The sequence below is a fragment of the Gopherus evgoodei genome, chromosome 5 (genome assembly GCF_007399415.2).
Source record: "Gopherus evgoodei ecotype Sinaloan lineage chromosome 5, rGopEvg1_v1.p, whole genome shotgun sequence".
NCBI classification, from domain to species: Eukaryota; Metazoa; Chordata; order Testudines; family Testudinidae; genus Gopherus; species Gopherus evgoodei.
Genome location: NC_044326.1, coordinates 95,743,106 through 95,887,284, shown reverse-complemented (window position 1 = coordinate 95,887,284; position 144,179 = coordinate 95,743,106).

The following is a 144,179-nucleotide window of genomic DNA, read 5'->3' as shown; positions in this document are numbered from 1 at the left end:
CCTGGTGTGAACTTGTTCAGCCTGGTGTGGAGCAGCAAATTCAAATTGTGTGTCCAGATTGCAAAAACCAAAGAGAACTAATAAAGCCAAAAGAGAGTGTGAAAGATTTACCTGAGTAAAGTTGTTAGAGGGAATTCACATTTTCAAATGCATGAAAACTACACAAAGGCTAGTGTTTCATGGAGACAGTAACTAAGATCCTTAAACGTAGTCTGGTGAAATTAAAAACTGTGCTTGATCAGAGGATCACAATGTCTCTGAAGTGAGACTTGGTTTGAAAATAATAATTCAACACTCTAAAACTTAGTGTGACTTCAAATGGACAGTTGAAAGTTAGGGCAGTCAACTGCTTATTATAACCTTTGAGCAGTTAAAAGTGACAAAGTATGATGACCTAAAATGTGTTTTTAATAAAGGTGTGCCTAGAAAGAACCTTTCAAAAACAGAAAGGAAGAACTTACAGCCAGTGGATGCTTTCTTGAAGTAAAAGGAAAAGAAAGGATGTATGAATCACAGAAATGTTATAATGACAAGAATATCACCTTGATAATAGGTAAGGTTAAGATTTTGTCATGAGTATTTTTAGTAAAAGTCATGGACAGGTTGCAGGCAATAAACAAAAAATCATGGAAGTCTGCAACCTATAATTGACTTTACTAAAAATACCCAGGGATGGGACTAAAACTTGGAACCCGGGTGGGGGCTGACTTCTGGCCGCTGCTCCAGCCTTACCACTCCTCCTGTGGCATTGACCAAGCCCCAGAGGCTGCTTCTATAGTGGTAGCTGCTGCTCCTACCCCAGGGGCTGATCCAGCCCAAGCCACTGCTGCTGTGGCAGCCCCAGATCACTGCTCCAGAGGTCCCAGGGGCTGACCCAGTGGTCCCTGCTCCAGCAGCCGCTATGCTGGCCCTGCCGCTGCTCAAGGGTGGCAGCTGACAGCTGCTCCAGCCCCATGGCTGCAGTGAGCTGAAGTCGAAGATGTCATGGAGGTCCATTGAAGTGACAGAATCCGGGATCTCCATGACAGAATCAGATCCTTAGTAACAGGTGCCTTTAGTAAGGCATTTGATACAGTTTCGCATGATATTCTTACAGATAAGCTAGGAAAGTACAATTTAGATGGGGCTACTATAAGGTGGGTGCATAACTGGCTGGATAACCGTACTCAGAGAGTAGTTGTTAATGGCTCCCAATCCTGCTGGAAAGGTATAACAAGTGGGGTTCCGCAGGGGTCTGTTTTGGGACCGGTTCTGTTCAATATCTTCATCAACGATTTAGATGTTGGCATAGAAAGTACGCTTATTAAGTTTGCGGACGATACCAAACTGGGAGGGATTGCAACTGCTCTGGAGGACAGGGTCAAAATTCAAAATGATCTGGACAAATTGGAGAAATGGTCTGAGGTAAACAGGATGAAGTTCAATAAAGATAAATGCAAAGTGCTCCACTTAGGAAGGAACAATCAGTTTCACACATACAGAATGGGAAGAGACTGTCTAGGAAGGAGTATGGCAGAAAGAGATCTAGGGGTCATAGTGGACCACAAGCTTAATATGAGTGAACAGTGTGATACTGTTGCAAAAAAAGCAAACATGATTCTGGGATGCATTAACAGGTGTGTTGTAAACAAGACACGAGAAGTCATTCTTCCGCTTTACTCTGCGCTGGTTAGGCCTCAACTGGAGTATTGTGTCCAGTTCTAGGCACCACATTTCAAGAAAGATGTGGAGAAATTGGAGATGGTATAGAGAAGAGCAACAAGAATGATTAAAGGTCTTGAGAACATGACCTATGAAGGAAGGCTGAAGGAATTGGGTTTATTTAGTTTGGAAAAGAGAAGACTGAGAGGGGACCTGATATCAGTTTTCAGGTATCTAAAAGGGTGTCATCAGGAGGAGGGAGAAAACTTGTTCACCTTAGCCTCCAATGATAGAACAAGAAGCAATGGGCTTAAACTGCAGCAAGGGAGATTTAGGTTGGACATTAGGAAAAAGTTCCTAACTGTCAGGGTAGTTAAACACTGGAATAGATTGCCTAGGGAAATTGTGGAATCTCCATCGCTGGAGATATTTAAGAGTAGGTTAGATAAATGTCTATTAGGGATGGTCTAGACAGTATTTGGTCCTGCCATGAGGGCAGGGGACTGGACTTGATGACCTCTCGAGGTCCCTTCCAGTCCTAGAGTCTATGAGTCTATGAGTCTATGAGGTGTAAGAAAGCTGAGTAAGGAACAAGGAACCCTTTAATGCAATGGTAATAAGGATGCTAGCCAGAAATCTTGATGCAGTTAAAATGTGTTCTGATAAAGTGCTTCAGAATTGACCATATTTTTCTATTTTCTTGGTGTACTTTTGTTGGTGTACTACAGCTTTTTTTTAACTGTACTATTTGTACACATAAACAACAACAACAACAGTCCTTCATATCACACAGTGCCTAATTATCCTTTTCCTGGTGTAAAGCAGGAGTAGATCCATTGAAGTCAATGGAGCTGTGAAACCAATGGAAACAGCAAGAGATTCATACCCTCAAAACAGTAGAGACATTTCAAATACAGAAAAAGAATTAAGTAAAATATGCACTACCCTTTTCTATTTGATTTCTAATTCAAACTACCTTAAGCAATTTATTTTGTTTTATATTGTCGAGTAAGAGAACCACGAAAGCTCATTTTCAACTGACTTATTTTAAACTAAAATGTGATAGGCATGGGAGAAAAAAACTTAAAATAGGTTAAATAATTTAATAAACAATGAGTTAATATTCATACAATGCTTTGAGTATTGAGAGAAAGGAAGTTCTTGTGGTTCAGGCAGGGGACTGAGATATAGATCTGCTTTCCATTCATGGCTTTACCACATGAGGCAAGTAGCGCAGGAATAAATTGTGATTTCACCTGCATGCCCATTCAAGGGAATAGGGAGAGGTAAGAACTACCCTGACATTCCTTCAAGAGCTCACCAGAATTTGGATTTGGGCATTTAGGAGTAGGCAGGTGCTGTATACCTGCTTATCCCCTCCTTTCCGTTCCCTGCTCCAGAGCAAGCGGATGAGGAGTGGGCAGAGGGGCAGGGAATGGGTAGAGCCTTAGCTCCATTCTGCTACTCCCTGGCCAGTGCAGCTATGTTGGCAATACTGGTGCCCAGAGCAAGGAGGGATCACAGAGACAATTGTAGCACAGAAGAATGCATTTGACTGACAGTACAGATTCCTGGCTATCCTTGAAATGCTGCAGTTTATACATCATCCCTTGCTCATGGGTCTCCCTAAATCATAATCAGTTCCTTAATTTCTCTGTTCCTCAGTTTTCAGTCTGTAGAATTGGGGTAATAATACTTCTTTACGGACATTATGAGGTTAACTTAATCAGTGTTTTTGAGGTGCTCACATACTGTTGTGATGAAGGCCATGAAGATAGATAGACAGATAGATAGGTAGATAGATAGATAGATAGATAGATAGATAGTACTATATGAGTGCTTAGTAGCATTGATCGCTAGATACTATAGCATAGGTGAGTTAGAAATATGTCTAATAGAAAAATGCTCTGTGAACAGGACTGATAGTGAAAGTCTTGGATTCTCTTCCAAACTCTGCCACAGACTTCCTTTGTGAAGTGGTCAAATCAGGCCAACTTTTCAAATTTCAAGTCCATATTTTGGATCCTAAATAAAAGTGACCTGACTTTTTAGGCAGTGAGAATCTAAAGCACCAACTGATGTCAGTGCAAATTGTGGATGATTGCCACCTCTCAACATCAGGCCATTTTCATAGAGATTCTGGAATATGGATTTAGATCACTAAAGAAAGGAACCCAAATTTGAAAAAGTTACTGTTAATCTTTGTGCCTCAGTTTCTCCATATGTCAAATATGGACTGTATTTATCTCACAGGAAGTTGTGGAGTTCAACACACAATGAAAATGGTTTGAGATCCTTGGATCAAATGTACCAGATAGGTACAAAATATCATTACCACATTCAGCCAGACTCAGAGTGAAAGCTCTGTAAAGATGCATAACTAGTTCTGAGGAAACCATGGATTTTTATGTAACTGCATATATAATTTTCTCTTTGCAAGTCAGTCAACTGCCAGTTATAACGTTGTGAGGCAAAAGTATTGCTAAAAATATTAAATCAATTACAGATATTAAAACAAATAGTCTTCAAACCCATTTTTGCCTTTTTTGTTCTTTTGAAGATATTTTTATTATTATTATTATGGACAACTTTAATAACTTTGAATTTGAATAATTCAGAACTATGAATTTAATTTATATTATTTGTCTTTCATGTTGTAGTGTTGTCTTTGGGTTTTTAATTGATTTTTTTTTGTTGTCAAACACTTTGAAACTTGTGAAAAGCACTGCATGAATAGAATAAATAATGACAGTCATAAGTAAAAGCAAAGAGATCTTTTATTAAAGAGAATCTTTCACAGAATTTAATTCTGTGATTTTAAAATTTTCTGAACAAGTACAATAGCATTAGTACTAGGTTCATTTGAAAGCAATGGTGTTATATTGGTAGAACAGGCATGAAAATGCTGCAAATATATGTCTTTGATTTAAATGACAGAAAAAAATTGCTAAGGACATGGTAACATTAAGCATATTTAAACTGACCCATATTACTTGAAATTCAGGTAGTGTATTTCTCATTTTGATGAGGCCATTCAATTTAAGGCAAAAATGAAATTAAGTTATGTGCATAATATGTATAATATAATTGGGCATATTAACTCTTACAGAAGTAGGTTAATATTTTATTTGCATATATCCCCTAGTTTGTCCTATTTTGCAGCTGGATTTATCACAAGTCTGCAGGCATGCCTTGCTGCTAGAAGTGGACATGAACAATTAAGTTTTCAGTCAGAACTGCAGTGAAAGATTCCACTCTAGCTGCATTTCCTAAGCTTTTGGTAGCAATATTGATAAGGCAGAAAAAAGTACGAATGTGAGAAATCTGAAGTGGAGATGCAAATCTCATGCTTGGTTTGTACTTTATCTAACAATATGTTGATCCTGAGAGGCATCAGACTAGTTTTAACCATCAGGATAAAAAAAAAGTGTTTCTGTTTCTTCTTTTTTAGAAGTAGGCTAAATATTTTGACTGTATTACTACTTTCTTATCATTAGTGAGGACTCAAACAAATGTTAATACTATGATTATAGGAACATATTTTCAGTTTTACAAGCTGTTTAAATACACAGGTTGGAAGCAGTTCATTAATATTCTAGGTTTGTCCCTCAAAATGTCATAGATTTGTGTCTAACATCTTGTCAGACTCTGTTTAATCACTTTTTATCAAATAATACAGCAGGATAAATTCTACTTTCTAATTTTAAATGAATCATATATGCCTTCAAATATTCTGGTGACATTTAAATACTCAATTTATTCTATACCCTTGCAAGCTGAAAGGCTTTAGGATGCTAAAAAGAGTATATTTACCAAAATTAGAAATATATATTCAAGTGTTTAGCTATTTCCCTGACATTGTTTAGCAGGCCAATGTGCAAACCACTGAGCATTGGCCTGTTAAATCATAATTATGCATATTCATGATTATAATAATAACAATGTTTAAATCAGTTGCACAGAAAAAGATAAACTGAGCATTTAAGCTTATGTCTGATTAACGGGTGGTGCATTACTGCTCTGCCCAAGAATTGTGATGTCTTCACTGCTTTCTCTTGCCTATGCATGTAGGGAGGAGGCAGTAAGTTATAGAAACTTTTTAAAGGATGCAATTTTCTTTCCCATTCATGCCTGTCCAGTTCTGCTGGAGTAATCCACAGCCAAGGCTCTGCCCACTCTGTTCTCACTACCTAAGCACTTGCCCTATGCAGGGAAATAGCAAGAGTACAGTAGCTGAGCTCCACATCAGACTAAATCGTGGAATAAAGTTAGGTCTTACTTGGCCATGCAAGGGAGTGAGGACTAGGCGGGAAGGAGCTGTTACATTTGTTTAGTCCCCTGCATGACTGCATAAGACAAGGCTATAATGTTAGTGCATGAGTTTTATTGAAGATATATCTTTTGCCTCTTTTGCCTCTAGAACCTGCTCAGTGGAAGAATGTAGCTAAAAATCTGTGTACAAGAATGGGTACAATGGGGTAAGAAAGCTGTTTTAATCTACTCTTCACATCTGAAATAAAGGAGAAAGATACATCAATCCTCAATCCCGCAGCATAATAACTTGATCTGCAAGTAGTCCCCTGGAAACACAACCCACTATAACAGGGCATATTGGGTGGCTCCTGAGGCTCCCCAGTTGCGTGGGGAAAATTAATCTGTGCCTTGTTTTAAGGGGTGCAGTATACTTCCAGCTAGTAGGCATATGACCAGCAGAGCCAGACTTTTGCCTCATTCTTGCTTTTGTTCCCTCCTTTTAAGCAAATTGCTCCAAAGGGAGCACCTTGGTAACAGCCCTAAGAGCTAGTATTCTTGGGCAGCCCTCTCTAACTTCAGTAGGATGAACATGGCCACCTTTATTCATGATGAGTAGTACCTAATTATACAAGTAGTCCCAGCTCTGCCACTCTCACTTTGAGTGCTACATAACTCTGTGAGTAGCCTGTTTTCTTCAGTAAATATTAGAGATGGTAGTAGCAGGTATTAAGTGAGTATTACTAGGGTTATGTTGTAGTGAGTGGCATTCTAATCAGAATTTAATAATATATAGCAATAGAGTGACAGAGGGATCTAGGGAGCTGCAATGGGATTATTTGTCTTCTAACTTGTCTGTTCGAATCCTACACAGGATACTAGGATACTGAAATTTCTCACTGTTTGGGAATTTATGGTTGTTCAGTAGTTGAGGAGAAAGTAAAGAGCATCCCCTACCTGCACAATAAGCCCAAAACTGCAGTCCTTGCATACAGCAGTGCACATGTGCCACACCATAGCCATTTTCCTGGGCATGGACAGTGCCCTAAAAAGAGTGGGGAGAGTGGAGAGTAGGAGGAGCTATGGCTCTGCCTACCTTGCACCCCAACCATTGGAGCTGTCTGGAAGCAGGAGCCCATTACACTTTTTAAAGGTTTGTATGCTCCCTCTCTGCACCTGGAAGCTGAGTCATTTTGACCCAGTACAGAATTTATAACTGAATGATCTGAAATAAATCATATGGATAATAAAACTGGCTATTTAAAAAGTGCGTCCTTCTCCTAGTCATGCTCCTTTAATTTCATGTAGACTTAAGTCTAAACCAAAACAGATACAGTCCCAATTTATGCAGAACAGAATGTTAAACATCTAGAACAAGATACGCAAAAGGTCAATTTGCTATTCTGAGAACAGGAGGAGGAAACAGGCTATTTATGAGCTAACAAAAGTTTCTCCTCTTTCATTCTATCTTTTAAAAGAGTTTAATTTTAAATGCTTTTGACATTTGGCAGGGTCCAAAAAAGGGTCCGAAAAAGCCTTATTTTATGAAAATTATGCAGCTCTACTAATCTTAGTTGAGGTGAAGCCTGCCTGTTTAAAAGACAGTGCAGCCATTCTCGGCTTTCACAGCAGGTTGATGACTGGCATGTAATTCAGGGTAATTGTAATTTCCATCAGAGGTTAAGGCTCTTTTATCTTATGCCCTGACAGAAGAATAACAAGAAGTCTGTAATAGTAATAAAGAAAACAGTAAACACTGATCAAACTTATAGCACATATTTGACAATCAGGCCTGGTCTTATAGAGACACATCTGCAGTTTTTCTATTGTTTATTTTATTTTATTTTATTTTATTGTGTAATAGAAAATTGTATCCACTTTGGTTTTGAGATGGAAAAATGCAAGGTTAAAATGGATAGATTTGTTTCAGTTTGTCTTGATACTCCCATCATTTGACAGAGACATATTAAGAAAAATCCATTCTGGCTTATTCAAATGGTTGTTTAAGCTTCTAAGGTAGGAAGAGATAAGAGGAAAAATTGAGATGCCCTGTCTAGCTGATCTGAATGTGGAATGTTATCGTAATGTTTTGGTGGCTGATAATCAACAGCCCAATCCTGCTTCTTTTGAAGTAAATGGCAGCATTCCCACTGGCTTAAACAGAAACAGGATCCAAAGCCAAGTGAATGATCTTATAGCAACCTCTTTCATCCCTGAAATTTTGTGTGTTCTAATATGAATTGTTCCCCCAGGACCAAAGAAGAATCTCCTGTTCCATTCATCTATCTATCTATCTATCTATCTATCTATCTATCTATCTATCTATCTATCTATCTATCTATCTATCTATCTATCTATCTATCGGGAGATATCCAGGGGTCTATAAAAGAGGCTGGATTGCCCCTTCTAGAGTAAAACCTTCTTTCATGAAAGTTCCATGGGACGATGTGAAGGGAAAGGAAATCTCTGGAGTTGTCTCAAATTGTTTCATTGTGAGGGTGAGGTTTGTGTGGGACAAGGTTTGTTTCCTCTTCTTGTGGAAGAAGCCATGAGACCAGAAGCCATGGGAGTAGCCTCTGGTCTCTGCATAGTCCTCAGATTTGCATGGGTCCAAAAAGATCAGTGGAAGGTCAGGGGCAAACATATGGAAGTCCCATGGCTTGACATACCTGGAAGTTCCCCCATATCCTTCTCTATTGCATCTGCATTTCTAGGGATTTTCCCAGGCCATAGCTGTCCCTGGGAACTCCTCTTAATGAGTATTTCCCAAAACAACTGGCTCTGTGGGAAGGGCAATACAGGTCTATGATGTATTACCTTTCTTGGAGAATATCATTGGGACTGGCAGAAAGAAATTTGTGCTCCCTGGCCCCCTTCTACACCTAATGAATCCTCCACGCAGATGCTAGCACCATGGAAAGTCTTCCCTGGATCCTTGGAAGAGGGGTATGAACTAAGGCTGTGGCTGAAAACTTTCCTTCCCCTTCCCTACACAGATAGGTGAGAGCCATGTGAGGACTAAGAGAAGGGTTCCAGTGTGTGACCACAGGGATTCAACTACATGTTAATGTAGTAGGAGGTTCCCTGAAATGGGGATTCCAAGAGCAACTGCAGTCATGGGAAAACATGTCAGTGTGTTTCCATAGTAACCACACACTGCTAAAAGAGTAGGAGGGGGCCCAGAACAGGTACAGAGGCACATAGGGTGTGAGCAGAATTTATAGGCTGGCCGTAGTAGTAGTGGTAGTGGGGCTAAGGTGGCCTTATGTTATCTTTGTCATCTGATACTGGGCTAGTCCAGCACCAGAGCAGACCCCAATGTAACTTAGGGCTTGTCTACATGAACATTTAGTGCACAGGAACCTGGGGTGCTTGAATGTATCCCACACTGGACCCTGCTGAGGTTACTAATAGTGTGTTATTGCTCTTCCATCTACCTTGCTGTGAAAGAAGAGTATATTAAAGTGCACTAACAGTTAGTGTGCACTAGCAGGCTCCACATGGACAGTTAGTGCATGGCAGGCTAGTGTGGGGTAGATTCACACCCTAGCTTGCTGCAATCCAAATGTTTATGTAGACAAGTCCTTAAGAGTTGTCTAAATTATGTCAGACTGTCACTGGCTGCCTATGAGCCCCCGTGCTTCCAATGTATTCTGGCCCCAACTCTGACATGTGTCTTCACCCTGCCACAACCCCAGCACACCCCTGTGCTAGCGATAGTGAGGGGTGTCCTCAGAAAACAGCCTGCATTATCTTCCTCCGTTTCTGTGCTGACAAAATTCTTCTATGACTGGACCCAGGGCTTTTAGAGTCCCTTTACCAAGTGTACAAGAGCCAGAGCAGGGACAAGAATCTTATTCATAGCTTTCACACTGATAGCACTATGTTTCCAGCAGATATCTTGAGATCTGTGAAGATTTCAGACAAGACACAGGTTCTAAGAGTGAAACACCCTGTACTTTCCACAGAGGACCAAACTCCACCACAACATAATAATTATGGGAAATGGAGGGAACCTGACCTCGTTTCCTCTGTTCCAGGCCCTCTTCTGTGGGTTTATCCTTATGAGTTAATGATCTTCTCAAATAATATCCTATAAAGGGAGAAAAACAATATGTTTTGGTGTTGCAGCAGTTAATCATAGAAAAACACCAGAGGTACCAATTATAGGGCATGCATATCAACAAGCTGTTTCTATAGTTTTTTTTTTTTTTTTTAAATCTGTCAGTATAAAAATTCAGACCTTTTGAGTATGGTGTATGGGTTTTTTTAAGCAGGAAAAAATGCTTCTAAATAACCGTTCTCTGTACCATGCATAAAATTGTTACCTTACATTTCTTTTCCTGATTCATTAACTCATATAATTACAGAAGGTAGGAATAGGAAAGACCTATTAGATCATCCAGTCTATTTGTCTGCTAATGAAAGATGGTTCACTGCATTGCATTTGGTAACCAAGCTTTGAAAGTCCCAGGCAAATGGACTTCCAATACTTAGTTGTTGCTGTTGTTTTGAATTATTCCACTAGTGAATAGACCTTGTTGGAAAGATTTTTGTGTTATATTGTACAACGTGACTGAGTGACTAAGACTTGTATCTGCCATGTTAAAGACCTGAGCTCTAGTCCTGGATCTGCTTGAAATAATTGGAATAACTTAGCAGTTAACTTGTTTATAAAATGGGGCATGTGATACTTGACTCCTTTCTAAGATGGGGTAAGAAGACTTGCCTACTAATAATGACACTGAATTGCACAGGAATATAAACAGTAGGCAGCATCAGTTAGATTGGGCCCTTTTTAAAATGTGTTTTTTAAACCTGTCTCATTGCAAACTTATGTCTAAGTTATGCTCTAGGAGAAAATATCATGACGAGATATGTCCAAATAAATGATTTTCCTCTTTACTGGAGAAATTGAAAACCGTGCAGGGGAAAGAATTATTTTAAGTTGACCCAAACCTAAAAGCTTTCAAATTTTTCAGCAAACCAAAAAGCTGAAAACATTTGAAAGAAAAAGCAGTTTCAAAATGTAAAATAGAAACATTCCATTTTTAAAATGTCAAAATATTTTGATTTCTTCAGATTTCAGAACAAATTCACTAAAATGTTTCAGTTGACTCCAATCTGCACTTTTTGATGTAAAAAGTTTAATCTGAAAATTTTTAATGTAGCTCTAATTAGGACTAAATCACAAACTGAATGGATGATTTACACTGTGATAATCTCTGGTTCACAGTATGTAATGTTAGCTAAAAGCCAGATGAGTTGACAGTGTTTGTCTCTTGCCATGCACTGCTGGCATGTGACTGTACTTGTTAATTTATCAGCAAGTAGTTTGGTGTATCTATTAAGAAATCTTTTCAGAAATATCAACATGAAGTTATGCTACAATAAAACACACTGCACATTTAATGCTTTGAGGGCATTTTGAGTGATTTTTCTGTTAACTCTATGCAGTTCTTACAGCAATTTAAAGCTAATTTTAGAGGTTTAGGACTGAGATATAAAGCTGTACTTTTACCTTACAGCTGAAACAGCGAGTAGTACATTTAGAGTACATGAAGAGGAGCCATTATCTTATTTATTAGTAATTACAGATTATAGGATAATATTTGTCCCTCTATTAATCATTGAATATACTATATATGAATAACTTTTTTGTTATTTGACCAGCTCTAACATTTACGGACATAGAAATTCACATTCCAGTTTTGTGCTTTTTGTCCAAGCTGTTTAGATTTCCCAGTAGCTTACCAATGTTCTCCTTATTAGCAACATTTGTTTTATAAATAAATCCTATTTTCAGGGGAAATCACAAGTGGCTTCCATGGGCCAGATCCTCAGCCGGTGTAAATTCGCATAGTGACTGATGGAACTATGTTGATTTATACCACCTGAGAATCTGCCCCTCAAATATACCTTTATATTGGACTCTGGCCATACCAGTGTTCTGCAGCCTCCACAGGCTGAACAGCATCATTCTTCATCTCTAGATTGGAGGATAAATGCACCCAACCTATCCACATTTAATCTGCATAGAATCTGAGTTTGTTGAGGTGAAATGGACTTCACCTTGTATGAGTAGTCTATCATATGGGGAGTTAACAGTTGAGTTTGGAAAGGGACAGTATTTCTATCTCTCCACAGAAGATTAGGTGGGTGGATGAATGAACAGGTAGATACAGACTGAAAATAAGAAAAACCTAGTTGATAATCTTACATAGGGGCAAATAGAAATTGTGAACCAGAATATCAACTGATTTAAATTGGCATAGCTCCATGGGAATCAATGAATTTATGTTGTTTTTTAATCTGTCCTAACATTTTGTTAATCTCTTATCTACTTGTATTTCCTATCATAGTAGATTCTTTTACTGGTTTATTTCTCTAAATCTGGCTCAGTTTTCCTTTTCTATTTTTGCACATTTGTATTTAACTCACTACTAGACTTAAACTCTGTAAATGAAATTTATCTTTTAATTATAGTTCCATAGCTTGTGGAAAAGGCTTTATTTAAATTCTCATTTAAAAAAAATAGTCGTTAAGCTCATGCTAAGGTTGTAAATATCTATCAGTTTCTTAAGAGATAAAACACTTAAGGGGACATTATAGCTTTTGTAAGAAACGCAAATATTATGTAGGAAATGCAAAGTCAAAATTTTCTTTAGGTTTCTACAGTGGTGTAGTTTCATATTTCATTTTTTTTTTCAAGATAATCCTTAACTTTGTATTTCAGCCTCTCTCACATATGTATATTTTGCAAAACTAGAACTTTATCCTTTAAGGTAGAATTCACTGCTTGTGTAGCACCTCTTAAGTCTTCTAAGTAGAACTTACGTGTAACATAGCCTTTGTGCTGGTCATGTGCACATGGGTGAATAAAATGGCTACTAGCTACTTACAAACTGAACCCCATCTTAAAATATTCTGCCTTGAAATTGTCTTGAGTTTTTGAAAATATTGCTTCTGGATTTCCTTCCCTGTTCAAAAGCACTCTACTCACAAATACAAAGAACAGCACTCATAAAAATAAATGTCAAGAAATTGGTAACCTAATAGTACTTGTCTTGGATTTCAGCCAATACATAGTATCCATTAAAGTCGAAGTAAAATATGGACAATTACCTTTTTAATAAACAACAAAAAAATCATGCCAAGTCTTTTGCAAATTTAAGGAACATTTTCTGAAGTCCTAAAAGAGTCTGGAATTGCTTTATTAGGACTTTCAGTATAAAGTAGAGAATTATAAGAGTATATTTCATCCTCATTTTTGACCTGTTTGACCATTGATAGAAGAGAGCTAGATACAATTGTTATAAGAGATGTTTGGCCCTCATTCTTTAGTTATAGGAAATATGATTAGAAGTGTTATCTGGATCCAGAGAAGCCAACGATAAAGAAAAGGCCAAACAGCTGTTAGCTTTCAAAGATAATGATTTCATCAATGATGGCCAAACAGTTTATATGGATGAAAATATAACAAAGTTTTTTCCCTGAAAGAATTAAAGAGAATGTTGAACCTGTTAAAAGTTTTAAACACTCTATTGTGTTTACTCTAATCCTGGTATTTTCTGGGAAGTTTCCAAACTAAAATATAATTAGTACTAGCTGCTTATACACTGTGATAAAGCCGTGGCTTTAAATTCTTTTTTGAAACAATTAGCTCATTTTAGATCATGTTTTAACTGTAGAAGACAGTTAACACAAATCCTACTCTCCCATCCTAAATTTCATAGTAAGAAAAAGTTCCTTCCCCCCCATCCCCGCCACCAAAAGACACCAAAAGTTAGATACATAAATAAGTGTCCTGGATTTCAGAAGTGCAGCTGTTCCTAGAAAAAATTGCACCCACCAAAATCAGGCCCAGATAAATCAATGTGCACTGGGAGCACTTGCACAGGCCTTCCATCTCAGGTTTGGCCCAGATGCATCTCTGTCAAGATGGAGGGACAGTCAAGCCAAATTTGAGTGAGTGGTGCTACAATATTAAGTGCCAAGTTGCAACTCTCAGAGTGGTCTAGCACCATGAGACAGGAGCTGTAGCTGTGGGATGAGTGAGAAGTGGACTCATTCCCCGGGTACCTCCCCCTCATCCAGGATTGGGAATCTTTGCACTGATCTCAGTGGACTTTGGCTTTGGTAAAAAAATGAGGTTTATATGGTGTCTGAGGAAATATTTCATTGTGGCTAATCAGTGTAGTCATTTACAAGCTAAAAACATGTTTTGGCTGTCAGAGCCTTAGTCACTCTTTGTTATTATTTATTGTATTCTTATTTTAAAACATTATTTGTATTATTCCTCTGAAATAATTACAAACATGGCAATTATTCCTAAAATAAATAGATAGGATTAAAAAAATCACATACAAAGCTATTCCTCAATTAGGTAAATCAATCCCTGATACAAAAAGTCCATGAAACTATACCTTAAAGACAGCTAGACAGAAAAGTGAATATCAAGTCACCCATTTATTGTAACTGTGCTGGTTATTTGGACAGAGTGAGGAAGAATCACATGATACTTTCTAACGCTAAAAGTGTAGCCCTGATTTGATCAGGAGTTTACAAACTAAAACACTTGGGAAATGTATGATGAGTATTGTACTTCCACAGGTTATTATAATGCCCTGATATGATTGTAAACAGTTGAGTGAGTTTCTGCTCAATAATACAGGATTAGTTCACAAACAGTACACAGAAATAAGATTAACCAGGGAAAACTTTAAGGTTAAAGTGCTACATTTTGTGGAGCTGTCAATTGCTCGCTGTTCCTTAAGTATCATCTCTCATCTTTTGAATGGAAGGAGATGTACTCTTTCTTCACTGTGACAGTACCAGAGTGCACTTATACTTAGCACTGTCCCAGCAAGACACACTTCCAGTCCCTAAGAGATCTAATTTATTAGTGATATGCCAAACTGTTGAGCATTCTCCTAGGCCAAACTTTTCACTCTGAGAAGAATATTAAAACATATACATAACATGAAAGTCTGGTTCACTTAACTGAACAAGCAAAAGATTGAGCTGGAAAGTCAGGGAGGATATTTCACCACTTAACATTATCCTCATTAATGTTGTGGATATAGTAAGTTATAAAAGATCCTTCTACTTCTTTAAAAAAAATCATCCATGATAGAAGGATGAGACCTGCTCCTTCTATTGGGTCTCCTCTTACCTTATCTCTTCCCACCCTGTGGAGCTAAAAAATTTCAGTGCTTTGGATCAATGGCTCAATGACTGCACAGCCCATATGTGGTTCATAAAGTATGCATTAGCACCAGATGCACTTTATAAAACACAACCACAATGTGCATTCTATAAAGTGCGCACTGTCCGCTGTATCTGTAAAACTACAGACATGTGTCTAAATATGGGTATAAATAAGGGACTAGATTTGACAGTCTGGCTAAACTGCAAGAGGGGGCTTTGAGACACTTTTACATTTTTCAAATTCTACGTGAAGTCTGCTCTGACTTACGTTCAGATGCTCATAGCCCCAAAGGACTCTTCTAGTAGCCACGGATCAGCCTGACATAGGGAGGCACACCTCTCCTTTGCCCTGCCTGAGCCCCTAACACTAATAGCCAAGATGGGGTGAGATGTAGGAGTCACTATCGAATCCCTCTTCCATCTGGGAGCAATTAAGTTGATGGTAGCTGCTTCATGCTGCCAGCATGGTGCAAAGTAGACTGATGAAAAATTGAGCCTGCGGTATTCATCTGATGCAGGCCTCTGTTCTTTCAGTTTAATAATATTGACTCAGCAAAGCTGCTAGGAGAAGAGAGCTCTTTTTGTTCATAAACATTAAGACTATGCACTGCCATTTTTTGAAATTACACATATCTCTAGAAAGAGATAAATACAAATATATATATTCATATTAAGATGACTCCCAGAACAAAGACTCAGGAGTTACCCTATTTGATACTTCCTTCTAAGCTCATCTACCTTCATGTAAAATGGCCCATGCTCTACCAGTACCTTTCAGTTCTCAGACAGAATCAATATAACAAGCCAGAGAATCTCCATGTGGCAAAAATAATTCTATGCCACCTAGACCTATGTTCCTAGACCCATCATCATATAGACCAGAAAGCTATGTGGCCAGAAAACCTTGTGCTCTGGTGATTCCTGAACAATGAAATGGCCTGTACGAGTGTATTGCAGCTGTTGAAGATTACAGCAGCCCTGAAACAGCTCTGATTTAGGCCAGGAGACAAATCAGCTCTCAGTTGTCCCCAGGATTGGCTTTAAGCTACGTTTGCCCACACCAATTTTGGGTTCTGCAATGAGCATAACTTGGTAACACCCAAAGAATCTCACTCAGTGTCTATATTTCCAGTTTGCTCCCCAAGCATCTTGAGTTATGCTAATTTTTTTTACTGAAATCTGAATATATACATCTGCCTACTTGTTTGTTTATTCATTTAAAAGACACTTTCAACTTATCTTTACACAAGAAAAGAAGACAAAATGAAAGATGTGTTTTAATGGCACCATAGCAACATCTTACTGCATGCTGGTTCAAATATAGTAGTTTTAGCTACACTTATTTGTTTATTTATTTAAATCTGAATGCGTGCAGTTCAAAATGCATTTTTTTTAGGCATCATCAATCCCACTTTCTGCAAAGAATAGACAGTACTTTTATGGTTGATTCTGTTTGCTAGTCTGTTGCACAGCTGGGTATAGTTGATGAACAAGTAGGAGACATATTAGCAAGTTTGATTTCTGGAAGTAACTAGAAATATGCTCCAAACAGCAGACTGTAAAGAAGAGCAAAAGAGGTACAAAGTAAATTCATCTGAGACACACAGCTCCTGAAGACAGCTCCTGTGTTTCTTGATTGAAACTTCCTAGTCTCTGAACTTCTCCAAAGATCTGTTACCCTCAGTAGTAACGTTTGTATGTGCAAACACACAAGAATCCCTTCAGCAGGGAATTTATTATATTCTCTGTGACCTGCTGCATCCCATCGTCCTAGCTGAAAAAACTCAAAAGAGCTAACTAAAAATATAACCCATATTTATCCATTAAACCATATTCACTCTAATACATTAGGCAGAAGTCTGTGCAACCCTTACTTATGTTGAAGGCCATCTATTCACACTGACTGACTTCAGTGGAACTACCTTGTAAGTAAGTGCTCATCAAAGTAAAAGGTGCTCAATCCAGACCTATGGAATTAAATAATTTTCAGGACGTCTCAGTCACTCAGGTATAAATAGATTCTAAATAAATGACACAGATGTAGTGCCTTTAATTTGGTAATGCTCTTATGACTAAACCTTGCTCCCATTGCAGTCTATGGGAACTTTGCCATTCACTTTAGTGGGATCAGTGTTTGGCTTGTATTCTTAACACCATAAGACAACACTATTTTAATAGCAGCATCGAGGTTTCAGATGATGCTTTCATTTCTGTTCAGTGGCAATTCACCTCAATGAACAGGGTTCCCCTCAAAATCACAGGTCTCACATGTCCCTTTTTAAAGATTTTCCCAAGGATATGTAGGAATCAAAACAACTCCCATCAACTTAGTCTTAAATATTAACCTTAAACATTTGGGGGAAAATGTTTTTGTATATTGACATATTAAGAACTTCCATACTGGGTCAGACCAAAGATATATCTAGCCCAATATCCTGTCTTCCAACAGTGGCCAATGCCAAGTGCTTCAGAGGGAATGAACGGAACTGGTAATCAACAAATGATCCATCACCTGTCTCCCATTTGCAGATTCTGGCAAAAAGAGGCTAGGGATACCATCCCTGCCCATCGTGGCTAATAGTCACTGATGGACCTATCCTCCATGAATATATTGAGGGTTTTTTTTAACTTTGTTATAGTCTTGGCCTTCACAAGATCCTCTGGCAAAGAGTTCCAGAAGTTGACTGTGCATTGTGTGAAGAAATACTGCCTTTGTTGGTTTTAAACCTGCTGCCTATTATTTCATTTGGTGACCTCTAGTTCTTGTGTTATAAGAAGGAGTAAATAGCACTTCCTTATTTACTTTTTCCACTACAGTCACTATTTTGTAGACCTCTATCATATCCCCCCTTAGTCATTTCTTTTTCCCAGTCTTGTTAATCTCTCCTCATATTAGGGTGACCAGACAGCAAGTGTGAAAAATCAGAACAGGGAGTCTGGGGTAATAGGATCCTATATAAGAAAAAGACCCAAACATCGGCACTGTCCCTATAAAATTGGGACATCTCGTCACCCTACCTCATATAGAAACTGTTCTATACCCCTAAACATTTTTGTTGCCCTTTTCTGTAACTTTTCCAATTTTAATATATATTTTTGAGATGGGGTGACCACATCTGCACAGTGTTCAAGGTGTGGGTGTACCATGCATTGGTATAGATTTATATATTGAATATTTTGTTTAATGTTGTCAATGGCCAGTTCAAAGAATCATGAAAGCAAAAGAGAAAATCCATGTTAGCTCATACAGTCTATCTCCCCAGTCAATATAGAATTATTGTGCACAGTACATTTTCTAGTGTATTGTTTAAGTCCCAAGAGATGTGAATTCCACCAGAGACTATTCTGAAGTCTGCATAAGTCATGGGCAGGAAAACTTCCCTAATTTTCATTTTTTCTATATTTTCCCTTTATTTTCCTACTGTTATTCCTCATTATAACTTCATGGATCATTCCCAGTAATTATTCTCTATTCTTGCAGTATTACCTTACTTCCCTTTCATTCATTTTAGCCATGCTACACATATTTAGCTCTTTTAATCTCTCCTCACCATAAATCATTCCTTCCAGCTACTGATAATTTGTGTTGCTATTTTCTGAACTCCTTTAATATCTACTTCTACATGGCCAGGACGGAAGAGACTGGACCAGATTATCAACCCCACTATGACCTCTTTATGTACTCTTTGCAACACCAGATGGCACAAAACAGATCTAACCTGCTTCATCAGGATTTCTCCAGCATAAGGGTAGTTCTTATGTGTCAGGGGGTTGCTACAACATTCTCTTGTGGCCAGCAGCAGCTGGGTAAAATTTGGATAAGCCCTGAGGCTAGTTTCAGTTATGCCTAGGACAGGCCCAATCCCTTTCCAACTCCAAGATTATTATTTTTCCAGATATATTAACCTGTGGTCTCTTTGTATAAGGTTTCTGTCCTGACTGGTGCTTGAAGTCCTCTCAGCTGAGTGTAGTCTATGCATTTCATTAATATGCCATTTATTCTCTCTCCACAAAATCCTGAAAATAATGTGGATTCTGGAACTGGCATTGGTAGAACTTGAATTATATGATGATCTCTATAATCAGTGATGAAGCTGTAATTGTCATGAGAAATGAAAGTCCATTCTTTTACAAATTCCTTTTTCTAAAGGCAAAATGCTCAGTGTATTATGGAATTATGGATGGTGAATGGAACTACTCTTGGGAAGTGATTTCCCCCCAATTTGTATACAATTATTAATATTGACAATTTGTAATCTACTTTTTTTAAAAGGCCAAATAACAAATTGACATTGATGCTAAATTATTTGTCAAACCTAACAATTATCCAGATCCCACAGGCCAGAGACAAGGTCACTAGCAGGGCAGTGTAGATGATTTTCAGTTTTTTGAGAGGTCGGGTCTCAAGTTTCACATTTTTGCCATTAAGCACACTCTTTGTTTTCATCATAACCTGTCTCCTTAAACAATTTTCTTGGTTCAATATAGTTAAAATTAACTTAAACTGAAGAAAATCAAAAGTTAGGGCTGAAACTCGGGGGTAAATTCAACAGAGGAGCTTAGATTGAGTGACACAATGCCTAACTATTAGACACCCTGCCACCTGATAGACTTAGCAACCCCAAATTAGGTGCCCAGGCTCTCTATATGATAAATTAGGCACCTAAAAAGGGGATTCACAAAAATCAGTATGCTGAGCAGGGAGTTGTCTAGACTAGCAGTAGGAAATGGTGAGGAGAGAGGTATGGGTTAGGCCCAGCATTACAAAGGGAGTTGAGTGCCTAAGCCAGGTTGACCCTTTTTCAAGGAAAACAGAGGGGATGATGACCTTATACCCAATTGCTCAGTGTTTAGTGCATTCACTTGGGATGTCAGACTTGAACTTAGATCTCCCACCTCCCAGGTGAGTACCCTAGCCACCTTATTAAGGAGGCCATTCTAATGGTGGGTCTTTCTCACTGTTTAGTGGTGTCAGAACTTAAGTGGCTGTGTGCATGCCCACCAGCAGGCACCATGGAGATGTCACCAGTGGACATTTAGGTGAGTCTACAGGGTTAGCTGGTAATTGAGCAATGGTTTTGTGAATGTCAGTGGAACCTATGTGTTAGTCTTGGGTGCCTAAAGTGGTGGTTAGGCATCAAAGTTTCCATTGTGGTCTAGCTCTCTATTCCTAACACATGATCTAATGAATACAAACTGCTAACAGAATCTTGCAATCTATGTGTTATAATCTCAAAGCACAAGTGAGTTAAAATATACATTGGCTTCTCTTAAGTTAGTTTAACTTTTTTTGTTGGATACAATATTCCATTGACATAGGATCATAGAAAAGTTAGGCTAGAAGGGAACTTGAGACATCATCTAGTCCTGCCCCCTGCACTGAAGCAGAGTCAACTATACCTAGTGTGACGTTGTACCCCATAATGCTTTATAGAAATATGCTTATTAATGTAAATATGACATAACTGGAATATGTTTTATGCTAGATGTGCCATGTAACATATCTTTACAAAGTTATGATCTACTGAGTGTGTTCATCCTATTTGTATGAATGTATCATTCTTGTATTTGAAACTAGGAATATGAAATATAACTAGAATAGGACCTCAGAGTTATATTTTATATTCCTAGTTTCCAATACAAGAATGATACAGTCATACAAATGGGATGAATACACTCAGTAGATCATAACTTTTGCAAAGATATGTTACATGGCTTGCATCCCATAATGCTTTATAGAAATATGCTTGTGAGTGTAAATATGACAGAAATGGAATATGTTTTATGCTAGCTATGCCATATTTACACTCATAAGCATATTTCTATAAAGTATTATGGAGTAAAATGTCACACCTAAATCATCCCTGACAGGTGTTTGTCTAAACTTTTCTTAAAAACCTCCAATGATGGAGATTCCATAACCTCCCTTGGAAGTCTATTCCAGCGGTTAACTCTCCTTATAGCTAGAAAATGTTTCCTAATATCTAACCTAAATCTTGCTTGTTGCAGATTAAACTGGTTACTTCTTGGCCTACCTTCACTGAACCTGGAGAAAAACTGATCTTTATAACATCTCTTAACATATTTGAAGACTTTTATCAGGTCCCTCTCTAATCTTCTTTCCTCAAGACTAAACATGAGCAGATTTTTATCCTTTCCTCATAGGTGAAGTTCCTAAATCTTTTTATAATTATTTTTGCTCTCCTCTTGTCTCTCTCCAATCTGTCTACCTATTTCCTAAAGTGTGAGACCCGGAACAGCTGAGGAATCACTAGTGCCAAGCAGATTGGGACAGTTAGCTCTTACATAGGACATTCCTGTTATTACACCCCAGACGGATGGTAACTTTTTCACAACTGCATCGTATTGTTGACTCATTCAATTTATGATCCACTATAACCCTCAGATCTTTTTTTCTACACTACTACTGCCTAACCCAGGGATTGGCAACCTTTGTCCCACAGCTTGCCAGATAAGCCCCTGCAGGCTGGGATTCAGTTTGTTTACTTCCCATGTCTGCAGGTTCAGCTGATCACTGTCCCAGGCCAATGGGGGCTACGGGAAGTGGAGCGGTCCAAGGGATGCACTGGCCGCGGCTTCTTACAGCCATTGCCCTGGAGCAGCAAACCGCAGCCAGTGGGAGCTGTAATCAGCCAAACCTATGGACGCAACAGGTAAACAAACCAGCCCAGCCCGCCAGGGGGCTTACCCTGGTGAGCCGCATGCCAAAGGTTGCCAATCCGTGGCCTAACCAGTTATTCCCAATATATATTTGTGCATTTGATTTTTTTCCTTCCTAAGTGTCGTGCTTAATACACTTGCCTTTACTGAATGTAATCTTGTTGATTTCAGACCAATTCTCCTATTTTTCAAGATTATTTTGATTTCTAATCCTGTAGTCAAAATTCTTTCAATCCTTTCCAGCTTGGTAACATCTGCAATTTTTATAACTGTGCTATCCTCTCCACTACCTAATTCATTAATGAAAATATTAAACAGCACCAGGCCCATGACAGTTCTCTTTGGGAGACCACATTAGTGAACCATTGATAATTGCTCTTTGAATATGATCTTTCAACCAGTTTTCACAATCCTTTAGTAATTTTGTCTAGACCATATTTCCTCAATTTGCTTCTGAGAATGTTACGAGGGATAAATGCCTGACTAGAATTAAGACATATTATTGTCACACTGTCAATAGACTCTTACAAAGAATATAAATAATAATAAATAAATAATAACAATAATAATAACAATAATAATAACAATAATAAACCCTGCTTCACTATTATAATCATATTTACACTTCTATTTTAATAGGTCACAGTACTAGTTTAAATTTAGGCAACACCACTGAACAATATTTTTTTCATTATCACTGTATATGACAAACAATTCTTCCAGAGCCAGTAGAGTGTCAATAAAATTGGTACAGTATGAGTGTATGAAATTAAAGAGACACTTGCATTGATATTGTGTGGTAACCTTCTGTTTTTCAGGTGCCCACTGTTCAAGGTATCATATACACATGTAATGCAATGAAACTCCATGCCCCTCAACGTTTACAATGGAAGAAAATCATTGAAATTAAATGTATATGTCTAGTTATTTCCAAATGATTTAAGAATGGTATATGATTAAGGCAGTCTGGCTGCTTCATAATAATGCAATAATAATTTACATCTTACTTTACTGTACAAACTATGCATCTATTCCTCTCTCTGCTTCCATGAGTGGAAGTGAGCCTGGTGGACTGGATGGTCACCCGATCCCTCACAAAACCTTCCAGGGGAGCTTTAAGGGAACATTAGGTATAGGCCTGAGTCCTACTGACTTCAATTTTGGATCAGGCCTTAGGTAAGGATGGGGTGGAGGCTCGGAAGGGCTGGCAAAGCCTGTCCCTGCTGTATTGCATTGTTCTGCTAAGGAAACACTTCACCTAGAGTTGTCATTCCTCAGCCATGCTGAGGAACCTTCTGAAGAACTTTTCCCTCATTCCACCAAATGCTCCTTTTTATTTACATGAAGTGTTTCTGGGTGGGACAAGCATACTACTTACCAGTCTTATTGATCTGCTTCATACACCCAGGCTTATTATTACATGGATTGTGTGTGCTTGCCATGCTCTGCCTTATGGAACAAAAGGGAGCATATTGCCCTATATTTGCATTTTTAATGCAAAACTAAAACAAAACTTCCAAACAAACAAGCAAAACTTAATATATAAATAAATGAAAAAAAAATGATGTTGTGTAATCTATTGTCTGGGACACCAATAGAAAATAGAAACTGACTTTCTGAATTAAATACCCACTGTACTTTCCTTCAACCATGCAACATTGCTCTTCAGATGGTTGATTCATATTTGTTTGCATGTGTTTCTAGCATGAACTATACTAGCCACACAAAGACTCTTAAGTCCAGAAAGCCCAGGCTCCCAGTAAACCAACTCCTGGAAATCCATGACCATACGTAAGGTGAATAGCAGTGAAGGTGTTTATAAAAGTCTCCTGTCAAAATCAGTCCAACATGCAATTATTTCATAAATTGTCATATAGCACAGAGCTTAATAGTGACTAGGGTTGTCCTAATATTAACCAAAGATTTTTATGTCCATCTAGAGCTTTTTGGAAGTTATTTTAGCACAGCGTTCCTTGACATCTCTTTTAAGAGAGAGCTACAAAACAGCTTTAAGAGTGTTGCACTTTGATTATATTACATATTATAAAATCATTTAAATTTGATTGCCAGAAGAGACAAAGGAGGAACATATAATTTTACTAATAGAATTTTCAAACTTCACAAATTGTATGGTGCTGGGAGTGGGGGAGCCATTTAAAGTATGAACATTTATACTCAGAAATGCTCAGTAAATCCTTCTCAATTCACATTGGCAATACATCTTTTGGGAAGTTTTCAGAAACTTGTTCTTCTCAATCAGTTCATCAAACAGTGAAAAGAATAAAGTTGGGAGACAGCATAGCTGCACATCAGTTGTGAGCTACACAATTTGAAGATTACTGTTCCTTTTTAATCAGCACATGCATATATTCTGTTCTCCTGGAGAGGGCAATCTGTGGTTTCATAACTAATTGAAGCTGAATGATTGCAAATGATTAGCCCTTGAAGAAGGCTGTTAATTGCTGTATAAGACCAGTTCAATATGCCTTTGCTGCACTTCATGTGACTGTAACTGAAAAGTCATAATTTAATAAAGTATGTAATATACAATAGTATTAAGTATACTTATGAATCTTTATATGTTATCTTTGCTGGCCACTAAATCTAAATACAATTATGCCAACATATGGAGAATCACTAATAGAAAAAAACAGGTAACAGAATATAAAGTTACTTGTCTGTTTTGCTGGATATTGTGTGTGTGTGTATATAGATGTACATGGAGGTACAGTGTACATGTATGTACACTGGTACAATGGCCAGTGGTATCCTCTGAAAATGCCCTCTTACCCCAAACATCAAGAGCAAAGTAAGCTGTTGGTTGCAAGCATATGGCTCTCAGTACAGTAAGAAAGTCATATTTGAAAATGAAAGGGCATAATCATACTATAAAGCATTTTCATCCCTTCTGCAAGAAATCCAAAATAAGACTTACTACAAAATAGGCCTGGCCAAAATCCAAATTACATTATATGGTGGAAAAAGAAATACTAAAAGAATTTAAAGATATTTCTCATGGAGATCGTAATTTAATATCAAAAGATTATTTATGTTTATGGTCAAGTATAGAAGAGATTTCCAGTTCAGAATTGGGCCCAAACCCTTACAAGACCTTAAGATGAGAATAGAACTGATCATATCCTATTTATGGAATACTGTACATTATTTGTTGAATAACTACATTGGTCAAGTAACATATCTATCTTTTTTTTTTTAATTTTTTTAAGTAGGTCTAGAGGAGATTGTGCTGGAGTCTGGAGCTTTTTATTCTCTGAACAATAATAAAGTATAAAGTGGTGAGAGGGAAGGAGAGAGAAAGCAAGAGTATATGCCCCTGTTGCCCATTGCCACAAAAGTGTCTTACAATGAAGAGAGGTTGTGTACCAGGGTGAAAAAATAGTACTGAACAGTCTTTGTGCTTTTTAATGCTGACTGCAGAAGTGCCTCTTTTCCTACTGACTCCTTAGAATACTTTCATTGATCCTGGAAACTATGGTTGAACTCAGTGATGCAGGAGACTGGATTAAGGGAACATTAATGGTATATGGAGCCTTACACTTGTAGCAAACCAAGTCTAAGCCATCCTGGATCAGTGGTAGTAATTGAAAGTTGTTACTGTTTTGTCCTTTTAATAAACCCACCAGACCACAATTGGCAGCCCGGTAGGCAGTCTCAGATAGATAGGAAGCTAAATGGACATGTTGCTGAACTATCCACTTCTCCTGAATGAGATCTCTCTAGGTAAAGGTGGAGTATAAATTGGGCACAGAGAAGTGTGGAGACGGCTGCACTGCTGATGTCTCTTATGATGACTTTCTGGCTAAATAGAGCACTTCAGTTTCCAAAAATAGCTGCTCCATCTATCCATGCCCGATATTTAAGAAAATTTACTTGGGTCATTTGGGACTATATTAAATAACTAGGAGCAGATCAAAGGTTAAGGCATTTTGCTTCTGAACTTGTTGGAAGACAAGAATCTTTATATACACAACAAGAAAGGAAAAGAAAAGAAAAGAACATCAAAGGACAGAAAAGAAAAGAAAGCCTTTATAAGTACTAAATTCAGGGTTTTTTTTCAACAAAGCAATGAACTGAAATGCAATTAATTCTCATTTCAGTGAACATTGTAAAAGGCCCCCAAAACAGAAACTCAAACACGTGGATGAGGAAATCACAATTTTAGTTGCTACCATAATTTCTGGTAAAATAAAAGTGAACAGTTTCTGGTTCTCCCTCTTTTCGCTTTCTCCACCTTATTTTTCCCCAAAACAACAACAAAAAGAGTTAGTGTCCTTTGGATTTAAATATAAAATCTTGTGGGGTTTCATATAATTGAAGAAAGAAAAGTCTCTGTCCCTTCTAGTCAGAGTCTTAACTCATGAGATGGAGATGCCATTAGAATCAACAGCCTAACACCATACACACCTGTATTAGTGTATACAAATGAACTCTCCTATTAATAAAAATACCGCTTCTAACACTATTAATTAGGAATCTAATTATGCTTTTGTTTTCTGCAATGACAATTTCGCCCTAGCCTTCTGTGGGTTAAGCACTTATTTGTTTTGCTTACCTTTCCCTCTATCCAGAATATTTGATTTCAGGCACTACTGCGGCTTCAGTGGGCAGATGAGATGACACCACTTATTAGCAAGGAAACTACACTTTCATTTCAACAACAACTTTGGAAAATGGGGGAGGGGACACATTTATTAAAAACAAGGGGTGGTGGTGAGCTTGTTTTAAGACATTATTATTCTGCCTACAGATTCCACCGTCAGTGAAGTGTATGACAGGGAATAATATGCATTGGCAACATCGCATGATAGACAAGTCAAGGGCAAAATTGAAAGCATGCTTCCATAGGATGCAGACATTAATCACTGAAATGATTATATTTTTGTAAACAAGGTACTACAAGCCATGTAAATAATACCATCATCCTCTTCAATCTCCTGTTGTGAATATCTTTAAGTGTATATGGAGGACATTTAAAAAAAGAGGATTTCTTGTTCAGAGTCTGTACAAATATTTTTAGAAAACCATATTAGTTACACATATTCCAGATAGCTGCAGTTCCATGTATGTGAATAACTTTCAAACAGGAGACATTTGGAAACAGACTAAAAGATTTTTTTCTTAACCGATCACACCTTCCACATGTGCATAAAGTTCAGCAATGAAGACTCCATCTTGGACTACCCATATATTACTGATAATATAATGTGAGGAGTTGAGCAGCTCTGGGCACTATATGACCTTTCTCACCCCATTCAGCACCTTTTGTTCTTCTTAGAGTAAAACAGCTGACTGGAAATAATTCCCACTTTAGTTTGGATTACATTTTAATATGTTCAACAATGTCTGCCACCTCCTAACAGCCATCACAAGGTTAAGTATACACTAGTGTTGTAGTCGTGTAGTTCCCAGGATATTAGAGAGACAAGGTCAGGGAGATAATATATTTTATTGGTTCAATTAAAAATATGACCTCACCCACCTTGTTTCACTAGTAATCTTAAGTAGTCCATCTTGGGGGAAATTCTTTCTTTGGTTAGCTCAGGTAGAATTTACCTCAAAATCATAGACATTTGAGTTGAGAACCAGTGAAGACACATTGTCTTCGATGATGGGCATTATTTGGATTTGCTTCCTTTATTAACAGAAGTGTTTGATTAGCAGAATCTCTCTAGAGTCTATGTCAGATTTTAGTTTATTAACTCCTTTGTATTCCACTGGATTTGCTGATAAGACTGGGTGAATTGTTAAAAAAAAACAACCCACAAATAGCCTAATACAGATGCTATTCAGAGTAGTTGTGTATTTTCCAATTTGGTCCAAAATAATTATCTCTTGGATATTCAGCCATCCATTCCTCTCCTCCTTATCCCTTTAAAAAAACATCCCTCTGTAAGGGTCAGATTTAAATAAAGGGTGAATTCTTCTAACTTCTACCCCCAAATAAGCTCCACTTACATGAGATGCCACTCACAATAGAAAGGGGGTAGGAGAGTGCAAGTCAGCCTCCCTCCTCACTTGCATATCAATTGCAATGCAATCCCTATAAGCACACTCAGGGAAGCTTGTTACAGCCTATGAGCCCCAAGCTCTCTCAGTGATGGTGTGGCTCTGAACAGCCTTCCATATAGCACAGGGCCTTAAAGGCACAACTTGATCCTATTGTTGCTCATTCCCCTCACTTCCCTTTTGGATGGTACATTTTTTCTTTCATCTCTGGAGTAAGCACATAAATAACTTCCGTCTCAGATAAGATACCTTCCAAATGTGCTGTAGGTCATACATAGTGCAACTGAGGAAAAGGGTGTTTCCAGTTCATCATATCATTAGCTCGAATCAGCTTCAGTCTTTTGGGCTTTTATCCCTCTCTTTCACATAATATATTCTGCATATTTGGTGCCATTGCTAACAGTGTCTAGAAATTACAAAGTTGCTAATGTTTCAGATGAACTAAGTACCATAAAAAGCTGGAAATTACATTTTTCTTGTTTATAGGAAAAGTTATTGAAGGTAGATGCAGGTATCATTATATTATATATATTGTGACACAGTCAGGCCATATGGCTATAGGAGACTGATAGAAGGCAGATATATTAGCCTCAGGTTAAGTAAGTTCCCTTTCCTTGGGTAAGGTAACAGTGAAGGTTCCAGAACAATCAGGAACTTTCTGTAAACAATTAAAGCAGACAGGCTGATTAGAACACCTGCAGGCAATCAAGAAGCTGCTAGAATTAATTAAGGCAGGCTAATTAGGGCACCTGGGTTTAAAAAGGAGCTCAGTTCAGTTTGTGATGTGTGTGTGAGGAGCTGGGAGCAAGAGGGACAGGGACAGGGACAGGGACAGGGTGAGGGTGAGGGTGTGCTGTGCTGTGCTGTGCTGCTGGAGGACTGAGGAGTACAAGCGTTATCAGACACCAGGAGGAAAGTCCTGTGATGAGGATAAAGCAAGTGTTTGGAGAAGGCTATGGGGAAGTAGCCCAGGGAGTTTTAGCTGTCACACAGCTGTTACAGGAGACACTGTAGACAGCCACAATCCACAAGGTCCTCGGCTGGAACCTGGAATAGAGGGGGGGCCCGGGTTCCCCCCAAACGTCCTAACTCCTGATCAGACACAGGAGGAGTTGACCTCAACTTTCAGTGCCACCAGAGGGGAAGATCTCTGAGGTGAGCAAATCCGCCAATAAGCGCAGGACCCACCACGGTAGAGAAGGAACTTTGTCACAATTTTCTATATGTATTATTTAGATACAGATAGTATTGTATCTTTATTTTGCACATGTACTTTTTGGGTTATAAAATTTATAGTAGGGAGAATTATAAAACTTGAACTTCAAGTATTATAACATTTTAATGAAGATTTTTAAATAATTGCATTAACTGAACTGTACTACAGAAATATATTTGTGATGCAGGAGGAAATATGGATTCTGTTGCATCTATTCCAATAAATAAATGAAAACACCAATGAGGAGAGTTATAATACAGATAGATAGCATATTGTTAAATATTTAAATAACTTTGCTAGCATGGAGACAGATAAGTAATTTGGACAATTCCATTTACTGTAGATGTTTCCCTTGTTGTATGTATTAATTTATTTTTGTAACATGGCTGCCTATGTACTAATGTCTATAGTAGAATTACTGTTTACAGAGAACATTCAAAAAATCACACAGTTCAATTTTCTGCGGATCACTATATATGTTATTCTTTGCATTTAAAATAATTTTTTCATTTGAGTATCTTTTGCATTGTGTAGCTCTGTTCTTTTTTCAAAGGATTAAAACATTTGGATTATGACGTTTGTTGTTGTTTACGTTTCCATTATCCCCAATAATTTTCTGCATGAAGGGTCCAATTCTGATCACAGATACACTTCCAGATACTAAAGATTAGAATCAATCACTCACATTTCACTTTCTCACCCTATTTTAATTTCTTTGTTCCTATTTCCCCATCTTGTAGCTGCAGCAAAATAAAATGTATTTACAGATTTGTCTTTTCACTCTCCAGCCTCTCCATTAGCAACTCTTTGATTGATTTGAAATTGTGAGGCACTTATTCTTTTGCCAGCATTCTTACAGATAGTTCCAGCTTGCCTATTCCTCTGGTACTTCAGTTTTTAGCCAATTTCCCCTCTTTTCTTGAAGTTTAGAGACCTCAGATAATTCTTCCTTCTGTTCTCTCACAAAATATATGAAATTCTAAGCAGTCATCTAACTTTCATCACATTCATGGGGCAATTCCATCATTGCCAAATTGCAAACTTGGCAAAACGTTGTCCATCTCCCTTTGCAATGATTTAAAAAAAAAAAGAAGAAATTGAATTTCAGAGATGCTGGTGCACATAATCTGATCTACTACACGGATGCTTGTACTTTTACAAAATAGTCTGTTCTTTTAGATATCCCAGAATGTAATGCTTAAATTATTATTCTGTTTTGGTAAGATTTCCATTCAATTCACCAGTGCTTTACATTTAATTTGATGATAAGACAAGGTAATTTAGATTAATAGAATCTGACCTAAATCTGCTGATTTGTAGGGAACAATGCAATTTTGAATAGATCTTTACAAAGGATGGACTTGGTGCCAGTATACACTCTATTGGTGGTGCTTGGCAGCAATTTAAAAGACCTGCTAATGTTGAAGTAGCGATGCTTTTGCTTGTATTACAGATTCCTAGTTAATGCCACCAGTGACAGGTTATATAGGGACTAATCTTCTAGTTCTAGTTAGATAACTCCTATTGAAGCTTAAAAGTGGCTGCCTCCTCAGATGATGATGTTCTGTCCTGTAATCTGAATCCACTCAGAACATATGTAGTCCACTTTTTTTTCTTTCCTCTTAATTTTAGGATTTTGAGTCTGGGCTATAAGCACAGGAAAAAGAATGGGAGCAGCTGCAGTTATATAAACACATCCAATAAGTAGCATTGTGTGATTCATAGTAGCACTGTCTGATGTGTGTAGTAGTTTTTAAAAAAATATTTACAATATCTCTTTAATGATGTATTAAAAGTGGGAAAAGCAAAAATTATGACACTCATATCTCACTGGTCATTGTCTCTGTAATGGTGCATGTGAGAATATTCTATCAGTAACTTTTCAAGAGCACTAAATATACTCCAAGCAGGAAATAAATTAAATATTCTCACTGTTGCTTGCTTTCTCAATCTGAACAGATTAAGACATTTTACGTTCTCAATGGCTTCTAGGTTCTGATTCAACAGAGAAAGAAGCCACGCACCTTGGACTAATGGCATCTTTATTTATGTCAAATGCATAAGACTGACTCACATCTCAAATGTGATTTGTGCTGAGTGTGCCTCTTTGGCAAGCGTTAATATCTTGAATAGCAAACTGTTTTGAGATGTTTCAGTTGTCCTGTATTATTTATTTTATTAACATAAAAGCTTATTTTTGGCTGTAAAAATAGATTGTGTCCCACTGAAATGTGAATTTGTTTTTTTTATCTAACTGTAATTATGTACTATGTAAACAGACAATTTTTAGTGAGATATTAAAAAGGTAGTTGTATGTTATAGGTAGTTATGTTATAAAAGAAGACAATTGTAGATGTCTATGAGTTTATTCAATTTGCTTCCATGTGTTGTGACCAATGTGCCAGTGAAATGACCCAGGAAGGATGGCATAGGTGGTAGGAATAGGTAAGACTATGTATAAGAACATAAGAATGGCCAAACTGGGTCAGATCAAAGGTCCATCTAGCCCAATATCCTGTCTTCCAAGAGTTGCCAATGCCAGGTGCTTCAGAGGGAATGAAGAGATAATCATCGAGTGATCTATTTCCTGTTGCTCATTCCCAGCTTCAGGCAAACAGAGGCTAGGGACACCATCCTTGCCTATCCTGGCTAATAGCCATTGATGGACTGATCCTCCACAAATTGATCTAGTTCTTTTTAGAATTCTGTTATAGTCTTGGCCTTCACAACATCCTCTGGCAAAGCTCCACAGGTTGACTGTGCGCTGTGTGAAGAAATACTTCCTTTTGTTTGTTTTACATCTGCTGCCTATTAATTTCATTTGGTGCCCCCTAGTTTTTGTGTTTAGAGAAAGAGTAAATAACACTTCCTTATCTACTTTTTCCACACCAGTCATGATTTCATAGAGATCTATCATATTCCCCCTTAGTCGCCTCTTTTCCAAGCTGAAAAGTCCCAGTCTTATTAATCTCTCCTCATACAGAAGCTGTTTCATACTCTTAATCATTTTTGTTGCCATTTTCTGAACCTTATCCAATTCCAATATATCTTTTTTGAGATTGAGTGACCACATCTACACACACTGTTTAAGATGTGGGCAAACCATGGATTTATATAGAGGAAATATGATATTTTCTTCTTATTATCTATCCCTTTCTTAATGGCTCCCAACATTCTGTTTACTTTTTTGACTGCCCGCTGCACATTGAGAGAATGTTTTCAGAGAACTATTCACAATGACTCCAAGATCTTTCTTGAGTGGTAACAGCTAATTTAGACCCTATCATTTTATATGTATAGTTGGGATTATGTTTTCCAATGTGCATCACTTTGCATTTATCAACATTGAATTTCATCTGCCATTTTGTTGCCCAGTCACCCAGTTTTGAGAGATCCATTTGTATCTCTTCACAATCTGCCTGGGACTTAACTATCTTAAGTAGTTTTGTATCAACTGAAAATTTTGCCACCTCACTGTTTAGCCCTTTTTCCAGATCATTTATCAATATGTTGAACAGGACTGGTCCCAGTACAGACCCCTGGGGGACACCACTATTTACCTCTCTCCATTCTGAAAACTGATCATTTTATTCCTTCCCTCTGTTTCCCATCTATTAACAAGTTACAAATCCATGAGAGGACCTTCCCTCCTATCCCATGATAGCAAAGTTGTGTATATTATGCAAATTGTTTGTAAGAACTTCTTTAGTTGGGCTTCCCCAAAGGAAGTACTTCATTGATATACAATTGACATATTCTCGGAGCCATAATCAACCCTGAAGATATTCTAAACTATACCATGGACCAGGGCCGCCTAGGACCAGTCCCAGAATCAGCAAGCAATAAACATATCTCTTCTTTCCCCTACTGAAATATTGAGGGATGTGCTTTTAAGGGCTGGGCTTCCAGATGCAGTCTGGGTAGATGCTGTGAAGCTCCTGTTCTTATGCACTGCCCCTATTAATTGAACATATAATAAAACAGAGTTCTGTTTTAACTGCTCTGTGATCATTGCGTCCATAGGTGCCTGGCATTTATTGCATTCATTTGCAAGCTGAAGTCAAACATACTGATTTGTACTTATTGTAGTAGTGGTTTTGTGATATGGATTTGGAACTGGATTTTGTTAGACTACAATAGATTATTAAAAAGCTGTCAACTAATCATGAGCGGCTCTAGGGATTTTGCTGCCCCAAGCACAGCAGGCAGCCTGCATCCGGCAGTTTGCCTGTGGACGGTCCGCTGGTCCTGCAGGTTCGGCAGACCTCCCGCAGGCATACCTGTGGGAGGTTCACCGAAGCCACAGGGCCAGCAGACCCTTTGCAGGCACGCCTGTGGGAAGTCCTCCGAAGCCGTGGGACCAGCAGACCCTCCGCAGGCAAGCTGCAGGAGGCAGCCTGCATGCCGCCCTCGTGGCGCCGGCAGAGCGCCCCCCGCGGCTTGCCGCGCAAAGCACGCGTTTGGAGTGCTGGGGTCTGGAGCTGCCCCTGAAACTAATAATGACTTCAGGTCACTACTGAGTTACAGTAGCAGGTGAAAGCACTGAAACCACTACTGGGAAAAAGAGCCATCCAGCCTTCAACTCCCAATTATTCTGAAATATAGTACGAGTCCAGAAGAATAATATTACAATGGTGTTTTCTCATATGTAGCTTAAGTGGGATTTTAAATTCTCTGATCTTTGGAAAAATATTGGCAGTTTGGATTGTGATACCATGTTATATTTGTGCTTTTTTTTCTGGTGTATAATCAAAGAATATTGTAAAATTTCCTAGTCCTTCATCAGACTAACATCTTTTTGCCTTTTTCTCCATCATCAAGGGGGAAATAGCTTACACAAAACTCAACAGTATTTCAGTAGGATTAATGAATGTACACTTAAGTGTACAGTATTCTTTTAGCATATTGCCTTGTAGGGCAAATAATGGCTTTACTCAGATACAACTGCTCATTCTGAGCTTTCATTCATGTCATTTAACATCATTAACATTTAAAAAAAAATCTCTAGCAGTCCTAGTCTTTTCTGCGAAGTAAAAAATATATCTGTATGATTAGGAGAAATGGTTTGTAGCCTTCAGGTTATTCTGTGCTATCTGTTCAAATCCATTCCTAGCAGACATAAGGGCTCAGATTCATGCCAAAATTGATGTGAAGTATATCTTCACTGTTGACTTTCTTTGCAGTGGCTCATTTCCCTTTTCTATGCTTCTTCATAATGGTCTTCTTCCAAGCTGTGAGACTGGGAAGTCAAAACAAGACCTATGCTGATTTCAGCAGGGAACTGCAGAGACATTTGCCCTTTATTGTATATGCAAAACCTAAACTAAATCCAGGGAACCACATCTTAAAATTATCTAAGCAATAATTTTTCAAGATAATTCATGTAGGTGATGAACATTGCTTCTATTCTCTAACCATTTTTTTTTAATATCAGAGAAAGGCAAGCATGTTCTTACTATAAATATCATATGTCCCTTTCCAAACCTTTGATTTTTACAAGTACACTTTTGGGTGGCAATATAAAAAATAATTCATAGCAGGATAGCACAATAAATAACTGCTGACAGTAGATTTTGATGGAACATCATTTAACTGATAAAACTAGAGGTCATGACGTATTTAAGACGGCTATTTCCAATGCTGTGGTCTGTTGCAAAATAATTTTAGTTGGGACTTTAAAAGCAATTAATTCATTAAAGGGTGCTATTTATCAGCCTAAAGCAGACATATTTCTTCCCTTCAAATGAAAAGCAGAGCATGCCCTCTATATTAGGCTTTCTTTAAAAGCCACATATTTTATGTTTTAGAAGTTTAGAATGAGAACAGTCAGCCATCTAAGCTGTGCAAGATGTATATTTAAAATAAACTATCACTTTCCTTATTCTAAAAATAAATAAGTAAATAAATGAACATACACACACACACACTCCATTACATGAACCTAAAATGGAATCTTTGATTTACCGTTCTCAGACTGAATACAGAAGTTGCATTCAGAAAAGCTTATGAGACAATTCACAACCAAAAAAAAAAAAAGCCAAATCAATATTGTGAGAACATTGTAATGACAATAAAAGGCTTGCCTTTGTTTTTGTTTGTTGACCAAGATGTTAAATACTTTAAGCTGAGTCACACTTATTAGCTTTGTGCACCGATTCCATACCTTTAACACTGGTGATTTTATTTACTTAGTTCCTGTCTCTGACTGAAATATCTATGAATAGATTTCATTTTTTGTTAATCTTTTTGCCATTCAACAATATTAATGAATGTTTTAAACAAACTTCGGCATCTTTTCTTTTAAATAAAATTGTGAAAACTTCCAAGACAAAACATTTTTCTGAAACAAATGGTCAAAATATTTCATTTAGGAAATGACAAAACCAACCACTTCAGCATTTCTATTTTTTTCGCTTTTAACTGAAACAATTCTCCAAATTGACCAAAATTCACAAATTGGTCCTATTGACCTGAATCAGCATTTTTAAAATGAAAACATGTTTTCATGAATAATTTTGCCCAGCTCTAATTTCAATGTCATTTTTGCAGTAAGCAGTCATACAAATACATGTGTATGGGAGGTTGTGCTTTGCAGTAAATGCTTCTGACATGCCTCGTGACCTGCCTCTTAAAGCTATCATGTAGGGAGCATATGCAGTGTGAAGATCCATGCCATGCAGACAATCCCTTTGTATCCATTCCCCCATTCCAACCTTCATAGCAAAATAATTCTGCTGCCAAGGAACCGTCTGAAGCCAAGGATGAGTAGCTGGATTTTTCCTCTAAGACCACTCTTTTAGTATTTATTTGGGCAATGAATGTTTTACCTGAGAATTGACTGCAGAATTTTTTTTTCTTATGGCAGGGTTTCAAAGAGTACCTGACTACATCCAGGTTTTCACAGAACTAGTTAATAACATCTGTTGAAATAAAGATTCATAGAATCAGTGGATCACTTTCGTACATTTCTCCCCTTTTACAATGGATAGTGGTATAAGATTTTTTTTTTTTTTTACAGTTGGCAGTCTATCTTGGTTTTTTTGATACTGAACTAGGTAATGTTTCAATATATAAGCATGAGATGGTTATGTTCCCACCTCCCACCCCCGTTCACTGGCCCAGTATGAGGTTGGTCAAGATAGGGTAAACCCTGCCTTGTGACTTCTTATACAACTTTGGGAAACTGGGCCTGAGGCTCTTTGCGTGCTTTGCATTGTGTGTTCACCTCAGACCAGATCCACTCAGACAAACCACCAGGAACAAGGCTTTATTCTGTAAAGAACATAGAACAGGATTACAGTCCAACAGCCTCTTCTTTGCTTGCCTGCTACATGCTCCCAGCTCAGTCAGTGCTGAGACCTCCTGCTCAGAGGGTACATCCTGGCAGGAACCAGGAAGTTCTCCCAACATGCCACAGTTTGTAGTCCATAACTTGTAGTTCCCACGGCTGCTGTTGAAGCACACCTGGACCTTGCCTACAGTTATATTGTGAACTTTACTGCAATCCTTGCCAGTAAATACAAAAATGGTGGTGTTTTGACTGTTTCTTGCTCCTTTTTAAAGAAAACAAGACTTCTGAGGCACTCAAGAAATGTTTAGTGTGGAGTTTTAATGAAGACGTGACTTCTAATATTATAAATTATATTCCATGCATCAATATACCATAAGCTATATTATTATGCTACAATAGGTTCTTATTAATAACTGTTTTCAAAAGGAGAGCTGGACATTTAATAAAAGTTTCAAGTTGCTGATGAAAAATAGAATTCACATTGAAATGTTGAATGCACACTAAATGTATACTTGAAATTTGCATATGATAGGGAGGTATGTGGATAAAGAGATTGACTATAATGAGATTTGTTACTTGAGGAAAACATTTTTTTGTGTGCTGATTCAACTAATTTTGAAAACTCTAGTAACGGTTCCAGTATTGCTTATGTGCAATTATTTGCTTTCTAGTTAGTAAATTTCCTGACTGCATTCAGTCAAAAGTCATAGTACTGGAATGAAAAGATGATGTGGGTAAATGCCTCTATAGAGACAATATCGGTGCTAGCTGGTTTTTATTACCTCTTATGGGCACTGAATCATGCCCCTACTAATTTAGGTCCAGATCCTTAATGATATTTAGGCACCTACCTCCCATTGATCAATGGAAGGTAGATGACTAAATACCTTTAAGAAACTGGGCCTTTGGGCCTGGGCTTGTTCCCACTGAAATCAATAGCATATATTCCACTGATTTCAGTGGGTGCAAGATCAGACCCACACAATAATAAATAATTCTGATTATACCAGTTTGCGAATAGTTTATGCGTATATGTTGTATGGGGATTTAAACCTCATATCAATTTCACTTTAAGCACATGAATAGTTAGACTACTCATGTCTAATCTTTAAGCATGTGCTTGGATACTTCAAATAATCAAGAACTCAACAATCATGGGCAGTTCTAACATGTACTTTAGATTCTTCTTTGGTTTGGAAAATATTTCTGACTAAAACATTTGCTTCAAATTCTGAACTAGTGAATTGCTAGGTCAGTGAAAACACACTCCTTCAGAATTTATTTTTTCAAAATAATGAGACTCTTTTCAAAAAGTGGCCTGTTATCATAGCTGGATAAGGCACAAGCTCTTTTAAGCAAGTGGGAAAAATATATGAAGCAACAGACCTTATAGTTATCTACAATATTTCCTTCAAATATGGGGAATGTTCTTCAAAATGATGGGTTTTTTTAAATTATCTTTCTTTAATTTGTTAAAATGCCTGGACTTGACTAAGTCATAAAACACTACTTCTAACTACCTACATTTATCCATTTAAAATGATAATGAACTTTATGTTTGAAACTTTTCAGGATTGCTTGGGGGTAAATCTAGAAGAATTTGAAGAGCTTGAAACTCTTCCATGAATATCACAAAACAGACTGAACTATTTAAATTAACAAGCAATCTGTTACTCAGATTAACAATTAGTGTAGTGAAAAAATACAAGTAGTTAGCCAAACTTCATTAATGAGTTGCTGTAGAAATGGCTATTTCATTTATTTCTGATTCATTAAAGCTCTTGTGAGTCCCACACAATATTTTAGCCTGCAAACAGTGCTGTCATTTTTTTAAAGAAAAGTTGTAATGCCAAATTACATTTAGCTTGAACTAGAAGAAAATACAAAAACTTAAGAATCCTTTTCTCCACGTATTTAGTAGATGTTTTCTTTTTCTCTCCACTGCTGAAATAAGACCAAGATTCTGATAATTCTATTCTTGTTTTATATTGCAAAGTAAAACTCAAGTGGGAAGACACTCTTTAAATGGCATTGTAATTGTAAATATCTTCTTTTGCAAATGTCTCCTTCCTTTGGGAAAGAGGCAAAAGTTTACAGAAAAGTATATTATTGAACCTTTTGGGATATCAACCTACTAGAATTTTGTCCTTTGACAGTACAACAGATTAGTTTACATTTGTCCAGTGCTTGACAAAACTTGTCAGTTATGGCTCATATGGTTAATCATGACATAATGCCTATTCAAAATAATGAGTCACCAGTATTAGATTTTGGAATCTGGATGGCAAGTGCAGTCATGAACATAAGAACAGCCATAATGGGTCAGACCAAAGGTCCATCTAGCCCAGTAGCTTGTCTTCTGACAGTGGCCAGTGCCAGGTGCCCCAGAGGGAATGCACAGAACAGGTAATCATCAAGTGATCCATCCCCTGTCACTCATTCCCAGCTTCTGGCAGAGGCTAGGGACAACCATTGATGGACCTATCCTCCATGAATTTACCTACTTCTTTTTTGATGGAAGTATGACATAGACAAGATGGGTGAGGTAATATCTTTCATTTGACCACATTCTGTTGGTGAGAGACAAGCTTTCAAGCTCACACAGAGCTGTATTTCATGTCAGGATATTCAAAGATTATTGGTGTGAGTTTGAAGCAAACAGATAATTTTCCTGCACTGAATTTGATAAAGATTTTATGTAGTGTTGTCATAAGGTCTTAGGAGCATAAGAAATTTTAGGAGAGAACAAGGCCATCAAGATCAGTAGGGCTAGTAATATTGGTTTATCTCAATTCCAGCTTTCTGCATTTCCATTGTTCATCCAAGATCCCTTACTCTATGGGGGGGCGGAATATTGTATGTGCTGAAGCTTTGAACTCTTATGTTTTTCCTTCAACAATCTTCTATATGCTTATTTGAAAGTTATTTATTCCAACTGCATTCTGTTTTGTTGCCAGAGTTGCCAAGTTTTGTTGCCAAGTTTTGTTGCGGGGTTGCCACCCCTTTTTCAAACACTCATCACCTGTGGTACCATTTATCTCTATCACCTATTCCTATCCATTAAATAATTTTTGGAACATCAAGAATGCTGTTTCAAACACTCCACTTTTCTAATGAAAATAAGGCCTATTTTATCATTTCATCATAAATTAGATTACTGAACCATGTATCATATTGATTGCGTATACTTCACTTCCACCAAGGCAACAACAGCCTTATTATAGAATGCTGACTAGGTGGAACTACAAATGATGTGTCATATACTACTAACCAGCCCAGTGATATGCCATAGCAGTCCACCTAGTAGGCCTACAATGACAGCGTATGCAGTACTACTAGCATTGGCCTGAATACATCAAACATTAACCCAGATTGGCCCAATGGGGGGAAATAATCTATACATAGCATATGGAATTCACTACTGAATTAATTAGCAATGATCTGTCATACTTGGTCAGACCATAGTCTGTCTATCTTGCCCAATATCCTGTCTCAAACAGTAGTCCATACCACAGCATTAAGGGAAGTGTACAGAATAGCACAATTATAGAGTGATCAATCCCTGTTTTCCACTGCCAGCTTCTGATAATTGGAGGTTTAGCGTCAACTCAAGTATGAGATTGACCCCTGACAATATTGGGCTAATAGGTCTATCAGTGGCTATCTTCCATAAATATATCCAATTATTTTTTAACCTAATTATACTTTTGGCCATCACAACATCTCATGGCAATGAGTTCCACAGGTTAGTTGCACTGTGTGTGAAAAAGTACTTCCTCTTGTTTGCATTAAACCTGTTGCCTATTAATTTATTTGGGAGACCCCTGGTTTTTGTTTTGTGTAGGGTAAATAACATGTGTTGTTTGAACTCTGTCATATCCCCTCCCCTCCTCCCCCAGTCACTGTTTTATTTTTCTAAAATGAATAGCCCTAATCTTTTAGTCTCTCCTCATATGGAAGCCATTCTATACCATTCATCATCTCTTTGTGGCCCTTCTCTGAGTCTTCTTCAGTTCCACTATATTGGAACTTTTTGAGATGGTGTGTCCAAAACTGGATACAGTATTCAATGTGTGGGATAGTGATGTTATGTTTTGTGTCTCATTTTCTACCCCTTTATTAATAGTTCCTAACATACCATTAGCCTTTTTGACTGCTGCTACACATGGAACAGAAATTTTGAGACAACTATCCACAGGGACTCTAAGATGTCTTTCTTGGGTGGTAACAGCTAATTTAGAACCCATCATTTTGTACACACACAGAGAATTATTTTTTTCCAATGTGCATTAATTTGCACTTATCAATATTGAATTTAATCTGGCATTTTGTTGCCTAGTCACAGTTCTCTGAGATCTTTCTGTAACTACTTGCAGTCTGCTTTAGACTTAACCATCTCGAATAATTTTATATCATTTGCAAACTTTGCCACTACCCTGTTCATCCCTTTTCCAGATCATTGTTGAATATGTTGCAAAAGCACGGGTCTCAGTACTGATTCCTGGAGGACCCTGCTGTTCATCTCTCTCTTGTGAAAACTGATCACTATACCACAAAGTTAAAATCTGGCTTTACAACATTATGGCTAATAAAGACTGGTAATTCAGCATTCTAAACTGGAACAGTTAATGTTTCAGGGCATATGATCATGATCATAGAGTTCAGAAAGTAGTTATTCCCCTGTGTAAAGCACTGCACAACTGTTTGGAGGCACTATGGGTTTATTTTATTTTATAAACCAATATGTATATTTATGTATTGCTTTCCTTCAAAGTAGGCCTCTCCCAGAGGAAGGATACTGGACTTGATAGATTCATTATGTAAAATCTTCTCTTTTCAAGAAGTTCAAAAAAACCCAAGAGTCATATTTGTGTATCCAAGTGCACCTGCTTAGAATGAATCTCTTATTCTTCATCAGTAGGAAATCATATTAGGCTGTTCAGTCAATGTAATCACAAGGTTCTGTTTAATCTTCTATAATTAACAGAGCCAGAACAGAACTCCAAATGACAACAGTACTGAACTTTGAAGATGTTTCAAGTTGGATCCAAACATTTTTCTGAATTTAGTCATCTGTACTTTAAAAGTAGCAGGAATCCATGTAATATGTATACAGATACTTTTGCAAACAAAACTGATCATAGAATCATAGAACTGGAATGAACCTTGAGAAGTCATCTAGTCCAGTCCCCTGCACTAAAAGCAGGTCTATATAGACCATCCCTGACAGGTGTTTGTCCAACCTGCTCTTAAAAATCCCCAGTGATGGAGATTCCACAACCTCCCTAGGCAATTTATTCCAGTGCTTAACCACTCTGATAGTTAGGAAGTTTTTCCAAATGTCCAACCTAAACTGCCCCTCCTGCAGTTTAAGCCCATTGCTTCTTGTCCTATCCTCAGAGGTTAAGATGAACATTTTTCTCCCTCCTCCTTGTAACAACCTCTTATATACTTGAAAACTGTTATCATGTCCCCTCTCAGTCTTCTCTTCTCCAGATTAAACAAACCCAATTTTTTCAATCTTCCCTCATAGGTCATGTTTTCTAGACCATTTTATCATTTTTGTTGCTCTTCTCTGGACTTTCTCTGATTTGTCCACATCTTTCCTGAACTGGACACAATACTCCAGTTGAGGCCTAATCAGCATGGAGTAGAGTGGAAGAATTGCTTCTCGTGTCTTGCTTACAATACTCCTGCTAATACATCCCAGAATGATGTTTGCTTTTTTTGCAACAGTGTTACCCTGTTGACTCATATTTAGCCTGTGATCCACTATGACCCCCAGATCCCTTTCTGCAGTACTCCTTCCTAGGCATCATTTCCCATTTTGTATGTGTGCAACTGATTGTTCCTTCCTAAGTGGAGTACTTTAAATTTGTTGAATTTCATCCTATTTACTTCAGACCATTTCTCCAGTTTATCCAGATCATTTTGAATTTTAATCCTATCCTCCAAAGCACTTGAAACCCCTCCCAGCTTGGTATTATCCACAAACTTTTTAAGTGTATTCTCTATGTCATTATCTAAATCACTGAACATATTGAACAGAACCGGACCCAGAACTGATCCCTGTGGGACCCCCCTCGTTATGCCCTTCCAGCGTGACTGGGAACCACTGATAACTGCTCTCTGGGAATAATTTTCCAACTAGTTATGCATCCACCTTATAGTAGCTCCATCCAGGTTGTATTTCCCTAGTTTGTTTATGAGAAGGTCACTTGAGACAGTATCAAAAGCTTTACTAAAGTCATGATATGATCTTCAGCTGCCCAGGTCCAATATTTGATGCATTATACGTAATGTATGATTGTTTATAATATAAATGCATAGTAGCCCCAGGTGATTACACCTAATAAATAATCCATATCATGAAAGTAGTAATAACTAATAAATAATCACACAAAAGTCTATTTATTCCAAGGTAGATTGATTTAAATTAAAATTATTTAAATTGCTAATTTTAATAATGATGCACATTTTAAAAGGGTATAATATGATTAGGCGTTAACATAAGTTGTCAGTTTCAAAATTAATTCTAAACTGTTGTATTTTTTAAATAAAAAATATTTTAAATTAAATGTTGTGAAACAAATCTGATCTAAATAAAGACTGATTTTTTAAAAAAATTATTTGTATCCACCCTGATTTATTATAATTCAGTCCATTTTATTTTCTGTTCTTTCAAGGGAACAACAGGCTATCACAGGCCTTACACTGTGCCATATGCTAGTGCAGGTTTTTTTGCACATTACTAGGATACATGCAAAGTTATAGTGCAATTCTGTTCTGAACAGTGATAATGTGTAACTGCCATCTTATTCAACAGAACTGCTCTCAATCTGTATTCAGACTCCTAGCTGTTGACCTTGTAGAGAGAAAAATTAGCTTTTAAAGCACTGTTTCTTCCTGTTGGCCCTGCAGACTCAACACAGCTAGAGTGAGTTATATTCTATTCTTGCTTGTGCAGCATCAGTAGAATTGTTTATCACATTCTATTCAATTAAACCTGTGTACACCTATTGAAGGGAATGGAACTGAACAGATGTTATTCAGGGCACATGTTTGGAAAGATTAATAAATTTTAAGCCATAAGGGGCTATTTGATCATGTAACCTGACCTCCTGCATAACATAGGAAATATAATTTCATCCAGTTATCCATGCATTGAATCCAATAACTTGAGTTTGACTAAAGCGTGTCTTTCAGTCTTTATTTGAAGGCATCAAAAGATGGAGAATCTACCACTTCCATTGGTAATTTGTTCCAGTGGATAATCAATATCTTTGAATTCCCATCTATATATTCAAAGCCAAGAGCAGCATAGAACCAACCCCCTTTAAAAGCATTTAAGTGCTATTTAGATTTGAACTCGCATCAGATTTAGAGTTGAGAGCAGTAACTGTTACACCAGGGAAACATTAAAATCAGATGTAATTGAAACCCTACCTTAGCCTAAAAAAGTCTATCATTGGTGGTGATGCAGAAGAAGAATGTTAGATCTTAGGCTGAAATAGCAGAGCTGGAAGTTAGGGGGAAAAAAAACCTTCTTTTTACTTGTAAGCCAAGCACATTGGGTATAGAAATCACTGAAAAACAATAAACTTTAAACCCACCACCATTTGTCAGAGTACAGCTACATAAATACAAGTGGTTTCAATGCTTTGCAAACTCCATTTGAACCTCCTATCATAAATGCCTATGGACAGCCTAGTATCCTGATTTCTTCCACAAATATACTGGACAAAATGAAAGAGAATCTTTTGGATCAGGAGGTTCTCTTGTTCAGAGCATTGCATCACTGCATCTTATTGCTCCTTCTGTTCAACCATTAGAACTGAAACCCAGTTTAATATCTCCATCTTGTCTGACATAAATGGTATAGGTAAATGATTTACCAGTGCCTGTATGAGATTTCATTTCAAATGCTTGGTGGCAGAGTAGCAACCCAGAGAAGAGAGTAAAGTAGCAAGTGGTGCCTCATGACCATCACTCCTGCTCTGGGACCCACATCTCTCCAAGGACTGTGGTGTCGTCTTCAGCGACACAGCCCCCTGGCCGTGCCACACCTATGCTCCCCACTTCCAGGGGACCTGGAGTCCAAATTGTCTGGCCACTTCCTAGTGGCCCCAGCATCCTCATTGGCCTTGCCTCAGGGCCTGAGCCTGCAATTCCCAGCAGCCAGCCAGGAGCTGTCTCTCACTCCGCTGGTCCCTGCTAGCAGCACTGCTCTGTCCAGGGTGCTGGCAGTTCTCTCAGCCCTCCAGAGACACAGTCCTTCCTCCCTGGGCTCCCAGCAGAGAACTGCCTCCCTCTGCCCTGCAGCTCCCTTTTTATATGGTCCTGATTGGCTGCTCCCTTCAGGCCTTCTGTTATTGGCTGCCTATTGCACAGCCTCCCTGGGGCTCTATTAACCCCTTAGAGCCCAGTGTGAGGCAAGCATCCTATCACACAGGGTAACGTGTGAAAAAATCATGTGTATCATAACCTTAATACCAGCCTATAGATATGGAGATACCATGGGCCAGATCCTGCCCTATGCTGTGATCCTTTTGCATCACTGAACAATGCAAATGGTCTGAAAAGCAATCCTATCTCTGAGCATGGGTAACTTCTCACCTAGTGTCGAACCAATATCACCCTTCCCTGACAGAGTTGGGACATGAGAACATTTGAAGATATGAGCAAGGAAACAGAACATGGCTGGTGAGCTACTGTGCTCTGGTGATCCCTGAATGATGTAATGGCCCGTTACTAGATATTACTGGACAGCATGTGTTTTGAACTCATCTGAGACAGCTCTATTTTTTCGAGGCGCAAACTGGTCCCCAGTAGTCCTCAGATTAGAGGGGCACAAAGATGTCATAGAAATGCCTTTGCTCCACTCTGCAAATACACATCTGTTCTGCTAAGTGCAGGAAGAGTGGATAGAAAACAATGAGGTCAGAAAACAATGAGGGATGAAACAAGGCAGATTGCAAATGGATTTCATTCTGCCACCACTGCTAATGGCTGCAGTAAAACAAGTTAATAAGTTCTTGTTTTCAAACACACACTAAACTGCTAGAAGTGAAAAAAAAATTTAGTTAAAGCTTTAATTACTTTAGCCTAGTTATTATGTTCAACACTTTGCTGTATGCCATATTCCAACTTCTTTTGATCCACATTTTCAGGAGAAAAGAATGATTATAAGTATTACACGTAGAGAGTTGAGCAACACTAATAGAGTTGTGATATAGGAGAAACCTGTCAAATGTATAACCTAGTTGTTTTATTAAACATGTTTTGTTATGCCATATAGAAAACACGTTTAAATAACAGATCATTCTTTTCCTCAAATAGGGCACCTTTCTGTTGCATTTAACTCTTTCTGGCATTGGTAGTTTATTTTCTTATTACTGTGTTTTTTAAGCAGGAATTCAATTAAAAAGCACTTCCTAGTATTTCTGTATGCATTAATGAGACTCATTAGAGACAAATCAAGGTGCTGGTATGCCTGTGAGGCAGAACTGGCCTGACCTGCACAGTCTGGCTGGACTTTTCACTTTTGAGAATTATGAAATCCTTTAGTGGGCAACTGTATAATGCTTCCAACACCTTAGCCCACAAACAAAGTCTGTAAGTACTGGAGGTTGGGGTAAAGTTATGCAATTAATCTATTCAGTACCTTTCCTGATATTCATGAGGTAGGCACAAGCATTCTCTGCGGCTGAATGACAGTCAATCCTAGAGAATTTTAAACAGGCCCATAGATCTCCTTAAACCCAATGCAATCAGAGTGTAGAGCAAAGACATTGTGTTGGTGCATGTTACTCCCTTTTTGGCATATCATAGTGTTTACTGTAGCCCCTATGTCTTGCCTTTTAAAGATGCTTGCATGTAATAAGCAGTTGGTCAATCTATGCAGAGAGTTGCTTATGGGCAGCATGAGTTCCCTGTCCCCAAGCCTACTTGAGGATCCTGATAATGCAATGGAGACAGAGCCGCATGACCCAACAATAAAAACTATGGAGAACCAACGTAGACAGCAGAAAGAGGTTTTCGTCCTGCTTTCTGTTCCATATATAGGACTAAGATTTGTCCTTATTTATAAGATATAATCCCTGGAGGTTGCTGCCTGACAACCTAGTGAGCAGGCTTTTAAACTAGCTTCAAAGGGAGGGCAGTTGATAAAAGCCCACATGTAAGTCTAAAAGATGGCCTTGACAAAGGTTTGGAAGTCAGAGAGGTGGAGAATGTAAAATAACAATAGCATGTCAGGAGAAATAGAGGAACACAATGGAAGATTCTGCTCAACATCTTAGATGTCTATATAAAATGAAATAAGTATGGGGAATAAACAGGAAGACCTGGAAGTCTTAATTCACAAACAAAATAAAGGTATAATAGACATCACAGCACCTGGTGGGATAAATATCATAACTGGAATACTGGTAAGGCAGGGTATAGTTTGTTCAGAAAGGACAGTCAGGGAACAAGGTGATGAAGAGTTTCATTGTAAATCAAGAATGTATACACTTATTCTGATATCCAGAAGGAGGTGAGAGGCAAACCAGTTGAACATTTTTCCTCTGCAATGTGATGTGTGTTGAGTAATATATGTTATTGCTCCTGTCACTGTCTCCTTTATAAAACTCCCCCAAAATATAATGGTGCATCATCCCTCTGGTTTTATGGTAAGAACATATATCTGGCTCACTTATTCAAAAGTTATTTTTCAGTGGTTTTATATTACTGGTACCACAGCTGTTTCTTCAATGACTGCAGCTCTTCAGTCATAGAATGCTGTAGCATTAAAATATTCGAGCAGATTTTCTTTCTTTCTTTCTTAAAAAACGGTCATTGATTCTCTTTGAGAAAAAGAGTTAAAAGTCATAGTAGCAATATTTTGAAATTTTCATCATTGGACTGAATTGGGAACAAGGTCCCAGAACTCCTTCCTAGAGATTCTATTTCAATTTGGCAGCAAAAGATCATCATTAGAGAATAACATTGGAGGTGTGACAGCACCCTAGGCAAACTACCAAGCGCATACAAAGGTCAACTAACAGATGAAAGAAGAGAGTAAGAATTAAATGAAAGGCAGAAAATGCCAAGGTTATGCTGACGTTTTCATTAAGAAAATCACTGAATACATATAACAGGGCTGACATTTACTAATATAGTGGTAGAAATCACCATTCTGTATATTTTCTTGTTCAGTCAGCATATTGTAGAATTCCATTAAAGGGGATTTAATACTTCCGCAAAACTAGGAAAACAAAAAGCAGTACAAATAGTGATTATCTATCTCTTCCATACCTATCACCATAGTACGTGTGCATATATCACTGCAAATATACTATGATATACAACAACTGAGTTAATGTTAAAATTCATATAAATATATTTATCAGTTTGAGTCAATATCTTTTATTCTGTCCCTTTTCCATTTCCCCATCCCCAGCTCCACGAGTTCTTTCAAAATTAATTCCCATATGTCATTCCTTGCTGTAAGAATGGCCCACCTGTTCTCTGTCTTACTCTTGGAAAAGTGCATACAGTAAATGACTTTGACTTATTCCTCAGACATTAAAGAGTGTTTCAGTTATACTGTCAAAAGCTTTGCTGTGATGATCCTCCAGAACCTGAGTGATACATCAGATATGAGTGACTGGTGACTCCTGCATAGATCAAAATATGTGGTACATTCATTTTAGTGTGCATAGAAAGAACACACAAAACACAAAGGTGGCTCAAAGTTTTTGGTTTGAAATTTTGGGCCAGTGGAAGTCAATATCAAAATGCCCATTGATTTCAATGGAACTCGGATTTTACTCTTGGAATTTATTCCCTTTGGAAGCCACTCATAGCTCTAGATTAGAACCTTCAGAGCATGAAATGGGGCCTATTTAATATTCAAGCTGATTTTTGGTTTTTATAATGTTGTCCTTACTACTGGTTTTAATCTCTATAAGTGAAATGCCCACCTGCCATGTCAATAAGCACTATATAAATTACTAAAATAATACACTGCATGTATCACTTGCCTTCTATCCGGAGACCTTAAAGTACATTACAACTATTAATTAATTGAACTTCACAACACTCTTGTGAGGTGAGTATTCTATCCCCATTTTATGAGGAGGAAAACAGCCACAATAATGTCCAGTAATTTGCCCAAGGTTAAAGAAGAAATATGTGTTAGAATTGATAATAGAGCTCAGATTTTCTGACTCCATGCACTGTGCTTTAGTCACAAAAGACCACTCTTTTCCTTTCTGTACTGGAACGTGGACATTTCCTTTCATAGCATCCAATTCTTCTATCATCTGTAAAATCAATAAGACATGCAGAGTTTAAGGATCTTACTGATTTACAGATGATAGAACCACTTGGGACAGTGGAAGGAATGCCTTGCATGGTGTCAAGTATCAGAGGGGTAGCTGTGTTAGTCTGGATCTGTAAAAGCAGCAAAGAATCCTGTGGCACCTTATAGACTAACAGACGTTTTGGAGCATGAGCTTTCTCGGGTGAATATCCACTTCCTCAGATGCATGTAGTGGAAATTTCCAGGGGCAGGTATATATATGCTAGCAAGCAAGCTAGAGATAACGAGGTCAGTTCAATCAGGGAGGATGAGGACCTGTTCTAGTAGTTGAGGTGTGAAAACCAAGAGAAGAGAAACTGATTCTGTAGTTGGCAAGCCATTCACAATCTTTGTTCAATCCTGAGCTGATGGTGTCAAATTTGCAGATGAACTGAAGCTCAGCAGTTTCTCTTTGAAGTCTGGTCCTGAAGCTTTTTGCTGCAGGATGGCCACCTTAAGGTCTGCTATAGTGTGGCCAGGGAGGTTGAAGTGCTCTCCTACAGGTTTTTGTATATTGCCAGTGGAGTCCTGTTGGTTTCTTTCTTGGGATTTTGTCTCCACCAAGCATTCTCAAAACTACAATACTCACACGAGAAATAAGGAAACAGATCAACAGAGCCAGACGTGACCCAGAAGCCTCCTACTGCAAGACAAACCCAAGAAAGAAACCAACAGGACTCCACTGGCCATCACATACAGTCCCCAGCTAAAACCTCTCCAACGCATCATCAAGGATCTACAACCCATCCTGGACAATGATCCCACACTTTCACAGGCCTTGGGTGGCAGGCCAGTCCTTGCCCACAGACAACCTGCCAAGCTGAAACATATTCTCACCAGTAACTGCACACCGCACCATAATAACTCTAGCTCAGGAACCAATCCATGCAACAAACCTCGATGTCAACTCTGCCCACATATCTACATCAGCGACACCATCACAGGACCTAACCAGATCAGCCACACCATCACTGGTTCATTCACCTGCACATCCACCAATGTAATATACGCCATCATATGCCAGCAATGCCCCTCTGCTATGTACATCGGCCAAACTGGACAGTCTCTACGGAAAAGGATAAATGGACACAAATCAGACATTAGGAATGGCAATATACAAAAACCTGTAGGAGAGCACTTCAACCTCCCTGGCCACACTATAGCAGACCTTAAGGTGGCCATCCTGCAGCAAAAAAACTTCAGGACCAGACTTCAAAGAGAAACTGCTGAGCTTCAGTTCATCTGCAAATTTGACACCATCAGCTCAGGATTGAACAAAGACTGTGAATGGCTTGCCAACTACAGAATCAGTTTCTCCTCTCTTGGTTTTCACACCTCAATTGCTAGAACAGGGCCTCATCCTCCCTAATTGAACTGACCTCGTTATCTCTAGCTTGCTTGCTAGCATATATATACCTGCCCCTGGAAATTTCCTCTACATGCATCTGAGGAAGTGGGTATTCACCCACGAAAGCTCATGCTCCAAAACGTCTGTTAGTCTATAAGGTGCCACAGGATTCTTTGCTGCTTTTGGAAGGAATGCTTCATATTCCAATCATTCCACAGATAATGTTCATTACAAGGCAGTTGGTTTACATCCAGTAAGCATCATCCTCCACTACATGCAGTAAGCATCATCCTCCACTGTAGCTCAATATAGATAACAATTTAATACTATATCATGCAACTGTTGCACCCCTGCATGGCCATAATGGAAAAAAAAAAGAAAAGGAAAAAAGGTCAGGCTAGATTTTCTCCTGTGTACAAGCTTTTCTCAATGCAGGATGCAGGGGCCATCAGGGATGTGTTTATGGATCCCTGATTCTGTGAGCTACTTTGCACCAGTCTGAACCCTCATGTTAGAGCAGCCTATAGGGAGTTCTAATTTGTACCACTGGCATATGGTCCATAAGGAACCACATGTCAGTCAAAGCTCAACCAAGTAGGGAGGGGCCATGTTGGATCTCTATCTCTCTCTACACTAGGAAGTGGGGTCCAAGGAACAGTTGGCACAGAAGGCAGTTTCACTGGCATTGTGACAATGGGGAGTTTCCCTCCACAACAGGAATTCTTTGCTGGCCAGATACAAATTCTGGTCCCGTTGTATCACTTGAGCAACACAAAGTAGTTGGAATAGAAACAAGAATCTGGCCTATACCTTAAGAAAATATAATTAAAACAGTACCCAATAATATCTAAAAGCATTTTCTTTTATTGCCAATGTAGCAAGCCATAACCAAACCATTTTATGCCAATTTTCTCAGGCACCTGATGTTTTCTACTATTTATTTCAATCTACTTTTCCATTTTCTTCACAGAATCTTTCTTTAGATCCTTTCTATTGCTTCTATTGTTCTGTTGTCACTATCTCTTCTGTTTCAGCTGCTTTCCTATTTTTAACAGTCTATGAAAATGTCACATAGTCACTTCAGTTAAATGATCATAATTGTTAGTTTGGGGTTTGCTAGAAGTTTAGCAAAAACCTATACATTTCTTGTATGACCTCGCAAATTAACAACAGATTGTGAAATACTGCAAAATGCAGATATTTTCATATCTCAGTGCTTTAAGAAAACATATTTCAGTTATCCACTTTTGGTTAAAACTCTAAAAGTGATAACATAACCAAGTAGAGCTGAGGAGTAAATGCATATAAATATTTATATTTTAGAAAGAAAGTATATTTTAATTTATCTGGAGTCTTACCTACATACTCTATTTGCTATAGCTAATCTCTATAATTCATAGGTTTTTATACTAAACCTATCACCATAGTATCTGAAAGCTTCAGATATTGAATCAATTCCATGAAAAGAAGGATAGTGAAAAAAAAGTACCAGGTAAGGCCATGTAAACATGCAGGATTATCACTCTGGGCATTACTCTATAGCCTAGAATGTGCGTTGAGACAATGTAAAACAATGGAAACAGCTACAAGCATGGTGACAACTTGCTTTGTTTAGAATATCACCAGGTTCAATCATCACTGAGGCTATGTCTACACCAGTAGTTTAGTCAGTAAAACTTACGTCGCTCAGGGTGTGTGTGAAAAAACATATCCCAACTGACATAGGTTACAGCAACAGAATCAGCGATGTGCACAGCACCATATCAACAGGATATATTCCCATGCCAACATAGCTACCATCACTTGTTGGGAGTGGTTTAATTATGCTGATGGCAGAGCTCTCTCCCATCAGCATAGAGCTGCTACACAGGAGACTTTATAGTGGCGCAGCTGCAGTGGTATAGCTGTGCTGTTGTAAGGTCTGTAGTGAAGACGGAGCTTGGGATTTGTGGTCTGTCTGTGCAATTTTTATGATTGGTCATTTGTGTCTGTTTTTTTACACTTTATGAATTATATCTGCATGACAGCACAGGCATTCACCTGGTAAATGAGTAAGAAAGGAGGAAACTGACCAATAGATAGGAATATCCAAAGGGCAGGTGTCATCCCAGTGCGGCTAAGCTGCCTGGGAAAGCTGGCAGGAGAGCTATGGAAGTTCCCCTTGCTGCTGTGGAGGACTGAGTAGCCTCCTCTAAGAATAATCCTAATAGCCTGAATCCCATAGTCAATTTTAGCTATGGGCACTTTAAGAGGATCAGTTTTCGACAAGGTCATCTGCAGTCTGCTTTAGCAAAAAGTTAAAGTGCAGAAGGTTTATAACAAAGATAAACTTGCTTTGTTACAGAAATGGATTTCTTTGAGGCTAGCAAGCAATAACAGCTATGTGCCGAGTACTAATTGCTGTATTAATAAAATAGCCCCAAGTATTCAGATATAGTTTTAACTTGTAGAAATATATCCCTAAATGTTTAGGCTCATGCTTGAAACCAAGTTATTGCCTACAGCACTCATTACACTGTCTCATTTCACTGAGCTTTTTAAAGAGATTTATCCCTCTGGTATAGATGTCCCTGGCCTACTTATAGAGAAATTTCATTACCATACTGTGCAGTCTTCATGGTACTGAATGTAAAATATTGGATTGACAGGCTCTTGTTGTGGAGGAGGGCTTACTGATGATGGAAAGACTGATTCAATCTCTAATCCTGAAGAATGACCTGCCACCTGGAGTGATAGTATACAGATGGGTGCAATCTAAACTCTCTTTCTGCCTCAAGTTGCATTTGGCTGCAGATTAACAAGGTGATTCCATATAATGAAGATGGTTGTTTGGTGCAGTGGCAATTTTCCATTACTGACATGCAACGTCAACAGTTGTGACATAGCTATAAGAACAACATTTAAATGTTCTACATCTGGCTGGAACTGTTGCCAGGTTATGAACAGCCCCATTAAAATTACCTGCAGTGAACTGTTTTGGAAGGAGAGCATGTAGAATATTGTTTCCCCTATGACTGTCCACTCAGCTGTAATAATAGGCCAGTGATTATTACAGTAATTGTAGCATTATTTTCTCAGTTTTTATTTTGATAAAGTAATGCTTTCTATGTATATCTTTAATTGTAGTGAGACTGCCTTTACTGCTGTCCTTGGCCAGCTGAAACTCTCATTAAAGCCAGGACAGTTTGGTCAGACAGCAAAATAGAAATATTTCAGTAATGAGCCCTAATAGCAAAGTTCTAAAAACTTCATATCCCACTCCATTGTCCTTATAAATGTGGATACTAACAATGTAATGATTTCCAGTGCAGGAGGCAAAGTATGAAAGGCTATTAAGGCACAGCCTCAGAATAAGGGAGCCACACTGCCCCAGAGAAAGCTACAAGAGGCACAGTGACTTCCAGAGCTCCTTCTGAACACAAAGTGTGCAATTGCCAGTATTGTGGGTAGGGTTGGTCAGGGCTTTGCCTCCTTCATAATCACTTTTCAATTGGCCATTGATTAAAAGGATGCTGTCTCTGAGCAGTTTCCATGTTCAGCAGGGAACAAGGGTTGACTGGGCCCATGTGCAGGGTTGGCAAGTAGGGGGAGGATCCTTGCACCTTTCGCTTGCACACACATGAAAAATCTATCCACAACCTAGCTCCAAATGTCTTGGCGTTAGCTTATCATAGATGTCTGACCAGTGGTGTCAAAGAATTTCAGTGTCTCTCATCTTAGGGTAAATCTACACTTAAAATGCTGCATCAGTGCAGCTGAACTTATTTTTACTGAAGGTGCTACTACACCAAAGGAAGAGTTAATCCACCTCCCCAAAAGACAGTAGCTGTGTCGATGGGAGTAGCTCTCCTGCCAACATAGTACTGTCTGTACCGGGGGTTAGGTCGGTATAACTACATCACTCTGGGGTGTGGATTTTTCACACCCCGAATGACATTTATACCAATATAGGTCTGTGGTGCAGAACAGACCTTACTGTATTTATATTAGTTGCCTTTCATAAATAGGTAAATACATTACTTGGCAGTTCGGAGGGTTTGGCCAGGTCTACGCTACAGACCTATCTCTGTATAAATATGTCACTCCCCCGCCTCAGCGAGATCTTTGGGTTTTCCATCTTGTATGTACCGTGTGATGTCTTCAGGAACCCCATCCAAGAACTGCTCCATTTGTATGAGGAGGTGCAGTTCTTCCAAGGTTTGCACGTTGTTTCCTGTTATGCAGGCCTCATAGTTTTTTGCAATGTAGTAGGCGTGTTTGGGAAATGACACCTCTGGTTTCCACTTTTGGGTTCTGAAGCGCCGACGGGCATGATCTGGGGTTATCCCCATTCTGTATCTGGCCTTGGTTTGAAAAAGTTTATAGTCATTCATTTGCTGCTTAGGCATTTCAGCTGCCACCTCTGCTAAAGGTCCACTGAGTTGTGGCCTTAATTCTACCATGTACTGGTCTTCGGGGATGCTGTACCCAAGACAGGCTCTTTCAAAATTTTCCAAGAAGGCCTCGGTGTCATCCCCTGCCTTGTAGGTGGGAAATTTCCTGTGCTGTGGAGCAATAATTGGCGCCGGGTTGTTAGGGTTGGCTGGCACATGCAGCCCAGCTTTTGCCAAGTCCAGTTCATGCTTTCTCTGTTTTTCCTTCTCTTCATCTTCTTTTTGTTGTTTTTCCATTTCTCGGCGGTGGGCCAACTCTTCTTCTGCTTGTTTCCTTCGGTAGGCCACCTCTTCTTCTTCTAGTTTTCTTTTGTGTGCTGCCTCTTTGGCTGCCTGTTCTCTTTGGAAGGCTGCCAGTTTGATGCTTTCTTCCTTTTCTTTCAGCTCCATCTCTTTTTGTTTTATTTCTAGTTCCTGTTTGTGTTTTTCCATCTCTCGCCTGTGTTCAGCTTCTTAGAAGTGCTCTTCAGCCTCCATTTTTGTCTTGGTAGACATGGTTCCTGTTTTCTTGTGTTGGGGTGCCCTCCGGTGTTTATCTTCTGAACTGCAGGTTCTCTGTTGCCTCCTGAAGTCTGCCTAGCAACAGTGCCTTTAGCTAATCTTCAATGTTACGTAAACCTGAAAAACCACTTTATTTGCATTTATATAGTGCTGGTAATGACTCTCAATGGGAGTGCTATTGTGTGACAAAAGACTCGTGATAGCACCTTAACGACTTCTTGCTTAACATGCAAGCCACAAACTGCCAGAGAGAGCAGAAAAAAAAAAATTCTCTCTGGTTCCCTTTTAAAATCAAACTGTTTCTCTGTGCTAAAAAGCCCTTAGCAGAGAAAAGAAAAATATAATATTCCTACTGGCTTCTGGATTCTGTCTATCTCCCAACCGCTGCTACACCATATCATAACCTTAGTCCCAGATTTGGACCTTAGCGTCCAAAATATGGGGGTTAGCATGAAAACCTCCAAGCTTAGTTACCAGCTTGGACCTGGTACTTGCTGCCACCACCCAAAAAATTAGAGTGTTTTGGGGCACTCTGGTCCCCCTGAAAAAACCTTCCCTGGGGACCCCAAGACCCAAATCCATTGAGTCTCACAACAAAGGGAAATAATCCTTTTTCCCTTCCCCCCTCCAGGTGCTCCTGGAGAGATACACAGACACAAGCTCTGTGAAACTACACAGAGTGACTCCCCCTCTCTGTTCCCAGTCCTGGAAACAAAAAGTACTTTCCTATTCACCCAGAGGGAATGCAAAATCAGGCTAGCAAATCCAATGCACACAGATTTCCCCTGATTTCTTCCTCCCACCAATTCCCTAGTGAGTACAGACTCAATTTCCCTGAAGTAAAGAAAACTCCAACAGGTCTTAAAAGAAAGCTTTATATAAAAAGAAAGAAAAAATTCATACAAATGGTCTCTCTGTATTAAGGTGACACAACACAGGGTCGATTGCTTAAAAGAATATTGAATAAACAGCCTTATTCAAAAAGAATACAAATCAAAGCACTCCAGCACTTATATTCATGCAAATACCAAAGAAAAGAAACCATATAACTTACTATCTGATCTCTTTGTCCTTACACTTAGAAACAGAAGACTAGAAAGTAGAAACTACTTCTCCAAAGCTCAGAGAAAGCAGGCAGACAGCAAACAAAGACCTCAGACACAAAATTCCCTCCACCCAAAGTTGAAAAAATCCGGTTTCCTGATTGGTCCTCTGGTCAGGTGCTTCAGGTGAAAGAGACATTAACCCTTAGCTATCTGTTTATGACACAGGTCTACGCTACAGACCTATCTCTGTATAAATATGTCACTCAGGGGTGTGAGAAATCCACTAAAGCTGTATGTAAAGGCAGGTCCTTTAAGGTCTTGTGAGATAGAGTAAACAAAGTCCCGATCCTAGATTCTCCCTGTGGGCAACACCTGAAGAAGTGAAAAAGGTTAAGGTAACATAACAGGGCTTCTAACATTTGCCACTCAAAGCCCTGCAAATGTGGCTTGCTTGGGTAAATAATAGCAGAAACTATGTTTGGGACAGAACAGTGTGACAAAGGCTATTTGACTGATTATACTGAAAGAAGAATAGGAGACATCTGACATGGGTTTAATTAGGCCACAACTTTATTATTAGATGTTTGAGACTACCCAGTAGATAAAGATGTACAGTGCAGGTAACCCCAAGTTTATTCCATAATTATCCCGGGGGCTCCCACCAGCTCCTCCTCTTTTTCCATCCAGGTCCCTCCAGCAAATTCATTGCCAGGACCTTACCATCCACCCTCCTCATAGGAGGGTTAAGGTAGGGTATAAGAATCGGGAGTTGACTCTCTACTGTACCAATCATAGGGGATTTTGTTCCTTTAATGAACAGCTTTTTTTAAGTCCTTTTCCAAGCCATTTATCTGGTCATTGTATGCCTTTCCTATAGGGTGGACATCCACCCTACGCTTAAATAATGAGTTGTGACATATGGCCTTCTGCCGTTCATGCCATACGCAAACAGAGCCCTTCCTGAACCCACTGTGGGGAAGGTGAAAAAACCCCAACTGCACCCAATCCAATATGGTGGTAAGGGAAAAATTCCTTCCCAGACTCCCTATAAAAGGGACAGGTAGTGTAATGCCCACAGCAGATCTTGACCAAACCTGGTATTTTAACATATAAATTGGAGGGAGGGTGGGTTCTGCTTCAGACTGCTCAATGTAAAAGGGAGCTTGAGGCACAGGACTGCCCCTTTAAACCCTGCATTCCTAGGGGATGAATCAGCGACCATGCTGTCCCTTTTTGCAACAGTTTTCATCCCTTCCCATAAAGCACTGTTCCCTTCATCAGGTCAGCTAGACAAATTACTTCCCCTCACCCCAAAAAAGAGTGGGGGGGGGTGCAGGGATGTCATATGCACACTTCTTCCCTGCTGCTGACATTGTAGAGAAAGGCATAGCTGGAGTAAAAAGAGTGGGAATGGGTTTTCCTTATGTCACACAGATCCACATCTGTGTATTTGTCTCCTTGTATCCGTTATAGCCTAGTGAAGAGCCCTCCGGCTGCACTGACACAGTATAGGTGGCTATAGCATAGCTGCATACAACAGGACTCAGATCAGATAGAGTGTAAATTTATAAACCATTTCCTGACATGAGTGCTGTATAGGAAGCTATACAAAAGTGTACGTCCCTCAATATTATTAATTCTACTTTTCAATACTTATATGGCCTTTATAATACTTGTGTGTCATAAGTATCCAGGAAGACATTAATAAGACTTCTATGCATAGACCCAGGGTATAATATAGGCATATATTGTTCTAAATTGCCCTGAATCATTTGTTTGCATGAAGAAATCTACATTATAGTGCAGAAACAGTAGACCACACACAAGAAATGAGAACTTTTAAGGTCTACTTAACACTGTATCTCACAGTGGAGCAGCACAAAGTTTCTTAGCACAAAAGTTTCCATTATTTTAAAACTCATAGTGTGCAGTGATCCTCAACCTCACACTTCTGTCTGTGGTGCTAGTCTGAAGGTGGCATGCAAGCTGGAGTAGGAATATTATCTGACTCATGAGCTATCAGAAGGTTTTCTTGTCTGGTTTTATCTCACTGTTTGTGTTTCCTAATGTATTGTGTACTTCTCTATGCGTATTCAATATGTTTATAAAAACACAGGAAGCTTGAAATACATGTTATTCACCCTAAACACTTTAGTTATTGAGGCAGCAAGAATTTTGTGATCAAAATGTTGAGAAAAAAGTGTCAGAAAAATCTCACATGAAAGACACAAATCTAGTTTTCTCACCTATGGTGAAAAGTTCCAATGGCAGAACATTGAGCTGCACTCTAAACCATGGACAGAATACTGATTTAAAAGGGAACTATCTGGTTAAAACTCATGGGCCTGCTGATCCTTAGCTAGTGCAAACAGGTGTAGCTCCACTGACTTCAATGGAGTTATGTCCATTTGCACCAGCTGAGGATCTAGCCCCTTATTTTTTAAATCAATGTTAGAAATAGTAGCTTAGTTTATGGAAAGTGAAAGAATTTAAAGAAAAATTCTGTATACTGCCTACTTACCTTTCACATTTTCCCCAGTCTGAATAACGAAAATAGACCAGTTAGTTTCATTTTCAGGTTATGTTAATAATGCTACAATGTTTGGGCTGGGATTTTATGATTCAATATCTCAAGCCTTTCTAGGGCTAGATTTTAGCAAGTACTACATGGCTTAGCAAGCAAGGAATCTTCTATAACTTTCATGAATACATTTCAGTTGATCACTTATTAAAATCAATGATTTTGTAAACATTGTGAATATGAAAATAAAAGTTTGAGGCACATCTGATATAATGGTGTCTCACAGGTCAGTTATGTGAAAGCTGATATGAGCACTGCAATCTCACCGTCATTTCTATGTTACTCTACAACCTTCAGACCATCAATATGAGATCTTTTCTTTGACTGTCTTCTCCTACACACACCCTTTCCACCCTATCTGCTTAATTCAGTCTCCAGCCTTGGCATGCCCATTACATATGCTACCATCCCAATAACCTCCACATCATGCAGAGCATTTGAAAAAAATATCTGGGTTCCCCCCTCTAAAAATGTGTTCTCTGTTCCTTTAATTTAGTCATTTTCCTCCCTCCTTGTGTCCTGCCTCTTATCCTCAGCAATGTATCTCTTGCCCCCCCTCCATTTCCCTTTAACCTCTTTCACCTTTCAAACCATCTGCCTTTTTCTCCTTTAACCTTCAGACATGAGGCCTGCGAGAGATCATAACATAACTGGGTTATCTTTTGAAAGAGCACATCTTGCTCCTTCCACTTGCCTCCAAACTTCCTTAGCATTTCATCAATACTATTTGGCTTCCCTAGATTCCTCCTTAGTCCCCCATAATTAGTTTATCCCCTCCATAGTTCACTGATGCTGCCCATCACTGAGGTCATCACTGATCCAGTGTAAAGGGCCTCTTTTCCATTTTCATAACCTTTGACATAATTGGTCTTCCTCTTCCTCTCTACCATTACCACTTGGACCACTACCCTTCTGTATAGACACCAGACAGTTGTGAATGGATCCAACTGCTGGATCGCAAGCCAGCTGAGCCTGGGTATATAGTCTGGAAGGCACAATCCCAGGCTCAGAGGCCTAATTGAGTCCTTTCCGTGGGACATGGGACTTCACAGTCCAGGCAACCTAGACCCTGAAATTAGTGCCTTAAGCCTTCTGAGCCCCACAGTCACTTATGCATGCTTCCCCAGAGCTCCACCTAGGCTGTCGGTACTTTAGTTTCTAGTTTAACCTCTTTGGTGATATGGTTACAGGCAAGCAAGGTATACAAGCTTAGCAAAGGAATTTCTTAGCCACAGAAACTTTATTCTTTAATGCACTTCAGGGTTACAGCTCTTTTGAAAAAAAAACAACAAAGTCTTGAGATGCATCCTCTCCGTGTCTGATCTCAACCTGTCTCAGAGTCTGAAGCATGTCAATGTTTGGACTGAACAGAGTTCCTCCTGCCAACTTTCTTTCCTGCACATCTGACTTAGATGTGGTGTTCAGTTCTTTCTGTTTCAGAGCTACATCACTTTCATAAGTGATGGTTGTTTCCTTTCGCCATGTGATTAATCTGGCATGCTTCGGTTCCCATCCTTCCTCTCCATCCAACTCACCCCCACTTTCTCCTGGCCATCTGTGTAGGAAAAAAATCAAGAAAATAAACAAATAAACCCACATTGTTCCATGTGGGTGGGCCAGCAGTTTGATTGCTCTCCTGATGGTCTGAGCCATAGTCAATGAGGTGTCAAGCACATTTCCTGGGCAGAGTAGTTGTCTGGAATTCAATATAATAGTCGATCCTTAGTCAAGCCTACACAGGTGTTCATCACATAAGGCAAAATGAGGTTCACAATCTGTTACAAATCTAGAAAATGGAGTTCACAATTTGATACAGATGTATCCCACTCTGTCACATCCCTTTACTGGACTTCTCCCTATGATTCTGTGACTGTAACTATCCTTGTCCTATCCTTACTACTTCTTTTCTTACTTATTTCTTACTTACACCAGTAGCTCCTTTTCCATCATTTTTTTTACCTACCATATACATCCTTCTGGTCTTACTTCTTGGCCCCTCCCTACTCCCACTCCTGGATCCTCTCTTATTGCTTTATCTTCCATATTTACTGTGCTGACTCACACATCTATCTCACCCCTCCCCCAACATCTCCTCCTCAGTGTTGTCAAGCCTATGTTGTTGACTTACTAGTCTTGAACATCTATCAAGATTTTCGCCATCTTCCCTGTCACTCCAGTTTACAACTTCTGTGTCATGTTTGACATTTCTCTCTACATCTATCTGCCAGCAAATCCTGCCATTTATTCCCGCAAAACAACATCATCATATTTCCTTTCTATTCTTACAAACAGAACTCTCATCCAGACTTTGGTCATTTCTATCCTCGAGCACTGCTAGCTCCACCTATGGCCTCCCTGATTCCAACCTTTTTCCCTTACAATCTGTCCAAATCAATGTGGTGAAAATCCTTCCTCTCACATATTATCTCTACACCAGCCTCTTCTTCCCTTACACAACACTTAAACTTTTCCTAAGGCTGCATAGAATTATGCTCTGGCCAATTTCCATTCTTGTCTTTTGATACTCCCCTACACCGTGGCTCCCTATTCTCCTCCATTGCTCTTTCCTGTGTCCTTCTCCCAATCTCACTGGTCACTTCTTTCATTCTGCTTTCTATGCCTTTAATTTCTATCCCATGGCAAGTTCCTCTCTTCCTTCAAAATACTTCTATTGTGAAGCTTATTGGTCTCAATCTGCCACCTTAAATATTGCTATTTTGCAATCATATTTTAAAAAGAAAATTCTATCTTTGTTGTTTTTTCTTTGTAAATTCATTGAGGGCAAGGAATTTGTGTACTCTATATTTTCTACAGGGCTGAGCATTGTCAATGCTTAGCAAATAATTAATAATAAGTAATAGAATAGTAAATTGTGATGACATTGAAGAATATGATGCCTCAAACTGGGAACCTCCAAAATAAAAACAGGATATTTCTGGGACATCAGAGGGTACACTGATGAAGGTGCTTGCACTCTGAAGTGGCTCACAGAGAATGAGCTAACACCATCCAACTCTAAGAAATATTGTGCCTCACTATTGAAACTTTTCCCCTATTCCCAGATGCCCTCTAGTTCTGCATCTTCCTCTCCAAATCTGAAAGCACAAGAAAAAGGAGATTGCCTCCCCACCTTCTACAAGGAAAATGGTGCCTAAGCCTGATGGAATGCAGCTGATGGCTGTACTACAAAATGGGTGGCCACACAGATTATGTTGTCTGTTTTCATCCTATAGACCACCAAGAGAGAGATTCAGAGTACACTACAAGCCCTGTCCAGAAGGATATGTGAAGAAGAGCACAGAATTTATTAAATGGAAGATTATTTTAAAGAGGACAAATTATGAAAAAAAAAATTAAGACCAAGTTAATTGATATAGAGAGTCACTCAAAATGATGTAACATCAGGATTGTCCATGTCCTTCAGGGAATAGAGAAAGGTAAACCTCCTGAATTTGTCCCTAAACTGCTAATTAAGTTGTTGGATCTGCCAATAGATTTCTTAGTGTCCAGCAACACTCCATATTAGGAATTGAGAGAAGATAGTATTCAGTTCCCCACAGGAGACACAAGAATACCTCAAAAGTATACAACCTCGTCCCTTGAAAGAGGAGAAATCTATGGAATGATTTGACCAGACCAAAAGAGGTGTGATCCCAATTTTTTTCATAATTTCTTTATTAATATGCCATTTATTAATGTAAATGAGTTTTACTTTGGGAAGTCTTTAAATCTTTCATCAGAGGCCATATCATCTCTTACATCACCTTTAAAAAGAAATGGAGAGAACACAAAATTGATAGGCTTGTGAAGAAAGCAAAGGCTTTGGATGTAGACTATGCTTCTGTTCCCTCCTCAGAGAAACTCAGAACCCTCATCAATCTAAAATATGAAATCAACACGTCTGTCCCTAAAGGCTGAGTTTGCTTTATTCTGTTTGAAGCAAAACTATTGGATGCTGGCGAAAGAGGGGGCAAACTGTTGGAATAGAGGTAAAATGCTAACAGAAATAAATTGCTAGTATTCACAATAGTAGCAATACATTATATACAACATCATGTTAATAAACAGTTTCTACAGTTTTAGTCAAATCTATATTTAGTTGAAGAAGGAATCAATGAAGATACCCTAGATATCTTTTTAAAATGGATTTTCTCTGGAACACATTTGTCTCTCAGAAGGTACTTTTAGAAGTCCCTCCAGAATTAGCAGAGCTGACTCAGGCTATAAAAAAAATGAAGGTTGGAAAGTCTCCTGGCACAGATCTATTTCCCACTGAATTTTACAAAAAAGTTTTCTGAAACTTTAACATCTAGATTATTGAGTAAAGTATCCTACCTACTCCAAGAGAAGCTATAACTTTTGAAGAGAACAAAAAAACTTCAAAAACAGACTTCAGAGAGAAACTGCTGAGCTACAATTCATTTGCAAACTTAACATCATCACTTTGGGCTTGAATAGGGACTGGGAGTGGTTGGCTCACAACAAAAGCAATTTCCTCTCTCTTGGTATTAACACCTCCTCATCAATTACAGGGAGTGAACCATATTCACCCTGACCTAATTGGTTCAACATTGGTTTTCCACTTGTAAGGTAACTCCCTTCTTTTCATATCCTAATAGATATTTATGCCTGTTTCTGTAATTTTCACTCCATGCATATGAAGAAGTGGGTTTTTTACCCATGAAAGCTTATGCCAAAATAAATCTGTTAGTCTTTAAGGTGCCACAGGACTCCTCGTTGTAGCACTGGGAGAATTTCTTCTCCCCTCTCCCTCAACTTGGAAAGCCGGGCATCTTTGTGGTTGTTAGATATGACCACATTGGGTTTAGATTGAACAAGAAGTGCTATGCCCTCTCCCCTTTTCAAGCACGATAGGATCAAATTATTACAGATTTGATGCTTTCAGAGCTCCCACAATAATGACTGAGATGAAAGTGTGGTCAAACTTAGCCAGAAAGTTCTGCTTCCATCCATTCTTCGATGTAGAGGAAGTCCTATAGAACAATCTTATCCTTAAAAATCAGTGGTAAAGCTAATTGACAATGATAAATTTAAAACATTTGTAGATCTTCAACAAAAATTTGGCTTGCCCTGTTCCAGAGCATGGAACTCTTTGGTTAAAGCATCTACTTACAAATATATTTCAACTGGATGCATTGAGAACTCCAGAACTTCTATTATTTTGGAGGAAACTTCCTAGATTTTCTCATCGCTATCTTCTTAAGATTTTCTGACCCATAACACTCTGCCATCGATTGATAATGTGAGAGTTGCTTCAAATAGAGATTTCGATATACAACTTTCTCCCTTTCCCAATGGAATACAATTGTGTCTAACATTAAAAACTTGACCTGAGACTACAGCTTATTTACCAAGAGACACTTTTTCAAATCTACTGGTCTTGACACAAGCTAATGACAATGGGCATCAAATGAGGATTGCTGTGGAAGTGTAACTCTCTTGGTACAATATTAGTGCATACTCCTAGGGAGTGCCCATGTATCTCAAGGATTTCTGGAAGCAGGTGGATCCAAGAACCAATTTGATATTGGATGCTAAATTGGAGTCCTCCCCCTTAAGTTTCACACTTGGATATTTCCTGGTTCTTGGAGATTACTTGGTAACAAGGCAATATGGTTCTAATGTGCAGGTTTGGTCACAGAAAAATTAATCCTACAAAAAATGGAAATGTCGATCTCCCCCAAATATTGATGTTTGTCTCAGAGATATGGCTGACCTTCCTGCTAACAAATGACTGGCATTCTGCAGAAAGGAGAATACCTGAAAAATTCCAGGCAATGTGGGCTGATTTTTAGAGGTCTATGATTAGTGTATACACTGAAGATAATGTTGCTTCACTTCCCCTCCTTTTATCCTTATAGACAAAGTAAATAAAGAGGGTTATGATGAATCTGATATATATGTTTTATTTGGAAATGTTAATAAATTAAAAAAACAGGGTTGTCCTCTAACCATGTCCAAATATCTGGCTATTTCCACACTAACCCCTTATGTCTACCCCCACTAGCAAGGGCATCATCATATCACCTCAGAAAAGGAGAACTGACATTTTTTCTAATAGTTCTAATAATTCATAATTCAAACCTCTTATAAAGTAAAATGTGTCTTGTTGATGTGTTGTCAAGAGTTCTCTGTAGTTCCCCATCTAGGCAAAGCTGAAGTTGTATATGAAACTTATTACGAACAGGAAAATACTCATTCAAAACACAATTTTCAGTCTATTTTGGGATTTTGTGCTGGCATCTATCACCACATTGTCTAAGCCCCACAGAAACCGAGGTGAAATTATGTATTATGATGCATTCCAAACTCAGTTTAAAACCATGAGACATTTTTACATTCTACAGTATATGAGTTTTTAGAGATTCCTGTGGATTATAAAACCTTTCACAAATACTGATGGCTTCAATTCTAGAAATTGTTGCTTTCTCAAATTCTCCGACCCTTGTTTTCAGAATATTTTAATTATTTGTCTTTCCTTTAACTGATATGAGCTATAAAATTAAAGTTCCATATTTTTCCAGTGTCTTCTCTTGATCACTTTTCTTCATTCTTTTTCTCTTTCTCAAGTCCCTTAATGAAATACCTACCCCCTGCCTTAAAAGAAACTAAATACAAACAGATCCCTGACAGCATCTAGCGCAGGGATACATGAAGAGGAAACAAAGATAGAGCACTTTGAAGTAAAGTAACTTAAACAATATATGTAGCTAGAGTATATATGTGACATTTATAGATCCTATTCATAACTTTAGCAAAATGACTTGAGATATTTGGTATCAGTAATTGGAAGAACCTTTTACTTAAAGACTTGTCCCTTTATACCTTCATCTTTCTTAATTTCCCTCTGCTTCCCTAACCCTGTGCTTCCCTATTATTTCTCATTCATTTTCACGAAGGGTCATCTTTGAAAGGCTAAATTAGAGATAGCCAAACACTGATAATTGCTAACAGCAGAGTTTGTCACTAGAGCCATTGCTTCTCTCCTGACTCCAGAGCATGCTCTGCTATGCCCACTCTCAATCAAAGATGTTTATTTCATAAGTGGTGAGCAGACAGACGAAACACAGTCTTAACCCAATCCTTGGCAACAGGCTTCAGGGCTAGGGCCACTCCCACACCCCAAGTGTCCAGAGTGATCAGATGTCCTAATGTTAGGGGCTTTTTCTTACATATACACACACAATTATCCCCCCGCTTCCCCCCCCTCCAATAAAAAGGGTCCTGATTTTTCACACTTGTTATCTGGTCATCCTACAGGGGTTTCTGGCACTGTAACTCCAGGCAGCTTCAGTCAGCTCCATTCCCTTCCTGGAGCAGCATCTTGCTTATGAGACACAGCAGAGGAGCTAGTTCTACTCCATTGTGGCTTTCCCTCCCCAGAGCTCAGCCTGTTTCAGTCCTTTCTCTTGCGAGCTGCCTACTACGAGCCCTATAAAAGCCCAGTTGTAGCTCAGCCCTCCTTACTTAGTTGGATTGGGCTCAGCTGCTCCAGTCCAGGGGAGCTGGGCTCAGTCGCTCCACAGAGACCAGCTACCCCATGACATGTTCCCAACAGCAAATCACTTTAAAAAAAATCAAGGGACAGTTCTTCAGATCAGCACATTCAGATATCTATATGCTATAATTAGGACAGAGGACTAATTTATAAGGGGCTTATGCGACCCAATTGCAGATATGACCCCATATGACTTAAAACAATCCACCACCTACCTACGTGTGCATCTGAAGGCAATGTTAACACTGTGTGTATATATAAAATATAATTTCACATATGTGGAGTATCCATGTGATACAGTGCAGAGCCATGTGAGAAAATACTTTTGTCTCACAGTTTAATTACCTCACCTGCTGTCTGTCTATTTATTCCTCTTTCCTAGGATTCATTTTATTGACATTCCAAATCTCTAAACAGTTTGAAACAGCCACCCAGGAATCCCATGAAATGTAAAACTCCTGTCTGTCCCCCAAGTGAAACCTTCCTGAAGCCTACAGTGGACAAGATTCGGACTCAGATCTGTGACTATATTTCCATGCATAAAAGTGTCAAGACTTAGGTTTGTTATCTCATAGTCCTTGAGGGATAGAAATTGAATTATATAGTGTGTTAGATGTTGGCTGTGTGTGTGTGTGTGTTCATTTAGTGTACTGTTTCAGCTTTGCACAGGTAGCGGTAATAGTAGACCTCAATTAAATTGCCCAATACATTCACAGATTTGGTTTTTAGCGAAGGCACCCAGCCAGATTTACTGTCAACGAAGCATGGTAATAGCACCTGGCAATCTCTTCGAGGATACTAAGACATGTATGCTCATGACAATGGACAAAGTTTAGTTAGTGGTGGGACTTTCCATTGCTTCCTAGGCTGGCCAAAGACACTCCCTGTGAGACACATCTTTATACATTAGTATAAGGAAGTTACATATTGCTCCTCTGAGTGATTAATTGACACCCTCTGATGTAATCAGCTACCACCCATCATCTTATGGATATTTCTATTTATTACACTGTCATCCCAACCTTATCATTAGTAGGGATCAGTGTGTTCCTGTTATCTTTGGGGAATATTTTTTTGCCATCCTTGATATTGGGGTGTTCTGGTACTACTGTTCTGGAATGTATTTGTATGATTACTCTGTGTCTAGGAATGTGTGTTTCTGCAATATCAACCTTGTTCTTGCCAGATTTTGTGAGCAGGACCTGCCTTTTCTTCCAAACTAACTTTGTTTCATAACAGCACATTTTTGACCACTACTTTAGTTCAGGCCTCAGGCCTTACACCAGGCCTTTCATACAAGGGCTTATGTTTCAGGATCTTTTCCTACTACATAAAATACTGAACACCTTCCTGGATTCCTAACAAGCCCCATTAGTATTAGGGTCATCATCATACATTTAAAAATCATGAGTCAGGTGTCCAAAAAATAAAAATAATAAAAAAAAACCCTTGAGATTGGTTTTAAAAATCACACAATTTCAAAAAACAGATTTAAGATTTTTTTTTCCCGTTTGCCTTCTGGATTTTTCTTTAAGGTGCATGTTTATAAGCTGTTCTCCACAACTAAGTGGACAAGATTTTTTAAGAAATCTAAAAGAAAGATTCAGTCACAATACTTTAGGGCAGTGGTTGGCAACCTCTGGCACGCAGCTCACCAGGGTAAGCACCCTGGTGGGCCAGGCTAGTTTGTTTACCTGCCGTGCCAATGGGAGTGTCGGGAAGTCACAGTCAGCATATCCCTCAGCCCACACCGCTTCCCGCAGCCCCCGTTGGCCTGGGACAGTGAACCGTGACAGGTAAACAAACTGGCCCAGCCCACCAGGGTGCTTACTCTGGGGAGCCGCGTGCCAGAGGTTGCTGACCCCTGCTCTAGGGTCTGGACCTTTAAAAGAAGTCAATTATGAGCTGACAACATATGCAGCACTCACTTATAGCTGTGGAAGGTTCTGACTTCTCAAACTTTAAATCCATGGCATTTTAGGTACAGAAAGTTATTTTAGATCATTTTATAAGTTTTTGAGGGGCACTTTTATGGGTGGACTCATGACAACTAAGGAACCTGACTTTATAGGAAGAGAAAAATGAAGGAGTACCTATAGAAGTGTTTAAGGTATTAAACTTAAAATATTAATATTATTTAACTATCTATACTATAACATGTGGCATATGCAGAATACATGATAGTGTGGTTTAGTAAAAAAGCACATTAACAGAAATCTGGAAAAAAACTCACTCCTGGCTTCATCATTCATGAACAGTGTGCCTGTTCCAAACTCATGCCAATAAATTTTTCAGCATATCATATGCAAAGGAGAGAGAAATTGTTAATGCAACATTCTATATCTGAACTGGTTGGTAAAAGCATTTTGTGAGAGAAAACATGTTGCTCTTCTGTCATCCCCAGCTACAGAGCTTTAGTTCACAGAAAGCTGCCCCTGGCTGAGCATTGTTTCTGTATGGGAATCTATAGTAAACATAACTGTCTGAAGGTGAATTCAATGGCTTAATAGTGTATTTGAGCTGGAGTCTCAGAAACATTCAACTCTGTTTTCAACATTCCATTCTGTGCTCCAATGAAGAGCAGTTCTAGTGAAGGGTGAAATACTCCTTCCCTTCGCTAAGAATGTTGTGTACATGAGCAGATGCAATGTGAATCAGTGTTTGAATCTGAGAATTGATTTATTTTGCTGGGATTTTTAACCCCTTTCTTGATCTGTCACAATAGTTTGCTACCAGAAGGAGAAAAAACAAACCAAAGGGGTACTGGCAGGAATAGACGACTCTAGTTTACTGATTTATGTTATAATTGTGTGGTCCAAGGAAATATGATGGAGTTTGTTATATCAGTCATGGATTCAAATTCTTTATTTTACTGGATCACCTGGGCTTGGAGTGGTCACTCTATATCCAGGAGATAATTTTTCCTAAGACTTTTTTTTTTGCTATAAAGGGCATCGAAAAATAGACAGTTTTGGTGCAAATTTAAAGCGGATGTACATTGGCATACTTCCACTGATTTAGAATGAAGCTAATTTACACCAGCTAAGGATCTGTCCTGCAGTGTCTTGTTTAGAAAGTCAATCAAAGTGTATTTTTCTGCCTTCCCAAAGGGAAGTTCAAATAGTCTGTGAAATCTGAAACACTTTACTAACTGAAGTGCAAATCCATAAGGCGATAACCAAGGCACTTACTTTTTAACAATTCCACTCCTCAGAAAACTTAAATTGTAGAAAATATCTTATATAGCTAAAAGTTGCTCTGTGCTGTTGATTTTGGAAATTCCAGACATTGTGAACTTAACTGTTTGTATTCAGGCTGTACAACAGACTGTAGTGGAAACAAATTTGATTCACTTTTTCTAATTGATAAAATATATATTCCTGAAGATTTTTGTTGGCAAATTCCAAGTTATTATAATAACTATTTTGTAACTCTTCCAGAATAAAGGAACTCCCTTCCCTGCCCTGCCCCAAGAGTAAAATATCCACACAGGGGAGTTAAAGCAGCATAGCTATATTGGCATAATTTTTCCTCTATAGCTATTACAGTCAGTTTCCCCATGTAGACAGACACTGAAATTCACGACCCTGTACTTTAAGCAGGGGCAAGGGATTGTCTGGCTAGCCAAGAGAAGAGGGCAATGCTTTCTGGCTTGTGGGAGGAGGAGTAAAACTGCTGGAAAAGTAGTCAGGGTAATGGATGACTCACCACCTAGGAATGAGAGGTTTAAAAAGGTCAGCCTGGGCCTAGTCCCTCCCCATATCACTCAGAATAGCCTGGGCAACAGAAGCTCCAGTGCATGGCTAGCTGCAGGACTAGGTGCAGTCAAAGAGTGAGTGGAACTAGGAGTGGGGAGAACCCCTTCCCCATTTCAGCCCATTAAAAGCAGGCAGGAATTGGACACAGTGGCGGGGGGTGGGGGGGAGTGGGCACAGGTTCCTGGCTCCATAGAACCCTGACTTGGAAGCAGGCTGGACAATCAGTGGGGGGTGGGGACAACCCTTTCCCCCTGTTGCAGGCATAAAAGCAGGCAGCAGTTGGGGACATGGTAACAGGGGGGAGAAAGCACTGGTTCCCTGCTCCATAGAATCCTCCTCCCCCCCTGTGGAATTAGTCCAGAATGAAAACAGGAACAGCAAGGGGGAGCAGCCTCTTCCACATTTCAGGCCATAGAAACAGGGTGGAGTTGGGACACGGTGGCAAGGGGGAGCAGAAACCTTATGTGGTCAGCCCGGAGACCCATTTAAAAACAAACAAACAAACAAAAAAATAGTTCTCAATCCACTTCCACATAGAGCCAAACAGTGTCAAGTAGGGGAAGGCAGGAACTCCCCCTCCCACCCTCCTCCAAATCGCTAGAGGAGGGAGAGAGAGGGTACTGGAACCAACATAATTTTGCATATAGCCCAGGACGGGAGGAAAAACCTCCCACTCTCCTCCGGCAGGTACAGGAGGGCTCTGGGCAACTCATTTCACTGGTCTACAATTTTTGAGAAGTCGTCTGCTTCAGAGATAAAATGTGATATTTATAATGTATTTTGATGTGCTGAATTCAAATATGACAATTAAAACAACTGATTGGCTACTGTTTCTAAGATATTTAAGTTTTTACATTTTATGTCTAGGTATATTGTGTAGATAGTAGAGTTTTAATCATAAATTGTAAAGCTAGGTCTTTTCATGTGTTTATGGTTGCTTCACATGATAATATTTCACCTGTCCTGTTTATGTAACACTTTAAAAATCAGCAAAAGGGTTATATCAATAAAATTTATTATGAAACAAAAGGCAAAAAACTATTATGTACATAGTTTAGTCCTATTCAGTGTCTACTCGGCTTGTCTCTTGTATTCATTAAATGGAGCATCTCTTGTCACTGTCCAGCAATAGTCTGCAAGCATGGATGGGCTCCATTTGCCCTGATAGCCTGCCAGGAGATTCCACTGCTGTAGTCTGGAGCCCAACAGCTCTGCCTTACTCTTGGGTAGTTCCAAATCCCTGACAAAGTCATTCAGTTCACTAGTGTTATAAGGTGTGGTTCTGAGGAGGAGGATGGGAGAAAATGTGGGTCCTGTGACATTGATGGTTCAGGACCAGAAGTTTCATCCTCTTCCTCTTCTGACTCAAGTGAGAATGATTTTGGTGCCTCAGGAACCAGCAGTCCTTCTCCGTGGGGTACAGGGCGTATAGCTGATGGAATGTTTGGATAATGCATAGTCCACTTTTTCTTCTTTGACACACCTTTCCCAACTGGAGGCACCATGCAGAAGTAACAATTGCTGGTATGATCTGTTGGCTCTCTCCAAATCATTGGCACTGCAAAAGGCATAGATTTCCTTTTCCTGTTCAATCACTGGAGAAGATTTGTTGCACAAGTGTTGCAGCATATGTGTGGGGCCCACCTCTTGTCCTGATCTTCAATTTTGCAGCAAAAAGAAAGATGATAGGCTTTCTTAACCATAGTGATTATACTGCGCTTTTGTGATGCAAAAATCACTTCACCACAAACATAGCAGAAGTTATCTGCACTGTTCACACAAGTACGAGGCATCTCTGCTCACTTTGGCTAAACAGAAATGTGTCCCTTTGCAAAATCAGACACTGACAAATAAGAGAGCATGACACTGTATGATTTCTAGAGCTGATATAGGGCAATTTGTTCAGCAGAGTGATGTAAGCTTCATTATGATTGCATCATCCATGACTTCTAGGAATAACATGATGCAATTCATATCATGTATGACACAATATCAGCTTCAGATTGCATCATTCATTGTTTTGCCTCAAAAGCAAGTACTGTCCAAACCCAGTCATAGATTTATTCATAGATCCAGTCAAAGATGTATTTTAGTCATTTCTGGTTTAAATTGAGATCCCTTCCCTTTATAACTCACTTATCCTCCGCCATTCCCGAGTCAAGGGTCGTATATACTGGCTCAATAGCATATCTTGAAAACTAGAGCCAATCAACAATTTTAAGCATCATTTTCGTTCTCAGTGATCCAGAATTAGTAAAGTTGTACTACATTTATTTCAGAAGCATTTTGGCTGTAGAGCAGTGTTTCAGCCCCAAAAGGAAGTCCAGACAGTTAAAGGGGGAAGGAAACCTTGCTGTGGCAGGAAATGCAAGGCCATTGGGGATTATCTCTATCATAACTTTAGTCCCAGATTTGGACCTTAGCGTCCAAAATATGGGGGTTAGCATGAAAACCTCCAAGCTTAGTTACCAGCTTGGACCTGGTACTTGCTGCCACCACCCAAAAATTTAGAGTGTTTTGGGGCACTCTGGTCCCCCGAAAAACCTTCCCTGGGGACCCCAAGACCCAAATCCCTTGAGTCTCACAACAAAGGGAAATAATCCTTTTTCCCTTCCCCCCTCCAGGTGCTCCTGGAGAGATACACAGACACAAGCTCTGTGAATCCAAACAGAGTGACTCCCCCTCTCCGTTTCCAGTCCTGGAAACAAAAGCACTTTCCTCTTCACCCAGAGGGAATGCAAAATCAGGCTAGCCAATTCAACACACACAGATCTCCCCTGATTTCTTCCTCTCACCAATTCCCTGGTGAGTACAGACTCAATTTTCCTGAAATTTCCCAGTAAGACCCAACAGGTCTTAAAAGAAAGCTTTATATAAAAAGAAAGAAAAATACATACAAATGGTCTCTCTGTATTAAGGTGACAAAATACAGGGTCAATTGCTTAAAAGAATATTGAATAAACAGCCTTATTCAAAAAGCATACAAATCAAAGCACTCCAGCACTTATATTCATGCAAATACCAAAGAAAAGAAACCATATAACTTACTATCTGATCTCTTTGTCCTTACACTTAGAAACAGAAGACTAGAAAGTAGAAACTACTTCTCCAAAGCTCAGAGAAAACAGGCAGACAGACACAAAGACTCAGACACAAACTTCCCTCCACCGAAAGTTGAAAAAATCCGGTTTCCTGATTGGTCCTCTGGTCAGGTGCTTCAGGAGAAAGAGACATTAACCCTTAGCTATCTGTTTATGACAATCTCAGACCCAGGTGGGATCCCCATAGAGGGCCAGAACAAAAAAAAGAGGAGAAAGAAAAAAAAGGCAGGCAAACAAACAAACAAAAAAACCCACCCACTCTCTCTCTCTCTCTCTCTCTATTTTCCAGTATGGGAAAGCAGTGGTAGGGCTGCACAGGGGTATAGGAAGTGTATAGGGGGCTACAAGCTATTCCCTGTTTCAGTCAATGAGGGATAATGGGCAGGAGCTGGTAAATAGCCTCAGCATGGCTCCAGGGGGACACAAAAAGAAGAAAGAAAGCGGGGCTCAAAAGGGAAGGCTTCATTCTCCTTTTCCTCTGGCACCAGTGGAACAGGGTAGCAATAGGAGAACTGATTCACAAAGAGAGGTATAGAGTTGATTAGAGGGGGTATAGGTGCAAGAAGAAAAAGGAGGAGTGGGGTAGGCCTCTCCCATAGCAGTTGCAGTGTACATGGATGCTTAGGGAATCATGGTGCAGTTTTTCCCTGCTGTAGCCAGAACACAATGGGATGGGGGGAATTTGCATCACCCCCTACTTAGTTTCATTACCACAAGAACCTAGAAAGCAATCATATTACACACATGGCAAGTGGCTGCGGGAGCCTGGTGTAGTGCACCAGAGCATCAAAGTCAGGCTATCAGACTTGGGGAAATGGGGGAACCAGGTGCAACACTTGCTCACCCGAGTGCATTAGATTGTCACAGACGGCCTATCGGGCTTGGGGAAGTAGAGACTCCAGGTGCAGCTCTCGCTCACCCAACTGAGCTGGTGGCATCTGACGGTGGGCCAGTTAGCCTGGAGCTGATACGATTAATTAAATATATTGTGTATGAGGTTATTTTGCCCGCTTTTGCATATCTCTTTGGTCTTCCTTAGTCAGACTACACAGCCCTTTTCTAGAGGGCAAACAGCCAGTTCCTGTCTATTGGGCCTTTCCTCCCCTAGCAGTGAGCTTCCTCAGGACATGGCTACACTTGCAGATGTAGAGCACTTTGAGTTAAACCAGCCTTCGTAGAGCACAATAGGGAAAACACGGTAGTCTGTCCACACTGACAGCTGCAAATGCTGGCATGGCCACATTAGCAGCTCTTGCAATGGCCACAGAGAGCAGTGCATTGTGGTAGCTATCCCAGCATGCAAGTGGCTTCAACGTGCTTTTCAAATGAGGGGAGGTGGGGTGGAGTGTGACAGGGAGTGTGTTGTGTGTATGTGGTGGGGAGAGACTGTGTTTTGGGGGGCTCAGAGCATGTCAGCATGCTGTCTTGTAAATTCAGACAGCAACAAACCCCCCGCCACACACACCTCTCTTTCTCCCTCACACAGCATTCCACAGCAATGATTGCTTTGTCTCGGAGCAGATAAGTATGCCAGTTGTCAGAAACAGAGCTTTCAAAGGGCATATCAGCATGCCTGAAGTGATTCCAAAAAAATGACAAGAGTGGCCACTTGACTGAAGGGGATTATGGGACGTTTCTGGAGGCTGGTCAGAGCGCAGTAATGCAACTCCTTATTCACACTGATGCGCCAGCATTTCAGCCAATGTGCACCAATTGTTAATCTTCTCGCCGAGGTGGAGTACCAGGAGCGCTCTAGCCCTAGAGTTAGAGCCCTGTATGTGCCTTGCTAGCGTGGATGGGTAATGAGCTAGGGTGCCCGGGGCTGCTTTAATGCACTCTAACTCGCACGTGTAGCCAAGCCCTCAGTCTACTTATAAGGCCTAATTCTACTTCTTTTGGCTAGGAGGCAATCAAATCAGCCAGCCCCCAGGTGCAGAACATGACTAACGGTGGTTTTATTGTTTACCTTGCAAGTAAAAGGGGTTAAGCCCCATCTCAGTCCTCCTTAAAATTCTGATTTGGCAAAAGAAACATGAAATATTATTCTCATCATAATTTGTTCTGAAGTTCTAATGTCACATGCAGAAATCATGAAAACCGCATACATTTTTACAAAGTTCAGTTGAACATATCTCCATAAAAGTTTAATTAGCTTGTATATTTCAGTCCAATCAGCTGGCAATTTTCAGGCTACCTTTCCCAAATGGCTTCTCTGTCAAAATGGCCTCTTTTTTTCTTTTGCCATTGGTAACCCCAAAAAGACACCAGTATGCAAATTGTATAAACTATCAGTAAATCTAACATATATTAATTATCTGATCAAGGTGTAAACAATCTGACATGGCTTTATTTGATAAATCAACATTTTGAGGACTAGTATGTACACACACACACACAAGAAAGAGATCCTGAGAATAGGTTTCAAAGAAAGAGCTGAGTTATAAAGCAACAAGTCACATGTATCTCCAATGCAAACTAAGGATTAATAAATCAACATATTTTATTAGAATGTATTGGTACGTCCTAATGTAGGATTTGTGAAATCCATTTAGGAACTGGGTGATTCCTTTGCCTTATCCAATATTTAAAATATAGATTTTTTTCAAATAAAAACATTATGTTAATATATTACTACATTTAAAATAATAATAAAAAGGTCAACATCTTGAAACCCATTGTTCAAGTTGAGACTATCATGGGTCTATCATGGTGCAGCCACAAGCTCAAATCCATTACATCCATTGCCACTGAGACCCAAAAAGTTTCCTTTCAAGGCATATGTGGGACTTCAGAAGTCAGCTGAGCCTCTAGCCACTCCCTTGAAACACTGAAACCATGTGATGCTAAGATGGTAAGCTCTTCATGTTAGGAACCTTGTTTTTATTCTTGCCTGTCAAGCATGTAAGCATGCTCTTGATGCTTTTCACGTTAAAAAAAAATCATAATGATGTGAAGTAGTGTGGCAAATATAAAAGAGTATTTTAACATGGAAACCGTGTTGACATGACTATTAGAGTTGCTAACCCTTCCAGACTGGCCAGGAGTCTCCCTGAATCCGCATCTATCTCCTGGCAGCTATTGAAAGCCATCCAGGAGATTTTAATAGGCTGCTAAAAGGCTGGGGAGTGGTGCAGCGGGGCTAAGGCAGGCTTTCTACCTGCTCTGGCCCTGTGTGGCTCCCAAAAGGGACTGACATGTCCCTCTGGCTCCTAGGTGCAGTGGCGTGCTGCCCCTGTCCCAAGCACCAACTCTGTAGTTCCCATTGGCTGGGAACCGTGGCCAGTGGGAGCTGTGGGGGTGGTGCCTTCAAGTCTACACCCCCTCCTGTTCCCCAGCCCTGAACCCCCTCCAACACTCTGCATCCCTCGGCTCCAGCCCAGAGCCCGCATCCCCTCCCACACCCTAACCTCCTGCCCCAGTCGGGTGAAAGTGAGTGAGGGTAGGGAGAGCGGGCAATGGAGGGAATCTGTGCTGCAAAGCATGGAGTATTACAGTGTCTCCAAACCAGGTCACCAGAATTTCTAACATGGACAAAACAATATATTTTTCCCTAACCTCTCAGAAATGATATATTTTTTTAAAAAATCAGCCAGAGAGAGACACCTGATATGGAAAATTTCAGCCCTAACTGGTTTGGTAAAGCTATAGGTAACTGAAAATATTGTCATGTAATGGGTTATAGCGGGGAATATCAGGAAACCTTAATAGGCAGTAATGTATGTATTATAGGAGGATCTGATAACCTCTATAGTTAGGTTGCCTAACACTTTCCATTACAGGCCTGTTTTTGACATTTTCTTTGAGAAACTTTCACCACTGTTTGCAGCACTAATTTAATTTTCAGAGGAGGAAACCTTCTCAGAATTCAGAAGTGCCTTTCCCTGTCCCATAAAATTCTAATTACCATTTCCTTTCTGTCACTTGCCTTCGACAGGAAAAATTTGGTAGCTTGCCAAATTGTTGTACATTCTGAGGCCAGGCTCATCTCTGGAACAAAGCAGCAGCACAGACTGCACCAGGAAGTTGCTGGGGCAGTTGTCTGGGTGTCTCAAGGAGGAGAGAAGGAGGAAAGCCAGGTAAGAATCTCCAAGCCTCCTATGCCACAGACAAATGTTGTGAGTCTGGTAGCACACTGTATTACAGTGCTGAAAGTTCAGCTTTCACATGTGCTAATGATCATAATGAATAAGGGAGTATTACAATTGTTCACAACAGAATTTGTTTTCACCTTTCCCTTAAGCCCCTGTCCCCCCTCCCAAAAACTAGGAATCTACACAGAAAACTATATGAAAAGAGTACTATTTAGGTTGCAAAGTATAACGTGAAAGTTAGGAATTTCCAGGTTTATTTTGCTTGTGCGACTTTAATTCTTCCCCCTTGCACATATGCATTTTGATACAATCTTTAATTACATGATCACACAGGATTTTTTACACAGAAGCCCTGCTTCATTCAGAGCACAGAATGGACACACAAGAGTGCTGCATGGGTACCTTAAATCTGCATTTCCTTAGAGTCAAGTGTTTGAGTTTGCAAGCTAAAAAACATTCTTTTGATATAGTTTGTGCAGGGGGTATACAAAATTACTTTATAAAGCTTAATTTGTGAGACTCTTTTATTTTAATTTTAAAGACTTCAGTCTCCAAGTAATTGTCAAATTTAGCAGAATTGTTCAAACTACCAGAATATGTACTTGTTCATCTAAATATAAAAAGTTTTAGTTATGTCTCATTATGAAAATATGCTTGCTTGCTTGCTTACATGGTATAAATACACCTATTTTAAAGAATTGCCAATAAATGACTCTTAAATTGTAAACTTAGGATGTTTAGTTGTTACCTTAGCTGGCAGACCTACATTTAGCCCAGTTCATTCACAATAACTGTGGAGACCCACTCAGAGCATCCATTAAATTATGTAACCTGAAGACATAACAACCACCTATGTATCTATCTGCACACCTGAAGGAGAAATTATGGCTTGCATTCAGCATTTTTAAATGGATGCACATTGTATTAACACAAACATAGATGCAATTGTGAAATCAAAATCTTTTGTAGACCCAAAAATAAAATGCAACACAAAAATATACTAGTGAGGGAAGTTTTGAAGTCAGAGAAATACTTATATAAAGAGAGAATATTAGGTAAAAAGCCTCTAATTTTATAAGTCATGGTTATGAGAAGCAATGGCATTAAATGTGTCTGTCTGGTTTCACAGACATAACAGGAACAAGGGAGATTTCTTTTTTAGCTTAACTGAAATGTTTTATTAAAACACAAAAGCTGCACATAGAAGCTGGGGTGCAAAATAACTTTATGTAAAACAAACATAATTAAATTTATCTAACCTTAAGGAGCCATTTCATCATTATGAAAATTTCATTCTAGCTTTCACTAACAATCATCTCATTTGAAGAGGCAGGATATTGGACTAGTTCTAGATAACAATGCATGCAGTTTCTCTGCTGTGGATAGGCCTGGGTAGTTCTGAAATGCAGCAACTGGCATGTGTTCACATTTTGCAACTAATCATCAGATTTGAGTGTAATTATATATTTTGTAGGTGAGGTGTTAATGCGGGTTATATGGCACATCAGCTGTGCGCTGCCACTTGAAATGGTCCACTGGAAAATCTTGAGACAAACAACATTCAGTTAGGCGCACAGCCATGAGCAGCTGTGCTAAGTACCACTGGCATCACCTCAAATGTACAGTTCTCAGTGTGAGTCTACTTCTAGCTGCTTTTAAAATGTGTTTATGTTGGTGATAAAAACTTTCCATCATCAATTCTTCTTAAACTTCTGTGCCTCTTAGCTGAAAAATTACAGCTGCCTGCAAGGGGAGTGATGCTCAGTCCTATTAATTTTCATTGAATGAAAAAGATCCTTTTTTCCTTCAGGTTAAAGGTTCAACCTCTATGAGTTCTACAAGTAACAAAGGGCAGACAGATTTTTATTACATGCAGTACATTTGTGCATGTGTTTGAAATAATCAATGTTGGACAATCTGCTATATATTGATCCAAAACAAATACGACTACTGGTGTAGGCTATTTCTTTCTCAAGTCTCCGCTTGGCATAAGGAAAGAAAACAAACTTGTTTAATCATCAATTTTCAAATGCTTACTGTACATGCTGCTACAATCTGTTGTTATTTTTAAGACTAGCTGCAGCAATTATATTTGAGGAACTGCAACAAGGGAGTCTATCGGATTTTTTTTCCCCATGAATCATATTTATATACCTATTTAATAGCGGTGTGAGTGCGCATGTGCTCATACAGCCACTCTGATCTGCTCAAGGTCCAAAAGCTTAGGGCTGGCCAGACTTTGGCATTGATACTCAACCTCCACAGGTGTTGAATCTCTACATGGAGATACCAGTTGATTTCAGGTGTTTCATTGTGGGAGGTATGGCTTGTCAATTCCACTCTGGATGTAAGGGAGGTGAGAGACCTAAGCCAGTGTAGTTTCTGGATCGAAGTCTTAAGAGTAACAGCTCCAGAGAGGGAGTTTAGACTGTGGTTTCTGTTGCCTTGTTATTTTATGAGTTATACAGTCACAATCCAGGAGAGAGGAATGAATTTGGACATTGCCTCAGGGTCTGATTTCTCAGTTGAGGGTGGATAAGGGGTCAGCATACCTACAATTAAACAGTTGCTAGGAAACCCTGAAAAGGGAGTTGTAGCTGAAAGTCAGGAAAAGGCTTTATAGAGTCTTTTGTAGTTATTATTTGGTATCATTTTGTTATCTACACCGCTAAATTGATATAGCGCCACCCGATATAACACGAATTTGGATATAATGCAGTAAAGCAATGTTCCGGGGCTGGGCGGTGGGGCGGGCTGAGCACTCCGGTGGATGAAAGCAGGTTCAATATAACACTGTTTCACCTATAATGCGGTAAGTTTTTTGGCTCCCAAGAACAGCTTTATATTGAGGTAGAGGTGTATTTGGTTAGGATAATACCCACTATATGCCAGGCATTTGCCAGAAAGACAAAAGAGGAGGAGCTGACAATCTAGAAGACAGGCAGACCGTAAACAAACAGAAGTGAGGGAGGTGCAGAAACAACACACCTCTTTCTTTCTTTCTTTTTTATTTAATAGAGGTTCCCACTTGATTTTCTGTAAGCAGCATAGTGAAAGTGAAATTTTAAGAAGGATTTAACTGGATAGGGTTGGGGCTTGGCAGCTAATTCAGGAAGATCACATCATGCTTGGGAGCAGCATGGAAGAAGGCACTGAAGTGCTCATACAGGAAGATGACAAATAAATAGTCAAGGCTGGAAGCATTGGCAAAAGGGGAGGGGCCAAGTGAGGCAAGTTGGATCACTGTTTAGAAAGGAAAAATGACATACATGAGGAGTGCGGGGTTGAAACAAAAATATGTCTTTCAGCTTTTAACCTCTGGTTGTTAGGGAAACATCTAACTACCTTTTCACAGGTGATTACACATTTCTACAGAGAATCAGTATTTTGCTAAATATCTGACACTCCCTTGGTGGAAGGGAATCTGGGTTAATTTCAGAAAACAATATGAGCCAGGCTTTAATGCCTTAACTTTAGTGAGGCAGTGGAAGTAGTAAACAACACAAAATAGTCTGATAAACTGCAACTTACATTATACTCGCTCTTACTTTCTGTTAATAGCAAACTCATATTCTCCACAAATTATCCATGAAATCCTGCTTTTTTTCCTCCCCGGTGGAACAACCTTAGTAGGTATTGGCAGCAAGTTAACATTATTGGAGTCCCAGTAAACTTAACTGGAAGTTTAGTGCTGGATGTTTGGCATCTGTGCTTGATGCAAGGACCAAAGGTGTGTGTATGTATATAGGTGGTGTAACTTGCCTGACCAGGAGCCACTTTGATCCTTACCAAAACTTGTTAGTTCATTTCTGGCTCTGTTCTTCTGTTGTATTTGCAATCTTAATTACTTGCCATGGTTGCATAAAGCCTGAAAGAGCTTTATTTTTTCTGTTTATTTTTATAAATCCAGATAAATAAATACATCCATGTATACCACACTGAATAATTCTCCTCACTCCTTGATTTTAACACTGTTCAGATATTTGTAGACTGCTATTAGTTCCCTTTCTCCTACTCTTACTCACCAGGGATCCTAGTTTTCCAAGATACCCCCCCCAAATTCTCCAATAAATACAAATAAAAATCTGTGTTTTTTTCTGCGATTAAAATGAAAAATTGAACTTTAGTTTCCCTAACCACAATAAATATAGGTATCAGTTGAACACAATATTTTGATAGATTTATTGTTGCAAATGCTGGAATGATACAATCACAGTGCATTGTTTCTTTACTTGTTTTCAATGGTCCTGCTGTTTCAGCTTCTTGTTTTTTGCATCTATTCATTCACTTTATGTTTAGCACTTTCCATGTGTTCTATGATCATCTGCTTTTCCCCATATCTTGATGTCTTCAGATCAAGACTGGATGCCTTTCTGGAAGTTATGTTTTAGCCAAACCCAAAGTACTGTGGTCAATATAGGGGTAACTGGTAAAATTTAATAGCCTGTGATAGGAACTCAGAATAGTTGATGTAATGATTCCTGCTGGCCTTAAGCTCTATGAATCTATATCTATGAATCCTTCAAAAAAAGTTCAAAAATAGCAATGAACTCTTCCTCTCCCCCAGACACAACACTCGACTAATCAATGCATCCACATAGTCAATCATATGACTGTTATTCACATGTCCTTGTCTTCAGCACCGGTATATTTTGTATACTTATCATTTTCCATACATATTTGTGGTGTTGTATAAATAATAACTAATCTCAAGGAGAGGTTGATGAACATTAGATCAGTTTAAAAGAAGCTGAAATGATGGCAAAGGAACTCATGACTGGACATTAGGCCTTGGCAGAACCAGCTAGGTAAAAATCAAATTAAACCTAAGCCTTCACCCTAAACTGAAATAATAAACCATGGAAAACCTTTTTGTAAGGGTTTCAAATTCGTGATAGCATTTTTCATTAGTTTTTCTTGTTATTGATTGTTTTCACTCTGAATTCTTTTTTTCTGACTGGATCTGGAAGTGCAATACTGGGGGAAAGTGCTTCTTTCTTCTTTTCCATACTGATTGTAAACAGGAAGATGTTTGAAAAGCCTTGCAACGTGCAGGAGGTTTCTGACCCAAGAGTTTAGTATAGTTGCTAGATGCTAGTTTGGTGAGTCCTATTAAGAATCCAGATAGCTGAGTCATTTTCTGAAACAAACACTAAATGTTTTGAGGTTTTCCAGTTTCTTCAAGACATTATACAAAAAAGTGATGAGACCAGACAGCCAGAGCCTGAGACCTATTCAGTTATGAATCCCAAAAATGGCTGTCTACTTTCACAATGGTAGATTGTCCAAGATGACACAAACATAGCAATGGCTGTTCTGACAGTGCTCTCTTTTCTCTTTTGTGAAGCAGATAAATGTTTTTCTTGTTGTCCAAAAACTAACAATGCAACATAGTCCAAAATGTTCATATTAGCCATTGTTCAGGATAAGTTGACTAGCACAGCTCAGTACAGTGGCGTCATGGATGAACAACTACAGCAATGCTATGAAGACTGTGAAACATTCTCAGGAAAATAAGTAAAGATTTGCAGCTGGAATAGATGCAGCAGGCCCTTTGCAGTTAACCTTTAAAAATGTCATTTGAAGCTATTGAAAAGAACCTATAGTTTGAGAGGAAAGAAGTGCAACATCATAAAATGTTCTTTTTAGAAAAAGTTAGTATTGTACATCAAATATACATGGACATATCTAGCAGCGGCTGGGAAGGGATTGCTTTCGAAAGAAAAACAAGAGTACTATATCACAGTGGTGCAAACCAGTAGTGAGAGAGTTTGTTTACAGCAGATAACATTTCTGTCTACTATTATCTCACCACGTCTTTATGCTTCTATCACCTCACTGCTTTTTCGTATTTAGTATCTACTAACCTGAGAACATCAATCAACCTATAATTGTTTAAGCAGAAAAAGTAAAAACTTTTCTTTAGGTGGTAATATGTTTGCGATGGAGATATTTTCAGCAAGAAGAGTACTTTCTTAATGACATGCAGAAGTTTCCAGTCATCGTTTCCTCAAATAGAAATGTGCCTCACAGCACTAGCATTGGAAATTATCTCCAAGGAAGACCAAGATTTGTAATAGAAGCAACATAATGAAATGACACTTGGCTACAAATGTTTACAAATATATAAACTTTAAGTTATAGTATGAAGGCTTGTCTTTTCTCATACAATGCAAAATATCTTCAAAAATATTCTGAGAAAATATGCTATGTCCTTTCTTTTCCTCTAATCTCCTGTATTACCTGAATAAAGAACATGGATTTTGCTTTTTTTTTTCCTTATCTATGCTGCAGTCCTGCTGTCATTGTTTGATTCTGCTTAAATCCCTCTGTACCTAAAGGTACAGCCTTATCAATTGAAAAGCTAATGCTATATAAGAAGTGAAAAGAACACAGAAAGGTTTCCTAGCAACTACTGTGAATCCTTCTAAAGTAAGTCAGTTAAAACGGTGTAGTACGTGTGATGGGTGTAAATTAGGGGAGTTAAGCTGATCCATAGATTTATACATGCCGACTATAAAGTACAGTAAAACCTGTAATACAAGGTGAATTGCTCAAGAAGAAAATCACATCAGAGTCTTGACAGCTTTATCATTATTTAAATGATCCATCTTAAATTCTACTGCATAGTGTGTAAGGCTGAGTGTCAGAGCTAAAGTGATAGTGTACAAAAGTGGTTATAACATTGGTTAGTGTCACTGCTTAAGATTGTCTCTTATGGCTCTCTCTAAAAGTAACCAGCAAATGTTGGGAAAGGAAATAGCAGGAGTTGGTAGGGGAGCCAGATAAATAGGGTAAATACAGTGACACAGATAAATACAAACTCATATCTGTGTAACAAGGTGGGGTTTTTTTGTTTTTTTTGCTCTTGAGCAGAGTACCTTAAGCCAGACATTTTTAATTTTGTGAAACCTATCCAGTAATGTGTAATGAGGCAAACTGTTGTCAGCTCTGAATTCATATGAACCCAGCCATAATTCACATATAATTGCCCTTCTCTGCTCTGCCATATTATTTCTTAAAGAACTCCTTCTGCTGATCTTCGCAATAAAATGAGGAATCTACCTTAACACAAGACATTGCTTAGAAATACCCTTATTTTTAGGGCAAGTACAGTTCCCAAACCAGTATGCTGGTTTACTATGTCCTCTAATCAGATTTGAAACATTTGTAACAAGAATAGTTTTATTTGCATGCAATTCACCTACTGAAATTTCTTACTATATATTAAAATTCCTAAGTAGATTAATTTGCTGTCCTACTCAATAGACATAGGGCCCTGTGGTTTCACAGGGCCAAATGCTGCCCTCAGTTATACTTATTCTGATCCATTGAAAGCAATGGGATTACAAATATAATGGAATCAAAACTTCATCCAACAACTGAGAACTGCAATATTAGAAGTTCAAAATGAGAATGAAATTGTTTTCTTATTATGGCCATATTTTTAATTATAACTGTTATTCCAGCATTTATATACCCAACATTTTTTAGAAACATTAATTTAATAATTAATCTTAACAACTCCCCTCTGAGGGATGTAAGATATGCAGTGGTTAAGTGATTTGCCCCCTCTAAGTCAATGGCAAAGATAGGATTAGGACTGAGGAGTTTCTTGTTCCCACAGCTGTGCTCAGCCTGTTCAGCTCTGTAGCCTGTCTGAAGAATTCCATATAGTCTCAGTGTTTGGCCTTTGTGAATAAACGACTAATTTATTCTAGCCACACTTAAAAAAAGGCATATATGGAAGAATCAGATAGAAAAAATAATTTCCTCCCAACACATACACATGCTCATACACACAAGCCCCTCCCTCTTATTTTAATAATGATTTTTCACTTTTATGTTTCCATTTTAGGATGAGAGCAAACAATATTGATAAACAAGATCTGAAGGTTTAAAACATCCAGAAATTCAGGTACTTATCTAAATTTTTTCCCTTTCCAGCCCCCTTGATCTGAAAATCAGAATGGCCTTTCTCATATAATTTTGTTATTTTTGCTGTTTCTCCTGGCTTATCCCAGGAGGTGCAAAGACACAAATGTTTATTGGTAAGATTACAACACTTTGAAGCTTCAGGAAAGGGACTGCGTTTGTTTTGAATTGTTGGCAGCAATTTGGACATCCTTCATCTCTACTTAAGAGTTAAAAAATCGGGGAACATTTGATGAGCTGGGGGGATAGAAAAGATGTGGAGCAGATGCTTTGCTGTATGCTTCTTCCTCCCTCCTTCAAAATCTTCTCAGCACCAACTTTCTGGGTCTGAACCTCTGCAAATGGGGAAGGGGCACATAGAGCAGAGGAGCTGGAGAGCATCACTTGAATCTAGAACATTTCCATCAAAAAATCCCCTGGGAAATGAATGTTGGTAGAAATATCTCGGTGGCTTCTACTCTCCATACCCAATCGGGCATGCTGAGGGGTAGAAGGGTAGATGTTCAGCCAATGAGATCAAAGATTCTGTGGGAGATTTACTCCACTGTGGAGAGAGAGCCCTGCTTCAGTAAGAACAGAGGGCCATGCCCTTCTCAGGATGGGCCTGGATCCATACCTTTGTACCATGTTCACACTGGTGATAAACACTGGACACAGTCACACGGAAGGATTACCTCATGGAACTTTTGGGCCTGAAAAGCTTATTCCCCTCTGCCTCCCATGGAATGAGGCCATGATGGAAACCTCTTGCAGAGAATCGTGTGGAATTTCCAGTGGACCCCCTCCATTCTGTGGTGTTTTCTACGTGGCATATGTATGAGGAGGTTGGCATGAACCTCACTGTGTTTCTTCATCACACTCAGATTACTCTTTGACCCATAAAGGCATGTCAGCGACTTTCAGAGCCTCTCTTGTATACAGTTGTATACTCTTTCTGACATTTTCCACATCTTTGACTCATATCTGATAACAGGATATGTACAGGTTGTATATTTATTCTGGAGGGTGAAGGAGTAAACTAATAAATCCTTTGGAGAAATAACCTGGTTATTGTCAAGTTCACTTCTGCACTTATATAGCTATCAACATTTGCTAATCTCCAAGCTAATTTGTAAATGTAGAAAGAGTCATTAAGTCTTTTATTTAGCTCTGGCAGATGAAGTCATGCACAGTTACACCTGTGGCAGGCTGATTGTTAATGGTGTGCAAAACTAGAAATATGCTGGAGGCAAAACACATGTTAAAGATTTTCCCTACAGATAAGCAGCATACTATGTACAGCTTAGGGGGGGAATCACCTGTTTTCACCCCTTTGGCTCAAGACAAAGCAGTACTGTAGGCACTCCATCCTATCGAGACATCACTATACACAGAGTTACACAAAAGGGGACACTTCCAGAGTTCTGCATGTTTGGTTTTATTTAAGTTTTTCAGGTCCCATTATATTGAATGGGAATGAAAATTAAAACTGCCAGCAACTTTTTCAAAGTTTGTCACATAATCCCCTTCTATGACAAATGATTAAGTTTTAAATAGCTGAGCCCCAGCCTCATTGCTTTCTAGTGCCATTTCCCCCCCGGTGCGATTAAAATCTGAGCCATAGTTTTGCACCTACAAAAATTATTTGGGACCAATCATCTGGATACTTGCACCTTGAACTATTTGATTGGTTTCCACAATTAAACTGAAGGTGCAAAAGGACATTACAAAATTGGCACCCAGTTACCCCTCCCACCCCCAAATGGACCAAGGTAACTGGGATGAATCTCATAGCAAAATAGCAAGGACACCATTTTAATGCCTCCCTAGATTGTGATTTATATTCCTATGGTTACCACATCATTCATGCAGGACCAGGAGGAAGCCAGCATGGCTGCAGAAAAGCAGCAAACAGCACTGGAAAGCAACATGGCTCCAGGGACATGGAGAAGGGTGATCTCAGAAAAACAGGGAGCTGTATCTCCTCCCTCCCAACCCCAGAGACCGGGCAGGGCAGAGCAGGCAGAAACAAATTACACAGAAAGGAGACAGTGGAAAGAAGGGGAACTAGCATCCCCTTGCCACAGGTACTTCTGTCCACAGGTAGACTGGAAGCTGCAATCAAGGAGGGTGAATTTGCAAGGGAGGCTAGTCAGCCTCTGAAACAATCAAAGTGCTTTGGGGAGGGAGGCAAGGAAATTTAACTGTTTCATGTACCAGCCATGCTGCAAGTGGATGTATCAGGCTGCGATTCTTTCGGGCTCAGGTTGCCTGTACCTTAGCTTAAAAGGGGACAAGCAGAGGCAGCAGCTGCAGTGTAGGGCAGTCCCAATGGCTGGAAGGGGACCCAAGGCAGACAGTATTGCACCAGGGGCAAGGGAGACCACAAGTAGGGGGGCTGCTAATGACCGGGGTGGTGTGTTTAACAATCCAAGGTATAACCCAGGGCAGCCTCATACACTAACGAAGGGAAATGACCGAAAGGAAGTGTCCCCACATGCAGGTGGGCAGGCTCAGGCTGTGTGCATTAGGGGCAGTCCACTGACCATTTGCTGCACAGTTCTGCTAAGTTGTTGCTGAGGTTTTCTCCACAGTATTACACTGCTTCCAAAGGGCACAAGGTCACCCATAACCAGGATGTTCTCTTCCACCGAACTCAATGGATGGCAGTAATGCTGATCCCAGAGATGAGTGTGATCTGAACCACACAGAGGTTGGGGGCTTGGGTGGCAGAGGTGGTATCTGGCCTTCCAGCCTGGCAAGGGGTGGCCGCTGCAGGGGCCATTGCCAGGTGTAGGGACTGTGCTCAACCAGTCACTCAGTGATGTCACCTGAGAGGGACAGGAGTCAGCCTATTGAGGTAATACATACTCTGGCCCCAGGAGTGGAAGGTCCAGAAGCCGCATCTTCAGCAGCTTCAGACATCTAGGTGTGCAGGGTCTGTATGGGGGTCACAGGGCAGGCCCAGCCTGGCTCAAGTTTGGGCCCTTGGCAAAGGTAGCGAAGCCTGCATTGGAAACTAAGACCCTGGGCATATGGAGACTCATCAGCCATCAGGCATGTAACCTCATGGAACAGAGTAGAAACTCCTGGGGGGTGTCTGGGGGAGCAGGGCTCTGTGGAACTCCCTCCTTGCAGTTCTGAGTATGGTTATGCCAGGGTGTCTGACCTGATGGGAGTTCACCTACTCAGTACAACTAAATAGAAAATCCTGAGAGGTGAATACATGGCTATATTATCCCTAGTGCACAGGGAGATGTGAGGGATAGTAAGCATGGGCAAGGCAAGTAAAATAGAGAACTAGCCAAGGGTGCTTAGAACATGAGAAAATTGGGAGGCTGCCACACCGTTACATACCAGTCACTAGACATATGAAGGAACACTTGAGGGTGTGGAAACATTTTCTGAATCGACTTAATGGGGTATCATTGTGGAGGGAGCAATGGTTATTACAAAGGGGGTTAAAAATCCACTCACATGCGGCAGGGGCTGCAGGTTTTGGAGTGTTTTATCAAGGCAAATGGTGTGCACAAAATGGCCTGCCAACTGGACACAAAATGGGACTGTGCATGACATGACCTTTTTGGAATTTTTTCTCCATTTAATTGCTGTGGTCAGTTGGGGATCAGAGCTGACTAATATAAGGGTGCGCTTCTGGTGCGACAGCATGGCAGTGATAGAGGTTATCAGTTGACAAACTTTCAGATTGCACAGGGTTATGAAGTTGGTAAGGGCGTTTGTTCTATAATGCTTAACCTTCAACATCTGCTTTTCTTTCAAACACATGCCAGGTATGGATAATGGCATAGCAGACACCTTGTCTCATTTCCAGTTTCACAGATTTTGTGAGCTTGCAACAGGGGCTAGTAGTGAACCCCATCACATGCTGTGGGCTCTCTGGAACCTCAGAATATGACATGGTCGGTGGAATGGAGATTTTTGGCTCCAGCTTAGAAATTGTTTGTTTTGTTTTCTTTTAAGGAGTCCTGTCAATTCAAGGATCCAGAGAATGGGTTGCCTATGTGGCCCTCCGTGGAGGGCGGTTGTTGCGGTACTGGGTCAAGGACAATGCAGCTGCTGGTGTCCCTCAGCGATCACACATGGGACAATGGGTCCTTTATCCCCAGTAGGGCTGCTAGGCAAAAGGCCATTTGGAGATGTCTGGGAACCCGGCTGGGTATGGGGAGGAGGCAGCCAAGCTAATGGTTATCGCCTCTTTGTGGCAGATGTTCAGTGCAGGTACTCCATAAATTAAGGCACAAAAGAACGAAAAAATGGCTTGGAAAAGAAATTAAGGAGAGGTGCTTGGTAATTGAGCAAGTCAGGGGTAGCTGGAGACTTCTATGATTGGTGCAGCAGGAAGCTAACACTCACATCATTATAGTCCACCTTAACCCCTCCTATGAGGGGGCGTGGCTGATAAGGTTCTGGCAAGGGAATTGCTGGAGGGACCTGGATGAAAAGGGGGGCAGGGGGCAGCTTGTGAAAGCCCCCCCCACCCGGAATTGGCTGGAAGTGGTGAGGTACTGGCAGGGGAATTGCTGGAGGGGCCTGGATAAATGCGGGGGCGGAGCTGTAGAAGCTCCCCTAAACCCTGCCCCCCCAAAAAAAAATAAATAAAAAGTTGACTGGAATTGGTAAGGTCCCGGCAGTGAATCTGCTGGAGGGACATACATTTTGCACTTGCACTGCACACATTTTATCTGCTGGGTTAGTCCCAGACATCTGTCAGTAATAAACTTGCGGCCTGATTAAACCCATATCTAATATCTCCTGTCATTCTTTCGGCATAGCACTTAAGCAGGGAGGATTTTTTCTGGCTGGCCGGGAGAAGAAGGCAATGCTTTCTGGCTTGCGGGAGGAGGAAAGACGTAAAGCTCCTGGAAGAACAGTCAGGGTAGTGGATGTCTCACCATCTAGTAATGAGGGGTTTAAAAAGGTCATCTGGGCCTGGCCCCCCCTTCTTTACTCAGAAAAGGCTAGGCAGGGTCCACCCTCCCTCCCTAATTAGGTCACAAATATGCTGGGTGTTTAGCTATATCTGCTGTGGGTATTATGCTAGCCGCCCCACTAATGGAGTCTGGGAAGGAATTTTTCCCTTACCACCATATTGGCCAGATGAAGTTGGGGTTTTTTCACCTTCCTTGCAGCAGGTTCAGGTAGGCTCTGTTCATGCATAGCATGACAGGCGGTAGGCCATATGGCACAACTCTTTATTTAAGTGTATAGCAGATCTTCAGTGCAAGTACTCCATAAATTAGGGCATAAAAGAATGAAAAAATGGCTTGGAAAAGGAATTAAGGAGAGGTGCTTGGTAATTGGGCAAGCCAGGGGCAGTTGGGGATTCCTATGATTGGTACATCAGGGAGCCAAGCCCCCCATCATTATAGCCCACCTTAACCCTTCCTATGAGGGGGCGTGGTTGGTAAGGTCATGGCAAGGAAATTGCTGGAGGAATCTGGTACCAGCAAGAATTCTCTTCCCCGCCCCCCCCCCCAATTAATTGGCTGGGACTGGTAAGGTCCAGGCAGTGAATCTGCTGGAGGGACATAAATTTTGCACCTGCACTGCACACATTTTATCCACTGGGTTAGTCCCAGACATCTGTCTAATAATAAAGTTGCAACCTGATTAAACCCATATCTAATGTCTCCTGTCATTCTTTTGGCATAGCCAGACAATACCTTAAGAGTTATTCATTTATTCTTGTTAATTTGCAGACAAAAACCTGTTTTTTTTATTACTGTTAGCATCACGGAGTCAAAACAGTTATGAAGGAGTTAGCTGGATTCTCCTTGGTGTAGTGCATCATCCATCAACTTTCTAACTCAGATCTGATTTCAGTATCTGTATTGTGATTTGAAATGCTGGTGCAAGATCCTGAAAAAAAACCCACATCTTGACTTTAAGATCTTAGATTTATTTTGCTATTAGAAAAAAATCAGCTTTCACTTGAAAGAAATAACTGAGAGGGAATAAATATAAAATTTCACAATCATTTTACAGTGTCTTTTCAGCGTACACTTGCATTTTCATCTAGAGCTAAAAAGACCATCAACAAGAAAAGAAATAGGATGCTCCTTATGGGTAAAGATCTCTATGCAGAGATCCAGCACAAACTTATGCACCACTTAAGCCTTCAAATCAGAGCATATGTGGGCTATAAGGGATGCATCAGCCATTGCACTTGGATGAATTTCAACCTATGAAACATAAAAAGGCTGGTATTCTTCAGTTAAATAAATGATCTAGGAAGCTTAGTAAATCAAAAAGGTGCATTTTTTTAATGATAACTGAGGTAGCTTCCACTGAAATAAAGGGGCACATTTCATTAGCAGTTCCAATAGGAATTTATGGATATAATATTTGGTTCTCTTGATCTGTGCCTTTGCAAGTAATTCACTAATGAAAAGTAAATATTGGTTTGGTAAGCATGGGCATCATGTTTTTTCACTAGCCACACACTACTAATAATTCTAATGATGTTTCTCTTGCTTTAACACTATATCTTCAAAATATAATAGCATTAATACCATGCAACTTTTCTTAAAGGTCACAGTGATTTGGGGATTAAAAGACCAAAATTGTAGGAAAATGAAGCTCGGTGTTACATGTCCTTTTGACAATTATGTCCTTGGTGTTCAAAAAGCCATAATATTAGAAATAAACCTATTATATTCGTTACCTGCTTTTCAGTTAAAAACTGCTGCAAGCCATAAAAAATAGTGAGGTTCACACCGCGCAAGTTTAATTCAATCAGATTCATTGAAGCTTGAGTCTTTAATAAAGGACATTCTACACGAAAGTTAACTTTTCTTTCATCCCTCAGGGTTTTCTCCTCTCTTATTCCTTCCTAGTGAAACCCAGCTGAAAAAGCACACCCTAACTGTCTACTATCATGGCATATAGAGTTCTGATATGACATCAGTTTTTTAAAGTTGTTGGGTGCCGATATTAAACAGGACATCAAATACTTTGAAGGAGACACACATAGATGTGAATGCAGCTATTCCTTGCTGAGTTAATATGTTAATACTTAGACCTTGGCTATATCAAATTTACTATAGCTTTTTTTTTGCCTTGCATTGTTAAGCTTGACTTCTGAGATCTGTAAATCAGAACTTCTAGTCTACTAATTGCTGTGAAAATTATTGTATTCCTGGCGGGGGGGGGGGAGCTCATCTGTTTCTTACAGTATATTACATTTCTTCTTGATCAGTCTATGACCCTTATGTAAATCACAGTTTAAAATGGTCACTCTCTAGGTTTGGTCAAGACAAACCTAACAACTTTCATAGTATATCATAGATTATTGCAAGCAACAATGAATGTACACCTAAATAGAAGGATTGTAAAAATGGAGACAGGCCGGTAATCTATAGACTTACTCATCATGTCTATGTTCTCCAGTCCCTTACGATGGCTCAGATTTCTGAAAGGGTGTGAATAAAAGTATGTTTGCACTTCTGCATATGCCCAATTTAGGTAGGCAAAATTCCCAGTAAATGTATTCAAGTCAAATTAGTGCACCCACACAAACCCTTGTCCTGTGCATGCAAGCCCTCAGTGTGTCTATTGAAATGCATGTGAACTTTTAGGTTTTATGTGCAAATCTGCTCCAGAAGATGGCACTTTTCGTAGTTTTTAGTATGTGTTTGAAATATAGATCACGTAATTGGTGTGACAGACGTGGAGATAGGAGTCTTCTCTTTATCTACAAAACAATTACAGCATGAATAGCGGTAGAACAAGATTCCTCATGTTACTTCACTAATACATCTGACCTTTGATCTGGAGAACACCTCTAAAGGTGAGAAGATAGGTCATATTTTTTGCCGGTTGAGTTCCTGGGCCTCTCTTTTGAAACTATCAAGAAGGTTCCAGTTAGTAACACTGTCTTTTTGTGTGTGTGATGTAGATACCTGTCTATTAAGACCTAGATGAGGCCACTAAACTCATTTCACAAAGGTCACTGAATAGCTATCACATGGTAAAACTTGCAGCCATTATCAACCTAGGTGGTATTCAAGTGGGTGACCAAGAGGTGAAGTGCTTTATATGCCTTTACCTATCTCCTGTGCCACCCAGTCCCCTAAGCTACCAATGACAGAAATGAGTTGTTCAGCCAATGAATCTGGTTGGTTCTAAAGCTGAAAGTTAATTTTTGGGACCATGTGTGGCTGAGCTGGTACAGTGAGGTGAAGAGCAAAAAATGTTGATTAATGCTGTGAGAGAGTATCTCCAAGTCAAAACTTAGCAAGAAGTTGGGACCTGTTTTATCATGAGGTAATGGGCAAGTCAGTCACAACTACCTCTTCATCTCCACTCTATTGGGATGGATTTTATTTATTTTAAATAGTTACACAATACACACTAGAAAATTAATGCTAAGGGGAAATCATTCTGTAAGTGACTCATTTTTTGCTTCAAAATCAGAACACTTGAAAAATATCAATTTAGAGACTTGTGATCCTAGCACAAATGAAGCCTGTGTGTGGTCAGATTATAGCCCATCTAAACTAATGGCCTGATCCAAAACCCATTAAATTCAATGAGCCCTTAAATTTATTATTTGAATGAGACATATGATTTTTTTCTCCATATATATAACTTTTATTTGAACATGATTCACTTGTGAGTGTTTAATTCTACATATGTACATATAAACTTTGCTTTTTATACTGCCTTTGCAAGGTTCAAAGTATCTAGCTTCTGACAAACAGCATAAAAGAACATAAAGGGGCTGACTGGAAGCTTCCAACATCTAGTTTAATGTTTGTAATGTTTTTGGGGTCAACAAAGGAAATAATCCACTTCCAGTGCCAGTCACAAACTTTCTGAATAGACTGCAATACATGTTTAATTCATTAGTTAATCACTGGGAAAATTTACTACAGCATTCATTTACAACAGATTCTCCCATGCTTAGAGTGAGTCCCTTACTGAAGAATTGCATTAGCCCAAACCAGCATAGTTTCTGTTACACTGACCCAAATCACCTGACCTTCCATTTTATGCATGTTAGATTTTAGATTTTCTCTTTAGTTCCTAGAGCTCAGGAAATACTGCAGAATATTTTCTGTGAATCTTTGCTCAGCATTTTAAATGCATTTTGACTCAGCCACTTTCATGTTTGCTTACTGTAAACTTTCATAAAAATGTCTAGAAAGTGAATTTCAAATTCATATGCCTGTTTATTTGCAGAAACAGAGTTTTAAGTGACACATACCTTTTGAAATTTTTTTCTCCCTAGTCCTCAAGCTAGGGAACAGAAAATAAGGCATGTGATTTAACTGAAGAGTCACAACTAACCAATACAGTTAGAACAGTGAAATTAAATGCTCACAGAAAACTGTTTAAAATTAATCCAGAGATCTAAAAAATGCAAAATCATTCTTTGAATAATTTTAGATAATGTATACATTCAGGAAATTGTAATCTTCTTGCAGGTATTCTAAAAGCAGAAAATTAGAATAGTGTAAATTAGGGCAAAATTTGTAGGCTAAATTATTCATTTTTATAAATTTTGCTCTATTAAATTTCCCTTTTCTTTTTCTTCTTGTCTATTCTTTTTTCACTATTGTCAGGACAAATTCAGAGAGAAAAAAATTGTTGAGACCATACAAGAGACAACTTATTGAAGTTACGTGCAATCTTCAATAGAATTGAAGCATTTATTTCAGAAGAAACACTGTGGTCTTAATATAAGTGGATTACTGTGTCTCAGATGATTCAAGGTTGCTTGGAGAGTCAAAACACACCAAGTTATAGAATGCCCTCAACACATGTTAATTGCATTCTTAAGCCTTTTAGTATTGATTGAAACAAATAACTAGAATCATCTAGTGAACCACAGTAAATGTTACAGTGCACTGCAACTATAAGTAGCTGCAACCATTGAACTATGTATATGACAACACAATGAATCTTCTGTTTTTATAGTCTTGGGAGGTTATTTATGTAACATAAAAAATATATAATGTCTTCTGTATCTCAGAAGTGTAGTAAATGTGCTACTAAAAAAATTCTCATTAAAACATTAGGACTCTTAACTTTAATTTGATCCTTGTACCTACACATATTCCCATTAAATTCAGTGGGCCAAGGGGCCCACTTGTGTGGAGACAGATTCAAGTTCAGGATGTAAGTTTGCAATTCAGTAGAGACAAATGGAAGACAATACACAACAGAAGTTCGGGAGTAGGGGGATGTAGATGAATGAAGGTGGTGATACTGCTTTGAAAATCAAATGAAACTCATTCAGGAAAAATAGTGCTTTGGCACCCTATAGCCTTAATTCTACTATCATGAAACCTGAGAGACTGGCCAAATCTAATCAATGTTGTCTATGAAGCAGGATGAAAACTCATCATAGTGATGTTAGACTTATGAACCTGGTGAAGGCAGAGCAAGTTTATCAAATGTCTCACCACTTAGAACATCTCTCCTAGTTGAGATTTTACAGTTGCTGTAGGAGATATAAATAAATATCTCTTTGTTTATATTACAATTGCAGCACAGGATCACAAGAAATCTCTTTTACCTAAATTGATTAGGTTCAGAGCCAGTCTCGTACTATCATTGCTCTAATCTCCTCTCCTTTTGCATGGACTATCACAAGTTACCAGTGAACCATGCTGACCTGTGAGAGTAAAGTGTATGTGTGTGTGTGTGTGGGGGGGTGTCTTTGGGTGCCAATGTGTCAACTGTGGAAGGTAGCAGCTGGTTGTAAAGATATACCTTATGGGATCTGATGTTACAGTCAGCAAGGTAACAACACTGCAGAGGTGAGTTATGGAAAAAGAATTCTACAATATCAGCCTTTAGGGGAAAAATCTTCCTATTAAACAGACAGGAAAAATAGAGAAGATTGAGGGAAAAACAAGAGAACAGAACAAGAAAAAATTTCAGATTCTAAAAAACATGAACTACATAATATTAATTAATAATTGCTTCATTCTGCTGCTCAGGGAAATACTATAGCATTTTATTAGGCAATTATTTTCTATCATTTTGAAGTCTTTATCTCTTTCAATGAGGTAATAGTCTTACCTGACACTTTACAACTTTTTTTTCTAAACTGAGGTTTGAAATACTTTATATTTCTTCCTAATTATTCAAGAGCTGTCCAGATCATATTTGTTATATTGTAGTACTTTTCATCCCAAAGCAATTTGGAAACTCAAGGCCAGATTCTTATACCATTATTCATATTACCTTACTCTATGTGCAGTCCTACTGGTTTCAAAGGGATCACTTGTGGAGTAAGGCACTATCAACATCTGTTCCTTAAATTGCAAATGAAGAGATCAGTTTGTCAACCACTAAAATGCCTGCTCCTCTGAAATAGATGTGGCAACAATTTAACAGTGCACAGCACACCACTGCCACATAACAGTTTAGGATAGGAAATGAAGAATATCATATCCAACTGAAACTGAAAAGGCAATTGAGCCAGGCAATATTATTAACAGAACTGGACATTGCCAAGACACAAAGGTTAAGACGTCTACTTTTGCATAAGGTTCCCTGGGACCTTGAATGAAAACAATTTGCTAGAACACGGGTTCCCAAACTTGGTTCGCAGCCTGTTCAGGGTAAGCCCTTGGTGGGCTTCAAGACACTTTGTTTACCTGAGTGTCCACAAGTATGGTCGCTCCCAGTGGCCGCAGCCAATGAACAAGTTGCAAACCAAGTTTGGGAACCCCTGTTCTAGAAGGACCTCTGTTTTATATCTTATTGGAAAGACAATGCTTTCAGCAGCATTTTATGCCCCCTAACACCACATTAGGGCACTAGTTCAGTCCTAGAACTAACACTTCTCATCCAATCATTATCCAGACCTTATGCTGCTAATTTTGTCAGATATAGAATTATAACACAAGGTTTTTTGGTAGCAAGCCCTAATACTTTCTGACCCATAATACTGTGACCATCTAATCAGTGGCTCCATCACTTCAGCAAACATTGTTATTCCTGGAATTTGCATTTTTTAAGTATTGTTTGTGGTGATGGTGTAGATTTGTAGTTTTAGGATACTAAAAATACAAGGTTGCTGAGGTAATATCTTTTATTGGACCAGCTTATGTTGGTGAAAGAGACAAGTTTTCAAGCTCTCAGAGAGCTCATATGTAAGTGTCTCTCCTTCACCAGTGAAGTTGGTGCAGTGAAGGATACTAACTTGCTCATCTTGTCTCTTTATCAAGAATAACATTTAAAATCACAGTAAAATCCCCAAGAGATAGTTTAAAGATATCTCAAATCGCTGCTGATCCATGAATTGGCAACTTAGTGTATGCTCATGTGTGGAAGATCATTTCCTGAGGGCAGGTCTACGCTACTGCGTAAGTTGATCTAACTTACGTCCCTCAGGGGTGTGAAAAAGACACCCCTCTGAGTGATGCAAGTTACCATGGCCTAAGAACTGTCCACACTGGTGCTATGTCAGTGGGAGGGCATCTCTCACCAACATAGATTCTGTCTCATGCAGAGGTGGAATAATTATGCTGATGGGAAAGCACTCTCTCATCAGCACAGAACATCTTCACCAGCTGTGCTACTGTGGTGCAGGTGCACTGATGTAGCACTTCTAGTGTAAACCTGCCCTGAGATATATTTTTTATCAGCTGGCCTCCAGATATTATAGTAGATTTAACGACCAGTTAGCAGAGTCCCCTATTTAGTGACAGGAATGGCTAATTTAGCCTAGACTCAAACTGGAGATCTCTGAGTTTAGATTAGATGAGTTCAGTTCCTGTGTGGTTGCTTTCCCCCCCTTTCCCTTCCTTTAATAACAGCTTCTTTCTATTCCTAGGACATTCGCTTTACCTATCTTCCTTCCCTTGTCTTTTCCCTTTAATACACATACATTACTTTGAAGAAAAGTGCTACATGTCTACAAATTATTTGTTCATTGATTTCCCTTTTATATTTCATTTTCATCCTTGACAGTAGCTTTGTTATTGCTTTCCTTTTCTTTCTCTAATGTCCATTCTCATGGAGTGTGCTTTTGCATTAAGTGCTTGTTAGGAGAAGAGAAAAAAGGCTTTAAAATAAACCATGAGAGCATCATTCATTACCCTGAAACTGTTATGTAACAATGTTGAGTCTATCACAATTTCTGTGTTTGTTTGCACATTGGTAAGTTTTGTATTTTTTTCAAGTACTGATATAAGTTCCTTACATACATTATTTGTATATGATTTTACCATACTCGCTCTGTTGGAACAGAATTGTTAAACGTTCTGCAATATATAGCAAGCTCTATTGCTAAATCAAACCAACTAATCCTTCCTCTCTGTCCCCAGCAGGGTGACCAGAAGTCCTGATTTTATAGGGACAGTCCCGATTTTGGGGTCTTTTCCTTATTTAGGTTCCTATTACTCCACATCCCCATCCTGATTTTTCACATTTGCTGTCTGATCACCCTAGTCCCCAGAGATCTGGAGAGGGAAAAGGTAATATAATGGGCCCTCCACAGTGAATGAGGAAGAAACTCCCTGTGTCATTATTCCCTAAAACTCAAGACTGCTTAGAATGTTGGCATTCAAGCACCTATCTTTTTCATCTGCTGAGGTCTACATGGTGAGTAGTAGATGAAGGGCAGATGTTGAGACAGAATGAGTGGAAGAAGGCAATAAAAGCTGAGTGAGGAGGTTGGTATGCCAAGAAGTTAAGGGGTGGATATAAGAGATGCGAGGAATGCAAAGACAGTGAAGAGAGATGGCATTTGAGTGATGGAGGATGAAAACAGAATGGAGACTAAAGGGTTAGGTTAGAAGAGAGATCAGGAATGGGGAAAAGAGAAAAAAGCAGAGAGACATTGGCAGGAGAGGTTTGAATGAAGGAGAGATAAAAATGAGACTGAAAGTAAACAGAGAGAGAAGTAGGAGGAAACTGCCAGTAAAGAACATGGATGAGGGAAGAAGAAGCGAAGGAAACAAAGAGTTATTAAACTTTATAGAAATATTAGGTCCCAGTCAGGCAACTGGATTACACCTGTTTGAAGCTCCTTCAACTTCAGTGGGACATCATGCAGATGTAAGGGTCTATACATGTAGATCAGATTGCAGGATCAGGGTCCAACACTGTGGGAAAACAGACTATGAAAAGGACAGACAATAATGATACAACAGAAAGAAAGAAAGACAAAGTGAAGTAGAAAAAGCACATTAAAAAGGACAAAATCAAGAGATACACAATATGTCCAATTCCTCAGTTCACTCTGTGTGGGCAGAGGAAAATTGCATAGAAATGAATAATTCTGATCAAGTTTATTTAAGAATTTTGTGGGGTACTCATAATGCGTGGCTGGGCCTCTTGTATCTGACACTACAGTCACTACATTGTTTTCGCAGACCACTAAAAGTCCCAGTCTAACTCCTATTAAGAACAGTAGAAAGATTCTCACTGTTTGCAATGTGAGTTGGATGGGGCACCTAAATAGGCTCCCTGTAGTATTTCAACCAGGTATGTACTGAACATCATTTCAAAACACGCAACTTCATTTCTTATTTTGGCCAGGAGATAAAAAAAGTATATTAACTATGTTTGGGTACATATTGGACAAATGTTATTTGCAGAGATAACAACAAGTATGTATGGATGAACAATGAAACTTCAGGATAAAGAACCTCTTTTTTGTAATAGAGAGCCTAGCATTTCTCTTTTAGTTATACAAAGAGTTAAATACATTGCTATTCTTTTTAGCAATATTTGGTTTACAATTAGTTTAGCCAATCTTGTTTTTGTTATACTTTATCCATAATTTAGATTTTGTTGTCAGTCATATTATATGAAATTTTGCTTTAGTGCTGGAATCAGTTCTGAATAAATTAAGATATCTTCCCCACTCTACAAAGCCTTTTCAGACATATGTTTAGGTTTATTTAATATGCAGACACACTATTTTTTAGAGGCATGAAACAAAATAAGTAAATAATGGAAGTAATTATTAAAAGTTTCAGAAATACAAGGCCTTATTTTGATATTCTCCCATAAGTCATATTTTCTAGCAAAATAGCATGTCGAATTCCTAGGTGTTCATTATAACCATCGATACCATTTATGTAGTTCATTAACTAAAGAGATTACAGTGTCAGTATGATGTACTTAAATGTGAATTATGCATGCACATCCAGTAGTGGAATTTGGGCCAAAGTTTATGATGAAGGAAATGCTGCTGTCTCCATGAATGCATGAAACTATATGCTTAAATGATTATATTAGACAAAAATGTTTCTTGAAAATATCAACTTCAGAACCCTGTTTCTATCATAGCATTTATTACAATGTTAGCATATGGATCCAAATATATTAGAACTAGGAATGGAGTTCTCCATTTAGCAGAGGTCTCCTGCAACACATATAAAAAGTGTTGTTTATGGACATTGAGGAGTGTGCAGAGGAAAATTGCATAGAAATGAATAATTCTGATCATTAAAATGTTTGGCTGGTGTGAAACATGAGAGGGGGTGATGGGGACAAGGATCAGGAGATAGAGGGAAACAAGGATCATGGGAGGACAAGAATCAGGAGAGATAGGGAAACAAGGGTCAAGAGAGAGAGGACTCATCAAAATAATAAAGGGTAGGTTTGCTTTTAATTTTAAACTGTGCAAATTTCGCTGTAAAATAGGCAGGTTCTCTGTCAGAAGGGCCAGTTCTGGTTCTCCCACCATAGAATACAATATCTTCCATTGAAGTAACAAGAGTTACAACCACAGTAAGAGAATAGGTCATTTGTAATATTATAAACACATGGGACAGAAGATCAGTACCAGTGAAAATACAAACCCAATGCAAACATCTGTCGAGAAAAACAGAATTTTCACTCTCTTTGGGTGCAGCAAATCAGATACTTTATTATCTCTAGCAATTGCATGGAGGGAGAGAGCTAAACAGGTCTCTCTACAGGTAAACAATTACAGCAAGCATTTATACCTTTTGTTACATATAATAATGAGCAAAAGCTGCATTTTGTTTATACATAGGTCATCCTGATGTCTTCTTTTTCACATGTATTTAGACTCTATTCTACATTCCATATTTATCTACACAAGGTCGCAACAGCTTCTTACACAGCTCTTTCCTATTTGCCTCACACAATCCTTACTTCTACAAATCTCACATTATTAGGCTTACAGCTAGCCTGACTCTTGCTCACAGAGGTGAATGTTTGCATTGAAATCCCTTTCAAATCCCTGTCAGTTCTTGCTCTACTTCCACACAACAAATGCATTTTCTGCTGCATTAGTAGTTGGCACTTTCTGGGCCAGATTCTGGTCTCAATTATTGAAGAGTAAATCCAGCAGAACTCCATTTGACTTTGTTTGAGTTTTTATATATTACACCAGTGTTAGTGAGATAAAAATCTAGCCATCTAGTGTTACGTTTTCAAAGAAATTATGTATTGCATCTTTAAGAAGTTGAAGCACGGAGAGAAACTTCCAAGGATTTAGTTGAGTGAGGCTGAGTGTTTGTGGTGTCATCGATGATAACTCGGTACCTGTATTCATGTCTGTTCGTAACACTGTCTGTACAGTGCTCATACCATCAATGAGTACTTCAAAAGAACACTATGTCATTTCAATTATATCTCCATCAGTGTGTAATGTGCCAGAAAGCATGTATGTCAGGGCTTTGCCCGTTCAGTCTATGCCAGAGCATTAAGAAGGCTTATCTAAGATAGTCTATTGAAGTGTGAAGCAGAGCTTCATATTACTGTATTTTGTTTTTTCTGGAGCAGGGTACCCTGCTGCAGTGAACCAAGTTGGTTTCTACAACCATTTATTAAATAAAACCCTATACATCGAAGCTCTGATCTGAAAAAGTGTGGAGCTCCTATTGACTCCATCTTTGCGTTCAGGTGTGTGTAAATTTTTTTTATGTCTATTTCAGAGAAGTGAGGGTGCTCAGTACCACATGGAGTCTGGCAATTTATTTCTGATCCTATATTCATAATTTCTGATCTCCCAGATAAAATCAGCCACCTAAACTATTTGAGGCTCTTCTCTCTTGCTCTAACTCCTGCCACACTTTCAGCACTGCTCCCCTGTTGCTCCTGAAATTATGAAGGAAGCTCCTCCGTTCTCTGCTTCCTATTTCCCCTTGTCTGGGCAAACACAGGGCCAGGTCAGAGGCTCTCCTTGCTCCTCCTTGCCTCCTGAGCCACAAGCCTTGACTTTCTATCTTCTTGAAAACACACACTGCCGGGCTGTGCCCCCAGCTCCACACTCCCTGTGCCTCAGCTTCCCCTGCCTGTGAGATAGGCTTGCAGATCTGCACAAAGGCTGCTTAAACTGTTTGGGGCTAAAATTAGAAAAAATGGCCTGTGAGCAAGTACAGCTCTGAGCTCTGATCTTTACTTTCAACAGCAGAAAGAATTGTTTTAGGAGCTCATCCCACACCAGCCTCTCTCCTCCTTGGCAAATCTCTATGGTGCTGCTGTACTGAAGAGATTGGACGTTGCCAGTCCCTCACTCTCCAGACAGCTCCAATTTTCCTTTTTTAGCTTTAGCATACTTAGGGGGGAAATAATTATGATGCCCAATGAACTCAGGTTTGTCCAGATATTAGTAGGTTTGTTCTTTTGTCAAAGGAACATGTTTGTTAACATGTGCATTCCACAGTGAAGACTTATCCCTATGGCTGCCCTGAAGGGATTGCCTATTCACTGCAGAGGCAGTCACACTGGTTCTATTAGAGACAGACTCACCAAGAATATAGTCAAATGGACTTTCCCTGCATATGTCATCAAAATTCACACACACTGTTCCCAGCTCTCATGATTTTTATCACACATCTCAGAATATTTCTTGTTATCCAACAGCTCCTGGACTCTTGTGATTACAAGATAATTTCTTTTTTTCTTTAAATGTCTAGCCTTCATGGCTGAAGAGAAAAGCTCAAAAATTTGAAGCAGGTGTACTCTAAAAGCTCAAAAAACACAGAACATAAAAAGAACTCAACATTTATTATTTAGAAAACAAAATCTCATGGTTTTTTTTTTATTTTAGTTTAGTTTAGTTTAGTTTTATATTGCAATCCAACAATCATGGGTTAGACTGCAAAAAATCATGAGATTGACTTTAAAAACCATGACTTTTTTTTTAAATAATAGATCCAGGGATTCTTTTAGTTGGTATTTGAGCCATTCATGTTCATATTTCCAAGTTTTACTCCACAAATGAGGACTAGAAATATCCATCTAGTTATCTACAGACGTTAGCTATCTAGCTATTAATAAAAGCTGGGATTGTCTCATGGTGATGTGATTCCAGGGGTTGGGTCTTTAAGAACAACCCATACATACTGAAACTCCTGCCAAAATCATGACAGTTGGCGACACAGTTAGCAAATTATTCAGTTACCAGTTTGGCTCCTAGGTATGCTCAAAAATGCCCACCCAACAGCATCCCAACTGAATAAAAATATCTTTCTTTCCTGAAGTGGGGAAAATGTTACTCATAGCAGTAGTATTCCTTCATGCTGATGCAAATCTTACATTGGAGTATTTCATTCATTTAAAATACAAAAAGGCCTACAAATACATCCCATAAATCACAAACTTCCTCTTGTTGTTATTGCTCCTAAAGGAAAGATATGTCATGCCCTGCTGAAAGTCTACCTTGTGTATTTACTTATCTGGCAGGGCCATGACATATGTACTGTATAGCACAATATTGGTAGAGAGAGTAATCCATTGGATTTTCTGGCTCTGGGATAAATACTGCTCTGTTATATCCTGTAAAATTTCAGACGGTAGATTCTCTTTTTAATATTTTCATTTCACTGTGCCTGCACAGAAGAGCAGAAAGAATAAATAGTTTCTATGCAGTCACCTTAGCTTAGCTGGCACATCACGAGTGGTACAAATACTTTTTAGCTGTAATTATGAATTTTGCTGGCAGATCACTAAATTAGCCAAATAACAAAATTAGCTGGCAGTTTGGCTAAAGACCAAAAAGAATTAATCTGAACCACTGATGTTACTATCCCTGGTTTGTGCAAGGCTTTTAATAAACCACAGAATCAGAAAATTTAGAATAGGAAAATATAGCTTGCCACAAGTCTTGTTTGTTGAAATGTATATGTATATCAATTACAAACCATATAACAGATGAATACAAGAAGGCAAGAAAATTGGGGATTTTGGGGGAGGAGGTCCTTATAAAAGGACCTGATTCTGTTTTCATTTAAGTCAATGGTAAAAGTCGTATATATTTCAATAGAAGCAGGCGTATCAGAAGCAAATGTCTAAGTGGTCATCTTTGAATCAGAGACCATTTAGTTAGAAACAGTGAGTTGTACACAACCTTCTGCACATGGTGAAATCAATTCAAAGATAGATTTATAAATAATGTTGTTTTCTGCCTGTACAATATATGTACATATTATGAAGACAGTCTTACAAAGCCTAGAACCAATATCAAAAATGTACTCAAAATTAAAGTTCTAAACCATATATCTCATGTATATTCTAATAAAGTTTCTGTCTCAAAAAAGAAAATCAATATCTTGTATCAAATCAACATTTTAATATTTTGTCCAGTTCTTCTTTATTTTATAAAATATTTGTTATACTGAGATGGCTAAAGAAGGGTTAGAAACTGTTGACACATAAATGGTAAAGACACTAGAAGTTCGGTTTTTGTCCAGGACACAAATTAGTGTTTTGGGAAGTTAGAATGAGATCTGGGAACACTTTAGATGCTTGAAATCTGTTACACAGCATTTCATGGGTCATATTGCTATATTATATAGGCCCTGGATTTAAGGAGCCATGAAGGATGTCTGCAGAAAGGCATTTGAACCCATTGAGCCTGAAGAACTCCATTCCCATCTCCATGTATTTTAGAGCTTTCATGATGCTACTTAGCCCCCTGTGACCTGCTCTCCTAATTAGAACATTAGAATGGCCATACTGCATCAGACCAAAGGTTCATCTAGCCGAGTATCCTGTCTTCTAACAGTGGCCAGTGTCAGGTGCCCCAGAGGGAATGAACAGAACAGGTAATTGTCAAGTGATACATCCCCTGTCACCCATTCCCAGCTTCTGGCAAACAGAGGCTAAGGAAACCATCCCTGCCCATCCTGGCTAATAGCCATTGATGGACTATCCTCCATGAATTTATCTAGTTATTTTTTGAACCCTGTTATAGTCTTGGCCTTCACAACATCCCCTGGTAAGGAATTCCACTGTTGACTGTGTGTTGTGTGAAAAAAATACTTCCTTTTGTTTTCTTTAAATCTGCTGCCTACTAATTTCATTTGATGCTCCCTAGTGCTTGTGTTATGAGAAGGACTAAATAACACTACCTTATTTACTTTCTCCACATCAGTCATGATTTTATACAGGTTTATCATATCCCCTGTTAGTCGTCTCTTTTCCAAGCTGAAAAGTCTCAGTTTTATTAATTTCTCCTCAAATGGCAGCCATTCCATATCCCTAATAATTTTTGTTGCCCTTTTCTGAATCTTTTCCAATTCCAATATATCTTTTTTGAGATGGGGCGACCACATCTGCACACAGTATTCAAGATGTGGGCGTATCATAGATTTATATAGAGGCAATATGATATTTTGTGTCTTATACTCTAGCCCTTTCTTAATGACTCCCAACATTCTTTTTGCTTTTTTAACTGCCGCGGCACATTGAATGGATGTTTTCAGAGAAGTATCCACAATGACTCCAAGATCTCTTTCTTGAGTGGTAACAGCTAATTTAGGCACCATCATTTTATATATATAGTTGTGATTATCTTTTTCAATGTGCATTACTTTGCATTTATCAACATTGAATTTCATCTGCCATTTTCTTGCCCAGTCACCCAGTTTTGAGAAATTCTTTTGTAACTCTTCGCAGTCTGCCTGGGACTTAACTATCTTGAGTAGTTTTGTATCATCTGCAAATTTTGCCACCTCACCTGTTTAGCCCTATTTCCAGATCGTTTATGAATATGTTAAATAGGACTAGACCCAATACAGACCACTGCGGGACATCACTATTTACCCCTCTCCATTCTAAAAACTGACTCATTATTCCTACCCTTTGTTCCCTATCTTTTAACCAGTTACCAATGTATGAGAGAACCCTCCCTCTTATCCCATGGACGCTTCCTTTGCCTAAGTGCCTTTGGAGAGGGACCTTGTCAAAGGCTTTCTGAAAATCTAAATACACTCTCTCCACTAGACTCCCCTTGTCCACATGATTCTTGACCCCTCAAAGAATTCTAGTAGATTGGTGAGACATGATTTCCCTTTACAAAAACCATGTTGACTATTCCCCAACAAATAATGTTCATCTGTATGTCTGATAGTTTGTTTCAACCAGTTTGCCTGGTGCTGAAGTCAGGCTTACTAACCTGTAACTGCCAGGGTCATCTCTGGAGGCCTTTTAAAAAATTGGCTTCACATTAGCTATCCTTCAGTCATTTGGTACAGAAGCTGGTTTAAATGATAGGTTACAGACCATGGTTAGTAGTCCTGCAAATTCACATCTGTGTTCCTTCAGAACTCTTGGATGAATACCATCTTGTTTTGGTGACTTATTACTGTTTAGTTTATCAATTTGTTCCAAAACTTCCTCTAATGACTCCGCAATCTGGGACAGTTCCTCAGATTTGTCACTTAAAAAGAATATTTCAGGTTTGGGAATATCTGTCACATCCTCATCTGTGAAGATCGATGCAAAGAATTCATTTTGTTTCTCTGTAATGGCCTTATCATCCTTAATTGCTCCTTTAGCATCTCGTTCGTCCAGTGATCATTTGTTTAGCAGGCTTCCTGCTTATGATGTACTTAAAAAGTAATAGCAAAAAAAAAAAAAGGCCTTTGGTTACCTGTTCTTCAAATTCTCTTTTGGCCTTCCTAATTATATTTTTACTCTTCATTTGCCAGAGTTTATGCTCTTTTCCATTTTCCTCACTAGGATTTAATTTCCACTTTTTTAAGGATGCCTTTTTGCCTCTAACTGCTTCTTTTACTTTGTTGTCTAGCCACGGTAGCACTTTTTTGTTTCTTTTATTATGTTTTTTTAATTTATTTTTTATTTGGGGTATATATTTTATTTGAACCACTATTATGATGTCTTTAAAAAAGTTTCCATTCAACTTGCAGGAGAGTTACTTTTGGTGCTGTACTTTTTCATTTTGGTTTAACTAACCTCCTCATTTTTGTGTAGTTCCCCTTTCTGAAATTAAATGCCACAGTGTTGGGCCACTGTGGTGGTTTCCCTGCCACAGGGGTGTTAAATTTAATTATATTATGGTCACTATTACCAAGCGGTCCAGCTATATTCACCACTTGGATCTGATCCTGTGCTCCACTTAGGACTAAATCAAGAATTGCCTTTCCTCTTGTGGGTTCCAGGACTAGCTGCTCCAAGAAGCAGTCAATTAAGGTGTCAAGAAACTTTATTTCTGCATCCCATCCTGAGGTGATATGTACCTAGTCAATATGGGGATAGTTGAAATCCCCTTTTATTATTGAGGTTTTTGTTTTAATAGCCTCTCTAATCTCCCTGAGCATTTCACATTCACTATCACTGGCCCGGTCAGGTGGTCAGTAATATATCCCTACTGCTATATTCTTATTATTCGAGCATGGAATTACTATCCATAGAGATTCTATGGTACAGTTTGTTTCATTTATGATTTTTACATCATTTGATTCTATGCTTTCTTTCACATATAGTGCCACTTCCCCACCAGCACAACCTGTTCTGTCCTTCTGATATATTTTGTACCCTGGTGTTCATGGGTCCCACTGATCATCCTCATTCCACTACGTTTCTGTGCTGCCTATTATATCAATATCCTCATTTCATATGAGGCACTCTAGTTCACCCACCTTATTATATAGACTTCTAGCATTGGTATATAAGTACTTGTCACTTCTTAGCTGTCTCCCATTATTAGATGTAATTGAATGAGACTTTTTTTCATTTGACTGTTTCTCATTGGTTCCTACCTGTAATTTATCTTCCATACTCTCCTCCTTACTAGAACATAGAGACTCTCCTTTAGTATATCGTCCCCTAAGGGATGTCTCTGTCCAAACCACATGCTCCTCCTCACCTGTCGGCTTTCCCACAGCCCTTAGTTTAAAAACTGTTCTACAAACTTTTTAATTTTAAATGCCAGCAATCTGGTTCTATTTTGGTTTAGGTGGAGCCCACACTTCCGATATAGGCTCCCCTTTTCCCAAAAGTTTCCCCAGTTCCTTATAAATCGAAACCCCTCCTTCCTACACCATTCTCTCATCCACGCATTGAGACCCTGCAGTTCTGCCTAAGTGACCCTGCGCGTGGTACTGGAAACATTTCAGAGAATGCTACCATGGGGGTTCTGGACTTCAATCTCTTACTTAGTAGCCTAAATTTAGCCTTCAGGACCTATCTTCTATCCTTCCCTATGTCACTGGTTCCTATATGTACCACGACCACCGGCTCCTGCCAAGAACTACGCATAAGTCTATCTAGACGTCTTGAGAGATCCGCAACCTTTGCACCACAAAGGCAAGTCACCATGCAATTCTTCCGAACATTGTAAACCCAGCTATATGTGTTTCTAATGATCGAATCACCCATTACTAATACCTGTGTCTTCCTAATAACTGGAATCCCCTCCCCCAGAGAGGTATCCTCAGTGCGAGAGGACACCACAACATCTTCTGGAAGGAGGGTCCCAACTAAGGGATCATTTCCTTCTGCTCCAGTTGGATGTTCTCCTTCCCTGAGGCTGTCTTCTCAACAGCACAGAGGCTGTCAGCCCAGTGGTGGGACCATTCCACTGTGTCCTGGAAAGTACCATCTATGTACCTCTCTGTCTCCCTTAGCTCCTCAAGCTCAGCTTCCTTGGTCTCCGAAGCCCATACATGGTGTCTGAGGGCCAGGAGCTCCTTGCACCAAATGCACACATACACCACCTGCCCATAGGGCAGGTAATCAGTCATGCAGCATTAGGTGCAATAAACTGGTAGCCCCCACTCTGTTGCTGGACTTCTGTCTGCATTCTCTTTTTACTCCTGCAGCTGGTTCCTTTTTTGTTGTTTTGTTTTTATATGGAGGTGGTTTTTGACTGAAATTTTAAAAAGTTTAAAGAATGTTAAGTGCATGTAGCCCCCCAACCCATTCCCCCTGAAAACTCCCTATTAGCCATTCCTGTCTTCCTGAGTAGCCCCACTTCCTGCTAAGGGTTGATGGGTGCTAAACGGCTTAGGGATCAAAGCCTCATTAGGAAGCTCTCAGCTCTCAGCCTTGCCTAGTGGGCTGGTAGGCTCAGCGCCCACACAGGCAGCACACGGTCCCCAAAAACAGACCACATGGTATATTTCAGTCCAGCAGCAAGTACACCACAACAAGCACAAATATACAACAGACTACAAACTTACCCCAAGGGTCACATAATCTCTCCTCCTTCACCTGGAGAAGTTCCTCACAAAACTCCCCTGTTAGCCGCTCCTTTTTGAAGTTTGGAATGACTCCTTTTGACATGCTGCCTTTACTGCTTCCCTTGAAACTGTGCAAAAGTAGCCATGCAGGGTATACATGAGGAGATAATACTTGTCTGAATAGTGTTAACTACCCTTGAATATGTTCTCAGGTATCCTTGGAACCTAGAGGGAAGCATGCCATGGAGACTAGCTATTCTCCATTTCCACCCTCTCCTCCCCCAATGCTGTCAAATTTTCATGAAATCCAAACTTACAGTGCTCATAAGGAACTTCCCTAAAATTTTAGAATGAAAGAACCAGATACACCAGTGGTGTATAGCAGCAGGTTTACATCCCCTTCACTAGCACAAGTGGAGGGGTGTATATATAAGCATTTAGATACTTAAATTAAAGTGGATTCTGTTTTAGAAGGATGTGAACAAAAACAATACAATGTAGCTGCTCTGAGTAAAAGGCAAGTGTACTGAATATAATGATTTATCTTCACTTACAGGCCAGTACTGTTGTAAAGTCAAATCCTTACTAGATAGCTTACTCAGGATATCTTGCATCATAGGTATTGACCCTGATGTTTTGGACACATTCCATCCTTAGCTATTAATTTCTGCTTACATACATTCCCTGTGGAATTTCATTATGTCCTACTCTAAAATATTGTATTGATGTGCACTGTTAAACAACTGCTGTGCTTCTGCTGAGGGGTAGCTGCATTTCAGTGGTAGAGAAAATTATTACTGTATATGTAAAGAACCAAACTGTCAAACCCTTACACATCCTGTTGAATACTTATTCAAGAAAGTAGACTCATTGGTTTTAATAGGACTGTTGTTAGAGTGATCGAACATTTATATGAGGAAGGGTTTCACACTCCAGCCCAAACTCGTAAACTCCCGTAAGCTCCCATTGGCCAGTGGGATCTGCAAGTGGCCGAACCTGTGGACGCTTAGGTAAACAAAGCGTCTAGTGGCCCACCAGCGAGTTACCCTGAACAAACTGCAAACCAAGTTTGGGAACCCCGTACTAGATTATTATAATGGCAATACTGGTTTAAAGTCAAAGTCATTAAGCATTTGGATATACTATAGGAATTCTACTTTGCAGATTGCACCATCCAAAGACCTGGCAAAATACAATCTAATAGGTTCCCAGTCATGCAAATTTCCCTACTGAAGTCTTCTAGTCTGTTATCAGTCAGTCCTAGTCAGTACAAAAGTAATCAAATATGATTATGTGTGTATTTAGTGATGAGGGAGGGATTGGGGAAATCATGATAAGTACACTGATTACATATTTCAACACAACTAATCTCAATTCAAAATAAAATAATTATCTCTACGTCCACCTGAGGAAGAACAGGAGAGAGGAAGTTGGCTCTCTGTCACCTTTCTGCTCCCCCACCATGGGAGCACCGGAAGGTGTTCAGTCCCTGGTGAAAGTTAGTGCAACCTCAAGGCTGCTCAAATGATTCATGTCCTTTACAATTCTGGGAGCACTCACTATGTGATGGTGACCAGGAGAAGGTGACTTTATGCCTCCCAGGGATTCATCTATGCAAGAGGGCTCCCCAACTACTGGTTCTTTAAGATAGATTTAAGTTGACTGCAGAACAACTCAACAACTCAAACTTACTAATTTTTATTGTTACATACTAGTAAACACTGCACATTTTTAGTACAAATGGTACGTACATCTTGAGGGCAAGTGTATGCAAATCTATCCATTTAACTCGCTTCCTCCAACTAAAATTGTACATTGTGTGAATTTTTTTTTTGAGCACTCAGCTTTGGTAGATTTCTTCTCCCACTGATGTCTGTATTAAAAGTCACATTGACTTCAGAAGCAGCTTTTGAGACTCCTCCCTGTTTTCAACCATGCACAGAGTTAAAAAAGAAAACTGTAAACATTTCTGTTTGGGCACCATTTGCCAATTATGCTGGTGCATATGAACATTTCATATGACCATAGAAAAATACTCATTCTACCTATAGTGACTCAGTATTCAACATTAGCCATTTGGATCAAGATAGTGTTACATGTTTCACTCGACTGCATCTTCATACTCTTTATAATGCATCTGGTGAACAGTTAGGTGGTGCCCTAATGCTCTTGACATTTTGTCAGTATCACCCTCATCCAGTCAAAATGTGGGCACCCTTAATTTAAACCAACTTTTTGGATGGCTGAGCCTTTGTGATAAGACTAGAAGAATTGAGGCCAGCATCTTGATATCATCATAAATGTTCATGACAGATGTGACTAAAGATGCTGTCCCAGGGCAGAGAGGATATCAGACTTTTAAAACATAATTTATTTTTTGTTATGAAACACAGCAGGGATTAGAAAAGAAATTACAGAGTAAGATGGAGCGGCAGATACAAAAGAAACTCTAGATGAACAAGAAAACTTGAGTTTGGAAGGAACTATCAATCTGCTGGCTGCTTATGCTCGTAATTCTATGCCTAATTACAGATGTGAGAGGAGAAAGTGTAACAGAGAGCAGTATGTAAAGAGTAAGAATTGATTTTAGATTGTAAACTGCTTGTGGGTAGGGAATGCATCTTCCTAAGTGTTGGTACAGAGCTTAGCACACAGGATCCCATTCCTGAGTGGGGCTTTTGGACATTATCTTAATTCAAATAATTAATAATAACCCTGGAATAACTTTTGGTGGCTTTATCTCCACAGATAGCCTTCTGTATTGAGGTCAGAATATAGTCAGGTATTCTGTACAAAATACCTTATCTTATGGCCACTGATGTGTCTCATATTTTGCCTTTCCTTTTGGTTTGTGACTCTGTGCATAGTGGTCTTAGAGAAGGATAGAACAGTTAAGACACATTTTTGGCTTTATTATTCCTTTAATGTCAATTGTATTCATGTACTTGGGAGTAGATTTGGTTCCAATGGCTTTATTCAGTCTTATTCATGAAGTTCACATCAGAACTGGACTTTGGAACAAGATATTTTTACTCCTCCATACTTTCCTTTCTGCTTTCTTCTAAGCTGCCAAGCCAAATGAAGGACCTAAATGAGTCACATTGCTCGCTAAAAGGCCACAACTATTTTTCCATTTTACTTATATATGTGCAAAAATTGGAAAAAAAGTGTTATACTATCTCACAAAGAAAAGTGAAAAAAGAACAAACTATATTTCAAAAAATATACTGAAATAACCTTGTACAAAAGTCATCATGACACTCATGGCAAATATAGATCATAGAAAACAATAATTACTAGTTCCTTTCCTTTTCAGGCTTGAAAAGGGAAATCAATAAACACCATTACACTAATTCTTGGGGAATTCTTAACTATCCAAAGAGAACTGTAAATAATAAACAAATTAAGAAAAAAAAGGAAATGGTTCAATATTGTTTTCTGATCTTTAGATTATGTATTAATTATATTGATTACTTAAGAATCCTCAGTTATCACTTTGAGGGTTGAGAGGGCCCCAAGATCAGCCCCAGTATTATTCAAATTATTATATAGTTGGAAACCCCAATGTGCACAGTTGCAACATTCACAGTGTAGGAACTCTTTTATATTTACAAACATAGATTATTCATACATTTAGCACAGCCACAAACATCCCAACTCAGTAAAGTAGACAGAAATATTACAGAATGTGCATCTGCACATCCATTGGACTACAACGTTCAGGTAGGATTGTCTCTTGTGATACTTATTCTACAGACAGGCTCTCATTTTTATATAAATGGGATGACAAGAAATGCTTGGTTTTATCTTAGTCATAACACAAACAATCCCTTCCTCCCCACACAAAGCAACTTCTTGCTGGCCTTAGCTAATCTAAGGTTAGCTGGAAACATAACTGGCATATGGAAATCTGAAGTCTGAAATCCTTATCTTAAGAGAAAAAAGTGTCTTTCTTGTATTAGTCATTTTGATTTACATTATGAACATTATATGCATTCTTAGTTATATGCATCTCTCAGAACAGTTCCTTTATGTTTCCAGACTCAATTCATAATTCACTCATGATCATTTGCTGATCCTAAAGGAGCAATGACCTTCCTAGTTAAGAGCATGGAACCAGTAATAGACACATTTAAAGGGACCAGTGATCAATGGGGTACATGATTAGGTCCTAAATGAACTCAGTAAACCAGAAATCTTATCTCATAGATCAATTCTATTTCTGTTATCAGGAATAACTATAAATAGATATTACTTGACTTTACTAAGTTTTACAGATTTCTGAGGGCTTGTCTACACTTACTCCGTTGAAGCAGCACATCAGCAGCTATGCTGCTGTCGCACTTAGTGAAGATGCTACCTATGCCAACTGGAGAGCTTTTCCCATTGGTGTAGGTATTCCCCCGCCCTGAGAAGCCCTCTTGTCAACATAGCGCTATCTACACTGGGAGTTAGGTCAGCGTAACTGTGTCACTCAGGGATTTTCCAGACTTCTGAGAGCCATAGTTATACCAACAGAAGTTTGTAGTGTAGACAAGGTCTAAGTAGGATTATGCTATGTTTAACCAGTATTCCTTGGAGGGATTTCATGCTTTTAATGTGCACTTGTGACTCCACCAGATTATCACAAAAATATCTCTAAATGAAACATCCAACTTTGAATCCTACAATACAAATTTTGTTTGCAAATAATGACCTACATTGAATAAAATACATAATAAAACCTGAAAGAAAAAACGGTAAAAAAACAATAAAAAAAATCCTTTTTGGGAGATTGTATAACCTCAGGGCCAGAACAATATATGTAGGGGCTGTAATGTTAGTGAAAATAAATTCTGTTTCCTTTGTTATAATTTTTTGACCAGTTTACTTTTCCCCAAATTGCCTTTTCTTAAAAGATATAATTTATGGAGGAAGGAGAGAAATGGAAAAAAGAAAAAGGACTGGTTCCTGAGCAAGAGTTATTATGGTGTGGTGTGCAGTTACTGGTGAGAATATGTTGCAGGTTGGCAGGTTGTCTGTGGGCAAGGATTGGCCTGCCACCCAAGGCCTGTGAAAGTGTGGGATCATTGTCCAGGATGGGTTGTAGATCCTTGATGATGTGTTGGAGGGGTTTTAGCTGGGGGCTGTATGTGATGGCCAGTGGAGTCCTGTTGGTTTCTCTCTTGGGTTTGTCTTGCAGTAGGAGGCTTCTGGGTACACGTCTGGCTCTGTTGATCTGTTTCCTTATTTCCTCGTGCGGGTATTGTAGTTTTGGGAATGCTTGGTGGAGATTTTGTAGGTGTTGGTCTCTGTCTGAGGGGTTAGAGCAGATGCGGTTGTACCTCAATGCTTGGCTGTAGACAATGGATCGTGTGATGTGCCCGGGATGGAAGCTGGAGGCATGAAGGTAGGCATAGCGGTCGGTGGGTTTTCGATATAGAGTTGTGTTAATGTGACCATCACTGATTTGCACCGTGGTGTCAAGAAAGTGGACCTCCCGTGTAGATTGGTCCAGGCTGAGGTTGACATATTCTCACCAGTAACTGCACACCACACCATAATAACTCTTGCTCAGGAACCAATCCATGCAACAAACCTCGATGCCAACTCTGCCCACATATCTACACCAGCGACACCATCACAGGACCTAACCAGATCAGCCACACCATCACTGGTTCATTCACCTGCACATCCACCAATGTAATATACGCCATCATATGCCAGCAATGCCCCTCTGCTATGTACATCGGCCAAACTGGACAGTCTCTACGGAAAAGGATAAATGGACACAAATCAGACATTAGGAATGGCAATATACAAAAACCTGTAGGAGAGCACTTCAACCTCCCTGGCCACACTATTGCAGACCTTAAGGTGGCCATCCTGCAGCAAAAACACTTCAGGACCAGACTTCAAAGAGAAACTGCTGAGCTTCAGTTCATCTGCAAATTTGACACCATCAGCTCAGGATTGAACAAAGACTGTGAATGGCTTGCCAATTACAGAACCAGTTTCTCCTCTCTTGGTTTTCACACCTCAACTGCTAGAACAGGGCCTCATCCTCCCTGATTGAACTGACCTCGTTATCTCTAGCTTGCTTGCTAGCATACATATATATACCTGCCCCTGGATATTTCCATTACATGCATCTGAGGAAGTGGGTATTCACCCATGAAAGCTCATGCTCCAAAATGTCTGTTAGTCTATAAGGTGCCACAGGATTCTTTGCTGCTTATATAAACATAGTACTGTTTTGTTTGGAATCATATCTGTTTTACCATTTTTTGTAATTTTTAGCACTGAAGACCCAGTCCTAAGGTGGAACAGATAGCTAGATCCCATTCTGCCTCCATTATCATTAATCCCATTCTTAATTAAATTTCTATTGTACAAGTGGTAGTGTTAGTGCTTCATGTGTCAGTTAGATCTTACCTTGCCTGTCAGAACCAAGGCTGACTTTACAAGCTGCTAGTTAAAAACAAAGAACAAACAAACAAACAAAAAATTCAGCAAAAAATCAAGATTTTCTGCAGATAATTTTGATTTTGAGGAAACTACATATTTAGTGAGAAAATCACTTTCAAAAAAATTCACAACCAGCTCTACTTCTGACCTTTATTGATGTAAATAGTTTTCATTCATGTAATCAATTCTATTCCTTTCAACGACACATCACTTACTTCTATAGATGATGTATTTTAAAGCATAGAACATAGTGTAATTGAAATATTTAACATATTGTGATTCATATTAAAATATTGTGAAAGATGTTTAGCTTCGTGGTTCAAATACCTCTGAATGTGCCTTATTGTTTTAAGTAATTGTGTACTAACAGAGTAGTATCTAGTCTCCTGTAACTATATGTTCAGTACTCCCACAAAAGAGACCACAAAATGTTGTCTAACTTACCATAGAAAGCTTTACCAGTTCTATTATATAACTTTATTGTTTTCTTTGTTTTACTTTTCAATAAATACAATATATTTATTGCCCATCAATGTAAGGGATGTAATTGTCTTTGAACTCTCTCTACTCTTTTCTGTTGAATTTATATAAAAAATATAATTTGTATAAAAGCATCATAAAAATGGCTATTAGTATCCATAAAAATGGTTTACTAGTGAATTCCAATATTTTCTTTAGCCAAGATCACACTCCCTCCCAAAAAAGACTGTCTATTTAAGTGGTATGTGCATTTTTATTAACTAGGCCCATAATAGATCACACTAAAACTGTATCAGATACATTACTGTGGCTTCTGGTAAAATATCAGACGTATCTGTATCATAATGTGGGACAGAGTGCTGAAACTTGGCAAGTGGGTCAGAACTCTGACCACTGTAGCTTCCATTCATTTCCCCAGTGGTGGCTAATGGAACAATTAGCTAACTGGAAGGAGAGGCTGGGTAGGTAAGGAACTAATTACCTGATAAAAGCCAGAAAGGCAAGCTGTGCCCAGCTTGAAAGTGCTCCCAAGCAAGAGAGATCTATTTTCTGCATAGGGCCCTGGTAAAGAGAAACTGAAAGATGTAGGAATTAACAACAGAGGTATTGTATTGTCCTGGTGTTGGTTGAAGAGTTCAGCATAAAATACAGACTGAACACTGAACAAAAATATATCTGAGCAGTTTATGGGATATCAGAGGATGAGGACAAACCACTGCCCCATCGCATGGTGACATAACATGGCAACATCTGAATATGGTTCTATCAACTCTTAAAATGCTTTTGACAGGAGTCCAGCTCACTTTTGCTTTAATTTGAAATTCCATGCCCACCTCCACTGCACAGCTGATTGTCATGTCCTTATTTGACTTAATGCAAATAATCTAACCTTTGCGTTCTTGGAAACTTCTACCTGAGGACAATAATTCTTTATTATTCGTATGAATAAATTTTAATTCCCTAATCAGGTGTGAACTGTAATTTATTATTTCTATTTAGAAACCTAGTCGAGTTAAGAACTCAAAAGCAGAAAATTCTAAGAAGGTTTTGTCCTCATTTCACCAATTTTTGAAGGTATACTTGAGGTTAAAAATGGAAACAATAGAATGGATATTTGCTCAAGTTGGCATATCAGTTTAGGGACTAACCCCACAAAGTGCTGAATCCCCTGAGTGCTAAAATGCACCTTAAACTCCCATGTTGTAACTGCCTCACTACCACTATACCATAGCTAGAATCTATGTCTCAAAGATGCATGCCACAGCATTTAGTAGTATTTTAATATTTCCTCTTTGATAAGCATATTACAAGGAACAAGGATACAGTATTGATTTGAAAACAACCCGCTCAGCATCAGGGACATTCAAAGGGATTTTGAGGACATTCGTCATTCTTCGGGAGGTGCTCAACTCCTTATAGAATTCGGTCCTTAAAATTTAGTGCTTTCCTAGGCATATTAATACAAGGCATTCTAAAATGAGAAAGAAATAATCTGAACAAATCACAGCTGAATACTGGCATTGGAGGACACTGGAATTACTAGTGCCAAAAAGTTGAACACATTGAAGATGGTAGTGCTGTTAGAGCGAAGCATCTATTTATTATAAAAAGCTGGTTTTGCTGAAAAAAAGTGACCCTTTTTCTCTATGCAATTTGGCACAGGTCCATCTATCACAAATGTGATATTTTAAAATTCAGATGGAAGGCAGAAATTGTGTCTTCTCTTTGCCACAAATTATGATGTTCACTAGTTGAGATGAGGTTATTTTTCCCCTTAATCACAATTAGTGAATTCCTGCAAAATTCAGTCTGGACATGTGGAAATCTGCAAAGCAAAAATAGTTTCATCCAGTTCCACTCATCAGCCAGTCAGAAAATAGATAATTCAAATCTTAAGCTAATAGTGATGGCACAGCTGACATCTGTAACATACTCAGGCCCCTATTCCATGTTGACCTGAACCTTGTGTAGTTATTCACAGACCAGGGAAAAATGAGGGTAAAACATTACCAAATAAAATCACAGCATTTTACATCCACTTTTCATTGGTGTGTAAGTGATTAAACAAGATGTCGGGCAATGGAGTTTATTTGTAGGCAGAATCGGGCCCTGTGAGACCAAGGAGATGAACACACTATACATATGATGAGATTCTTGAAACTCTTTCCATTCCAGCCTTAAAATCTATCTTTAAATACCTGCCTTAAAAATCTAGAAACTCAAAGGCTTTCTTCAAAACTCACAGGAACAAAGAGCTTTGTTTAGCTATAAATTTCTAGAAGACATCTCTTGTTAAAGTGACAAGGCATTGCCTGCATCATCCTAAAACTGTCTTGCAATGAATCAGGGTAAATGCATTTGGAGAGATGCAAACACCTGCCTAGTTTGTAATACTGTGCCCCCAAAGCTCTTTGTAGTAAGAAGCTCTAAAAAGATTCCTAGTCCTTTAAATATAGAAAGGGTAATAAACAGAACTGCCTACTACCACCATTATGTCAAGAGCACACCATCCATGGGGGAAAAAAATCACAGCCTAAAGAGTGTTATGAAACAAGAATGCAACTTTTGTAAATGAATAACAATCACTCAGAAATTAATCATTTATGAAAAGAGGAACATTTTTTACTGGACATGGAGATTTCAGACAGTTACTTCAACCATAAGCCCCTCCTGTGACCCAATCAATAAATCCAGACTATTTGAAAGCTGTCAAGCTGTAGACATACCCTCTGAGATCTGACCACTAGGCTTAGATCACAAGCCAAACCTAATGTCCCCACTAATAATATTATAGAACCTAACGAGCAATTGAGTCTCTCTCAATAAATATCATGTGTCAATGACTGTCTCCATGTCCCAATAATTATACTAGGGACTTGACTAACTCTTCCTTCTTCCTTCAATTCCTCTGATTGTTCCAGGACAGTGCTGGGCATTTCAGAACACACATTTTTGGGGAAATTTGGGGTTGGAGGGAGAGTGTGGAGTCATCTTACCAGTTGTTAACGAAGGGGGAGACCTGTAGAAGTCTGTGGTATGGCAGGCAGGCTCTTGGATCCAGTGCATTGGACAGGGTTGCTGAATATATAGATATAGAGTGCATGCTTGTTACAAAAACTGGGTATCCCAGGCAAAGAACTATAGTAGTAAGGATTATAGGGTACGAGGTGAAACAATTCTTCATTGGTCTGGATGTCACCTCAGAATATAAGAAATACAAATATGGAATGCTCACAAACAACATTTCCTAATCAGTCTATAGAGTTATTAAAATAGCCATAAGAATTTGTTAAATAATATTAAAAATTAATAAATATAAGGAATTTGCAGCTTTTATGGATATGTTGTGAGTAGCAAAAAAGGCCATAATTCTCATCCCAATAATCTGGCAGTTTAATGTGTAAAAATATTAACATTTCTAATAGTACATAATAAAACATTTATTCTTTTATGACTTTTTATTATTTTACTTTTAAAACATCATTTTTAAAATACCGAATAATAAGACTGTAATGACCTGTTTTAATAAACCTGTTACATGTTTCATGTTGATTTGACATAAATAAGTATGGTAAAAGGGTTTGAATAATATCACATTCATATCACAAGGTGATAATATGATTGTTTATGAGAAATAAATAATTGAACATTACAGTCTGGTTATTTCAATTTCTGAGCTCCTAACGGATACCTATGAGTCCATCAGACGAATTTCAAGTCACCAAATTCCACTTTTTATTTAGGAGCAATGCATGTGCAGGTACATAGAAATATTAATAGATGGATTAATCCCTGTGAAGTTTCTAGCTTCATGCACTAAACACTTAAGATCTTTGCATTCAAGGACTATGAGGAATGAAACTATTGTCTCCTTGCTCTATCTCTACCCTTTACACACAGGACCATCTACAATATAGACTTTAATGTCTTACAATGCTTTGAAAGAATCATATGAATGCTACTATATGGTGTAAATGCAAAGTGTGTGTGTGTGTGTGTGTGTGTGTGTGTGTGTGTGTGTGTGTGTGTGTGTGTGTGTGTGTGTGTGTGTGTGCGCGCTCCTGCTACATCTTCTCCTTAGTAGTTGTTTAGCCCATAGATTGCATTATATGTATGTGTTTTGTATATGGAGTCGTGACACTGAGTGTTGGAAATAATGACTTCTGACACTTGCTTATTTCTTTTGAAAAGAAAATGCTAGGCAGACAATGAGGGCTATACTATAGGTTGGCCCTATTGTGCTGAGCAATGTGGATTGTTCACCTGCATGGGCACATATGCTTCACATAGATCTGGTCAAACACTGTAAAGCCAGTATGTATGAACATTTGTTTGCATTTGGTTTCTATTTGTTTGTACTGAACATGTACCCAGTAGGGCCATATTAAACCACTGGTTTGCTATTCAGTCTGTCTGTCTATCATACAAATGGTTGGACACTGACATTCTTCATAGCAATACACTTATTTTCATGTACAAACAAGGTAGTTGTACATGCATAATAGCATTCATTATTCATCATTCACTGCTCAGAATTCACTATTCAGCATTTGCTGTTCTCTTGTTTAGTCAGAATCATGTCATCAACAATTCATAAACAATTTAGTCACAATAATAATTTGATCAGCTCTATAGTATCAGTTATATGCCATTTGTCATCATTTTCCCAGCTAGTTGAAAACCACTATCCAAATGAAAGGATATGTACCTGAGAGACATTTTTTATCCCAATATATATATGTATAAATTCTGCAACTACTAGTTCTACCAAGATTAACAGGTAAACGTTAGTTCTGAATTTAGTTATTCATGATTTATTGTAATTAATTCTTAAATGAGCTCATGTTTGATAAAGGACCATCTTTAAGATTATTAGATTGCATTACATAGAAAGGTGCCTAAAATATTATCCATAAAATGTATCTAATATTGCTTTGAACACCTTTAATGAGGAGAACACAATAATATTTCCACTTATTGCCTTTAATATATAAAATAGTTTTTTAATTAATTATCATTTGGTTTTCTTTACTTATACAGAAGCATATGACCATATATACATCTATGAATAATAAGTCCTTGTAGCCAAAAATGACATTAAATCTTCAGTTTTTGTTTACAATATATTCACTATATTTATTGTTCAAATGAAACCATAAGTTTTTATTTTAAAACTAGTATCCAGTATAAATGTTTATTTTTATTATATTGTATCTTTGCCTTTCTGATATTTGCATCTAGGTTGCAAACACATTTTTACATCCCATAGTGTTATCAAGTATCACTAAAGACTAAAATTGTTGTGCATCTATTTAAGCTGGAAAAATAGGCCATAATAATCAGTTCCTATATATGTCCTTTCTATAAACCTTTACCAAAATGTTTATGCATTATGCACTTACTCCAACAAATTACACATATTGTATGCGCCCAGAAAATAAACTGCAGGAAGAAATATAGATATTGTTGGGATTTGGTGGTTCCCAGTGAGTCTGATGCTGGGTAGAAATCATGGGACTTCGATCCAATGCGATTCAATTCAATAAAGCTTTATTCAACATGTGCACAAAGAGACTCCTGGTACAAAGAATCAGGCAGAGTCCCTGCAGCAAGGAGCCCCTCCCCTCGCTACTTTATAGCACATGGTGCTTATATAACAAGTTATATAACAACTTACATAACATGAACCTTTAACCACTCAGAGTTAAACAAACCCATATATGGGTTTGTTTATCACATGCTCATTGTGCTCCAGTCCACATGCTGAGCTCACACCCCTCCATGTCCTTCTCCAGAATGTTGCTAGGCCGGTGAGCCACAGCATGCTTTCTTATGCCTTAGCACCCTGTAAACCACATTTTATTTGAAATAAACACAACCATACCCTTCAGCTCCCCCATTTGGTTTTGGGGCTAAGAACAATTCTTAGACCCCACTAACACCACTTCCTTGTATTTATTAGGAGCAATAATTAGCTTACTTAACTATAATTTTAGGAACAAATAAACTAATACATAATATTTACAATAAAATAATAAGTCCTTATGCCATTGCGAGAACACAACCCAAATCCATTTTCATTTATTTTTGTTTTTACAATGGCAAACCCTTTTATTCACTAAATCAGTGTAACTGCCCTACCACTTTTTTCAATATTTGTTTTAAAAGGCTTAACACAATAGGAAGAACTAGATAGTTAAGCAAGGCTTGCCTGCCAAAGTTAACCACTTACATTCACACCAAATAGTGGAGTCCTTCCTCACTGCTATATCATCCATTAACTTACATTACATGCATTATTAAGTCAGGTCCCAACATTTGAGATAAGGCTTGTCCTGACTTCAGGTTTCCCATACACAAAATCCATCCTCCTAGGATGGAACATTGGTCCCATGGGAAAGCCATGTAGTTATATCCGGCCCTTATGTTACACAGGTGTCTGTGACATGCGAAAGGAAGTGGGTGCCCTGGCTGAGCCTCCAGTTCAGGAATTAACATCCCTTCAAGGATGCAATGACCATCTCAACATACCCCTGTTATCGATAGGGACCACTCCCGTGCCACCATTCAAGGTGAAGACGTTCAGTTCTCGAGAACCACAGCTCTTACCCAACATGGCACTTGTGGCATGAGTGAGTCTCCTAGCAGGGCTGCAACTTTCATGTTGAACACCAGGATGTTACCATGCCAGGATGATAACACAATTTTTCCACATGCCTAGACCAATGCTTGCTCATACATTTTAGAAGTTCTTAATAGATGGCTGAGTACAGCAGTGAGGACCTGACCAACTGTTGCTGAGTTAAGGTAGTATCTAACTTGATTAGATGTGAACCCCACTTTTACCACAGTAAACTGTCATTCCTGCTACTAACAAATTTTAACCCAGTCCCTAGTATTAGATTTGAGTGATGGCATTTACAACTGATCCAGTGACTCCTCCCCAGGTAATTACATTAATATTTTAGCTACATCAGCTGCAGTGGCCTTGGCCACTGGGAAAGCTTCTACCCATTTAGTAAAGTGATCCATGATCACTAGAACATATTCTTTCCCTCTGTACCTTGGCAGAAGACCAATGAAATCTATTGGTAACTGCTCGAAGGGCTGTGTTGGTCTTGGCTGATGTCACATTCTCACTTTCACTGTGGAAGCAGAATTACATTGAGCACACGTTACACACCTTCTCACATAATCATGCACGTTTGCATTAAGCTTAGGGTGCCACCAGGTATTTGACATACGGTGAATCACCCTCCGTGCTCCATCATGTCCCAACATGTGATACACTTGTATCATAGTTCCCATTAGCACATTTGGTAACACTAATGTGTTCCCTGGACCTCTCCAAGTGTTATCATCACACAGTTTGCCCCCATTATCCATCCATAACCACTTCTCTGCCCTTGGTGCAGCGTGATGAATATCCTGTAATTCAAAAAAAGTTTGGGGGTTTTATGAGAGACTGTGTTGCAGCTATTAATTGGGTCTCTTTACTTTACACTGCTACTTGTTTAGCTACTTCATCTGCCCTTCGGTTCCTCTTGCTATGAGGATCTGTCCCTTTTGTATGGGCCTTTACTTTTATTACTGCTACTTCAGTAGGTTTCTGCATGGCTGCATGAAGTTTCTGCACTATCCCCCCATTTTGTATTAGGGATCCTGTACTTGTCAGGAATCCTCGATTTACCCACAAGTTAAGGTAATCTTGTACAACCCCAAACACGAATCTAGAATCAGTATATATGTTTATAGCATGACCTTCCGCAGCTTCACATGCTGCAATTAATGCCTGTAGTTCTGCTACTTGGGCCGATGCTCCAGGTAAACTGCCATGCGCCACCAGCTACCCATCTTGAGTACTAACAGCCCATCCTGTGTGTCGCTTGCCGTTGACATAGAAGGAAGAACCATCCACGTATAGGCAAGGGGCATCAGGTATTTTAGTTTCTTTTATCAATGGAAGGCCCCTGGGCTCTACCTTAAGGCAACCATGATGCGGGTGTCCCTCATCTGGGCTAGGAATGAGGGTGGCAGGGTTTAACGATGATGCTCGTTGCAGATGTACTGAAGGCATTAGCAAACTCATTTCCCATCGAGTCCATCTTGCCACATGGACTGCCAAAGATTTCTTTCCTGATAAAATAGCAAGGACAGTGTGAGGCACAACAATATTTACATCCTTTGCACCAATAAGTGGTAAGGCCTGATTTAGGGCCATAGAAGCTCCTTCCACTGCCTGGAGGCACGGTGGCATTGCTTGAGCGACAGCATCTAGTTTAGAAGAATAGTATGCTACTGGGCGCTGTTTATCCCCATGTTTTTGTGTTAACACTGCTGCCATATGTCCCTCACTGACATGCGTGTACAATGTAAAAGGCATTAATGGATTAGGAAGTCCCAACCCTGAGGCAGTACTTAGCCTCTGTTTCAATGTGGTAAATGCCTGTTCACATTCAAATGTCCATTCAATTGCATCATGTGGTCCACCAGCACCCTTTAGGAGATTATTAAGGGGCTGGACAATTTTTGAATAATTTGGGATTTGAGTTCGGCAGAAATTGAATAGCCCCAAAACTTTTCTTACTCCCCTGACTGTAATCGGTCGTGGACATGCATTAATAGCCTCAATGCGGTCAACAGTTAAACATTTGTACCCCTTGGATATTAGATACCCCAGGTATGATACTTCCTCCTTTGCAATTTGAGCCTTCTTAGCATTACATTTTCCCCCACTGCCAAGTGTTGCAGGATTACTTCTAAGTCTTTCATGTGCGTTTGGCAATCTGGTGAGGAGATAAGAATATCATCAACATACTGTACAACACAAGAAGCCATGTCTGGCAGCTTTGCCAGCACATCAGCTAAGGCTCTATGAAACAAAGTAGGTGAGTTATGAAAACCCTGGCTTAGGCGAGTAAAGGTATATTGCTTTCCTTTAACAGTAAATGCAAACCAAAATTGACTGTCAGGATGCACAGGAACAGACCAAAAGCCATTGCCAATGTCCAAGGCTGAAAACGCTATGTGATCATCAAAAGCATATAAGCCTCCCACTACCATCCACTCCTGTACCTTCCCCCAGAAGGGTAGGTTTGGGTTATTAAGCTGCAAAGATGGCAATTCTTTTAACATGCTCCGCAAATCAGATGGACTTATAGGATATGCTCTAGACGACTAACAATAGCAGGGTTCCCTTCCCCTTGATTAGGATTAGGGACAGTGTGCACTCTCACAGGAACCATGAAACTAGACTGATAGCCCCATGTTCCATATGTAGGGTCCAAAGGTGCTGAGGGACAAGATCTCTTTCCCTGCAGGTCTGCTTCTTTATACTTTTTTGTTTCTCCTTGCAGTTTTTCTACCTCTGCTTCTAACTCTTCTACCCTTCCTTTTATCATATTACTCTTTCTAACCAGCTGTTCATAATCAACAATTAAACACATACCAGCCATTTCATCCTTCTCTTTGCTGTTTTTTTAACCTTGTACACCAACAGGCAACATAATAGGGATGTTTAGTTGGATAATCATCATGTGTTGGATATCCTTGTTTCAATGCCTTGTCATACTGAGACAGGACAGATTTCACAGCCAGCAACCTTACATCTACACTGAGGACATCATCTTCCTCAGATAAATATTGTGGTTTATGCACAAAATCAATGTTGCCCACCTGTAATGAGGGGTGGTCATCCTTTATTTTAATCATACAGCCAAAATATCTCCACAAGAAAGCTAATAAACTTACAACTACAATAGTTATAAAAGCACTAACCATATACTCTTCATATTGCGGATCATTATATCCCTTCATCTTTTCAAATTTATAACTACAATTCTGTTTACAGACTAACAACAATTTATTCAATAAAACACACCAGACTGAAATGCTCAATCAGCAGATTAATCCTTTCTCCAATTTATTTGATCTGCACAATTACAATGTCCAGTTAGGAGATCTGGGCCTGCCAACACATCAGCTAGAGGTACTTATGGCTATACCTGCCCCTACACTAACTGTTGGTCCTTACAGCCTCTATGATTTCCCACTTCAACAGCACTTAGTTAGAGGAACTTACAGCTTGGCCAGCCCCCACACTAAGTGCAATGCCTTAAGACTGCAACAAACCCCCTGAATTCCCCAGCACCTAGACTTGCTTACTACAAAAGTTATGAGAGTCACCAGTCAGGTCAGAGACACACAACCAAATAAAAAATGAACAATCTCACCCTCTAACTTGATTGTAGGTCGTGATCCTGAAGGATATTTCAAACCCTGCTCGCTGCGCCAAGAAACTGTTGGGATTTGGTGGTTCCCAATGAGTCTGATGCTGGGTAGAAATCATGGGACTTCGATCCAATGCGATTCAATTCAATAAAGCTTTATTCAACATGTGCACAAAGAGACTCCTGGTACAAAGAATCAGGCAGAGTCCCTCCAGCAAGGAGCCCCTCCCCTCGCTACTTTATAGCACATGGTGCTTATATAACAAGTTATATAACAACTTACATAACATGAACCTTTAACCACTCAGAGTTAAACAAACCCATATATGGGTTTGTTTATCACATGCTCATTGTGCTCCAGTCCACATGCTGAGCTCACACTCCTCCCCATGGCCTTCTCCAGAATGTTGCTAGGCCGGTGAGCCACAGCATGCTTCCCTATGCATAAGCACCCTATAAACCACATTTTATTTGAAATAAACACAACCATACCCTTCAATATGTATTTATATTATACACATTATATGTTAGTCTGACAATACATACATGGTATGTAGTAGGCATAGCTTAGGGTTCTTTTTTGAGTAGTATTAATACTCTTGCACTGTATATGGAAATATTCCAAAGGAAGACTTAAATAAGACACCCACTTTGACTACTGGATTGACATTTATGCTTGAGAAAGTTGAGGCCTAGAAGCTCTTCAGAGCAAGTTAAAAAGGGCAATACCAGCTTCTGACCCAAAAGGGAACATTTGAGTTGAGGTTTAATCAATTGAAAATGCAGAAAATGCAGGGCAAAGATATTTTCAGATGACAAGGTTTGCATTTCAAGAAACACACAAAGAGACCTGTACTTTTCAACAAGCTGAGCTAATACAGGTTTGTGTTCTTCTGAATGGGTATGGAGAATAATTGTGATGTATTTACAAATCATTGAACCTATTATCTCCAGTGTGGGAGGAATCCTATTAAGGGCCAGGAAATCTATCCTCTCAGAGCTTCCTTCCTCTCCTGCCATCAAGGGGGAGAAGACAACGTTTTTCTCTGCTCTCCACAGACCACACGAAAGGATGGACATCCCTATTCTTCAGGTACACTGAAATCCCCTTGGGAAAACCCCATATCTCAGAACACCCACAGATGCACTAGTTCCCAGCACACTCATTTCCTTCATAACACCATTTCTCCTAAAGGAGCTATCCATGATGGCTACTGTCCAATCAGCATCCCCTCAGGAGGTTTCCAGAGCATAGGAAGCAGCATACAGTAATTGTGTGAGGGTTAATATGATCTTATGCTCCACAGCTTTAAGATGAGACAAAGCCAAGACAAACAGCAGTCCCTCTAGCTCTGGCTCCTCTCAACTCAGCCATGCACCCTCTTGGACAACAGAGTCCTGACTATGTGTGGGGCCTTTCAGATGATAGGAAGAATTGAATTCAAAGGGCACTAGGGTGCTCAGTACCACAAAAGATCAGGATCAAAATTGTCAGCAGAAGATTTTAACTCTTGGATGGTAAACTGCAATGAAAAAAAGGGAACGATAACAAAAACGTACATATATTTAAATAAGGTGAGAACAGCATCCCAGATGCTGTGCAAAGTGGCCCTAAAGCCAGCATTGCTGGCTATGGAATAATTATTTAAGTGTGTTTAGTCTGTGTGAGAGGTTCCACAGCAACCTCCCTGTATGATGTCCCTGTCAAGGTTGTAGCTGGGGTAGAGGAAGCATGTTTGAAGATTCCTTATGCCCTGCTAACCCCTGGCTGCTGTCTCAGGAACTTGGGCCCAGTAACACCTAGCTTAATTTATACCAGACTTTAAGTTTCTGTTATTCACACCGGAGGACCAGAACAACAGGGAGTTAATCAGTTTGGGGAGGTGTTCTTCCTACCTGAGCTGTGCTGTGCACTTCTCAGGCGCAGTTGATTATCTGGGCAATAGAAACTACACCTGGCATACATGCACACTCAAAAACATCAATTGATTTAAGTGGAAGCTTGGCACTAGAAAGAACAACAAAATATAAATAATTAAAATATAAACAGGATTGGGTCAAATCAAATGTTATGTTTGGTACCCAAGAAAAGTACAAAATAACATAGTTCTGATTATGATGTGCAGCAATAATTCAAGCCCACATTTTTACCTGTTCCCATTCAGAGCCGTTTGTGGATTATTTCTCCCAGGGACAGGAGTAGTAATGAATGCAAGCATCTATGATAAGATACTGACCATATTCTGCCATAGAACCTCCTCTCTATACTCCAACTGCAGACAACCAGGGCCAGCTCCAGGTCCCAGCGCGCCAAGCGCGTGCTTGGGGCGGCATGCTGCAGGGGCCCTTCTGCCGGTTGCCAGGAGGGCAGCAAGCGGCTCTGGTGGACCTCCCGCAGGCATCCTTGCGGAGGGTCCGCCGGTCCCGCGGCTCCGGTGAAGCATCTGCAGGCACACCTGCGGGAGGTCCAGCGGAGCCGCGGGACCGGTGAGCAGCAGAGCGCCCCCCGCGGCATGCCACAGTGCTTGGGCCGGCAAAATGGCTAGAGCTGGCCCTGCAGACAACCTGCAGTTTGTGAACTCTGTGGATTCTGGTGACCCTCAGAGCAGTTCACAGTAGTTGTACGCATTATGTGGGTCTTTTTTCCCTCTTACATATATACATATATGTAGATGTAATGGGCTGGGCTATTCCACTTATAGTTAAAAAACTGAATATTAATAAAATAAGTTAATACAACTGATTAAAAAGATGAGATATGGGGTTCTCTGTCTCCAGAACTAATGAATAACTTGTCTTTCAAACTCCAGAGAAAAATGTGGAGCAGGGATTTCACTTTCAATATTGTGTGTGAGTAGAAATGAAGAACACTGCTGTGACTGAAAGTGTGCCTCTACACAGTATAGACAATTGTCAGTTATGAGCATTTAGAGTGACCGCATTTAGAGTAAGGTCTCTAATCTGTATGGTGAATGTGAGGATTGAATAAAGATCCAAGAGATCACAGGACACCCCTGCAAAAAGGGAAAAGGAAAACTGACAAGCAAACCCTCCAACTCAGAGAGAGTGGCCAAAAAGCTGCACAAAACTATCAGCAGAGACAACAGAGAAGAGGCCTACAACACAGCAAGTCAAGGGACACCTGCTATGGTGAGTTCAGGTTGCAACAGGAAGTGAGGATAGGAAAGAAAGGAACTCTACAACTAAGGCTAGGCACATAGTAACATAATTTGCTTCCTTAAGCAGACAGTGCTCTTTATTTCACACAGAGGCAGCAAAGAAAAAGGGTAGGGAGAGGGAAATCTATAGTTTGGTAAAACAGGAGAGATGACTACACCTGGCCCATCCTTGTTCCAAATACCACCCCCAGCTGAATGTGACTTCCAACACTCTGAGAGATGGCCACTCTGGGTACATATATTCCAGAAGTTCCATCTGGCTTTAGGTTTAGATCAACAATCAGTGGATAACCAAGTTAATACACTACTTTATACAAAGGGATCTGCAGGAAAAGACATCCTTTCTAGAAGCTTCAGAGCTGCTCAGATGAAACAGTTCAATACAGTTAAAGAACAGCTGAATAAACATTTCATGCCATGCATTTTTGAGCAGGCAAGAAAAAGATGAATCAGTGAATGATTTCATAACAGACCTGTACAACCTGATCTGACACTGTGGCTGCAGGAAGATGATTGAAGAACTTATCAGAGACAGGCTTCATGTAGGTATGAGGGACAACCTGCTCTCTGAAAGACTACAGAATTATCCCATTTTCATACTAGACACAGCCAGGAACATAATTGTCCAAAAGCAGCACACTCTTCTCAGGAATAACTTTGAGGACCCCACTGTACAAGCACAAAGAAAAATTCATCAGGATGCCCAGAAACTATACCGAGAAAAGTAAAAGTACAAAATGGTCCAGAGAGTGGTATGCTATGCTAACAATATTAAAGAAAAGAAATACAATAAGAACATGAAAGAATGTCCCTGGTCTGATAAATACCTCAGAGCAAACTGCTTTTTCCCTCAAGTGAAAATATATGCAGGACATGTCTAAAAAGGGAACAATATGCACCAGTCTGCCAATCAAAATGCAAGATAGTAGCTATTTTTCAAGAAGATCCAAAGGACATTCAGATTGCGCATCTTGGAGCCATAGGAGATGATCTCCACAGTCACCTAGGGAAAAGTATAAAATAGGCACAAATGCTAATGTAACAGTGATTCCAGAATCACTTTACAGCTGGATGAAGGCACCAACACTTCAAGACCCCCTAAATATATTAAAAGGCCAGGACAGTCCCCATTAAATATGAAAGGAAAAAAATATGGCCACTCTAAAATTTGGAAAGATGACTACATTCAAAGTGATCTATGTTATAGATGGCTGACACAAACCCTAGACTTGGTTATAAGGATAGAACTAGTCACCTAGAACCTGAGATCAGGAAGAGGTACCCAAAATTACTGCAGAACTTAGAGGGAGAACACCACATTAAACTTCTACCAAATGCGAAGACACTTGCACTATTGACAGCTCAGAGTTTTCTTTCCCTTTACTGCCCAGGGTGAAAGCAGAGCTCAGCTTCATAGAGCAGGTGGGTGTCATTTTCAAAATAGATACCTCAAAAGAACAATCTGCACCCAGAACCAAATGACAAGGTTTGAATCTATGTAGACCTTACCAAGTTCAATGAAAATGTCTGTAGAGAGTAACATGTACTCCAATACGTTGAACATACCCTTGGATAACTTGGTATCTGCCAAAACTTTTGGTTCACTACTTGTTGCAGAATCTGCACTACTAAGGATCTTTATCACTTTTTTGGACGATTTTGTTTCAGATAGGCTGTAATCTGGCATGTCATCTACTCCTGAACATTTCCAGAGGAAAAGGTTACAAATCCCACAGGGTCTTCAAATGGATGACGTCTTTATCTATGGATCAGCTGAAACCCCACAAGACCCATGTCTTTTTGGAGTCCTTAAAAGTCTAGAGAAAGCAGACCTAACACTTCATGACAAGTGCAACTTCTTAAAAGAGAAATTAAGTTTCTAGGCCAGATAGCACGGGTGAAACCAGATCCAGAGAAAGTACAAGCAATTTCCCAGATGTAGTAGCTTCAGACTCTGAGTGAAATAAGTTGACTAATGAACACAGTGACACACCTAGGAAATTTCTACCTGATCTGTGGAAATAGATGCTATTAAGAGATCTCCTGAATCCGCAAAGTACTCAGTATTGGGGAACTAAACAGAGCGAGACATGCAGATAAATAAAGCAAGACCTGAGTACTCCACCTTTTGGACCTATATAAGACAAATATATCCAACACAGCTTTAGCTGATGTATCATCCTATGGGATGGGACAGTCTTCCTTCAGGAGCAATCACTTTCAGCATGGTGCCAAGTGGTGTATGGATCCTGACCGCTCACCAATATACAGTAGTGTTACATAAAAGTTGAAAAAGAAATCCTAGCCACAACATGGGCTTGTGAAAGTTTGAGAGACTTTCTGATTGATATAACATTTCATGTAGAAACCACTAGTTGGTCTTCTAGATTAAAATATGTAGATATTTAACACTTAGGATACAATGTTTCCAAATAAGACTCATGAGGTTTCAGTTCTTGATTGCTCATGTAGCTGGGAGAAATCTCACTGCAGCTGATAAACAGTCCAGGATCTCTCTTCCAAACACATCACAGCAACAGTATAAGCAAGAGATGCTGTTCCTAGATTCTGTAGATGCAATACGTAACACTTTACCAGTCACAGAAAAATGCCTGCAAGAAATAAAAAAAAGAAGCTGAATTTTTGACTCACTGGAAAGAGAGCAGACAAAACCCCTATTAAATCATATTGGGTTGTTTCTTAGAATCATAACATAAACTCTGGGCTGTTGTTGAATGAGTCCTGACTGGTTATCCCTATACTAGTGCAACAGGAAATCCTTGACAATCTGCATGAGGGACATCAAGACATTACACAATGCAGGGAGAGAGGTAAACAGTCTGTTTAGTGGCTGAGCTGAGCAAACAAATTGTTCCAAGCACTAAGAAATGTGATATATGTGCTTGCCTGAGAATTTGCCCACCAGAATCATTACTACCATCTGCTCTACCAGACAACCATGGAAAAAAGTTGGGACTGGTCTTTTCTATCTAGATAATACAATCTATCTTTCGGTGACTGATTATTCTCAAGACTCGTTGAAGTTGCCTGGTGACTGAAAACCACATCAAGCCCAATTGTAGAGAGGGTAAAACCCATCTTTTCCTTTTTTGGGATTCAAGAGTAAGTCATCTCTGACAATGGTTCTTAGAGGAAAAGTAAGACCCTTTCAAGTATGCAGATACTTATGGCATCACTCTTGTCACATCTAGCCAACAGTTGTCTCAGAGTTATGGTGAAGCAGAATGTGAAGTAAAGACAATAAACTTCTCGCTAAACCTTCAGATCCTCTAGCAAATGGATTCAGCCCTGTGGAACTGTTGATGGAAAGGAAATTGAGGCCCACTATCCCAACTATCCCTTCCCAACTAGACCATTCACTAGACTACAAAAGAAGGAATATCAATATAAAACCTGACAGAAGTGGGACTTTGGCATGCATCACAGAGTAAATCCTCAGGAGTTCTGAAACTAGAAGAAAGAGGAAAGATTCTCAAGAAAAAAGGACAATTCAGGGAAGTGCCAGGATACTTTGATCCTACCTTGCTAGGGTTTCAGAAGGAATCATCTGTTGGAATCCTCCTCATCTTATTGTGTCACCAGGTATACCTCCAATACACCTTGATTGTGATTTTGACACTGAATCTATGAACAATACTACTACAGCCCACAAAACTTCTAGTATGTCCTTCAGATCCTCTCCTGGCAGGAAATATCCAGCTAGAGACCAGTGGCCTCCTGCATTCCTGGAGGGTTATGCAAGACAGTAAGAATTTGAGAGAGTCAGAAAACTAGTAGTCAAATATGTTAAAACGGCAGAATAAATCCCTAACGCAAGGTTGGAAGTTCAGGCAATCTACCCTGTCCTTCATAAAGCTGTTCATTCTTGGTTTGTATTGGTATTTTATTCCTGTTATATATTATTGCTTTATGTAAAGTTTGCATAAGTTTCATCACTCTTCCTTTTTCAAAAAGGGGGATGTGGTGTCAGTTGTGAATATTCAGAATGCCCTCTAAGAGGCATAGAACAAGGAGGTAACAGTCTGTGTAAACAGGAAATAAAGTCAGTCTTGTGTTCACCATAATCATGGTGTGTAGGTGTCAAGGTTCCTTCCCCAATCTGAACTTTAGGGTACAAATGTGGTGACCTGCACGGACACTTCTAAGCTTAATTACTAGCTTAGATCTGGTTCACTGCCACCATCCAGAATTTCAGTGTCTGGAACACTTTCTGTCCCTCCAAAACTTTCCCCTCCCTGGGTGGCCTTGACGGACTTCACCAATTCCCTGGTGAACACAGATCCAAACCCCTTGGATCTTAAAACAAGGAGAAATTAACCATCCCCACTTCTTTCTCCCCACCAATCCCTGGAGAGTCCAGATCCAATCCCATTGGATCTTAAAACAAGGAAAAATCAATCAGGTTCTTAAAAAGAAAGCTTTTAATTAAAGAAAGAAAAGTAAAAATCATCTCTGTAAAATCAGGATGGAAAATATTTTACAGGGTAATCAGATTCATATAGCCCAGAGGAACTCCCTCTAGCCTTAGGTTCAAAGTTACAGCAAAAAGAGGTAAAATTCTCTCAGCAAAAAAGGAACATTTACAAGTTGAGAAAACAAAAATAAGACTAATCTGCCTTGCCTGGCTATTACTTAAAAGTTTGAAACATGAGAGACTGATTCAGAAAGATTTGGAGAGCCTGGATTGACATCTGGTCCCTCTTAGTCCCAAGAGCGAACAGCAAAGAGCACAAACCAAAGACTTCCCTCCACCAAGATTTGAAAGTATCTTGTCCCCCTATTGGTCCTCTGGTCAGGTGTCAGCCAGGTTTACTGAGCTTACTCCTTTACAGGTAAAAGACATTAACCCTTAACTATCTGTTTATGAAAGTAGGTCTCTATAATCTTTACACCTAGCACCCGCAAAGATACAAGTTTTTCCAAAGGAGCCCTCTTCTTCATATATACGCTCATTTATACACTCATATCAAAGCAAGAAAACAACTAGCTATGTTTTCTGTTAGTATTATTAGAAAGAAAGGACCAAAAGCTACATCCTATTTTATGAGAGAACATAAAAAATAATCTTAGAAGAATCTTCAGTATATTTTTGGTTATTAGATCATCAAGGCTACTTCGTCTGAATGCTGGCAATTCATTTCCTATGTGCCCCATGAGGAAGAATGTTGACCATTATCCCTTTTTGCTCTGGGACTAGCAGTTGTTTCCAAAGGTTCCTCTAGGTTTTCTGTTTCTTCTCATAGGTCACAAGAGTTTGTGTATATATTTTCTTTCTTTCTTCTACTTTCCTTCACTCCAAATGAACTAATGATGCTTTGGACATTGAGTCACTGTCATACGTCAATAATACAGCAGTAATGATAACTCAAATTATTGTAAGGAAGAAGATGTATTTTGTTGCAGTCAGTGCTTATCAAAAGTTCTTTTGTATACAAATATCACAAAAGATATCAGGTATACAACAAAGTGGAATCAACTATATTTTCTTTTATTCTCATAATTGCAGATGCATACTGGTCTGATAGCAAGAAGCACTGCAAAATTAGTCCCATAATTCTAACCCAACAGATCACAGTATTGCCACTCCCACCCCAAGACAGTTCGGAATATCTTTTTGTAATGGCAAATAGCTTCCAATAACTTCCTAAGATTCCAGAAATGCTAATCAGCAGTTCTAGTCTGCGGCACATTTATTACACCCTGACATACTGAAGACAGCCTGTTACAAATAGAACTGCCTAGTGAAAAATGCTGTTCCAGTGTTTTATAATAAAGTGTACCAATTAGATGCATTCATTAGGACAAACTGCTTGTCTTTTCCTATATTAGAGCTTTTAAAAGGCACAATGCATTTCATCACTTGCTCTGTATTATTATTAATTGAACAGAGCACATTACTAAGTTTTAATCCAATAACTGTAAATACATAATGAATAATATTTCCTTGGAGATTGCCAGGTTTGCATCAGCTTCACTCTGTAACAGGGGGTACTCAGTGTAAGATATATTAGTCTGGCTGAAGTACTTTCTTCCCCTGCACAATGGTTCCCCACAGATATAGTAGGGATATCATCAGAGCAAAATAATACAGTATGTGTTTAAGAGATGAATCTGTCATTTGTGTTAAGAACTAATTAGGAGCCACCCCCAAAATGTATCTGTTTCATCATGATGAAAAGGGTCATAAACTCAAATATGTACTAATTCTTCATATTGCCTTGCAGACCCCTAGGTGGCAAAAATAAATCTGTGTTTTAATTTTAGCAGCATGAAAAGTCCAAAGGGCAGCAGATTATTTATAAAAGGCAAACGGCAAACACTAAGTACAGAGGAGAGGAAACATTCTGTTCCTCTCTGGGGGAGCACAACATTGTTATACAAGGCTGTGAATGAGCCTAGCAAGATGAATTGAGCTGTTTTTCCTGCTGGCAAGAATATTACTTCTCAGTTTCCTACGTATACACAAATACCAGTAGTACCTGGCACTCTCCAATTCTTTTCCATAATGGATATAATCTACATAGAAGGATCCTAACCTGAATGCTAAAAACCCAGACATGAAAGGAATGGTCTGGGGGAGATTGAATAAATGCCTATCCTTATGATCCATGACAACATTTTTAAAAGTATTTAAGTACCTTCGGGTAAGATTTAGGATCCTAAGTCACTTTTGAAACTGGGACTTAGGCATCTAAGTCACTTAGGCAATTTTGAAAATGTTTCTCCATATTATTCTTTTCCCAGATCTGATTCTGCTCTCACTGAAGACAAGGGGAAAGATTTTTCGATGAGTATTAGGTGCACAATTCTCACTGACTTTCAGTGGGAGTCTGGTTGATAAATGTCCTTTGTACTTTTGGTACTCTACGTCACTGGTAAAACTCCCAGTAATTTCAATTTGATAGGCTCAGACCCATTAACGTACATATAAGTATGCAATACCTACAACTATAAAAAATAGCCCAGTGCAGTTTCAGGCTTCATCTCAAATTGGATAAAGAAGGAAGAGCAAAGTACCATAGATAGTGAAAAGCTAAAATGCTGTAGATCTTTGCTATTACATTTAAAAACTGACAGAAAATCTGCCATTTTATTTCACTATCTCTTTGATATCATTCAAAGTAGCTTGTTGCTAAATCCTGTAAATACTACTGCTCATACCTGTGATCACAAACATATTCCATTTTCTAAGGCTGATCTGTTTTCCCTGCTTCTATTTGGAATGAGTGAGAGTGGGGGAAACAAATAATATTCCTATTTAAAAATAAATTAATAAATGACAGCAAGGCTTTCGTATCACATTCAGTTTTTAAGGTAATCATTGTAATATTATATGTGCTTGGTCTCTCCCAACACAATACACACATATTTTTACCATATAGATTTGGAATTCAGTATGGAGATAGAAAAATGTGGTCACACTACTAATAGTGTCTATATCAGCTACAAAAGCTGGTACATATAAAGCTGTAGCTGTTTATAATATTTTTATACAGTTCCTTGGTTTCTTATGCTGTCACAACTACAACTGGTCAGATATTTTTGACAAAATGAAAGAGAAGGAAGGAGGAGCTTATCTTTATCACTAGGTGGCAGCTGGGAGTAACAAGGCACAGGACCTGGCTCTGTCTGGAAAGTTCTAATTCCAGGCCCATGCAGGCTTCTCTCTCCTTTTGCTGGATGGCATGTCATGAACAAAGATCCCTCTGGCGTCATCTATGAAAGCTTGGAGGGGGGCTCCATTAGCCTGGCTATCAGGCTGATGGATTCATTGGAGTTGTGGAAAATCAACTGTGGCATCACATTGTCATTTTCCTCCTCTTCCTCCTTTTCCTCATATTTATCTGCATCCAGAGGACTCAAGGAGCTCATCAGGTTATAAAACTCTCCCATGACAACAATGGGGACTGGGCCTCCTGGTGCTCTGTCAGGTAGACTATGTATTTATCAAAAAGGAGATGGATGAGCTGGAAGGTGCTGAAGCTGGTGATGCTCCTCTCATGCTCAGATCAAGGATCACCATGGAACAGTAGGACTACTTGAGGAAGAAAAGCTTGACAACTTAGGGGGAGAAGGAGCTGAACTTGTAGAGGTAGAGGACCTGAGTGGGAGAGAGTGATTTTTACACTTTATAATCTGGTGGTTATATCAGTGGTCTGTGGTGTTGGAGATTCAGGTTAAAGTTCTTTCTCTGCCTGATTCAGAGCTGAGTTTTATATCCCAGATCACTCTTTTTTTTCAATCCAATGTGGAATAAAAACAAATTTAGAATCCTCACGATTGCAATGAAATGGAATTTCTGTCAGCCCATGTCATACTTGTATATGGTGTATCCTTTATATAATATGTAAAACTGGGGGGAAATCCGCTATATTTATGTTGTAGAGTTAGCACTTTTCAAATGGCATTGAAGTACAGGAAGTACACCTGAATCTCTTTGGCAAACATCTATCTATACTGAGAATCAGAAAATCTTTCCTGGGTGCTTGGAGCAAAATATACTGTCCTCTACCATTGGCTATCTCTGAACTATGTTTTTGTTGTTGTTTTGTTTTGTTTTATTATTAAGAACTCATTATCTGATTCTGGCAGCTAGGAGATAAGGAATCAGAAGCCCTGGGTTCTATTCCCACCTCTGCCAGTGACCTGCTCTGTGATATGTTTCTCCCGCTATAAAATGGACGTAGTGAGTCTTACTTTTATAAAGTGCTTAGAGATATTCAGATAAAAGTACTGTATAAAATCTAAATATTATTTATTTCATTATTGACTCTGGGTGAGTTTTTCAAAGCACTTACAATGTCCACTGTGACACTGCTTCCCATATTTTTCATAATAATATTATAGTATGATTGTGTCATAATCAAAATTTACTTTATACAAGATAAGTCATGTGCGATATCATTGGAAAGGTTATGATTTGCTGAATATGATTATCCTATTTGTATGCATGTAGCATTTTTGTATCTAAAGTTAGGAATATTGACTATACAGCTGTACAACAAAAGTGTTTGCACCTGAAGAACATACACCAGACAGAATGCAATCAGCCTGACTGCTTAGTTGAGGACAAGTCCATGGACAATTAAGGAGAACAACTGGTCTTTGAAGATGCTAATCTCCCACCTTCCTGAGAAGTTTTCCTGGGATGCTACAAATAACTCAATCGCATGGCCCTTCAGTGTCAAAGAAGCCATGAGTCAAAGTCACCTAGTACTGGACTTCATGACAGAATATTTCCACTGGGGCAGGGGGTGGGCGAGAGGGACAGCGCTTGAAAACAAAGGATTTCTGCCATATGTAAAACCTATTTAAGGCAGAAGACGGATATAATCAGTATGCATTCTTCACTGACTCCCAGCCTAGGATGACTGCTGTGAACATCTAAGAAACAAAAACTAAGAGTGGGAAGAAGGACTGAGGCCAAGCTGGGAAGGTGTCTAGCCTGTGAAAGAAATACCTTGAGTTTTATGCTTCAAGCAAAAGCAGCTTGCCTGCAAGAACCTCTGCAATCTGCTTAAAACATTTAGGGTGAGAAACTACTTCTTGTAACCAGTTTTTCAATATCTTAAGCTTTTATTGCAATTTTGTTTTATTTGCTAGATAATCTGCTTTGATCTCTTTGCTATGCCTTATAATCACTTAAAATCTATCTTTTGTACTTAATAAACTTGGTTTTGTTTTCTCTAAAACCAGTTCTTGGAATTCTTAACTGGGAGGGGGGGGAAGCTGTGCATATCTTCCTCCACATTGAGGGAGGGAGCAAATTTCATGAGTTTATGTACTGTTCTATGTGCAGTGCAAGGCAATACAATTTTGAGTTTACATTCCAGACAGGGTGTGCACTTGAGTGCTGGGGAATTCCTTAGCTGAAGCCTTCCCGTGCAGAGCTGATTTCAGAGTCTTTGTCTTTCTACAGCTGGGTGTGTGCTATAGGAGGCTTGGGGGCCTGGCTCAGATGACAGTGTAATGGAGCCCAGGCTGGTGGAAGAGGCAGGCTCAGTGATACCCTAGTACATCAGGTGGCACCCCGGAGGTGGGGGGGGGCAACCCATCACACCCATCTCCCAGTAACATTCAATGAGACTTGAACACCTAACACCACTTGGTGCTTATATCAATTAGAAAGAAAGAAAGAACGATGAAGAGAGTTTTTTTAAATAGTTTAACAGTTGACCTTACCCGAATAAAATAAAAAGCTAATCCTTGCCACTACTCAGTGAAAACCCTTTTCACTTTGCATGTTAAATAGATTATCTACCAGTTACTGTTAATTCAGCAAAACAGGACTTTCTTCTAAAACTAATTAAGTTATTAGGCTAACTTGGCAGTAATGGTGCTAAGGTGAAGCTAGGAAGTAATCATATTTCTACCAGTGTCCTTTTTATTTTTTTGAGTTATAATTACTTATTAAACTGTAGTTGTTCTGTTTTTGAGCACTTTCCCCTCATGTTCTGCATTGGACTATGATTTAAAGCTGTGTTTCTAAACTGGGGTCACTGCTTGTGTAGGGAAAGCCCCTGGTGGGCCGGGCCAGTTTGTTTACCTGCCCCGTCCACAGGTCTGGCCGATTGCGGCTCCCACTGGCCGCAGTTCGCCGTTGCAGCCCAATGGGGGCTGCTGGAAGTGGCAGCCAATAAGTCCCTCGGCCTGCACTGCTTCCAGAGCTCCCATTGGCCCGGAGCAGTGAACCACGGTCAGTGGGAGCCTTGATCGTCCAGATCTGCAGACGGGGCAGGTAAACCAGCCCGGCCTGCCAGTGGCTTTCTCTACACAAGCGGTGACCCCCGTTTGAGAAACACTGATTTAAAGACGAATATCTAAAAGGGTAGCTTACTAAAGCCTTTTGTGCATACTTGCTCAGTACTTCGTAAGCCAACACTCTGATGTATTTTTCTACTGTAAATTGCCTTGCTAAGCATGTTTTTCTTTTTCATTAATTTTTTCTCTGTTACTTTATTTGCTTTCTGCAATGTGGAAACAGTAATAACATCCTGATTTATAAGAGCTTTAAACAGCTTTAAAAAACAATACCACTTGAATAAAAGTGTCTACAACTTTCACATAAATACATGGCTTTAGAACAGTAAAAACCATTGACAATGTCAGGTTGCCATATGTTCCTATATCTTTTTATCATTTTTTTTCTTTTCTTTTAACCTTTATTCACACTTTGGGCCTGGCCCAAACCCTGTTGAAGTCAATGTGTGTCTTTGTCTTAATTTCAATCAGCCTTGGTTGAATCAGGCCTGAAAAAGCAAACTGAATTCTATTATAAGGGACTGATCCTGCTTTCACTGAAGTCAGTGGTCAAACTCCCAATAAATTCAAGGCAAATCTATTCTAAAATATTAGGATTCTCTCTGATTCCTTTAAGAAAATCAGTTGAAGAAGGAACATTCTTGGATGGGCTTTGCTGATAAAAAAGTACCTCATTAAAGACAAGAGTTCAAAAAAAGGTGTCCAACAAGACCCAGAAAAATGAAGCATACCATATTCTCCCTAGAGACTGTCAGGTATTGTTTATTGTTCATATGGATTAGTTCTTAGATCATATGTATTCAAACAAAATATGCCCTTTTTACATGATCTTTTCACAATGTAGTCACAATGTAGTAGTCCGTCAGTTATAAAGATGTTGAGCTCATCTGTAAACGTAGAAACCAGGAAAGAAGAGACTAATTGTGTCGGCTGCTTCATTAAATGTTATGAGACAATAAAAGAGAATTTCTTCTCATCCTGATTGTTTGATTTCTCATCTCATTGTTGCATTTTGTCAGTCACTCCATCGTATACAAAAGAAAATACAGACATCATAATTTGCTATGTGAACACATTTTATCAAACAATGAATAATTGCTGGAACCATCAGCATTGGCAGTGTTTCTATCCTCTTGCCCATCATTAACACCATGCACTTCTTCTGGGTCATGAAGACATTGCACAATAATTACTTGCTTTTGTTTAGAGAAGTCATTCAATTTAAAACTGTATCAATGAGAGATTTTTAAAAAGGCAATTTAATTAGATCATTTATAACCTTTTCTATTTTTACCCTTGGAAGCATGTGCTTTTCTACCTGTTATTCTCACTTTTTACCACTTTTGACTGTAGGACAAAACATAGTGACTTTTGTTTCTTTCTTCATTGCGTTCTGTTTGAAACTTTTGTTCTGCATCATTGTGCTTTCTATAGCCTATTGACTTTTATTTTTTTCTTTGAGCTTTCTCTGAATGTCAGGTTCAGTGGTTCAGGGCACAATTCTACTTTCAGAGCTACACGGGAAAACTTAACATTGGTATTCTTCTCCGCCTATACGTATGTACCTCTTGATGTCAACAAGAGAGCAACATATTGAAATTAAGTGCCACTGTTTGAGAGGAGACTGAAGCCCTCCTTTTTATAGTCTACTTTGCTAACTTTGTTTGTGGCTTTAGCTATGGGACTCTTGATTGGTTATCATGATCTGTTTCACTCTAGAGTAGATAAATCATAGAATATCAGGGTTGCAAGGGACATCAGGAGGTTATCTAGTCCAACCCCCTGCTCAAAGCAGGACCAATCCCTAGACAGGTTTTTGCCCCAGATCCCTAAATGGCCCTCTCAAAGATTGAACTCATAACCTGGGGTTAGCAGGCCAATGCTCAAATCACTGAGCTATCCCTCCCCCCAATATCAAACTGTAAACAGTATCCTGGGTTTGGTAAAATGCATGTTATTTCTTATATCATGTTTTAACATTTCCTTAAATTACACTTCAGACTCCTATCACATCTTTCAAGCCTCCTGCTTCTCAGAAAGAAGTTTCTTCTGGTTCTGTCCTAGTACCACACTATCAGGAGACGTAGCTTAAGGAGAAGCTTTTGGATACAGAATGAAGTTTGATAGGCTGCTGCTGCTGGTAATGATGAAGACTTTCATCTCAAGAGAACTGCAGTTGCTTTGGTATGAGGTCATAACACAAATCAAACTGTTGTTTGCTCTTGAAACCAGTTGGAAGTTTAACTTACTAGGACACCTGAAACCTTGAAAGAGGATCCTCTTAAAGACACTGAAGCAAGGTCACACACTCTAATATTGCCCTGGAATATTGTAAGCAGAGTTAAGGAGCGCTTAATGGCAGGCAAAGTGGGAACTGGGGAAAATTTAAAGAGCTGCCAAAAAACACAACTAGAGAACACAATATGAAAAAAATGCAATTGCAGAGCCGTCCCTATAAATATTTGCCTGCTTTGCAGCCAGAAGTATGATAGAATTGACACTTGCCACATGAGCAATTCAAAATGAGGAGAAAGGATATGTTTTACTGGGAGCTTACAAAGACAATTAAATAATGAACATGCTCACAACACTTAAAAATGTTCACAACCATCTGAAAGCACCCATACCCACAACTGAATGTAAGCAATCAATTTTGCTACAAGAGCCATGGATAAAGAGACCATACACTAAACCCTGGCTCCATTCAAATCAAAGGCAAAACTCCTATAGACTTCATTGGAGCCAGGATTCCACTGATATGTTCTTTTGTACTGGAACACTCGTTTTTTCATATGGTGTTCAGGGAATTCCTTATGGGATACTTGAAATGTCCTAGGTTTTCATTTCATCAGTCAAATAAGTCTTTTTGTTTATAACTACAAAATGTTTGTTCAAGATAAATTACCATACTAAGTAGAATTTACTCAGTGTATGCAGAACAAATAGCCCAGTGGAACAAGTGTTTAGTGTTACAAAAAGCATATGGACTGAAGAGAAAATTTTCTCATGCATGTGGATATCAAAGCTGTTCTCTTGTTCAAAGTGAAAGTTAGTAACATTTGTCCAGCATTTCATAATAAAATCATTCCGATTTTTAAGTTACCGGAAAAAATCCTCTACTCCACAAAATATGCGTATATCACTATTGAGTCCAAAGCTGGCAGTAACAACACCAACACATGTTTAAAACAAGGTGTACTTTGTCTTTTGTGGGAGTATTTCATGATCCTCTGTGACAGAATGTATCTGTGTGCCTACACCCCCATACTATTGTAATAATCTTTGTACAAATTATGCCTTGTGAGATATAATTTGAAAGCTCATCCTTTGCTGGTCATTACTGTCCTGATAAAATGCATGTGACAACATTGTATGTGAAGTTATAAGATTCCAGTTTATGGTGTTATTAATACATGTGGCAAGCTGAGGTTGGCAAACAGGTCTTTTGCAAACAAAGGAATGCCTCAGGTAAGGAAAAAGCAGCAGGAGACATCTTTTCATATAGACTTTATCTCCTGAATTTCAGCTTGAAATATTTTTCAAGAGGGGACTGACACTATGAAGAGGAGAGGCAAACATCCCAAGGCACCCTCCGCCCCTCCCCTCATCCTGCCCATTGTATTCATGGCACCAGAAGCAACAAAGGAAGCATTTTCTTGAACTCTGGGTGAAGGAGTCATAACACAGGAGATTTGGTCAATAAGATTGCTGAAAG